The 144,179-nt window shown below is 33.8% G+C and overlaps 6 protein-coding genes and 1 long non-coding RNA gene across 8 annotated transcripts; 3 read left to right on the top strand and 4 right to left on the bottom strand.

Annotated features, from left to right (window-relative positions):
• Positions 1 to 20,137: 20,137 nt before the first annotated feature.
• LOC133188734 (keratin-associated protein 10-6-like) lies at positions 20,138 to 20,848 on the bottom strand. The gene has a single exon (XM_061324226.1). It carries the CDS (start codon positions 20,846 to 20,848, stop codon positions 20,138 to 20,140), a length of 711 nt encoding a protein of 236 aa, XP_061180210.1.
• Positions 20,849 to 29,471: 8,623 nt separating this feature from the next.
• Positions 29,472 to 32,197, top strand: LOC133188733 (uncharacterized). The gene is made up of 4 exons (XM_061324224.1): positions 29,472 to 29,546; positions 30,378 to 30,555; positions 30,744 to 31,748; positions 32,176 to 32,197. Exons 1-4 carry the CDS (start codon positions 29,513 to 29,515, stop codon positions 32,195 to 32,197), a joined length of 1,239 nt encoding a protein of 412 aa, XP_061180208.1. The 5' UTR covers positions 29,472 to 29,512.
• A 12,157-nt stretch (positions 32,198 to 44,354) lies between these two features.
• Positions 44,355 to 85,680, bottom strand: LOC133188340 (neural-cadherin-like). Its single transcript, XM_061323720.1, has 35 exons — positions 84,426 to 85,680; positions 75,230 to 75,415; positions 74,662 to 74,929; positions 72,011 to 72,251; positions 71,560 to 71,668; positions 70,654 to 70,777; positions 70,234 to 70,490; positions 69,776 to 70,053; positions 69,021 to 69,485; positions 66,219 to 66,599; positions 65,430 to 65,633; positions 64,911 to 65,103; positions 64,495 to 64,641; positions 64,145 to 64,260; positions 63,884 to 64,057; positions 62,771 to 63,077; positions 62,103 to 62,575; positions 61,449 to 61,690; positions 60,479 to 60,627; positions 60,125 to 60,382; positions 59,647 to 59,862; positions 59,372 to 59,486; positions 59,037 to 59,221; positions 58,500 to 58,729; positions 57,970 to 58,244; positions 57,334 to 57,697; positions 56,816 to 57,049; positions 56,383 to 56,593; positions 55,915 to 56,093; positions 55,456 to 55,759; positions 54,650 to 54,854; positions 54,197 to 54,453; positions 53,802 to 53,930; positions 47,256 to 47,360; positions 44,355 to 47,088 (listed from the first exon to the last, which is right to left on the bottom strand). The coding sequence occupies exons 1-35, from the start codon at positions 85,660 to 85,662 to the stop codon at positions 46,835 to 46,837; spliced, it is 9,072 nt and encodes a 3,023-aa protein (XP_061179704.1). The 5' UTR covers positions 85,663 to 85,680; the 3' UTR covers positions 44,355 to 46,834.
• Positions 85,681 to 87,998: 2,318 nt separating this feature from the next.
• On the top strand, positions 87,999 to 90,218 carry LOC133188339 (serine/threonine-protein kinase Pink1, mitochondrial-like). Its single transcript, XM_061323719.1, has 2 exons — positions 87,999 to 88,335; positions 88,622 to 90,218. The coding sequence occupies exons 1-2, from the start codon at positions 88,041 to 88,043 to the stop codon at positions 90,160 to 90,162; spliced, it is 1,836 nt and encodes a 611-aa protein (XP_061179703.1). The 5' UTR covers positions 87,999 to 88,040; the 3' UTR covers positions 90,163 to 90,218.
• An 8,333-nt stretch (positions 90,219 to 98,551) lies between these two features.
• LOC133188811 (uncharacterized) lies at positions 98,552 to 100,280 on the top strand. The gene is made up of 3 exons (XR_009721321.1): positions 98,552 to 98,979; positions 99,806 to 99,942; positions 100,205 to 100,280. It is a non-coding gene; the product is annotated as an uncharacterized LOC133188811 (long non-coding RNA).
• A 4,032-nt stretch (positions 100,281 to 104,312) lies between these two features.
• Positions 104,313 to 112,704, bottom strand: LOC133188732 (eukaryotic translation initiation factor 3 subunit A-like). Its single transcript, XM_061324223.1, has 8 exons — positions 112,669 to 112,704; positions 111,908 to 112,009; positions 109,169 to 109,249; positions 107,324 to 107,446; positions 106,566 to 106,637; positions 106,353 to 106,478; positions 105,915 to 106,067; positions 104,313 to 104,351 (listed from the first exon to the last, which is right to left on the bottom strand). The coding sequence occupies exons 1-8, from the start codon at positions 112,702 to 112,704 to the stop codon at positions 104,313 to 104,315; spliced, it is 732 nt and encodes a 243-aa protein (XP_061180207.1).
• Positions 112,705 to 132,176: 19,472 nt separating this feature from the next.
• Positions 132,177 to 141,469, bottom strand: LOC133188810 (solute carrier family 35 member C2-like). Of its 2 annotated transcripts, none has more exons than XM_061324296.1 (10): positions 141,396 to 141,469; positions 140,953 to 141,168; positions 139,044 to 139,194; positions 138,847 to 138,910; positions 136,657 to 136,729; positions 135,764 to 135,932; positions 135,274 to 135,357; positions 134,056 to 134,231; positions 132,956 to 133,079; positions 132,177 to 132,417 (listed from the first exon to the last, which is right to left on the bottom strand). In XM_061324296.1, the coding sequence occupies exons 2-10, from the start codon at positions 141,145 to 141,147 to the stop codon at positions 132,299 to 132,301; spliced, it is 1,155 nt and encodes a 384-aa protein (XP_061180280.1). In that variant the 5' UTR covers positions 141,148 to 141,168; positions 141,396 to 141,469; the 3' UTR covers positions 132,177 to 132,298. The 2 variants fall into 2 exon arrangements, with proteins under 2 accessions (XP_061180280.1, XP_061180279.1); XM_061324295.1 differs by having other exon boundaries at positions 140,953 to 141,165; positions 141,396 to 141,454.
• Between the last annotated feature and the right edge of the window lie 2,710 nt (positions 141,470 to 144,179).

The following is a 144,179-nucleotide window of genomic DNA, read 5'->3' as shown; positions in this document are numbered from 1 at the left end:
GAAAAATGAAAAGTATTTTGAAGAAATACTTTACTCAAACAAAAGTGATGCTGCCACAAAATGACGTTTGTACCCATCGGACACTGACAAAACTCCTCCTTAATCAGCTAGTAATAACATCATTGTCCTCCGATTAACGAAAAATCTGTTTACAAATTAATGGGAATGATGGTTGCAAAACTATTTCATTCAGGCATAATATTATACACTCCAAATTTCAAAAAAAATATAAAAGAAACAGATGATTTTCTCTGACTTGAAGTTAATATTTTCTCAAATTTTTCTGTATTATATCATGGCTTAAAAATACTTAAGAAAGTAGACTAGAAATTATGGTGTGTATTAATAAAAAAAATTAAAGATATACTGTAGTAATCCAGAAAATTCAGAGTAGAAATGTGTGAAAGCAAAACCAGCTCACCAGTATTGCCAGTCCGTGCTGTGATGTGTGCAGAGTTTAACAAGTTGAACACATCCAGTAGAACGTAAATTGTTTTTTAAGGAAGCTCTAAACACTAATGAAAAATGCTTTTTGGACTTTGAGATAAATATATCATATATACGTGCACATATTCAGTGTATCTAGTTCATTTTCAGCATAGGGTACCTGCCTTATTTTTGCAGAAAAAATGTTTAAAGACAATGAACTATTTGTGAACAGAAATCACGGTTGTTTACTTGCATCGGGAAAATTAATGGAAATAATGTATGCAATTACTTAATCTTGGTCTAACATAACATTAAGAATACTTTAATTCATGAGAAATTGTGTCATTAACTGTAGATTCCCGTTTATTCTATTTTTCTTCTAAGGGCAGATCACTCTAACTCAATAAAAGTACCTTACAAAAAAACTCTTTAGTGTGCAGTGTTTAGAGCTTCCTTAAACAGGGCACGAACTCTGTTCGTAAATGTTTACATTTCACCGGCTGTATTCAATTTGCTTCTCAGTTTCTCTATATAGGAGTTCAAAAATTAGAGGAATAAAACTAAGTCCCATGTCCTCGGAATTGGGAGAAAATATACCTCTCAGTTTCGAGATTTTGTTGGCAAATAATGACTCCGCCTTTCAGGCTCGGTTTTTATTAGCCAACAAAATATCTCGACCATCGGCGTATATTCTCCCCTTGCCAAATCCCCTAACTCCGTCACTACCCTAACTCCCATTCTCTATCCAGAGTTGTCTGCCGCTACGCTACAACACCTCTGTCAACGCTCGTTGTACAAGATTCTTGTACAAGTTTTAAACGGGGAAAATTTGAAATTAAAATCGCAATTAGCTTTTGTAATTATTGATAAAGATGATAATTTATCATTTCTTTTAAATCTATCACCTTTCAAAACGATTTATTTTCATAGTTTTTAGGGAACTTTTTTGCGGAGTAAATATCAAAAAATTAATGAAAAAATCCTTTTAAGGGGTAATATATTAATATAAATCCTGTTTATCGATAAGAAACATAATTTAAAACGATGATTAATTCAATTTTTCATCTTTTACAAAATTTCCAAGAATCTTTTATAACAAGCGTTGACAGAGGTGTATGTGGGAGCGGGAACGACAACTCTGGATAGAGAATGTCCTAACTTCGTCACTTTCGGGAAACTCTGCGCTGTTTGTAAACGAATGCGATTGTGGGGTGATTTTTACATGCTGAAAATCTATAATCAAAAAAATTATGATAGTCAAGTTCAAGAATGCGTAAAAATTAACCAGCTAGCTAGCTAATTAAATACATTAATTAATTAATCTATTGTATTTATCATATTTTATATGAAATATGAAATCAGTAAGTACTTTTTCCTTTATGAGCAATTCCATAGATACCTTCGACATGTGCGTCAATATGCTTATTTTTACATGTCATCCATATTTACGAAGGTCTTTGATAAAGGATTAAAATGACTTTTCTTATTGAATACGACTAAAATATTTTATTTTTCATCTCAATGCACTACACGTTGGAGCTAACATTAGCGTGACGTTATTACATATGAAATACGTTATATTAACGTTATTTTTACTGTTGTTGGTACTTTTCCTAAAATAAATTAATTTATTTCTACATCTTTAAAACTATTTTTATGCTGAAAAGTTGAAGAAAAAGGGACAAAAAACGTAACAGAAATCAAATTTCTGCTCTGGTGACGCAGTTAGGGTTCGTTGGACGTAACGTACACGGATGTGATAGACCTCCTATTTATGGTTTTGGCTGCTCACTTTTATTCAGGTGTACACACAGTAGATGATTATAATATGGTAGGCATTGAAAAACTGTATAAGAATGACATTTACCGTAAATATAAAGAAAATCTTTGGAAGAAAAAGTTAAATACTTTTGTACCATTTGGCATCAACAAAAGGGAACACTTCTGTCCTTGAATAACGTAATGAACATTTGTGTTTTACTGAATACTATGTGATTTCTAAGATATATATTTTCACACGCTTTGAAATCATCTTTATCTATATATACATATATGTAAATAGTATTTTATCTAATGCCCTCATAAGTTAGTATTTTATATGGTATGATAAAACTTATGTCAACACAATATATAATATTTGCTCTCGCAATTTTTTCAAAAGTTTTTAACGCCATTTTATTGCATGACGTTGCCTCTCAGTTTGTATGTTCATTGTGACGTCATAATACGTTGTTCAATGTTGAATCGCTATGCATTCAAATAAACACGACCGATGAAGGCTAGTAACACGGTCGAAATATTTCAAAAAGTGTTTGAAAGTTTATATATATATATATATATATATATATATATATATATATATATATATATATAGATATATATATATATATATATATATATATATATATATATATATATATATATATATATATATATATATATATATAATTTCTTAAGTAAAAATCAACGGTATGAAGATGTAGCATTAAGTTGGAAAATAATACAAAATTTAAAACGACAGTAAAATAAAAACTAGAAGAAATACTGTAATTGATTCAATCCTCGTAACTTGTTTTCATTTCACAAATTGACTCATGCACCTCTTCCTCAAATATGGCCTCATGCGTCTCAACCCGTGCGTGCATGAATCCATTTCTAATGTCACATTACAAATGAATGTTTAGAAATTATTTAAACTTGGCCTTTATTTTACAATATCCATGATTTTGGAATCGTGGAAAGAAGAAATGAAAATAGAAAATACAGAGTTGATTAGGTTTTGACAGTTCGCCTGATTATACACCCTTGACAAGCGTGTAGTAGCTAATTGTAAACCGGGGATGCCCGTCAGTAATGGGAGGGACAAAACATACTCGATCCTTACCCAAACGTTTTACATATTTTGTATCTTTTTAACTTACACCTCCAAAGCTAACATGACCCGTTGTATGTACAGCGGAAAAGGAGTGTAAATTACAGGACATCGGTCTTAATTTTTAAAAAATGGGATCACTCTTCAGTGATTATCATCACTGACTTTTTTATTTGCAATTTTGAATCAGTAATCTTAGTATCATGTAACGATAATGATTGCTCTTAATTCTGTAAAATTTATTGATGATTTGAAAATTTAAAATAACAAAACATGTTCTTCATTTTTACAGAATTCGACGTGAAATAAAGACATTAAAGGAAAATGTTCAAATCAGCTGCTTTCTGTCTATTTCTCATTTGTCAAACTTCTGGATTCAATATTTCTCGGCTGATGACAATTTATATCGAAGCCTGCGGAGAGAGGGACATGTGCTTTAATACCTCAGGTGTAACAAATTATGAGCCTCACTTGATACTTTCTCGTTGTCAGCCATGTTCGTGTGAAGAGTCTTGCTTTCAAGAATTGAATTGTTGTCCTGATAAATTTTTTCAAAGACCATTGGCTATATTAGATACTCCTCACATCCGTCTGGAAAAAATATCAAAATTAACTATCAAGCCACAGTACGAAATAATCACGACTTGTCCTGAATCTTCTACAAAAGAAGAGATGCAAAAATGTGAAAATGCTTCTGACGATTTTGATTTTAATAATCCGGTCAGTTCTCTTGTTAGTAATTACTCTTATCGAAATATTTTCTGCGCATATTGTCACGGAGAAAACGAATTCGATGTAGTAACATGGGACCTATCGGTATATCAACACACAGCTAAATTGAATTTCATCAACTTCATTGAATCTTATCAGGAACTAAAATTCTTGTCAAAAGCTCACGGAACAACTATTGTATATTCCCCGCCATCTAGTATGAAGGAAATTATCCGTCCAAAGTTTTTAAATCCAGAGAGGTATCGCATTCAATCTTGTTCGGATGATAAAGATTTAGACACTGCTTGTTCATCTTCATATGTCAATCAATTCAGACTTTATAGAAATATATTCTGTTATTTGTGCAAATTGAAAGAGTTAAAGAGACCTGGACCCATCATAGGCTCCTGTTCTTCACAAAGCAAAGAAACAGTCCAAAAATGTCAGCAAAGTTCTATTTCACCCATGACGTATCCCTATAAAAATTTCTATTGTTTCCAGTGTAACACTCCTCTAAGGAATATGGATGCTTTTGGCTCTCCACGATGCCATGGTATTGAATGCAAAGATTCCTTACGTTATCACTTCTCTGACTTTTCAACAATTGCACGGGAACTTTATACTTTTGATACAAAGGAACAATTCTACTTAAAGTTTTTTAACACAACCTTCAGTAATTATTATATTCTTAAAATGATAAGAGATACCAACAGGAATGACATTCATTTTCGATTTGAAAATATGGAAAAGAATAATAGTGTCAGCTATGGTCAGCTTTTGAACACAATTGCAGCAATTGACCCTCGCCGTCTTTGTAGACAGGATCTGTTATCAGAGAGTGTTCGAAACCTCACTACAGAACGAAAATGTGATTGCTCATATTCCTGTCTATTCTTTGGAAGATGCACTTGTTGCATTGACACAGCATTGCTGCATCCAGTAGAGTGCATCGACCGAGTATATCCATTCTCTAAAACTCAAAGAGGTGGAAGCTTTCTTGTTGTCTCAAGGTGCTACGAAAATAACACGAAACAGAAATCTACCAGTGAGTATTTAAAAGTCAAAAAACTGTGCGAAGAAAATTCTAATAACTATGATATTCTAATCCTTTCGAAGAATATAACTTATAAAAATATTTTTTGTTTTCTTTGTAATACGAACTACACGATTGAAAATAACAGTCTTTTTCACGATTTCTATGACATTGTCGACTTCAACATTATTTGCAAATCGCAATTCAATTTCGTCTATTCAATGAATTTCGACCAACTCCTTCAACAAGCTAAGACTCAAAATTGTCAAGTATTGTACGACACATCCAAATTGGTCTTATGTGATCTCGAAACTTCAGTATCAAGGTGGAACTGTCCACGAGTTGAAAAAGACGGAGTTTTAAAATGGATGTGTGAAAATCCAAATGCCCATTCCTTTATGCCCATTGGAAGGTTTAAAAACGAATTTTGTCAAATGTGTAATTCAAATACAAATGGTGACATAAAAGCATGTAATCATTCAAATATCATGGATGTGAGATTCAAAAACGCTTGCTTGACTTTACCAGACGTTAGAAATCACCCATTTGTTCATCCGTACAGAAACCACTTTTGTTCTCATTGTGAGGGAAATGAAGCACTGGAGAAAAATACAACCCATTCCAGAACCAACTGCAAGCCGATGTACGGATCAGACATAGCATATACATTACCCTTAATGAGAGAATTATTCCTTCCAAGGATAGGCATAACTGAGAAACTTCTGAAAAGGAAAGTTGAGGTAAAATATAATGTTAATTTACAATGTAACAAAACCAGTAAATAAAGCCCTAATTATTTTCCTGTAAACGTGGGGGGTTTCATTTAAAAAAAAATACTTTGTTTTTGCTTGTTTATATATATATTTGCAGATGGCAGTTTATGTCTCATATTTTTGTTGTGATTCTTTTTTAATTTATCATTTTTTAAGGTGTCAAATTTCATTTTCCTGAAGCTCACCATCAAAAGAAAACTCTTTTAACATGTCTAAAGTTCAAACTATTGAAACTAGCACATTTGACATTTATAATATTTCATAAAAATATCTATTTTAAAGCTTCCAAATATGACACTTTTATTGTGTGGTGGATAGAGTTAATTGTTACAAAACATCAATTACTTGATACAGAGGGGGTCGATACATCGATAAATATTCTATTCGATACTTCGCAGAAGTGAGCCTATTGTTCAAAAGTTTTGGGTTTAAAATTTTAGCATATGCATAAACAATTAATAAAAATTTTAATATCTTTTATTAAGTTAAATTTATTTTTCCAGATACTAAAAGAAAAGATTTTTATCTTGCTTTTATGTTAGTATTAGAAAGCACTAAAGAGTATTGAATCAGATCTTATATAAATAAAATGCGAAATGGTGAAATCTACATTTTTTCATTAAAATCAAGAAAATAATTAATGGGAAACCGAAATGAAATATACATGCATTGCAATATTTTTCTCAGACATTTTGCAATGCGGATACTTTTAGCCTTCAGGATATACAGCCTTAGTGTAGGTCAGATGATCAGTTTCCAAGCGTCCTGATAACCCAGGAGGTAGATTTCTTTGAAGTTTGGGTCCCAGTTTAGTCATCTGACGTGGTCCCTGACAATTGTCCTTATTTGTATTTGATGTAATGACCATGCACTGGAAGTAATAGATTATGAGAATTAAATGACTGAATGTTTCTAGATTGCTGTCTTTAGATGTGCATTTAGTCGTGAAAGATAAAGAAATGATACTGGGCAAGTTCGTTTATTTAAGAAATTTTTGAGAATTCATAAGAACATGCACTACGACGCTTCACGCCGGCATATTTCATGAAGCACGTTATCTTATATTTATTTTATTTTTCTAATGACTTGCCACATATTTTTGTCATTTAAGGATCTTTATTTTTTTTTTAAAGTTTGTACTATTTTTTTTTACTTCAATTACCTCACAATGGAAATATTCCTACTCATCCCACGGTAGTTCATGAGAACGTTATTTTTTTCTACTTTGCAAAGAATCTAAAGGGAAAATATTTGGAAATGTAAATATTAATTACTGGACAGATATATAAGTGAAAGAGTTAACGCTTTAGAGTTCTTGGGCCTGGGTAGGTTGAATCCTTGACTGGGCCACTGCACGCTCTCTCTCTCTTTTCCCGTTATGCTATATGATTTTGAGTGCTCTGGCTAGGCAACTCATGATGAATTATCTTACTAGCATAAGTTTTCCAGATTTATTAAACCAAATACCCTTAAATTTCTGAATGCAAAGTATTTGAGGTAAGAGAAGGGATTCTTCTTAAAAGGTCTGATGTCCTTATTATAATTTTCTGACACTAATTACAATTTGATTTTAACACTGATTTATCATTAAACATGTCCTTTTGATGGCTCCGCCCTCAACGACGGTGGCACCGTCTAACATATTTAAATGCATGTGGCATTGGAATCCTTATTTTATTTAGCCATATTGATATCAATATCATTTCCCTTCATTATACCAAAAAATGAATAATTTTGATCAGTAAGTTTTTGAAATATTTAAAAAGTCGCATTTTTCTGGGACAACCCTCGTATATGCTGCTTAGGTTCTGTGTAGCCATTACCAATCACAATTACTACAAGTAGAAGGTTAAAAAATAATACAGACAGATTGACTGAATGGCAATAAAAACTTTTGTCAGAGAAGCTCAATATCTTGAACGAACCAAACCATGCTTAATCTGTTAGCACATGTAAATTTCTTACGCATTGCTTTGTAAATTAAAATATATAATACAATAAAGTCAGCATATTGCAAAATCTAATGGTTGCTAAAATAAATTCAATTGCAAAAACAACCTCGTTGGGCTGTATTTTCACTGACATGTATCATGTCATTTTTATACCAATTTTGACTACTGCGTGATTAGTCCCTTTGCCTGATCAATAAAATGTCTCACGGCGTGTGTGGTTGGTCGTAATAAAAATCGCACAGCGTGTGTGATTGGTCGTAATAAAAGTCTCACGGCGTGTGTGATTGGTCGACAGGGGATGCTTACTCTTCCAGGGAACCTGTCTCCGTCTCTGATATTTCAAGGGTACGTCTTATTTGCCCTATTCACAGTTTGTATTGTTTAAAGCATCTATGAGATCGACTATTTTTTAATATCTCCACCTTTTTCATTAGTTTAATGCATGTATTAAAGCTTTCAGAACTTCCAATTTGAACCGTTAATATATCGGCATGAAAAACTGATGAAGATACTAACGTGTTTTTTTTATTATTATTATTTTCAATAACAATTGTCAAGTCATTGGCAAAATGTAAAAACGATGTATTAGTCTATATATTTATTCTAATTTTTAAATAACTCTTAGATTAATTTCTTTCATTGCTTGGTAGAAATTCCTGAACTGAAGACACCATAAATAGTTGGATTTTATCGTTTGTATTATTGTTAAATTCAGTGCTTTTTGCGTGTGTGGTCAAAAAAAATTCCAAAGAAAAAATATAAAACCCTTATTATAGTGAATTTATCTCCCCAACATAAGAAAAGTTCATTAAAGGTAATTTTCTAAATTAAGAGTTTTTTTATTTTTATAATTCAGTCTAAACTGCTCATCCTGAGAGTAATTTGTTATTATCTAACATTAAATGTCTTTTTTGTGCTTAATTGTTGCAACCCTACTTCCACGTACTTTTATTTCAATAAAAACTGTGCATGGAAGAATTGATCTTATTTCAATTTTCAACACATTTGCCTGTTGCTTTATTTTCTGACCTTGATGGGGGATTTTCCCTTCCTTTGAACAAATCTAAGAAAATATGTTTTGTGGCAGCTTTGGTTGATATTGACCCAAGGCAGGTTTGGTGTAGAAGTCAAAAATATTAATTGTATACATACGGATACGGTATCGCTGCAGACTTTCAGGCAATGTAATTGGTAGTATTTTAAAATTCGAGTTTTGATTAAAAATAGATTTCTCATTTCAGACAAAGGACAACATCTGCTATCCTGGGAAGATTTTGGTTGGAGGAAAGTGTATACCAGTCATACACCATCCAAAAGGAATAACTTATGCATTATTTATTTTATGTCAACTGAAAGTCACATCGACAAGTGATGATACAAAAAAGATTATCAATTTAGTTAGTAATTCTGTTGGAAAATACTTCTACCAAAATTTCTCTATTGCCGGTGCAATTCATTTGAGTGAATTTATCTTTTTACCGAAATTTCCTATTGTAACAACATTTAGAGGGGGATACTTTCATTATACACTGCAAGTGAATTTGTATTTTCGGTTGTCTTATCTTAAACAGTTTGAAAGGGATAAGGTAGAGAGAGATCTTTTAGCATTACCTGCCAAATTGTCTGTGAAAGTTAAAGCGCAAGAAGATGAATATATTTCGATCGATTTAAAAGGCATAAAGTTATCAAATATTAACAAAGCTCTGAGAGCACAAAGCTCTGAAAATGTACTACCCGATGCATATGCATCATTTGTCGCTCGCATGCATAATTATCTAGATTCTCCATATCCATCAACTTTTGTTTATGTAAGTTATTTACTTTTTTGTCGTCAGAGAATGTTTAGCGGAAGCGAGGTTAAATTTGACTACATGAACGGTCACATCACTGTAAAGAAGACAAAAGAAAACTTTTACATTGGCGAATTTGTGTTAGATTTTGAAAACAAATATCGAGTTTGTGTCCCAGCCAGTCAGCCATTCATGGAAGTTTTCGGTTACGGTTATGTCGACATACTAGAGACTTTAACAACTATTTTAAACATTATCAGTATCATATCCTTGTTGACCTTATTTGTGCTTTACATGTTAGTTCCCGGATTACGCACACTTCCAGGTTTGAATATTATGAATACAACTTTTTCTCTTTTCTGTATGCAAATAACTTATACAGTAGCAAATGTTTTACAAAGATCAACCTTGCTTTGTCAGATAACGGGTGTAATTTTGCACTATTTCTGGCTTACCCTATGTTGTTGCCTTTCTATCTGCTCTCTTCATATGTTTAGGACCTTCTCTTTGTACAGGCAGAATGCAAGCAATCGTGGCCAAAATATAAAAACTATGTTTATTTTTTACGTTTTCTTTTGTTACTTTATTCCCTTAATAATTGTCGCTGCTAATATCATTTCCACGTTTGCTTTTCAAGGGAACACCGGGTATGGAAAATACTTGTGTTTCGTTGAAAACCTCATTCAAAACATCGCCACTTTTGTTGTTCCTTTAAGCATCACATGTACAGTTAATACTGTCTTGTTTATTCTTACTCTTCTTAATATCAAATTTGCTCAAAACATCAGAAAATCAAAAGAGAACAAATCGGAGCTCCTAATTTCAATCAAACTATTCAGTCTGACCGGAACAGTATGGATACTTCAGGTGCTGGATAGTCTTTTACAGATTTCAGTATTTTCGTTTGTGGTTACATTTCTGACATCTTTACAAGGTCTTTTTATTTTTCTAAGTTTTTCTAGTTCTACAAGAATAATAAACTACATGAAATCCCTCTTGCGGAAAAGAAATATTCACAGAATAGAAGATAAAGAAAGCAAATAGGCAACTTTGGGTGGTTCAAGTGGCATAACTGGAGTTATTTCAAACCAGCAGGGAAGTTCTACCTTTACTCGATCTTTATAAGGTTATTGTGTGTGTGCGTCGTGTGTATGTGTGTGTGTGTAACTTTTTTGTTTCGGGGTTAGAGAAATTCGTTTGTGTTTTGGTATTGGTATTGTGTATGTAGATGGAAGGAGGGGGGGGGGTATACTTAATGAGTCCATGGATATGACTCAACAACGCCCGTATATTTAGATATTTCCGTACGGTTTGAACTTGTTTTCCATTCCATCTTTGTAAGGCCGTTGATAAGTTGAATTGAACAGAAATTTTCCTTTTAAATTCTATTTGCTAGGAAGTTTCCCAAAAATAGCTTCCAGTTATTCTCTTTATGTACTTTTCATGGAAAACTTGATCCCAAATGTATTTTTTCCCCCTTCTTTCTTCTTGCATGTATATGGACTGTGTCAGTATAATCTTAAGTAAAACCTAAACCTCCTCATAAGATTTGATCCAAGTTTGTGCCATGGGCCCGATACTTGTAGAAAATAAATTTGTTTGTTTCAAACACTTTTGAATAACATTATACTGAAATCTACTATGAACAGTGCGCGCATAAAGTTCCCCGCATGTATCTTACATGTATGTGATCTATTGCAGTCTGTTTGTAAACTTTTGAACATTTTCAGCTTCCTCTTAGAAATGACCGGACCAAATTAAATCAGTTTTGTGCATACTCTCACATTTTTACCTAAGACATGAAATAGAAATCGCTGTCTTGTATCAGTTGTAGACTTTTTTTTGTTGTTGGCCTTGGTAATTTATCTGTAATCTTTATATCTGATCAGTGTTATATCTGTAATCATTTTGTCCAATAAATTTATATGTAAATTTTCATAATTTTTATGTTCTTTTCCGAGGAAGTAAAAATATGTGTGTACAGAGGTAAATGGTAATATCATAAAGAATCAGAAATTTGGTTCTTTGATGTATTGCATTACATTATCGGATGTATAAAAGTAAAAGAGACATTCTGATGGACTTGAATAAACAATATTTGGTTATTTGAACACAACAGGCCCGTAGAAAGCGATTTCAGTTGGAGGGGGGTGGGGGCACAACTAAACATTTTAAGTTCGAGGAGGGTACTACCAAGCAAAACTGACTTGACAAGATAAATAAAAAGCACAAGTCGTTATTATTCAGGGGATACAGGCATAAAGTATTTATGTTTTCTATTGTATACTATACATCGGCAATATTTTTGAGGGTGTGCCCCCTCCCAGTTTCTGTGGCAATGGGCAAGGAAATCATTAATATGTAAGATTTTAAAAAGAAAAGGAAGCTTACAAACATTCCATTAGAAGGATTTGCAACATATACTTCTCGTTTCTAACGTCAAAGGTCAATGGCTATAATGCTATTATATTATCTAATATATGAGGGCATAAAGTTTTAAATGGCCACAACAATCTTATTTTCACCAACACTTCTATGGCTATGATTGTGGGGTTTTTTTTAAGGAAAAAAAATGATTGGAATGTGTAGTGTAGGCCTCAGTAGAAATGCCTTGAATAATCCTATGATGCTCATATATATATATATATATATATATATATATATATATATATATATATATATATATATATACGAGGGTCGTCCCAAAAGTCCGTAGACAAGCGTCGTTTTGTAGTAACCCAATGACATAAATTTATGAAACTTTGAAAATAAATAAAACTACTAAAAACTAATAATTTTAGGTAAAATATTGGGTAATTACACAGATTTATCCCATTTACACGAAAAATTCAATGTCTGGTGTAGAGACGCGGCGCAGTCCCAAAATCTGCTATTAAGAATCGGTATATGAAATTTAAAATATCGCATAAAAGTAATTTCTAGTCAAAATTTTACCGAATTAAAATGATAGTTTCTCAAATGAAATAAACAATTACTTTATTCCAATTTTATCGTATATGCCTAAGGTAGTAAGAATTTTATAACGTTTATTTGCACTGGTTTGACGCTTGACTATCTTACACTGTAAAAATTAACGCTGCATTTACAGAGGCGGAGCACTGGAATATGAAAAAATGTAGTTCGGAACTTGAATTCACTCTAACAGAGACGCATTCGAAGACACAACTGTAAGGATCGAACACATAGATATATTCAAATTCATAGTGTTTGAATGATATAAGCATTTTTTCAACGTATATGTTAAAAAGAGGAAAAGACGGACACCGACCGAAAGAAGTATTACAGAAATCGTCGTCAAAGCGACATAGTGCAACTCCATTCGGAATGACGGACAAAAAGTCCCTCAGAGAAGCAGGAGAATATTATGAAATATAAATGGATGCATGTATAATTTTAACATTTTTTGGGTATATTTTAATGTTTAGCATATCATAATAATTATGACATTCTTATTTAAAACTTCAACCTTTTTGATAAAGTAAAACATGTTATTCTGATGAGTGCATTTCCCCAAAAAATCCATACCGGTAACGTTTACGTATTTTTTTGACGTCGGAGATTGCGCCGGGTGGTAGGGCACGGTAACATTAAAATTCTAATTACTAGTACGTTTTTTAAGTAATCATGTTAAAACTTAGTTATACATCAGCTAAAAACACACTATATACAACCACAAAATTATACAAAGATACATTAATTCTTGCAATAGATATGAGCTCAATCTACAGAATTTTGGGACAACCCTCGTATATATATATATATATATATATATATATATATATATATATATATATATATATATATATATATATATATATATATATATATATATATATATATATACTAGTATATAATGCAATGATTGATCTGTAGTTTGACTAGAAGTGCACTCTTATCGATCTCTTTTTATAATAATTTGCATTAGATTTCATCTTTTTGAAAATTGAATACTTTATAAGCAACAAACCATAAGGTGAAATGATTCTGTTCGTCACTTGCAAACCTACATGCTAAAGCAAAAGGTTAATATACCTTTATGCCTATCGATGCTTACAATGATAAGAACACTGAAGAGTCATTATAAAAGCTTTATAAAAGTTTTCTTCAGTCCCACAGCTCCATTCACTCACTATAAAAGACTATAATATATGATATAATCATAAGTAGAAAAATATATAATTTAAAATTATATAATTGTTATACAATAAGTAGCAATGCTATGTATAATATATGAACATCTGAAAATTAACCTTGTACAAATAGATAGGTCAACCTTACAGATCATCATTACGTAATATAACAGGATGATGGATAAATCCCCAAAGCCAACCAGCGTAGTTACGCAATTTGTAAAATATATGCGTTAAAAGATGATAACCATGTCAAGAAATTTTAATATTTCAGAGAAAGATGTATTCAAATCCGGGGTCATTCTTCAACGTTGAAAAATACGTCCAATTGAATTTGAAAGAAAATAGCTTTTGAGCGGGTTTTGGGGGGAAATTTAGCAACTTGGACAAAATTTTGACCAATAAAGTATTTTTGGTCTCTGATTTGGAGTATTAAGAAACATTGAGAAATATATTCTATTTATTTTAATTTTAAACCATAAAGGAAGTTATTACACTCTGCCTGAAAATAGATGACGGTATCTTTTTAAACCGCAACAGAAAAGCAATGACGATGGTTGACGTCAGATACATGTATTAAACATCTTCAAAGAGACAGAAAGCAGATTGTGGTAGTGAGCATATTGCAGTAGTCAGTGAATTTCTGTATTTTCCTGGGCATTTTGGTGAATCATTTAATAGCCTCTAGGTTGTTTCGAAATCTCGAATCAGAATCTGCTTCTTTTTCAAACTGGTATGGTCTGATTCCAAGCTCCACTTTTATGGTATCTAATTCGTCAAAATTCGACGATCCCTGATAGATTTCAGTGTGATATTTCCTTCAATCATATTTACCCTAATCTTAAACATTTTCAAAAAAAATGCAAGCAAGTACCCTTATAAAATACGTCAAACTTTATTTTAGGAATACTGCATTCCATCCTTCACATTGATTACTAGTATTTTCTTCCCCATCTACTGTTCGTCTCGTTTATTTTCTAACTTCCTGCCTGCCTTCCGTCTGCTAGTAGCGAGTCATATTGATGTAATCTTTCCATGCTTCATTATTACTTTAATGTTCTCGTTCATTTTGAGGGTGTTTCGTTACTTGTGGAGCTCTCTCTCTCTCTCTCTTTCTCTCTTTGAACTTGTAGGTCCCAACACTATATCCTAAGACTGAAATAACTTATATGATGAACAAAGTATTTGGAAACATATATATTAATTGCCGAGAATGTAAAATTGAATCCTTGTTTGCCACATGTATACTTAGGTCTATATGTCTTGTAGATGCCTCATCCTCGGCTACATCAAAGAGTTCAGCCATTTCTGATGCTTCCCCTTCCGATATGATCTCTGTATTTTTTAGTCACTTGAAATGAATCAATGGAACTTTTAAATTATGTTCGTGGGCTATTGAATGAAGATATTTTAAAAATGTCTATTTTGAATGTTAAAGTTGATTATAACCTTGAACTTTGTGGACAATTTTGTATGTGATTGTGAAATTCTAATGTTGGTTGATATTTTTATCATTAAATACAACATCAATATATTGGTTTTCATTTTCCTTTCTTAATACACTAATGTATGTACGACAAATATATTCTCTTTCTTTGTGTGAGTTATAGGTTATTCAATGGGTAAAAAGACCGGTTAACCGATTACTAGAATTTTACCGATGATATAATCATAAATGGATTTTTCCGTTATTTCCCGATCATGACAAGGAGCAACCGGCGGGTGTGACAGGTCGGCAGGGGATGCTCACTTCTCCATGGCACCTGATCCCACCTCTGATGTCTTAATTAGAGATTCATGTTTGCTCTGCTCCTATTTTGTAATGTTTAATGGACTTTTGAGCTCGAATGATGTTCGTTATCTTCACATATTTCATGTAAATGTGGAAGAGCATGAACTTCGTGATTTTGCTTTAATAAATTCATATGATATGATATGTACAAAGTGTAAACGCGAAACTATTCGGAAAGTATTGTGATATTATGTCTATCCCCCTTTCCAATCTACATATTTTGGTTAGAATTGTTTTCCCAAAATTTATCAAGCGTATTACAAACTTTCGGAACGTTAAAATACCGTTCTCATTAAAATTCTTCAAAGAGTGATGTATTTTTAAATGTTCTACGGGGAATCTATTCACGTTTTTTTTTATCTTAGCAACTAAAGAGTTAGAAAGATTTTCATAATTTTGTTTAAGTTCACTTATATCCTAAAATAAGTATTATTAATGATGTGAAATGTGGATAGGAAAAGGTACAAATAAGAGGGGAAAACTTGCCATCGATTATCAAATCAATTTACTTACGCTGTTTTCTGATTTACACATTTGAAGAATTAGAAGGAAGAGTTGTTTGGTAAAAAGTCTACAATTCATACCAAACCTCATACAGTGTCAAATCTCCGGGACTATTTTCCCCAAGTGTAGGGCGTATATGTCTTATAGTTGTAGCATATAAAGTAATACTAAGCTGTCTGGAGCTTGGATTTATGCAGTCTTTATACAGGATTAAATTGTACAGCGTCAGTCTTTACAAACTAACAGTTGAAAACTTTCGGCTAAAATAGCTTTTATTTTTTAGAAACAAATCAACAAACAATCACACACATTTTGCCCTGAATAAAAAAATGGATTTCATATTGATAAATGGCAAAATAAAATTTTGAAATTCGTGTGCCTGTCACTTTCAATTAAAAAAAAAAAATTAGGTGTGCATTGTTAAAACAAAAATGTTCAGATTCTTATATATGTTTTATTTATTTTATGACAATTTTTTAAAGCACATACTGCATTTGAATAAGATTTTAAAAACCTTAAGCTAAAAGTCTAAAACTAGGGCTCTTCATGTATGCCTCTACTTTTGAAATATACAAATTTCAAAGTCATTTCAGAAGTATACTTCTTATCAAAATTTACTTAATGAATTCTGTTTATTTCAGACTGGTAATGAATTTGTTATATAAAATACTTACATAAGAGCCCATGGGTCACAGACTAACCTGAGAATTTTATATATAGCATACATACGTATATATATATTGAAAATTATAGACTTATTGTAGTTTCTTTCTTGGTTACCCTAATATGAAGGAGTATTTAGAGGCAAACACTGTTTATGACGGCATCTAGTTGATTTTTGTTGTTAAATGCAATGTCTATTCTGTAGTTTGACCGGAGGAGTACTCTTACGATCTCTTTTTTATAATAATGTACATTAGATTTCATCTAGTCAGAAAATAAAGACTTCATTAGCAACAAAACCATAAGCTGAAATGATCCTGTTCGTCACTTGTATACTTAAATGTTAAAGAAAAGGGTAAATGTGTATCTTTTTTTATGCCTGTCGGTTGTAATCCTTGTCGATATGTTATGGAAATGCTTAATATCATACAAAATGTGTTTTAAATACTTGTTACAATGATAAGAACACTGAAGAGTCATTAAAAAAAACTTATATTAATCGAATAAAAGAATGTCTACTTTCAAACATTTGTCACATTTTTGTGAAGAAAAATAAATTCAAAATCGCATTAGGAGAAAAAATAAACCGTTTAATTTCTCTCTGAATGCATGAATTGGGATTTGTAGTGGATACATGTCAAAAGCACTTGTCATAAGTCACCACTTAAAGGTTCGAGTTCTAATATGTTGTTTTAAATTTAAAGTACATTGTATATTTAAGGCTTTAAACCTTTAAGTCCTTATCAGTCATACTTAATTGAATGTATCCAGAATGAAATAACGAACAGAAATCAACCTCAAAAGTCCATTAAAACGATACAAATCGGGAGCAGAGCAAACACTGACCTCTAAAAAACATCATAGGTGGGATCAGGTGCCATGGAGGAGTAAGCATCCCCTATCGACCGGTCATACCCGCCGTGTGCTCATTGTCATAATCGGGCAAACGGAAAAATCCGTACACAATTCAGTGTTTAAATACTGGCCTAACAATTAGTATGAAAAACGTCAGTTAGCATTCGACTTAATGATAGACTGACTTGATAACTGTACCAACCATAGAAGTTGCGAAATGATGACTTTAAAAGACCGTTGATATCTTGTTTCATTAACTTGTTTGTCAATAACTTGTCTCGTTTTAGAAATTGTTCGTACTTGGAGCATGCTCTTGCGTATCGAATCAAATGGGAGATATAAACCCCATATGCTGGTGATAGGGTATATTGCTACATAGGTAAGAGAAGTTGACGATAGAAAAGTTTAAGTCAACAATTTATCATAAAGTTTTGTAGTTAGGTTACCATTAACGTATTTTTCTAGCAAAATACCCAAATATGAAACATATGTGTCATACTCTGTGGTATCTTCTATTTCAATATCACTGGGATATATCGATTCGACATATGAATGGAAGTAACTATTGTTAATTGATAATACTTCGTCGATATATCTAAATGTCGAGTTTAAGGCAACAGCTTATGTATGCATAAGTTTTTGAATAAATTCTGCAGCTTCATATGAATACAAAAATAGGTCTGATAATAACGGAGCGCCATTGATATCCATGGGTATTTCAACAGATTCTTGGAAGACCTGATCTCCAAAAAGTACATAGATATTGTCAATCAGAAACTCAAGCATCTTTTTAATATCTACTTCAGAGTGCTTGTGTGTACAGTCAGATTGTTTTTTAACAAAATAATTTTGCAAATGACCGATGACAAGGTAAGTAAATTTACAAGTTCCATTTTTAAAAAAAAGTAGATGTCTATGAAGTGAGAAAGTCTGGACTTTAATTCATCCTGGTGAATGGTTGTATAAAGTGTTGAAAATTCGTACGTTATTGATTTTGGTAATTTTTTTATTTCAAATTTTCTAAAAGTTTCTTGGAGTTTTTAAGTATCCACATCTGATTTACACCACTTCTCGAATATATTGTTGTACAATACTCCTGAAGTTTCTCCTTCACTGCTGTTAATATTTTAGTGAGGAGTAAATTTACTGGAACCCTCTATGTATCTTTGTTTGTAAGGATTTTTATGAAGTTTAGGAATCTATTATAGGTATGGCAATTCAAAATCATTTTGATTTTTGGGAATATCAAAAATATTTAAAACTGACCTATGATTTTGAAAAAAAAAATTCCTCCTTAAAAAGGGAATTATGGGAACAAGTTGGATTACCATTTGCAGAATTAAACCCCAGTTCTTCTAAATTACAATTAAAATAATGAGCTTTACAAACAAAGACAATATTGTTACCTGCTTTGTCACCTGGGACCAGTACATACTGATCGTGTAATCTATCTAAACCTGTTTTCACTTCTGAATTATTGAATACAGAAGGATAGATGATTTTCATATTGCCCCTCAGTCTCTTAATGCGAGATTTCAACATCCATCTGATACCTTTGATCTATTCTGACAAAGTGTCAATGTCTTCTTTTTCATGTTTGGCCCATTGTCTGGCGTTATGTTCCACAGAATTCATAATATTTATGAAATTATAACGCCAGTTGAAAGATCGTGGTTCCCTAAATTTTGACCCCTTTAAAATAATAAGGTCCTCATTATTAACTATATTTACGTCATCAGTAATGACGTGTCCAGCAGGACTATAGTCTGATAATTTTAGCTTTAAACCATAAAGGAAGTTATTGCCCTTTGCCTGAAAATAAATGACACTACCTCAACCTCAAAGAAAACCAATGACGATGGCGGACGTCAGATACATGTATCAAACATCTTAACTGTGATTGGTCGTAATTTTTAATTGTTCAGTTTGATATTTTTCTTCTTCACAAAATGTAAATTTTATTGAACAAGAAGTCGATTACATAGTGAGCCCAATTGTGATTTTTTTGTTTGACAAATGGCCCTTGAAACTTTAATTTATATAACTTTTATCTAAAACCTTTATATCTGTATAGAGGTTTATCCCAAAAATATTTTCTAGTCTCTGAGTATTGCAAAATCATCGTGATTTTTTTTTAAATGAAGTTTTGTGACAGTTTTGAATTTCTGTGCAATTATGCTTTTCAAGAATTCCAATGGCCCAATAATTAATTTTCTGCATGCAAAAAATATCCAAACTTGAACAATCGGGGATGATAGCTACATGAAGCAGAAGGGTGTGCAGTAGTCAGTTAACTAGATGCTACTGTCAGGAGTGACAGTTGTAATACCTGCGATCTACTTTTATGTATACAGGGTAAGGTCTTTTTTAAAATTCATTTTCAGACTTCTGCGCAAGGTAGGACTTTTAGGTATTTGGGACTGAAACTGTCGCAGAAATATCGATTGATCACTCATCTAGAAAATATGGGCATAATGGCAGTAAACAGCAATAGTAGTGGGCAGATGGCTGTGGCAGTAGTCAGTGAACAGTGACAGCACGCAGCTTGTGGGTGAGCATATGACTGTGGCAGTAGTCAGGGAACAGTAACAGCAAGCAGCTTGTGGTAGTGATCATATGGCTGTGACAGTAGTCAGTGAATAGTGACAGCAAGCAGCTTGTAGTAATGAGCAGAGGACTGTGACAGTAGTCAGTGAACAGTGACAGCACACAGCCTGTGGTATTGAGCAGAGGACTGTGACAGTAGTCAGTGAACAGTGACAGCAAGCAGCTTGTGGTAGTGAGCAGAGGACTGTGACAGTATTCAGTGAACAGTGACAGCAAGCAGTCTGTGGTAGTGAGCAGAGGACTGTGACAGTAGTCAGTGAATAGTGACAGCAAGCAGCTTGTGGTAGTGAGCAGAGGAATGTGACAGTAGTCAGTGAAGAGTGACAGCAAGCAGCTTGTGGTAATGAGCAGAGGACTGTGACAGTAGTCAGTGAATAGTGACAGCATGCAGCTTGTGGTAGTGAGCAGAGGACTGTGACAGTAGTCAGTGAATAGTGACAGCAAGCAGCTTGTGGTAATGAGCAGAGGACTGTGACAGTAGTCAGTGAACAGTAACAGCAAGCAGCTTGTGGTAGTGAGCAGAGGACTGTGACAGTAGTCAGTGAACAGTGACAGCAAGCAGCTTGTGGTAGTGAGCAGAGGACTGTGACAGTAGTCAGTGAATACTGACAGCAAGCAGCCTGTGGTAATGAGCAGAGGACTGTGACAGTAGTCAGTGAACAGTGACAGCAAGCAGCTTGTGGTAGTGAGCAGAGGGCTGTGACAGTAGTGAACATTGCATTTCTGTGTTTTTCTTGCACATTTTATTGGATCTTCCGTTTGTAATAATTTTTGTTTCGGATCCCCACATATTTGATAGGCTCTAGGTTGTTTTGAAATCGAAATCTCGAGTTCTCGACAGAATCTGCTTCTTTTTCAAACTGGTAAGGTCTACATATCCAAACTAGTGTTGTAGTTGTTGTGTAAGCAAATCTGATGGCCATCTTTACTGACTCGCTTATTTTGTCCATGTAGGGGAGTCATGCCTTTAGACCCTCGATATCGATTCAACTTTCGCTTGATTTAATTTTCAAAACAGGTAAAATAAAACAGGCACATTTAAAGCGCGAAAAATCTGTTCATCGTGTGTAGATTTCAGTTCGGTTTTTTCCCCTTCAATTTTATTTCACCCTTCAACATAGGAAAAAAATAACAACCATTGCACGTTCCTTTCAAATATTTAACGTTTTGCTCTGCATTCCATTCCTCACATTGATTACTAGTAGTTTCTTTCCAATCCACAGTTCGTCTGTGGATTGGAAGAGCCAAGTCCTATTCCAAGGGGAGATAAGCAAGGAAAGGCAAAAAAGGATGGGGTCATTAAAAAATCTTCTTCTCAAGAACCACTAGACTAGTCGAGATGAAACTTGTGTGAAAGCTTCATGAGGTACTGTAGATTCTAAATTGTGCAAATCATGCCCCCCTCGGGGTAGAGAGTGGCCACAATAGGGGATATATATGATTTTTTTTTTTTATCAAAATTTACATTGAAAGATATAGGAAATATACTTCTTAGAACCACTGCGCCAGAAGAGATGAAACTTACGTGAAAGCTTCCTGAGATGATGTAGATTCTTAATCACAATAGAGGATCAAAGTTTTACATGGGACGTTATAAGGAATAAATTTTGAAAATTTTCTGAAGAACCACGATCGCAGCATTCATATGCAAACATATCAAATTTTACATAATATATGTATACAGGAAAAGAATTTTCTTCTCCATTATTGCAAGGCCATGATAGTCATAATGATATTGAAGCATCCACATGTTATGTGAATTCAGAGACCCTTAGGCTATAATACCGGGTCACAATTTTTCATGGGAATATAGAAATCTTTTTTGGAAATCTTTTAAAGAACAGCAGGGCTAAAGTTTCTCAGGTGAGCGTTGTTGCCCACGGGCCTCTGGTTGGAGCAGTTGTCTTTAAATCAATCTGATAATTATATTTTTTTCATTGCTTTCTTTGACTTTCTAGGTCTCAACACTTTATTCTAAGACTGAAATAACTAACATGATGAATAATGTATTTGGAAACATTAATTGCCGGGAATGTAAAAAATGAATCCTTGTTTGCCACATGGATACTTAGGTCTATATGTCTTGTAGACGCCTTTTCCTCTGCAAAATCAAAGAATTCAGCCCTCTCTGATACTTCCCCTTCCAATATTATGATCTCTGTACTATTTTAATCACTAGAAATGGACAAATGGAACTATCAAATATATCCATGTACTATTGAACGAAGTTATTTTAAAAATGTCTATTTTGAATGTTTAAGTTGATTATAACCTTGAAATTCGTGGACACATTTGTATGTGATGGTGAAATTCTTGTGCTGATTAATGTTTTAACAACATCAAAATGTTGCTTTCCAATTTCTTTTTTAAGAGACTAAAGTATGTACGACAGATATATGATTCTCTTTCTTTGACCGAGTTGTCGGTAAAAACCGGTTAATCGATTACTAGATATTGACCGATTATATATATACATGTAATTATGTGTAAATGTGGAAAAGCGTGAACTTTATGAATTCGCTTGAATCAATTCATATGACATGTACAAAGTTTGCACGCAAAACTATTCTTAAAGTATTGTGACAATATGTCTATTCCCCTTTCTAATCTTATTCTACTATTTTTTTTCAGAGTGATGTATTTTAAAATGTTCTACTGGGAATCTATTTTTTTTTTTTATCTTTGAACTAAATAGTTAGAGAGATTTTCATAGTTTTGTTTAAAGTCACTTATATCCTAAAAAAATATTAATGGTAGACCTTTTACCAAACAACTTTCCTTCTTATTCTTCAAATGTGTAAATCAGTAAACAGCTTAATTAGCATATAAAGTAATGGCTTGGATTTATGCAGTCTTCATAAGGATAAAATTGCAATGCGTCATTAACTTTCACAAACTAACAGATGATTTAAACGTTCGGCTAACTAATCTTTTATTTTATTTTTTAAAAAAAGCAGATGAACAAACAATCACATACATTTTACGCTGAGTAAAAATTGGATTTTTTATTTGGTAACAGACCAAATTAAAATTTTTAAATTCGTTTGTCCATCATCTTAAATTAAAAAAAAAATTATGACGTAAATAATTATGTGCATTGTTAAAAGAAAAATGTGTGTGTTCATATATATATATATATCCAAAAAATGAAAAGAAATATCACAGTGTCCGGTAATTAATATGAAAATTAAAAATAACAAGGCAACAATGTTAATAAAACGTAAGCGCTTTCATTATACTTCTTCAGACGTTTTATATATATATATATATATATTAAACAAATATAAAAAGAAAACACAAGAATCCTCCGTAAAGCTTTATGGCTTTCATTAAAAATCTTCAGAAGCTTTACATTACAAAAATGTATACAACGGTAACATAGTAACAATGATTATGACGTTAAACTAAACTAAACTATGATTTTCCCGAAATTTTTCATCATCATTGCAGTATTTTATCTATGACGTCACAATATAGACATTAAACGTTCCGCTTAGTTTAACGTCATAATCATTGTTACTATGTTACCGTTGTATACATTTTTGTAATGTAAAGCTTCTGAAGATTTTTAATGAAAGCCATAAAGCTTTACGGAGGATTCTTGTGTTTTCTTTTTATATTTGTTTAATATTGTAATCCGATTACTGAGACTTTATTTCAATTTTGGATATATATATATATATATATATATATATATATATATATATATATATATATATATATATATATATATATATATATATATATATATATATATATATATATAATATTTGTATGACATTTATATGAACATACAGCATTTGAATAAGATTTTAAAAACTGTGCTCTCAGTCTAAAACTAGAACTCTACATGTTTGCTTCAGAAATATACTTCGGCTGATATCAGCTATCCTAGAAGAGAGAGAGAGAGAGAAAGAAAGAGAGAGGAGAAATCTGCACACAGCAAAGACCATTGACCGAAACATTTTAAAATCGTTAAAACATTATTGTGTCACATCTTGTGGATAGATTAACCTAAATTGACTTTTATAATTTCGGCTGATTTCATCTGCCTATGAAATGACAAATTGCTTAATAGTTATAGGGGCTAGGTTTGTCTTTGTGACAATATCGCAAGTTTATCTTGCATCACAAAGGGCTATGTACGTTTTACTCAATGGGACATTCTGCGCTTTGTGTGACCTAAAACAACGCACTTTACCGGACAGTGTATCAGGGTTGACTGTGTCAACGTCCGGATTTTTGCCAGGAAAGATGCTGCCGATAATATGCGGAGTATTCGACACGCTTCACTGTCCACCAATCAGATGATGAATTTTTCCCTCGGCGTGTGGCTATGATGACATGCATTTGATGATATGTCACTGTAGTATAAATGAAACTGAAGTATTGATGGAGAGACGGACAAACATAGTAATCTCATACTTGAACGAAAATGGCCAATGGAAAATTGGGTAAGTTTACTTAAGTAATTTTGGAACATTTATATTGATTATGCCAATTAAAGCAAAAATGAAATTACATGTACATGTATCTGTATATGTTTCAAATTTTCATTACTTTTAAGAATAACATTTCTGTAGCATAGCATATGATTAAGTGCTAAATATTTTGAAGATATAAATGAAATGTTGATTTAAAACTCTCTCTCTCTGGTGTATATATCTTTTAATACCGTCTTATCTTAACGAGGATGTGAATCATAAAAAGATTTGATGTTGTACAGTCTTGTTTACTCATAACCGTAGGGTAATAGTTCTGTATACCTTGCAATAAACTTGTCACTGTCAAAAAGTGCATTTGCTACACCTGATGAGTTCACGAACTTGAAATACACAACGTTGTGCATTCCAGTTATGAATTTCGTGTAAACATAATCATAAAAGGGTAAACATCACAATATTCGACATGAACATCATACCAACAGGCAGCTAATCGTAATATTTTGAAATGCATTTAAATGTAAGACATCACGGTGATGCTTCGATGTGCTTGCTCATGTTATATCAAACCAATTAATTATTAGTTTTTCACGGAAGCCTTTTTATGGATATTGATATTGATTAATTTTTCCTCTTTTTGATGTGATAACGTGAAATATAGATATAAATTTTCCCTGTCTATTTCGCCGAGTTGCCATGCCAACTAGCTCTTATCCAGAATATTGATGAAACACATCTGGGGAAAAAGGCATGCTACCCGAGTCTCGACAAGGCCTCTTCATATGACGAGAGAGAGAGAGGAAAAGATGAGCCCAGATTAAGAAGAAAGCATCGATCTAGCTAAACAAATAAATAATAAACGTAAGCACGTGTATTCCCAGTACAAGAAAATCATGGCAGCATCTGCTCACCAGATCGATTGATACGTGTGATGGTATTATGTCCGCAAAATCAACCATTACATATATAAATCATTGGTCACAGTTATGTAAACTAAGAAAATAATGGATATCCACAGAGGGGAAAACTATTGGGAGAGGATAAGATTTTGATTAAACTGTATAAGCATGGCCGTAGGAACCGGGGGGGGGGGGTGGGGGCGTGCTCCCCCCCACAATAATTTTGCCGATATATAGATAACTATAGTAAACATAGATACTATATGCGTGTGCCCCCTCAATAAAAACGTCTGATGACCTTTTTTTTTTTTTTTTTTTTTTTTTTTTTGCTTGTCAGGAAATTTTTGGTAGTGCCCCCTCAACTGTCGACTGAAAATGTATGGCTGTGCCCTCCCCCCCCCCCAACTGAATTTGCTTCCTACGGGCCTGATAAGTATTTCAACTAAGAATGAAAGTCGAGGGAGGGGCTATACGTGAAACTAATGCATTGAGATGGAACCTTGCTTATCTTTCTGATATTATTAGTGCTTTTCAAAATCTTTTGCAATTTTCACTTTAATCGCCTTCCCCCCCCCCCCTTTTTTTAACAATGTAATTAAAGTTAATTTTATAGGGAAATCACAATAAAACCATAAACGTGTCTCAGTATTTTATTACAGTAAACAGTCCGTGTAATTGAACCTTTTCTCCCCCGCACGCACGTGTATTCTAACGGGAAGTTAATGAACCACAGGTAAACAGCACAGGTATGCAATTTACCATGTCAAATTACAACGTAATGTCAATTTTATTGAAAGTTAATTCCCCTAAATGGACTCAAAGTCAACCATGGACTCTTCTTTAAATGGAGGAGGTGCGACCTTTAGTGAAACCACACGTTTCCTGTTCAATAACAGTATTTGTTTAAATAGATACATCTTAGGGCAAATATATAGATAAAATAGGATTAGAGCAAGGGTCTTCGTGATTATTAAATCAACCAACGGAAACCATTGAAAACTGCATATAGTGGTTGTCTAACGTACTTCACAGATCTTACAGTTATTTAGTTTTTATTTGAATCCTAAAGGAAAAACAATAATAAAATTCACACTGTAAACGCCTAGAACTGTGAGTTAAATAGTTTCATAGAAAAAAAGCCACAACATCCTTTGTAATATAAAGGGTTAAATTTACTGTGTGTTTCTCAGTTTTCTTATTCCTTTGAAATCCTCTCTTCTTTTTGTCAAACAAAACTTGTCATACTCCTTCAGTCGAAGGTATTTAATTAATTTTTAAAACAAATGGTGTATTTTCTAGTTGAGCGAAATTTGCCATAGGGGAGTCTAATTTAACAAACTTCGCCAATTTCCATGACAGAAGGACGGTTACTCATGCATGATTCAGATCAAGAACAAAAGAAGGCAACTTTTGAACTTCATGCACAATTATCATATCAAAAGAAGACTAAGCGGTTAAATAAAATTATACGCCTAAATATTGATTAGGAGCGAAAAAATAATCATTGTCGTTTACACGCTTTTGTTTCGGTGTCAAACATGAAGTGCATCGCAAGGAAATTCAAGCGTTCCCCCGCATCTGTCGAAATCTGCTGTGAACAATTAAGGGCGGTTTTCATTGTTTTCGGTAACAGAGTCTTTTTCTTTAGGACGTGTGCACGTGTTCTGAAGAACACTGACCATTCCCGTATAAAGTCCTAAGTTTACTATAAATCACAATTTGTGCAAGTCATAATTAACGTGAAAACGAAGGTCTAAAGATGCCAGAGCCATAGACAGCTATGACATAGTGCAAAATATCTTGTTATCAGTTCATTAGGGATTCCACTGCACAATTGAAGTAGATAAACATTATTCATAGATCGATATATAAGACAGACTTTGTAAACATAAACAACAGCTTCTGACACCCCTAAGTATCTTCTGCGCCATTTCCGTCTTATCTTGAATATCCCGCTGTTTCTTGTGCAAGGGGAGATAAGCTGGCGTTGAAGGAGGTGGTTTCCTTCTAAAGCTTAGCAGCGTGACAGCCGAACGGATGCTGATTCTAGACTTCGGTCCAGCGCTTCCTTGCATTAGAAACCCGCAAATGATGAATAATGAATTTTTAGGGACTTAAAAACCTCTTGCTTTGTAAGGATATTAGCAGTATCAGATTTACAGATGTCCACCGTATATCGGTTTCAAAGGGGTAACGGAGTATTATGGAAAGTTTTGGTCTCAAAAGTAAGCTTTTTTCTGCATTTGACTGTTAAGTTGAAGGTTTTATGTGTACTTTGTCTGTGTTCTAATTGTTCTTATCTATTTATTATATTTTAAGTATTTATTTATGATGACGGGCTATTCAGTATTCAGTTATTTATTGGGGGTAAGGAAGAATGCAGATGTTGACGGTATACTCAGGATAGTTTATTCTCCCTATCCCCTGAAAAGTTTCTCAAGTACAATTAAGTTTTTCTTTATATCCATTTGACATTTTAACGTAAAAAATTACCTTAGTATGGGTACACATCAAAATACTTGTAATCTTAATTATAACTGATAAGACGTTATAACCTTATGATAAAGTTACAACCTTAAGCCACACTTCTAAACACATTTGTATTTAAATGTCGGCCGGGTTTAACAAGTACACGTATAACTTCTTTGAAGACAAGCAGCGTAGTCCGACTTCACCGTTAAAAATACCAAAATATATGTATATATGTATGTTTAATTCAGAATAAGAGCAATGCAATCGACATATATATGTCAAACACCCTCCAGAAATGTAGTGTATCTGGGTTTTTTTCCATATTAACATGTAATCCTTTATCTTAAAATCTACAGACCACAAGATACCCCAAGAAATATATGGTGTGTCTGCGCGCGATATTTGATGGGCATCCTGGTTTTCCATGTGTCCGATCTAACATAGATATACGGAATAGATCGCGTGCCTCCGGTGTTTTGACCCGACCAATGAGACGCGATTGTTATCTGAAGGGGGATGTGCGTACAAGATGCTGAAATGCTATTTGTCTCCATAAAATATACATTTTTAAACCAAAAATTAGAATATTTACGTAATGTCATTCACAACAACAAAAATATAGTTAAGATGTTAAAATGATAAAATTTCTCCTAAGGGTGATTTTAAACGGATTTTAAGTATCACTGTAGTTCTCGTATATAAGGGTCATACCGGTATTGGAATTAAAAGGGAAACAAAATATACGCAGAACTCAAGTTGTTAAGTAAAGATTTATACGTTTTAAATACATTGTATCAATTAAAGTCTAGAAAATTTGATGATTACTTCCGTGTAATTAAACATCAAACAAACTAAAAAGCACGTAAATTAAATCAAGATTTAAAATAAAAATTTACATAGAACTTAACATCATAAAACTTCCGCTAACAAGAACGACGGGTCAAAAAACATTCAGAAACATTAAATAGTAAAAAAGACAACTAGTTCACGATCCCCCCAGGCCAGAGAAAGACACCAGATTTTCTTCGTGTTTCACACCGATTTTAACCTCATGTTTTATATAAAATTGCTACGATTTCATTCTACTTTCTTTGTTTAAGAGTTTTGATACTAACTATAGCTGGTGTAGACTACAAGTTCTATAAGGTTATAAACTAAACAAAACTGATAATCGCAAAGCCACAGCCTGTATACAAATAAAAAAAGGATTAAATTATTTACAATCACCTCGTAATCGATTGACAAATTTGATGGAGTACAAATGCCCACCTGTGATGAGATATGAATATGATAAAGATCGCGCCGCTCTCCCCAGGGTGTGTTGTTGCGCGTGAGTCCGGCTTGATGGATTACAAGACCTCGGGGATTGAAGGTCCGAGCTAGTATTGACCATTCGGGGTCCCTCGATCTGCATCAGATACTCCACCAGTTTGGATCAACGCGGAAAGTAGGATAAACTCAAGTTCATCGACTTCTTTTGATATATATAAATTCATGGTCTTTTGAGCTGTTGTGTTTTTATGGTCATTGTGCACATTATAATTTAGAGTAACATCGTTATAACAGCATGCCAGTCACGTGGAATAGGCTTCTGTTTTCGGGTGAGTTTGTTATTTTTCGGGGATTGTGATTTAATGTTTAAACGCGGTCTTCTTTTTTAAAATTTGGATTCAATTTGATTTTATAATTATTTCTATTTAATTTACTTAAAGATGCTCATTAAGGGTTTTTCTCCAGTCACTTCCTGAATCAAAATTAACGGAAGATGTTTCTCTCACATATATGATATAAATTCCTACGTAATACAATCTAAATCTATATATAAACTATATGTTCAGTTGAATGGTGTAATACAGTGTATACTCGTAATTAGCCACTTTATATTTATACAAACATTAACGTCGGACGTTTACGCAATGACCGCATTATAAGCTTCATCAACGTTCAATGACCAAACTTCATTGATCAGCGTACATATATACATATATACACGGGTGTCAAATATAAGATCTAAAATAAGAACTTAATTTTCATGGTCGCTCGATCTGTTCGTCTTGGTATTTTCTCATGTCTGTAAGGAACGTAAAGTTCAATGGTGTACTTTCTCTGGCACAACACATGCATTTTATGACCGTTTATGGAATATTTATGACTGGGCAGTTGTATACTGCAGTTATCAGTTGGTCAATAAAATATACCAATATCAGTCCGCCTCGGAGCAGCGGGGGTCGTACCTGTGTAAGGCAGATATGATATTGGGTTTTTATCATAACTCCATGGATTATGGTTGTAGCCGCATAAGGCAAAATTCCACTTCCAAGTGATAAGATTTTTAGGAGATCTAAAATATGCAGGGACACTTTTAATTTTGTGCAAGAATTTTTGTGCTAAGATTTTTTGAATCCGTATACATATGGAAGTGTTTGTTTCAGATGTTTCAGATAATGCAGCAAAAAATGGTACCGGTATTATTGTTAGAGATGAAGTGAAAATAGAGACGGTCATCATCATTCTTTGGGTGGCGGGAGGGGTCCTGTTAATGACCCTCCTAATTCTGCTGGTCTGCATCCTCAGAAACAACAAGAAAACTGGAGCACAATGTGCAAATGGGTAAAATAAATATCATTGTGCTTCTCTGGTTTAAATCATATTAAATGTGATAATTGATATATCGTTCTCCTTTTGGCTGCAAACAAAAATTACTCTATTTAAGACAATTGCAGTAATTCAGTGGCCATTGATAACTTGTAACTTTTCTAAAGAAATTAAAGTAGTATTAATCGTATTTGTATATCCAGGTCACATGTTTTGCGGATTGATCCCAGACGCGCCAATCCTCGAGATGGCCGGTTAAATCAGGGATATTCCAATTACGATGAAATCTGGACATGGATCCCTATCATACGCGGGAACGAGGGCGAATGTCCTCGATCTTCCGTGTACGCCACTCCCACCAGCAATGACCTACAGCCTCCATCCTACAACGAAGTCGTGGGGTCACCTGAAACTCATCCAGCGGCAGCTAATTCGCAGACGACAGTGAGGACACCAGAGATGACGACAATACAGCCAGGAAATCCGGTTAGTAATTTATTTTCTGCAACAAGTAGGTCCTCAGAACAAATGCCTGCTACTGCTTCGACAGAAGTTGTAGCTGGTCGGACTAGTGAACAAAATCCACAGATTCCCAGCGTTCCTGTTAGAACACTGGAAACGCATAATGCAGATTCTGTACCAAGTGGTTCGCCAAGTGTAGCTTCTACGAACATTGTTGAGAATGCAAGTCAATCCAATCAAAGATTACAGTCTGAAAGTAATCGTTCAGACAATTACATTGACAGAAATTGTGTACCACGACAGAATATCAGGACCAGAAATTGTGATTACCCATATTTGGCACGTGCAAGGGATCGGCCTGGAAACACGACCAATAGTATTTCTTCTGCGACAGAAAATCAAGATCAGTATCAAGATGTAATTTATCATCCTGAGCAAGGACTTTATTCTTTTGTGAGGAACGAAGGGGGTAGACGGGCGTGGTGTGACATCCCACCCAGTCTCTTAAACGAGGACGGACCCCCGCCTTACACACCCGCACCCGATTACCCAGGGAGGCATCATAATACCCGCAGAACTTCGTATAGACAAGCAGTTAACGACATGCCACCAAGGTATTCGAGACGAAGTAAAAGGCTTACTGATGTGACACGAGAAGTCCCACCCGATTATCCAATGTCTAATAGAGAAACAATAAATAGTCGAATCGAACACGTACATGGAAATGTTTCCGCCCCTATAGTGAGGTATCCTTGCACGTGCTTGCCGTATTCGTTTGCTTGTCGTTTGCCACTTCCCTTGTGTCAACTTTTCTTCTTAAACAATTCTTAATTGTTCATTTTACCTATGGAACTTTGCTCTATATTCTAATAAATACTTTCACTTTTCTGTATACCTGTATTACATTTGCAACCTTATGTTGTTTTGCCACTTTGCTGCATTGAATTGAATTAATTAAAGTTTCTAAATGCTCTTGGAATGTACACGCTGTTTATATGCATGAGACGTTTATAAGTTGTACTGCATGCAGAAACAGAATGAGATATATATTAATTAAAGGTTCTTATTCATTAAACCATTTTAAATGACAATGTCTAATTTTCATTGGCTTTTAAACTTGCATGTTATAGTGGATTCGTAGCTGTTAACGTTTTACAATATTTTTCATTCCAGGTGTGATTATGAATACTTTTAACTGCAAAGACCACCCAGTAAAATACAAGCGATGTGCCAAACTCCATCCACCAGTCATCAAAAGACAGTATCAGTCCGCCAGAGAATATAGTTCGAATGTGAACTGTTTCCGTATTTAGTGCTGAAAAGCGCGCTGTGTTCGATTAGATTTTCCTGGTCTAGTCATTGTGGCCTTATCTAGTGGCATAAAAGACAAACACTGCATGACTGTTTGTGATTTACTTCTAGTCAGTATTATGTACATAGACTAAGTACTAACCAGTATTTATTTATACCTGATGAACTTTTTATATATAGTTTATATACATTGCATTATTTATCCATATGCCCTTGTTTGATTGAAGCATGCCAAAGACAGAAAAACGTCAAAAACACAAAATTGAACAACAGGATTTTTTAAAAACAAAATTGATTGATTCCGTTAAGAATTTTCTTTCAGAGATTAATTTATTATGTACATTTTAGTTGCACTATTCAAGTATATCTACACACGCAAAATACCGGTAATTGTAAGTGTCCATTTTAATTTCGTACAAATTGTCTCTTACGAGATATGTATGTCTGGATTTATGTAGCTGAGTGAAAAAGTAAGAAAATTTTGTATGCTTTGAATCTATACTGTATGGACTTGAGAATTATGTATGTGTTCAAAAAACAAGCTCATTAAATAAAATCAAATAAATAATAAATAAAATAAAATCGGCATCTGAAAAAAAAATCTCCGGTCTTCCAAATGTGTGAATATAACAATTAAAAATTAATGTTTAATGTGTGTGTGTTTCTTCTTTTGATGTGGACCTTGAAGCTGTGTAAAGTATTTTTTCGCAGTGTTTCATAGATGTAAGCACATTCTACATGTAGCCATTAACTGGTTAATGTCTTACCGAACACTGCATAACCAGAGGGTAGAAAACGCCATACATATACATGTATAATTCTGCATTTAATCTAGGATTTTTTGTTTGCTAAAAATATAAAGTTTTTAACTAAACATGATGTTATTTTATTTCCTTGCAAACTTAATCCAATTTTCTTTCTCTCTTCTCGGGCGGAGAAATAATATATATGTACTTTTACATGTTTAATTGATAAGAAGCAGGTACCATGAATATATCAATTAAAAGGCTCCATTGCTACACCGCACTTTATATGTATTAAAAACGTACCCATCATGTAGACATGATAGCCCATGTGACCCCTTGGAAACATTCATTTATTTATTATTTCAATAAACCCCGGAAGCTTTAAAAGTGTTGTTTGAAAGGTTAGACATAGGTTATGACAGTGCACTTTTGGAAAAACTTGGGTCAGTACAGAAACCTTTAAGTTTTTTAAAGAAAATAGATCGAAGCATCTTTTTTGTCCACTATCTGGTAGACTTTATTTGGGGTTTGTTTTTTCTCGAAAGGAAGCCGGGGAGGGTGTGGGGGGTTGGGGGCTTCAACTCTAAAGAAAGGACTCATTTGGATTAATTTTCAAAGTTTCCAGCGTCTTCACACCAAATACATGCACATTGTAAGGGAGTATCGGTGAGATGATCACACATGATAAATTGATTTTTTATGAATGGTAGGGAAGAAGAATCGTCTTCATTACATGAGTGTAAGGCAAATGTTATCGAATTAATGGAAATCGGAATTAATAGAATGAAGTATTGAAATATTCTTGTCCAGTAGGTTCCATGAGATGGGGAACATTATCAAAATTTAAAACAAGTTTCTTCCTATGTCCAGAGGTTAAAGCAAAACTAAGGAGAATTCAATTACCTTATTAGTACTATTTTAAAATAAGTTTGTAAATTTTTAGCATAAGTAAAAACCAATTAAGTGAAGGAATTATCCCGACATGTTATTTAAACGGGTAGATTTCCCCCATATAACAGTTCATACCGTAGATACCTAAGGAAATCTTTGTTTAGTAGGTTTTACGGTCCAGTAAAATGTTTAGCCCTTGTAGAGTAAATAGATAACAACAGTACTATTTAACCAAGCCCATAGGAAGTGCAATTTCATCAGCGCGGGGAGGGGGGGGGGCACAGCCTAACATATGCACTAAAAGGGGGGATCAGATATTTATTCGAGGGGGGCATCCAAAATTTGTCAACACAACTGGAAATTAGCTTCTTTTATATACTAAAGTATATACTGGCAAAATTATTGGGAAGGGGATTCCCCCTCCCCCGGTTCCTCCAGGCATGTAAACAAAATGTTTCTGTTAATATGTCGATTTATGGTTGCGACATTGCAGGAAAAAAAACATTACCCGCGTAAGCGGGATATGATTTTTTTTCTTTTGCAGTGGTTGCAACTTTTGATTCCCGTATTATGAAACAAAGAAAAAATATTAATATCTGTAGAAATTCTTCTTATAAAGCGTGTGAAGGTACATGAAAAAACGCGATATTGTTCCCTACGTTACATCAATGGAAGAGTCCTATATTTCATACAGATGGCTTTAAAAATCTGGATATAACTATAGTTTATAATTAATTGTTTGATGATTAATGGCAATAGGTTTTCATAAGAAATAAAATAGAAATATTCAGTGGATGTAATTACATGTACATAATTATTTATAAAAATACGTAATCGCATCTTCGAGGGCAACTTTCAGATATAGCTCAGTGTTGATTCACCGCCTGTTTGAAAGGCTCGATCGAGATGCTGCGGTTGTTGAGTCGTTCAGTATCATAACCTATACCTTCTCATTATATTAGAAACCTCTGAAGACTTATACAATACTGTTTTGCAATAAATCTCACCCGATGTCCGTGTGCACTTATTCAAAGCCTTTGAAAGAGTACATGACACTGAATTTAACCAAAGAATAAGTCACTACAATGCAGAGCTGGTAAAGCTAACGGAGAAGTTCCAAAATGTGTGGATTATAAAATCTGATAACATTCATGGAGGAAGACTTGACCTATATGCACGCGATAAAATACATCTTAACCAAAAAGGAAAAACCGCCCTTGTCAGAGCCTTGAAACTCCACCTCAATCCTGAATCGGACTAAAACCGTACACAAGTTATAGTCAGAATTTACACAATGCCAGTACAAGAAAATTTAACAACCAGCGAAATTGGAAATACATGGGCCCTCCTCGTCCAGGTAAGGATTCCAGAAACTCCCAACGACACCAGAGGGAATTCCGTGAACTGGTGCAAAGGCTAGCACAATTAGTGTGAAAATAGAAAAAGAAAAAATGTTTATGTTCACTTGTATTTTGAAAAATATACTGAATGAAGTTTGAATTTTCACTGTACAAATAACAAGCAAAATTTATGTCAACATTTATTGTTAAATTTTGTAAGAGTTGAGAATTTCCACTGCATATATAACACATTTTTTTCAAATGTATTATTATGATTATATAACAGGTCTAGTCAGTTGTTCCAATATATTACAGAATGCTCAATATTGCTTACTGGAACATTCATAGTTTTAATAAATCAAAATTTGATGATAATATTGAATTTTTCAGTTCTTTATGTCATAATTATGATGTTATTTGTTTTTCTGAAACCATGCAGGATTCACCACACAATCTTCCAGGATTTGCTTCTCCCTTTGTACTAAATGCCAAAAAGGTAAAAAAGAAGGGCAGAAAATCTGGAGGTCTTATGGTATTTGTTAAAAAAGAAATTTATAAACATTTTACTAAAGAAAAAGAATCTGATAACTCCTTATGGATAAGAGTAGAAAATGTTATTATTCCAAACTGTATATCACAAACACTCTACTTGTGTTTTTGCTATGTCAAACCATATAAATCAAAAGATGCATCTGAAAATATATTTTCTCAAATTACTACTGAAGTTTCCCATTTTCAGTCACTTGGAGAAGTATTTATAAGTGGAGACTTCATTGCACGTACTGGACATCTACTTGATTTATTCCACATGATTCTATAAATGAAACATTTTGTGACTGCCCTGTGCCTCTAGACTATTCACCTGACTCTGTTTTACCACGCAATAATACTGATAGTCAAACCAATCTACATGGTGAACTTTTAACTACTTTGTGTAAAACTTTAAACCTTAGAATTCTTAATGGGAGATTCCTTGGCGATTCCCTTGGTTACTGTACATTTTATAATTTTAATGGTTCTAGTTGTGTTGATTACGTGTTGGCTACCAGCCATGTTTTACATAATGTACTGTATTTAAATGTTATGCCACCTTCAGAATTGTCTGATCATAGCATTATTTGTACTAGATTTAAGTGTGGTGCTTTTAATTGCCCAGTTAAATGTGTACCATATATTGAATGCAGATCTACCCCCTTGAAAGGACAGTACATTTGGTCTAATCAATGTAAACTTGCTTACCAAACAGCCCTTGTTGATGTAGAAAGCTCTAACAGCCTAGTTGAACTTGATAAAAGTCTAAATGAGAAAGACATTAGTATTGATGATATTAACAGTAAATTAACTAAAATATACTTAACAGCTGCATCTAAAACCCTTCTCTTTAAACCACCAATATATAATTGTAAAATAAGAAAAAGAAAACCAAAACCTTGCATGTCTAATGATATATCTCTACTAAAGAGAGAAGACCACTAACTTGGAAGAAGGATTCAAATTAATCCAAAAGATTGCAATTTATTACAGGCTTTCACAAATGCTAAACGAGAATTTAACAGAATGAAAAAGAAATCAAAACATGAATTTTATAAGACAGTAACTAAAAACATAGACAACCTAAATTAGAACAATTCAAAGGATTTTTGGAAGGTCCTAAATAAAAATAAAATTAAGCAAAACTCAAATTCTTCCACTCCAGGACTTCAAGCATTTATGAATCACTATCAAAACTTACTGTGCTCTAAGGGCAATAACTCCTGTGAACATGTACATGTAGTTGAATCTGAAATACAGAAACTTATTCCCCTGGACTATCCTTTCACATACAGTGAAGTCAAGCTTGGCATTAAAAATCTAAAAACTGGTAAATCACCTGGACAAGACCTAATACTCAATGAATTTATTAAAAGTGGTTCAAGTACACTTCTAAATATATTAACAAAACTCTTTAATAAAATTCTTTTTTCTGGGGAAATACCCGAAGCCTGGAATTTGGTACAAATAACTTCTGTTTATAAATCTGGTGACCCATGTAACCCATCAAACTATAGAGGATTAAGTGTTACAAGCTGTATGGGTAAACTTTTTAATGGACTTTTACAATGCCGCCTAAATTCGTACTTGGAAACAAATGACCTTTTGAGTAATTATCAATTTGGATCCAGAAGAAACCACCATACCACAGATAACATATTTATTTTAAAAACTCTTATAAATAAGTACTTAAAATATAAGAAACAAAACATTTATGCATGTTTTGTGGATTTTACCAAAGCCTTTGATACAGTTGATCGAACTTTAATGTTACACAAACTATACCAAAAGGGCATAGGTGGGAAATTTTACAATGTTATAAATAATATGTACTCAAACACTAAATATTGCTGTAAAGATGATTCTTGCTATAGTGAACATTTTATAGCTACACCCGGGGTTAAACAAGGAGATAATCTTTCCCCAACACTTTTTAATATATTTATTGATGACTTCTACTCGCAGTTAGTTAATTATAACACAAACCCTCCTGAATTACAGAATATTGATGTCGGACATTTATTCTTTGCAGATGACTTAATTCTCATCTCTACTACTAAAGAAGGTCTCCAAAACTCAATAGACTGTCTCTCAGAATATTGCATAAAATCAAAATTGACTGTTAACCTTGATAAAACTAAAGCAATGATTTTCTCAAATAAGAAACCTGACACAGCTCAACATTGTTTTTATTATAATCATTCAATAGTTCATCTTGAACATGAATATAAATATCTGGGAATTATTTTTACTTATAATATGGTAAACTTAAGTATGCAGCTGAACACCTAGCTGACCGTGCAAGAAAAGCTTTTTATGCAATGAAACACTCTTTACCATTTCATAATAACTTATCTGTAAAAACTCTTTTAAAACTATATTCTTCACTTATTGAACCTATCATTTTGTATGGTTCTGAGATATGGATTTCAGACTTTAATATTAATATAAACAATTGTGATCAACTACCTTTTGAAAAGATACAGCATTTAATATCTAAAGACATCTTGGGTGTACAGAGAAAAGCTTCAAATTTAGCCATTAAATATGAGCTAGGAACACTTCCTATTTGTTGCAAAGCTTTCATCTCTATGTTTAAATATTACAAGAGACTAAAAAACTATAATAACAAAGATGGAATTAGAAATCAAATTCTTATTGCTGCTTTCTTAGAAGATGACATTCTATATAATAATGATGTAAAGGATAATTGGCAGAGTCAGATTGATAAATTAAAAAAGAAACTTAAACTTCCATCATTAGATATCACTGATAACACATTTAGCAGCTACTTGAAGAATTTCTACATAAAAAATGTTAATTTGCAACTTCAGAACATTGAATTCACCAAATGTGGTAAATTATTATTTTACAGTCAAATTAGAAAGAACTATGAATTACAAGACTACTTGAAATTTCCAATTAATAAATCTGTACGTTCTAAATTAACAAAACTGAGAATTTCTGCACACCCTTTAGAAATTGAAATAGGCAGAAATTCAAAGCCTTGTATCCCAAAAGAATCTCGTTTTTGTCACTATTGTAAAAATGTTGTAGAAAATGAAACACATTTCATATATGACTGTCCTATATATAAAGATTTGCGAAAAAAGTATTACCCTTTGAACATCTATAATTTAAATGATAACATGTTGAAGGAAAATCATTGTAAAGTACTTTGTAATCCTGACAATGCAGTTCATTCTAGAAGACTATGCGAATTTTTACATGAATGTTTTGAATTGCGTTCTAAAAATAGAGCACAATAATATATATTTAATGCATTAATTAGTTCATCTCTGTCCATATTATACTGTTTATACTATTTGCATAATGATTATGTATAACTTCAAGTTGTAAACGTAGTTGACTTCACTGATTTGTACACTTGCATGTATGTATGTACTTTAGTATATGTTTTAGTAATCTGAAAACACACTGTATTTTTTTCATTTGTATGTAACATGGTTGTATGCCAACATGTTTGGTGAATCAATAAATAAATTGAAATTGAATACTGTTTTGCTGCGATTTTTCATACCATAGATAAGGAAACTAGACAGGGTAACGATGCTGCATATAATTTAACCAATGCTAGGTCAATAGGTAACTCAACTCTGAAAGTGGCTCATGATCCTTTTTCACCATTCTCCAGGGGGGGGGGGGGGGCTATAAAGGAACACTCCGTTATAAATGGGGTGCCGACCTATAGGATCGGGATTGGTTTTAGTCTTTAAAGTTTGTCGATTTCTGTTCCGGTCAATGACTTTAGGCTACATGTATGTACTAATTCGTTTCTTATAAATTATTTCATTTCAGTATGTGGAGATAGGAGGAACCTATAGCATGCTATTGTCAGCGCATTTTGTGTTTGTTATGTCGAAATGTTACTTGATATTTTTCTTTATTTTTTATTGTACATAATGGTAATGTTTATAGTCTTAATTCTTTTCTTGATGTGTGTTTATTTCACAACACATTTCCGTAGATATAATAAAAACATGCCATTAATGTATACAAATTATACAAATGAATTGCGAGGGAGTGCAGATACTGATATCTAGTTCTACTGTTTCAAAACTTGAGATCTGAATTTAGAATATTGACTCAGTACATGTAATTCTAAATATAATATTATTAAGCTCAGATAATACAAGCAATACGTGTATACTTTCCAACGCAATAACCTAGACAAGAACTAGAACTATAAACCAGGTTGTCGAAAAAAGAATTCCTTATAATTTGTAGGATTTTCTTTGTAAATTTAGTCCATAGGGCCTGGTGCCCCTAAAAAAGTATCTTAATAAATTATTCTTTAGATCACAACCTATCAAAATATCATAATTCTATTTAGGGGCAGCCCTGCTCGGAAGAACTTCTAGGCCAAAATTCATGCAAACATCGGTGCTTTAACAGACAAAATGGTGCCTTGGCCAACTTTTGAGTTTAATTTAAAGTTGCAAATAATACATTTTTTGGTTCAAAATACAAATTTGAAAATTTTAGACATATGTATGGTAGAAAACAACTAATGAACATTGATTTTTAGATGTGACTTTTTCCGGGAAATTGTTCTCTCCTATAGCTAAGTCAATTCATTTGAAATTGTGAACACATCCTTTAGTATTGAATTTTTTACTTAGTCTAAGGGAGCCCCCCCCCCCCCCCAACATTTCTTACAGTATGGTCGAACTCTCCCATGTAAATTTGGTCTAAACGTAAGAGTTAGATCCTAAATCACATTTCTCCTTTTGCAATTCTTCTAAACTTTTGTTCTAAACAATCGTTCTAAACGACACAATCATCAATTTTACATATTGGTGTAACGTACAGGCAAAGATCGACATCGGTATTTTAAAAAACTAGAAATATGTCCATAGGACATGAATGCCCCGCCGAGGGTATATTAGAAATGCAACATTTTAACACAAATTGAGAAAAGTGAGGTCAAGGTCAAAGGAAAGGTCAAGGTGAAAAAATACTGATGCAGTTGAAAAGCTTACAGAATGTATCAGCATATAAAGTTTGACACTAATTCATGAAAAGTGAGGACAAAGGAAAGGTCAAGGTCAAAAATTGTTGATGCAGTTGAAAAGGTTTCATCAGTATCTATTAGCATATGAAGTTTGATAAAAATATTATGAATGGTTTCTTTAAAACTGAGCTAAACACTAATTTAAGAAAAGTGAGGTCAAGGTCAAAGGAAAGGTCAAGGTCAAAAAATGTTGATGCAGTTGAATAGCTCTCATCAGTATGTATCAGCATATGAAGTTTGATAACACTATCTTGAATGGTATCATTAAAACTGAGCTAAAAACTTATTTAAGAAAAGTGAGGTCAAGGTCAAAAGAAAGGTCAAGGTAAAAAAATGTTGATGCAGTTGAATACCTTACATCAGTATGTATCAACATATGAAGTTTGATTACACTTTCTTGAATGGTATCTTTAAAACTAAGCTAAACACTAATTTAAGAAAAGTGAGGTCAAGGTCAAAGGAAAGGTCAAGGTCAAAAATTGTTGATGCAGTTGAATAGCTCTCATCAATATATATCAGTATATGAAGTTTGATTGATTGATTGATTGATTGTATGTTGTTTTACGTCCCATTCGAAAATTTTTCACTCATATAGAGACGTCACCATATACCGGTGAAGGGCTTCAAATTTTGACCTTTACTCGGCACTCAGGGCCATTGAGCAGTGAGGGATCTTTATCGTGCCAACGCCTGCCGTGACACGGGGCCTCGGTTTTTTAAGGTCTCATCCGAAGGACCCGCAACTTTCACTTCAAAGTGCCGAGCGCATGGCGAAGGAACAGTTGCTACCTATTTTTTATCGACTTAGGTCTGTCGCGGCCGAGATTCGAACTCACGACCTCCCGATCACGGAGCGAGCGCTCTACTGACTGAGCTACCGTGAACGGTATATGAAGTTTGATAAAAATATCTTGGATAGTTTCTTTGAAACTGAGCTTTGAACAGAGCTAAACGCAAAGTGTGACGGAAGGACAGACGGAAGGACAGAAGGACGGAAGGCGGACATGACAAATATTATATGCCCCGGCCATATTCATGGTGGGGCATAAAAAGGAGAAAAAAAAACATCTTTAGTCATAATAAACACTGTCTATAGGGATGCTTTGTTTTTTTTAAAACAGGGCATTTTTTGCCTATGCGTGTCAACTTCTTTCTCAAAAGAACTTTTAAAGTGACTTAAATGTAAAATCGAATTTTAATTATTCTAAGACGAACTCCTATGAGTGACACATTTATACAAAACTTTGGTGACAAATATGCACATACATGTACAAACACTATAAATTCTTTACAATTTTTTTCCCTATGATATCGTGCAAAAAAAAAATAAATAAAGAAACTGGGGGGATAAGCCGAGCCATATGCCTACATAACGATCGATAAAAAATCAGTAAATTCATTTTTAAAAAATTTCACTTTTTGTTGAATTAATGTAATGCTAATTACCATTTGCATACAAATTTGACAAAACCTGAATACTGTAACAGCGGAAATGATTCTGATTAACACAAAAAATGGCATCACTCTCAATTTCCACAAAAACTGACATAAATTGGATGATATAACTACATTTTTTAAATAGAGTGGGTCATCGTACCATTTTTTTTGAGAACGATTAATGAAAGGCAATGGAAAGATGTTGCTTTTTACACTTGCAAAAATTTGGTACGAAGACCCACTCTACATAAAAAAATTAAGTTAACTTACTTAAATTTTCACCTTGGTCTTAAAAAATTCTAAGTCTAAATATGCTTGCTAAATATAGAGAACTGTATGCTATTTAAATGGGTACGTGGTATAGTGGTTAGCGAGGAGCTCTTTAAAGGGACGTTTATTGAGGAAAGTGTTCGAGTCATGATTTTTTTATTTTTTGGGGAGGGGGTTAATTTTGTTTTACTTTATAAAAAATGTCTATAGGAATAACATATTTTTCACTGGAAATAATATATATATATATATGTAGTAATGGACTCATTTACAGTAAATTATTTAAAATGCCGGATAAAAATTATAATAGATATTTGAATACTTTTATTCCCGCTTTTATTTATTTTTACTACAAGCGCTTCTAGATCACCACTATCATTATATACAATGTTAACATTTTTATAATATCTCCACAATAAGTGTTAACACTCAATATCCAGATTAATTAATAGAAGTCCCTACCCATGTTAGACACTTGTGACAGTAAATGAAAGTCAACTGTTTAGCTTGTTTAGAATATAAATATCATTTTGAGAACTACTGTAAACATTAAAATGCTAAAGTAAATTCGAACAATTGAGAGATTTTTTCCAATAAATGTTCTTGCATAGCCGAAAAATGGGCATGGGCACATGGCTCGTCTTATTCCCCCAGATTCTTTAAAAATTAAATCAATGGAAAAAAAAATAACAATGTGGTTTTGGGAAATGCTTGTTAAAAATATCATAATGTTTCTCTATATTTCCCCAATCAAAGTATGAAATGTTTGGCAAAACATTTCAAAATGGCTGTGGACAGACTTACAACTGGATTGATACCAGGGAAGACAAAGGAAGCTTACTGTATTTTTCCAAGTTAGCATCCTTGCTCCCACAAGAGCCCCATTTCGTGACTTCCATTCTGAAAATAATAAGCTGGCGTAGCTGGGCAAAAATTTCTAATAGCTAGGGAAGCCCCCCCCCCCCCTCTCTCCCCCAAGGGAAAAGCCCCTGGAATGTTGGATTGAGTCTCAGAATATGCATTGTTAAAATAGCACAAAACAAACTATATTTGAATAAAAAAATCAATTTTAATTATAAATGCGTTCTTTCACAATAGAGATTTGTATTTATTTGTAAAGGTATTATTTTTTTGTTATTGTTGAAAAAATACTGTGTATGCCTTGGCAAATAAGCATGATGACAAGCGCAACTGCGCCTACTTTCCAAACACCTAGCTGTCGCAAGGCACAAGCTCACTTGCTTCCTAGTTGCAGTGATTGAAATCAAGAGCATACATGTTCAACCAGTGCTTAGCCGTTTACCTAGTTCAGTTTGTTTGTTTTGCTTGAAAATTAACATGTAACTAAAATGTCAAACACATGATACTCTTTGATGGCAGAAACTGTTCTTTTTTAAAAACTACATACATGTTGCACTGTACATATCGTGTTACATGACCTTGGGATGATAATCATTTTGTTTAAATGATTGGATTAATCAACTCTCAGATTTTGGCCATTAATTTTCAATGCATCATTGATTCTCATTTCTTATTTGACTTCAGCTGCAACTAAAGCTTGCTTGCAAAACTTTCCAATGCATGATGTTCAGAAGTACCAATAAATAACACATTACATTATTAAACTTATCAATAAGAAAAATATTTTTTTATCAGTCCTTTTTTTCCAATTCAAAGTGCCCTGGGTGCTTACTGGGCGGAGCACGGCATTTCAACTAATATACTACATAAAGTACATCTAAGGCTAAACATCAAAACTGCCATAGAAAACTCTAAATAAATAGATTTTTTCATTTCTTTTAATTAGATCTTCATTAAAAAATATTAAAGATGGTGATAAACATGGTAAAAACTAATTTTTCACAACACTATAATCTGAATACGTAATTAAACTACTAAAGCTGTAAGGCCATTACAACTAAAAAGAAGTGTAACAATAAAATAAAGAGACAAGGAAACTATTGCACAAAAATAACAACAGAGCCCCCAAAAATAAGTAAAAAAAATCATATGACAACCATTATTACATTCACTTTTTAATCTCAGAGTACCCTGCTCATCAATGTAAAAAGAAATACAGTTTTGTTTTGTTTTTTGTTTGATTAAGAGCCCTCTATACACTTCACAAAGAATTCCGATTTTGTGGTATTTTTATGCAAATAGAGTAATCTGCCCTTAGACCTAGAATAAGATATGTTGAAATATACAGTGTATTACACATGTACTTAATTTGTAATCAAGTCAAGCATTCATAACATTTTTTTAAAAAAATAAGGGAAGGTGAATAGATTTAACACTTCATTTGCAATTATTTTGCCCACTTGAGTAAACAACAGTTTTTCCTGGTGGTAAATGCCAGGTACCCTATGTTGAAAATGTAAGAGATAAGCTCAATATTTACACCTTTACACATTATTTTTTCAATGTCAAAAAAAACTTTTCCTTCAGTGTATAGAGGGACATTTGCAAGTTATTCAAAGATCAAATAACAATGATAACAATAGAGAGGGACAGAAAAAAAACCTGTCATGCAAAAATAAGAAACTAAAACTAGAATGAAAATCAGGGGAAAAAACATATGTAAACTATTAAAGCAAAATTTCAAAAATAACCAACTCACAACCATTTTTGACTCAACACAGACTTATTACACAACTGGCAAAGAAAACTGGCATATAGAAAATTGCACCTACATATATTTAAAGCACCTTGCTGAAGTGAAATACTCTTGCTGAAGTGAAATGCTCAGGCAAATGCAGTTTTACACGCAAATAATACAGAAACATTTTGTTCACATGTATATATGTACATGAGTGTTACAGTAAGACCTCACATGAAGATAACATCTATTAATCATTATATTTTTTCTTCACACATTGTCATATTAACATGCATACAACACTGACACCACAGAAACGTCATTCAAATTGAAAGGATATGGATTCAAAATTTCTAAAATGACACAACTTTTACATGGAAAAATGGCTTCAAATAGACATGTACATGTATAAATACATGCAGATAAAACTAACTTGACATTGGCCAAGTTTTAATACTGAACATTCATTTAAAATAGCAATGACAACATTCTTTGCACTAAAAATACAGCAAACACATTTTATATATTTTAGCAATCACTTTAGTACTATCAAGTATTTTAAATGTCCTTACACAGGACAACTGTTATACATGACAATCAAATTCATCTTCACTTGATATGTCATTACATATTAAAAATTACACTCTTGACCAGCAGTGTTTCTTTTTTTTTCAAACATTGCTGGGTGGTATTTGGTTATAATGATGTTTTGGTGATAGAAAACTAAAGTTCTTATAAGATTATCATTTATATTGGTAATCAGTCCAAGACAATGCCCTAAATACAGGAAGTTAGTGTTTTGTGTACACATGTTGTATTCAAGACTTAGAATGGACAAGTATGCAAAATGCTCACAGATCCCAAAACTGACTTATCTTTTTAACATAGTCAAGAGTTGTGAATGACTTGACAATGTGCAAACTGACAACAAATACATGTAGCTCTTGACATTGAAACAAAAAATAAATTAACACTACAGTATCTTAAACATTTGGACATATACTGGAATGTTTTCAAATAATTTAACCTGATTTGCCTTAAACCTACATTATTATTTCATCAATGTGCACCTAATCACAGAATTCTAAATATTCACTGATCCCTCAAATAGAAGCAAAGTTTCATATATATGAGAGGTTTTCTTCAAAATCAGCTACTATGATTTTGGCACAGTTGTTTGGTGGGAAAAAAAAAAACAAACAATGATACACTGTATGAGATTAATTATTTGCGTAGTGATGTAAACGTTTTTTGATATTCTAAATATGAGGGAGCAGATCTCACAACCTTCAACAGACTAGTTTGAAAATAGACTATAAAAACTTTAATGCTGATCAACTGTGCTTAATGCAATGAGCAAGACTATAACTTTGACTGCATAACCACCTTCACAGTACCAATTTCAAGATTTCTCAGACAAAAAACAATTGACATTTTTTAAAATCATATTGCATATCCATATTGTTAGAGCAAATTTTGCATCTGCAAGTTTTCATCACTACATTATAAACAATGACCAAAAAAAATCTCTCAAACTGTAAAATTGGATATTTGGACAAATGTATATGAAATCAGACAGTCCTGTCTCTTGACTAGTGCACACATGGAACATGAATCTTTGGTACAAAAGAGAAATTACAAAAATATTCATTAAAATCCCTATTTATTACTCTCATTCAACTTCATCCCCTTTGTACATGATGGCAAGACTAGAGAACTTTGGTCCCCAATCATTCAGGTAATCATAGTCTTGATCGTTGTCACTACTGTTTGTGTTGAGTGAGCTCAGAGAGCCTGCAGTGCTGCTTCCTCCTTCATATGAGAACACCATCACATTATCATGGGGAGGTCCAGCAGGGTCTTCATTCACATCCTGGACACGGTCGGAAATAAAAGCAGCAACCTCTGGACTATCTAATGGTACACCTACAAATTAAAGCATGGTTTATAATGTAATGTAATTCAATGTTTTTAAAGTTTTTCATATATTCTTACTTATAGAACATGTAGAAGATACAATGTGATTAAAATTCATTATTTTGCTTAAGATTTCTTTCTGTATTATTGTTACACTAAAGTGTTTTGAAACTTGCCTTTTCTATATTTTGCTGATAATGTTGAATAGTAATATCCTCTATCAAAACTAGAATCAGGTTTCCTTAGCCTTGTGATGTCATAACAGGTTTGATCTTCTTCACCTGTAAATTTAAAACCAGAAGTCTCTGAAGAGAATGCAGCTCTATTGGTGTGTACTTGGTGAATCATAGTATAGTCTACTTGTGTACCAAGTCTTATTTAAATCGGACTGAAACTGTAGCAGGAGGAGAATTTTGAATGAATTTCACAGAAATTTCAGTTTTTACAAAACATTGGCAGCATCTTTGTCAAAATCAAAAACTGATACACGAAATATGTATCTTAATATACTGGGTAGTATACTTGTGCACCAAGTCTTCTTGAAAATTGAACCAAAACTGTAGGTGGTGCAGCATTTTGAAAGGATTTCACAGAGATTTCTACATCTACAGTATTTTTAGTAACAATGGCAATATTGTTAGTCAATATTAAAAACCAATGAAACTGAATCATGTAACTTAGTATAGTTTACTGGTGTACCAAGTCTTATTGAAATTGGAACTGTAGGAGTAGAAAAATTTCACAAATTTTCTATTTTTAGTAACATGGCAACTAACTAATCATTTATGTAATGTAATATTATTTCTATATGTTTCAGGTATCAGTCATCCTTAGTTAATTAAAGAGTTACTCATTGGATGATGGTTATCATCTATGACTGATACCAGTTCTACACAATTTGACAATCTGGTTAGAGGAATTGCAGACCCTGAAATTTTGTCTGACCTGCTTGGTGATCCTAAGACAGACAGAACCTTGGAAGAGACTGTTTCCTTCATAGCACAGAAGGAACAAGGCAAAGTTACACGGAGTGCAGTTGGAGATTCAGCCGGTGCGATGTCGACAACGACCCATAGCCAAAAATCAGTACAAGGACCTGGAGGCAAGTGCTGGGCATGTGGTGGACCTGCCCACGGACAAAGAAACGATCGTCGAGCCAGACAAAGAAGTTGCGAGGCCTGGACATCTACATGTGCCAAGTGTAAAGTTAAGGGTCATTATACCAAGTCATGCAGCAAGTGTTCAACGTGTGGTGCCTGGGGACATCGTGATTCATCGTCAAGGGCTTGTACACAGGGACGAGGACAGAAACTCCGCAATCAGGGACCATCACAGGAACCGACGAAAGATGCTGACGACAAGGTTGGTTATGTCTACGACCAGCTATGTACCATATCAGAACAATATCAGAATACAGCACGTCTTGAACATCACATCTTCGAAGGAAAATGGATAGCTAGGCCGTCCAAACCTCATCCGATGCTACTGGTTAATATGACACCTTTGGCCGAGGACCATGCGTCATTTGGACATCCCATCAAAGATGTTACAAGGCTCAAAACGATACAACTGACCATGGTAGCTGACACCGGATGCCAGAGTACGATAATCCCATTACAGACAGCCAACAACCTGGGAATTACCAGAAAGGACCTAATTCCAGTAAAGCTCGTTATGCGAGGTGCCATCAAAGAAAACCTTGGGGTTATTGGAGCGGTTGCAGTTGATGTGAGGGTCAGAGATGGTTCCAAATCTACACGCATATTATGTTATGTATCTGATGTCATGGAAAAAGCTTTCATCTGCAGGGAGGCACTGGTTTCTCCTGGAATAATTCATGCAGACTTCCCAAACCATCCCGTAGACACATCAGAGAGTTTTGCTTCTGTAGAAGATGAGACTACCTGCTCCTGTCCCAGACGTCAGCCTAATCCACCTCCACTACCAACAACACTACCACCAGGCTTGGACGCTACTGAAGAAAATGTGGATGCATTAAAGTAATGGCTACTTGATTACTACAGTGCTACAACTTTTAACGTATGTGAACATCAACCTTTACCACTGATGAACTGTGAGCCCCTAAAGCTTCACATAGATCCTGATGCCAGACCAGTTGCTGTTCACAAGCCAGCACTGGTACCCATCCATTGGCAGGATAAAGTCTATGCTGACCTGGAGAGAGACGTAAGGATTGGAGACTTGGAGAAAGTTAGCCAGAATACCCCTACAACATGGTGTTCCAGGATGGTAGTTACAGGTAAAGCTGATGGTACGCCCAGAAGGACGGTAGATCTTCAACCACAAAACCGTCACTCCGTACGCCAGACCCATCATGTACCGAGTCCGTTTCATCTAGCAGACAGGGTACCTCAAGGTATGAAGAAGACCGTTACTGACGCTTGGAATGGATACCACTCTGTACCTATTCGAGAGGAGGACCGTCACTTTACCACTTTTATCACACCATGGGGACGGTACAGATACAAGGTAGCTCCACAGGGATTTATGGCCAGCGGAGATGCTTACAACCAACGATTTGATGCTGTCATTACGGACTTCAAGAACAAGGTCAAATGCGTGGATGACACTTGTATGTGGGCAGATTCTGTTAAAGCAGCATTCTTCCAGACGTGCGAATGGTTAGACCTCTGTGCTCGGAATGGTATTACCCTCAACCCGAAGAAGTTCCAGTTTGCTCAAGATATTGTAGATTTTGCTGGACTCACAATTACTCCTACAAATATACGACCAAGCACAAAGTTCCTAGATGCAATCAGCAACTTTCCCACACCATCCGACATTACCGGTGCAAGAGCATGGTTTGGATTGGTCAACCAAGGTGCCTACGCGTTTGCCATAACTAAACAGATGAAACCGTTCCGAGCTCTATTGAAACCATCTACACCGTTCCATTGGACGGATGAGCTAGATGAACTATTTACAAAGTCCAAAGAGGTCATTATCCAGGAGATGAAGGAAGGTGTTCGTCTGTTTGACCCAGCACGCATGACCTGTCTAGCCACAGACTGGTCCATTGATGGTATTGGCTTCTTCATGATGCAGAAGTATTGCAGCTGTGCCAGTAAGACCCCAGCATGCTGTAATGACGGATGGAAGCTTTGTTTGGTCGGCAGTAGATTCACCCACCCAGCAGAAAGTAGATACGCTCCAATCGAAGGCGAAGCCTTGGCTGTTGTGTACGCACTCCACCAGACAAGATACTATGTGCTCGGATGCGAAGATCTCATTGTCGCCACTGACCATAAACCACTACTCCAGATATTGAACGACCGATCACTCACTGAGATAGATAACAGACGTCTCCTTAACCTGAAAGAAAAGACCCTTGGATACAAGTTTACGGTGGTTCATGTACCTGGAAAGAAGAACCTTGGTCTGGATGCAGCTTCCAGACATCCAGCTTGCCCCCCAGATCGACTGGTATTACCTGGTGATGCCACAGTAGACAAGTCCCTTGACAGTTGCTCTGCCAGTTGTCGTGATACACCCACCAGTTTCGGCCTATCTACTGAGGATCGAGATCAAGCTGATGATACCTCCACAGTTGCTGCCGCTACAACTGCATTAAATGCCAACATCATGGTTGTAACTTGGGATATGGTATGTGAAGCCACAGCATCAGATCCTACGTATATTAGCCTGCTTCAGCAGATAGAAGAAGGGTTCCCAGAGGATTATAGGGATTTGCCACTGGAGTTGCGCCCATTTCATCGTTTTTCTGGCAGTCTATGCTCTGTTGATGGTGTGGTTCTCTTGGGACAGCGTATAGTCATTCCACCTGCCTTACGTAAACCAGTACTCAATGCACTTCATGCAGCACACCAAGGAGTCTCGTCGATGCGTGCCAGAGCCATGGACTCGGTGTATTGGCCAGATATCACGGTGGATATTGCCAGGACGAGGGACCAGTGTGGACATTGTCACCAGATGGCTAAGTCAAACCCCATGCAGCCACCTACTGATATAGTTCCCCCTGAATATCCTTTCCAGAAGATCTGCAGCGACTACTTCACCTACAACAGTAAGGATTATGTTGTCGTTGTGGACAGGTACTCCAACTGGCCCATGGTATACAGATCGGAGTCTGGAGCGGATGGACTGGTGAAGCGCCTTCGTGAGACATTTGTCACATTTGGTATCCCAGAGGAATTAACATCAGATGGAGGTCCTCAGTATACAGCTGGAAAGACACAGGAATTCCTGAAAGCCTGGGGAGTCAGACATAGAATCTCATCAGTTGCAAATCCACATGCCAACTGCTGAGCTGAAGTTGCAGTGAAGATGGTAAAACGTATGCTTGCGGACAACATCACAGCCAATGGTTCCTTAGACGTGGATAAGTTTCAGAGGGCTTTAGTTATATACAGGAACTCCATTGATCCAGAGACGAAGGCATCCCCAGCCTTGATCCTGTTTGGTCGTCCGATCAGAGATGCCGTACCAATCGTAATGGGTAGATATTCGCCTCATGATACATGGAAGGAACTGATGTCGAGTAGAGAGTTAGCTCTTGCCAAACGCCACTCAAGAGAGCATGAAAGATGGAATGAGCATACCCATCAGCTACCACCACTGCAGGTTGGAGACCATGTGTATATCCAAAACTTAATGGGCAACCACCCAAGGAGATGGGAACGCACTGGAGTTGTTGTTGAGGTCCGCCAATACCACCAGTATGTGGTACGTGTAGATGGCACAGGAAGGGTTACGCTAAGAAATCGCCAGCATCTGAGGAAATTCACCCCGTTTAACAGCAATTCACCCAGTGCAATTGAAACGATGCCGAGAATGCCACAGCCTTCAGAAAAGACTGTTACAGATGGTTCATCCTCGACTCAGAAAACATTGACTCTAAATCCATTGAAATGTAGCACACCACAACCTTCGCATGTGACTCCCAGGGTGGATGGCCCTTCTGTTCCACCACCTGTTAACCATGGTTCACCTGCTACATCTGGAGAGGTCTCACCTGCAGTCGTGACCCCAAAATCAACCGCTAAGTCGCGTTTATCGCCAAGACGACTATTGACGGACAAGGACGAAGTCGCTCCTCCGACAGAACATGAAGACAAACCGAAGGTCACACGTTTACCCCGCGCTCTGGCTCGTCTTCAGCCGCACAATGCACCTGGAAAGAAAGAGTTGTTGACGCCTGGAAGACCATGCCGCAATACTAGACAGGATTCCATGGATTCTGCAGAGAATAACTGATTATTGGACAGTTCAATTGATCTTTAATTACTAATGACTGAAGTACAGTTGTGATATGAAACATTCCGTAATTTGATATTTGATTTATACAGACCTTTTAAGTTTTATTAATGCCTAAAAAACTTGTCCCCGGGGGAGGAGATAACTAATCATTTATGTAATGTAATATTATTTCTATATGTTTCAGGTATCAGTCATCCTTAGTTAATTAAAGAGTTACTCATTGGATGATGGTTATCATTTAGTAACACCCTTTATTGAAATCAAAAACTGATATAAAGAATTATGTATCTTGGTTATAGTGTACTTGTGTACCAAGTTTTATTGATATTGGACAAAAATTGATTGTACAAGGAGCAGCATTTTGAAACTTTGTTACAGACAGATGAATGACAGTAGAGCTGAGAAAAATGAATCTAAAAGGTACACTGTAACTTTGGGGAAAAAAACCTATCTTGCAATTCTTATAAAAACAAACCGTCTCTGGTACATTGCTTTAAATAACTACAACTTAAGTAAAATTTTGCCACCCTTTTTTTTGCCCAAAAAAAACCCATGAATGAGACAAGAGGCCCATGGGCCACATCGCTCACCTGAGTAACTTTGGCCATGCTGTTCTTTACCAGATTTCCCCCTTGTAATACCTATTGTGGCCCCACCCTACCCCCGGAGGTCATGATTTGAAAAATTTAGAATCTACACTACCCCAGGATGCTTCCAAATAAGTTTCAGCTTTTCTGGTCCAGTGGTTCTTGTAAAGAAGATTTTTAAAGATTTTTCTTATATATTTCAATGTAAAACTTGGATTCCCTATTGTGGCTCCGCCCTACCCCTGGGGGGTCATGATTTTAACAATTTAGAATCTACACTACCCTAGGATGCTTCCACATAAGTTTCAGTTTTTCTGGCCCAGTTGTTTTTGAGAAGATTTTTAAAGATTTTTCCTATATATTTCAATGTAAAACTTGGATTCCCTATTGTGGCCCCGCCCTACCTCCAGGGGTCATGATTTGAACAATTAAGAATCTACACTGTCCCAGGATGCTTCCATATAAGTTTCAGCTTTTCTGGCCCAGTGGTTCTCGAGAAGAAGATTTTTTAATGACCCCACCATATTTTTGTCTTTTCTTGATTATCTCCCCTTGTAATGGGATTTTGCCCTTTATTTTAACAATTTACACTCCCCTTCACCCCAGGATACTTTGTACCAAGTTTGGTTAAAATTGGCCCAGTGGTTCTTGAGAAGAAGTTGAAAATGTGAAAAGTTTACAGACGGACGACGGACAATGGGTGATCAGAAAAGCTCACTTGAGCTTCCAGCTCAGGTGAGCTAAAAAGGAAGTAGGTAATCTGAAGGAGGATAAAAGAAAAAATATTGTAACCAAATCCAATATCATTGGCTCATAAAAATAAAGTCACATAAAATCTAACTATATGAAGTATACAGAATAAAGGTTTTCTATGGAAAAGATTACATATCCACTAACCTGCCCCTTCTTCATCATGGTTGACCACATTCTCCCTGATGTCATCATACTGGTCATCATAAAGGATAGACTTGCGCTTGTCTCGCTTACTGAGTGACCGCCACAGTAGAAACACCAGGAATGCAATTACTGGCAAAAATTATTATATGAAAGTTAATTTTGAAAAGGGAGAGATTATTCTGTACTCAGCGACTCAATAGACACTACTGTGCATGTAATACATCAATATGACTTTCAGGCCTTCTCCATATGTGCTTTTGCTGCAAATACTTTCTCAATTTACCAGTTCTTCAAACAGTAAACCAAACATTTTTTTTTAAATAAATAATCTTTTTTTCTCATTTAATGAAATGAATAAATTATACATGCACCTCTAAAAAAGATCAAACACTTACAAGTGACAGCTATCAGACTAACGATGATGATGACGAGGACTTCCATCTTGATGCCCCCTGCTGATACCACCTCCTCCACGGCACTAGCTTGCTGGTTACATGTGGGGCCAATCCAGCCTTTAGGGCAGAGACAACGGAAAGTCTCAGGGAAAGGCAGGTTAATACAAGTACCTCCTGCTTTACAAGGATTAATTCCTTGACAATGATCCATTGCCAGGCATGTGCTACCTACCCCAGGCTCACTGCCAGGAGGGCACCTTAAAAGATATTGCTATCATATTAAAATCAAATCTGATTTCAAAAAAAAAAAGAAATATATTTGAAATTTGAATTTATTTATGCACCAGTGAGAGGTAGCAAGCAGACAAGTTGTTTTATATGAAACAAAAGACAATCAAATTTCCAAGTGCAATTTCCATTTCAAAAACAGAGGTCTCGCAGCAAGAGTCCTACCTGCAGTCATGAGTTCCCCAAAGAGGAACACAGACTTGTTTGATTGTCTGTCCTAAGGTGTGACAGCGGGCCTGGGCACAATCATCACGTACACAACCCATGTTGACCCCAGATATTAGTTCCACCTCTGCTGCATCACTCTGGCTATTCTCCTCAATCATCATTGGGAACCACTTATTGTTAATCCTAATGTCAGTAACACAAGCTGGAAAAAACCACATAATGTGTATTAGCAACGGTACACTTGTTCTTTTTTAATTAATTATATTGTATATTGGTTAATACCATAGAAATAGTAATACAGAACTGAAATCAAATAATAATATACATGTATACTAAAAATCATTCAATATTTCATAATTAAACAAGCCTAGGTTATTATTATTTCTCTCATTACTGCTACAGTATATGTTGCATCACTCACTCCCATGCAGTGATTCTTTTTTTTTTTGGATTCTCTAACACGTTACATAACATCTGTTGTGCTATGTAATGTATGTGTTACATGCAGATAATGTTCAGTAGCATTTCTGAAGAATTTCAGTAGAGGGTGAAAAAGATTTCATGTGTGCTCATTAGTTACTATTTTTCTCAAACTGTAATTCCGTAACTTTTTAATTGTCAATAGATACTCATCAATCCTCTTGCCTATTGACTATGAACTCAAGGTGGAGAAAACCTGTTAACTAACTCGCATAAGTTATGGAACCTATACTTCTCCAACTTCATTTGAAATACATATATATTTTTGAAAATTAAACAAAAAATTTAGGGAAATAAATTTTACTTAATTGTATGCAACTTACTCTCTCTAAGATCTTTGCTATGGAAATCTGCAATAGGGTAAAACTTCACCATTGACCCTGAAACTATGTGATCCCTCTTGAGGTCAAAGAATTGACTATCCTGTATTGATCCCCATGTTTCATTGTAGTACCTCCCTTCTCCACTGTCCATCTTCAGCTGAAACCATCTCCCAATCCTTTTCACAGAAAGACTGTGCCATTGGCCATTAGCTGCTGGGGCCTCAGAGAGGGAAATTATATTTTCCGAAAAAGAATTATCATAATCCTTCAAATTGTATATGACAGCAACATGGCCATTGATGATCTAAATTAAATGAAATATACATTTTGTACTTAAGATATGAGAAATATTCGTCATGGGATATCTTCTCAAACTGAGAAGACTAGTACTAAAAAAAACTAATTGTCGATATTTATAAAATAAGAAAATTATAATGCATTAGAAATAAGATTACACACCTGCACTGATATGTATTCATGTGAGTTTGATGGCAAATGAAGAAGTACTCCTCCATCAAGATCCCGGGTCCGGAATTTAATGTGGATGTCTAACTTATCCTTTCTTAGCATATTGAAGAAGTTATCTTTCAGACTCCATGTCATGTATGCTTTCTCTGTATAGTTTCTGATTGTCGTCTCTGAAAGTTCAAGGCAATTTAAGTTTGCACAGATAAAATATCAAGAAATTAAAAAAAATGATTTTTACACAATAAATTTACATTTCAAAAGTGCCAATAACTATCACAATTGATGATTTTCACAAGTACTAGTCCATGTAAAAACTAGGTCCTCCAGAGCTTAAATTTGTATTGAATTCGTTTTCTCTGCAATTTTATTTTCATTTTTCATTTTTGATTTTGCAGAGAACAAGGTACAGTTTTTCATGTTTCACAATTTTCTGTACAAGAATCTAATTTGAATACAAACCTCGAGTACATTTGGGAGAATTGGACTTTGATGGACGATACCCTGGTTTACAGACACACTCCACCTCAGAGTCCCCAAGGGTTATCATCTGACAGGTTCCGTGGTCACCACATCTCTTACCGCTCAGGCTGCTACAGGCTGATTCCTCTGCAGGACAGCCATTCCCATGATTCTCTCCAGGGTGATTTAAACTGGTATACAAGTCATACAGCTGAAAAAAAAATCATTTCATACAGAAGTTTTCATCCAATTCCTTTAATCTCTTGAGACAAGACTATTATAAATGTACTTTCAAGTTAGTTCTTCAATCCTAATGCAAATTTACAATTAAAATTTTTTTGTGTTTGTGACATAACCTTCGATGCAATTCACTTCAAATGCAAGCTGGAAAAAATGGAACTTAACTTGCAAGTTATCTGTCATTTTTCCATACCTCTCCATTGTGATACAAATTTCTGATGCAACCCTCAAATCTTTCTTGAGTGATTCCCTGAGGAAAATCAGGTGTGGTATACCGTCCTCCCATCTGAAGCATCTGGTTGACATTTAGGTACTTATTTTGACCTGATGTTGACCCCGTGACCTCACAAGGTCGTCGGTCTTCTCTGCTTTCACTATGGGTATCAAACTGAGCATTTCTACAGTGGTCCACTGTCAGGGTAACTTCCTACGAGCACATGTACATTTTACAAATCATTACACGAGGCAGTCTTTAAAAAAAATGTTATTTCCTGGAAGTTTTGAGTAAGGCAATTTTAAGTCAGTCAGTCAGAAGGGGGCCAACAGACATTTTTTTAAAGACTGCCTGACAGGAGGGAATATATGAACTCTTTAACATCATTACAGTATATGTAAAACTATAAGATATATGTCATTTTGACTATCCTCAATTTTATCACGTTACAATACAAATACTATTAAAATAACTGTTAGTATAAGCAAACAACTGACCCTTCCTTTCCGGATGATGTTGAGGTGATGCCATGCACCATCATTCAAGACTGGCATTCTGGTAATTCCCCCTCTGTCTTTACCCATCACTCTCAAACTGACAGCTCCTGTGCCATGATTGACAATCAATTCAGGATAACCCTGAATCAGTGATAATGCAATGAAATCCTGGGGGTCTCCCTTTCTCATCTTGTCTACTGGGCCATTGTAGAAGATGAGTCCACTTTCCTTCAGAGTGGCAAATTCTATACTGGTGATGCTTTCCTCACACTGAGCAAGGGGAGGGTACAGTGTGTATCCTCCAGAGAAACTGTGTGTTGTCTGCTGACAACGGAATCCATCAAACATTGGGAGACATTCACACCTATTTAAAACATACGAGTCATATCAACAGCCACATATTTAATACAAATAGGAAGTCAAAGAAGTCTGTAAAACTTTTTCTTTTTTTACATGTATTTTTAACAAAAAGATACATTATTGCTCTCTTCAACAGTTATGGAACGCCAAATAATGGACACCACACAAAAACATATGGAAGCAGATAGAAACAGCTCATCTGAGTGATTCTGATGACCAAAAATTTAGTACAGACAGACTGCACTTTACATCCAAATGAAATTTAATTTAACATACTTTACATCCCCCCAGTTGTCCTCAACACAGGTCCCTCCATTAAAGCAGAAGTCTGGAGTGCACTTCAGAGGCCTTGAGAAGTCCCTGGCTTTACATTGACACTCTGCTACTACCTTGGTCCCCAGCCCCACAAATGACTGGGTCTTAGTGTTAACCACACTAGGTTTCCTCTCATCCACCACTAGAACATTGGAGCATCCCCCACTTTCACAGATCTCCTTCTGGCATTCATCAATGTTGACCATAACAATTTGGCCTCCAGCTGCAGCAGCAAACTGTGTCACACAATAAATCATTAACTTAAGCATACAAAACATTTTCTTTTCATTTTTATTCCTTTTTTTTTTTTTTTGCATATGTTGAAAGCATGTGTTTATGCATTATTGAACAGCAAAAGCTTTTTCAAAGTGTACAAGTATTCAGCATATTCAACTTTCAAGATGGCCAAATGGACCACTCCATTAATTACCCTTCTTCTAAAACTGAATTCAATATATGTAAGCTTATCAAATTCTAGCTGTATGAACTACCTGATCTTTATTTGTGGCTATGATGCCATCCAGTTTGTTGGCTGGATACCATGGAGACCCATGTGCTGCATATCTAACATCAACATATGGACCATTCTTCATCACACTAAAGATCTCAACATAGGAAATGGCCACCCTCAACTTCTCAGCCAGAAGTTTGCGGAATTTATCATAATGACTCTGGCCTGACATGTCATTAGGTATTTCAACAAACTCCTCAGCTGTAATTCCTGAAGAATGAAAAGCAAACTGGATTTGAAATATGAAAAAAATCATGAATTTTAATATTTTCTTATCATAATTTTAGCTAAGGAAGTCTACAGGAAAGGATATTGCACATAAAATATATACATGAACTCTGAGTCAGAATACACGTTTTATTGGTCCTGATCAATAACATACTCCTACATTATACAAACAAGATAAAGAAATATGACATATATCACATTTACTTGCACTTTTTTGAGAAATTACCAGAGAAGTAAACTAGTAAAACTACACCAACTCTTCCTAATAACAAAGTCCATTCATCCTTACCTGCTAGTCTGACAGATCCTGACTTATATACTGCCTCCTCCGATATCTCCTTGATAACGACCTTAATAGTGGCTGTAGCATTTATCTTCGTAAACACTTTAAAATCATGAACTTCCACTTTGAATTCAAATATACCAGCAGGAACTCCTCTCTTCATTGTAATGGTCCCATTTATTTTACTGACACTGAAAAAGATACCACTTTTTATTGAGATTCTGTGAAGCAACTTAGGAATCAATCATGGAACTACATGTATACAGTGATTTCTCAAAGTCAATTTGAAAAAGACAGCAACTGGTAGCCATACAATTATATGGAATAAATCATTGTCTTACTTGAAGAATTTTTCCATCCCATTTCGACTGATCATGGTGTAGTGTTTATCTACATAATCCCAGTCATCAGGGTCGTTCGCATTAGCTCGCCCAATTTCAACATCTCCAAACATACCTGAAGGAAAAAATGTTAAAATTAAAAGTAACTTGGTACATTGTATTAAACTTTCCCTACTGAAAAGTCAAATTATAGAACACATACTATACTTTCTAATTCTATTTCAACTTTCTGATGAGACTACATGTTGTGTAAGGAAATTTTTACTCTATTTTACCTCTGTAGTTGTACACAAAGATTTCCTTGAACCCATCCACATGCTGATTATTATTTTTATCTCCAATCTCAATAGTGAGTGTACTGGTGCCACTCATATGCTTGCCCCTCCCACCCATGTCCTTCATGATGATGGGCAGGTGGTAAAACTTCTTTTGCTCTCGAAGGAATCTTTTGTTTGCAAATACTGTACAAGTTCCATTTCCCTTTGCACCATCTGAAACAAGAACAAATTTTAAAATTTATCCAGCCACAAAACAACAAGTTTCAGTTACTTAGACTATCTGATGAAGTTCCAAGTAACTTAGGCTGTATGATGACTAATGCAACATCCAAAATTCTAAAGAGGTATAACACGTGCAAAATTTTAATGGTACCTTGAAATGAAAAACAATTACATGTAGAAGCTAGTCTGACACTGAATACTAAAAAAAACCTTGAAAAGTGATGATTTTACAAGACTGACAACTCAAGCTTACTTGGATCATAAATGAGAGAAAAGTTCTGATCCCCATTATGACAAGTAGGGTTCTCTTCACATGGTGGAAGCTCAAAAACAAATGGAGGACCATAATTAAGAGTGTCTGGGTCCATAGCACTGAAAGTTCCCACTGTCACAATGGGATCAGTCTCCTCCATCACAATGGGTCGGTAGTTCTCAGCAAAGGTTGGAGGATTATCATTAATATCTGTGACCTTTATCCTTAAAGTGGCAGAACCTGTCTTTGGTGGACTGCCTGAAAAAATATTTTTCAGTAATAATGCTTGTTAATTTAAGCTGAAAATGCCTCTATTCTAGAACTGAACAAACTTCCAGCATCAAAGTTACTTACCTTTGTCAATAGCCAAGACCTGGATGTTGTACTGGTCTTTTGTTTCTCTGTCCAGTGTTTGACCATCCAAACCTGCTTGAATTTTTACATGGGCTAGATTGCCTTCCTGTTCCACATAAAATCTGTCTGAATGCTCTCGAATTTGAAAACTGAAAATGGACATGAAAAATATGAAGAGAATGAACATTTTAAGAGAATAATGCAAGTAATCCTACTTAAATTTTTTTTTTTTTTTACATACATGTGCCATGGAAGAGAGCATTTCATGAAAATAAAAAAGGTAAAGGTCTAAATTCAGTGGCTCCCCTCCAGAATTTTATTTTTAGGCTACATAAAATTGAAATTATTGTTCTTGGGCCTGTGCGCATTCATTTTGAGGAAGCCACATTGCAATATTTATCGTACTTTCAACAAAATAAAAAGTTGGTAATGTAGAGACCAATCCAGGAAAAAAAATTCTGCCCTCATTTTCTTGTAGTTTTGCACTCAATTTTCGTTCCCGGTAGCCATTTGGTATAAACATTGACACTGACAGCCATTCAACATGGACACTTTCTTTGCGAAAAATGAAAATTATGCATATACACTGTACATGTATGTGGTAATTTTATGAGATATTTTAAAATATATCTACAGGATGACTCCAGTACAACTACATGTATGAAGAGTTTTCAGTGATAGTTATAAAAAATTCTGGAATAAAAAAATGCCTCCTGCATTTCATTTATCGCCAATAAAAAGATTTTTAAAAAGCCTCCCACCTGCATCTATTTTAATAAAAAAAAATTGGCCTGAGAACCGTAATATCAATTTTACTCAGCCTTACCAGAAAGACTTTATGTGGGCTTTTAAAAGAAATCTTTTAGATATCTAAAATTGTTAAACATGTATATAAATTCAACCTCTAAGAATTTAAAAATGTACTATTAATGTACTAATGAACAATATAATTTTAACAACAGAGACTTACAAGAACTCATTATTGGGATAGCTATCATTATCAGTGGCTGTGAAGGTGTAGAGCAGGAATTTCTCTGGAATATTCTCAGGAAAATGGTCAGTTTTAACTGGCTCTGTAAACCTAGGTGCTTCATCATTGGCATCTGTGACTGTGATTTCTATGTAAGCCTCGTCATAATGGAGGGGGTTATTATCTCTGGCACGGATGGTAAGATTGAAGAACCGCTGTTTGGGGTCCTCATAATCCACAGGCTGAAATGACAACATGGATTGGTAACCCTTATTCTCACTATGATTTTTTTTATTGTTCATCTTATATTATGTATACATGTATACATATTATTATCAACTGACATCTTACTGCTGACAATAGCTGCGAACAGCTTCATCATAAGTTAAAGTAAATTTACAAAACTATACAGCTGTACATGTATAATAGCAAAAGTATCATTGAATATTATCCTTAGAGTTGTGTAAGACTTGCTTAAGTCTCTACATAAAAGTTTTCCTATTGTATTTTAAATAATCTGTCTGCTCTTTGTTATTCTTTCATATTTAACACTGTAAGAAGCACAAATTTAAGCAAAAACATGACAACAATCTAACTATGCACAGATCTTACTTTTCCAATTCATAAGCATCTTGAAAAACACAATGTATTTACTTTATAGACATTGAGGGCCCCTTTATTGGAAGGCAGGCTACTGATGGAGAAGAAGTTGAGATCACTTTTCAGGGAGTAAGTAATTTTAGAATTGTTCCCAATATCGTCATCAGTGGCAGCCACTGTGATTATCAACCCTGAAGTCTGGCTCTCCGGCAGGGTGGCTCTGTAAATCTTTTTGTTGAACCTTGGCCTTTCATCATTTTTGTCTGTGATTTGAATTGTGAGAGAGGCGGTGCTGCTGAGCGGAACTTTTCCTCGGTCTGTGGCTATGACAGGCAGTATGTACTGGTCCACCTTTTCTCTGTCTAGGGTGTTTGTGTTGGATCTGACCAGTCCTGTGATGCTGTCTATCACAAACAAACTGTCCCCTGTTTTTGGATCTGCTGGCCTATTATTCCCCAGTGTGTAGTATACTGTGCCATTTTCTCCCAAGTCATAATCTATGGCTCTTACTGTCATCACAATTTTACCTGGAAAGAAAAGTCTTAACTGCTAAGCAATTTGTTATTCTCGTAGATTTGAAGTATAATTTATAAAATGATTAAAAGTATTTTTCTGTGCAAATTATTAAATAAAGGTTTAAAACATTCAAATTTCACATTATTATACATATACTGTATATTTACAGAGTCCTTTAAAAATATAAAATTTACATATTTCCTTACCCTTTTCAGAATTTTCTGGAACAAATCCAGTAAGGTCACGAGTAAACTCTGGAACTTTGTCATTGATGTCTTGGGGTTTGACCTTGACATAAGCATACCCCACCAGTGCACCTTCAGTGTTGGGCTCATCAACAACCAGCACATTAAACTGGTACTCTGCATGGCCATAAGGGAGGTCTCGGTCCAGAGATTTGTGTAGCGTTATCACTCCTGTTGTTGGATGAATTTGAAATGTATCCTGATACTCAGTATTCAGACTATATCTAAAGTTGGTTTGCCTAGAGGTATCCTTATCTGTTGCACTAACCTGTAAAATAAATTTTCAACTGTACTTTCATACACGATCACAGTAATGACCCTCTTTTCTGGAATTCAGTTTCTCTCTTACTATGCTAAACATGTAGCTCTGTCATGAATAAGAGTTTCCCCCCTTTCACTTGCCACTCAAATCAATGGTACATGTATATCTGAGGGCAAATCGATCATTGAAATTTAATTTAGTTTCTGGACATGATTTCCTTGATGTGTGTTTTGAGAAAGATAATTTGTAATAAAAAGTTTTCAATTTCAGTTTTAAGGAGATTGTAAATATTTGGGGAGAAGGTACCCATAAAATGTAAATTTTAAAAGATATGATAATATCTAGGGGTGAAACGGTTCACAGCAGTATCGATTCACCACAGTATTTTTTCTCGGTTTTATACATAGTGTAAAATCTCCATTTTCGGTTCAGTTCATTTTCCATTCGGGATCGTTATTCAGTCAGGTTTGGCATAGGTAAAACTCAGCACAATTAAAATCTAAAAAACGTAAATGTTTGAGGGCTGATAGTTTGTAAAATAATTTTCAACGGTAAATTCATTGTTATCAATGTCTTCTAGTCAATTTGCATGCAGATTTAGTGACTAGATTTAGTGAAACATCTAATTTGCTTCCTGCAATCAAAACGTATTGTATCGATAATAAGCGTACCGAGACAAAATTATACGATACATATCGTATCGTGAATGAGGCGTATCATTTCACACCTAATAATATCCCAGTTCTTCAGACACTAGGCCTGAAATCTACACTCTATCCTCTACATGGACTATTGCCTTTGTGTCCTATTACCTTTATAAGAAATAATCCCTCAGTAGGTGGTTGCTGTTCCTCCACTACACTGGTGACAATATACTCCGACTGAGAAAATTCTGGTGCATTGTCATTGATGTCTTTCACCCTGACCTTTACTTCTGTGTAGTTGCTATGGTAGCCATCACTGACAGTGACATTCAGCTTGTACAGCTGTAAAATGATATAGTTTAGTTAAAGCTACTGCACCTTTCATACACAAACTGATAAATTTACTGTTTAAAACCTTTCACAACTTACATTTGGTGGAGTTTCAAAATCTAAATCTTTGGCAACATAGATATCCCCCGTCTTGGACTTGATGCCAAAGACATTGCCTGTGTTTCCACTTGTTATTGTGTAGGTGAGGGTGTCAGCTGAAAAACAAAATCTTTATGTAAAACACAATCTCTCTCACATGGCAGATTTAATTCATAAATACTGGTACATTTTTTCATCACATCAGGTGAATGTATACATACTAGATACATGTATATTCCATTTTAATAACAACCAAATCCAGACTTGGATGGTCGATACTGAACCACAAATTACTTATTCTCTTTAACTATGCTAAAATCATATCAGCCTCCACTCATTTTCCAACTGACCATCATCAATGTCCATTGCCCTGACTGTCAGGATAGATTTACTGCTATCTGCAGGCTGTTCATGGACGTCCTTCTCATATAATAACTTCTCAAAGTAAGGGGTGTTGTCATTCTTATCAGCAATTGTCACCATCACTTGCGTAGTGGCTGAAAGAAAACACAGGATACAACAGATGACATCTGACCTCAAGTCATAGCATATCCTTATCATTTGTTTTTAAGGTCTTAGATGAAATATTACAGACATAATTATGCAACATAAATATACATGTATATTATAAACTTTAAGACATAAATAGATCACCTACACATTTTGAGAATGTGCAAGTAAATTTATTTTGTTGACCACTTTTGACCAATGACAGTCATCATCAGAATATGAAATGATAAGAAAAATTGACAGTTCAGTAACATACCAGAGTTAGGTGTCCCTCTGGGCTCATGATAAGGAATGTCTGAGGCCCTTCCATCTTGTGCCATTACAGTAATATAATACACCTTCATGGTTTCTCTATCAAAGGTGTAGTTTGTGGAGATTAAACCACTAAGGGGGTCTATCTGGAATTTCTTGAAGGCATCATATCTATCAGGCACTAGACTGTAGCTCACCTGGGAACAGAATGGTATAAAAAAAATCATTTGCAGTTTTATTTGAAAAATGCATTTTTGTTTGATTTACAAGAAATATTTTGCTTAAAAAATTACTTTTATCTTTGAAAAATGATTTAAGGAATGGCAGGGAAATTCAAAAATAAAAATAATTAAAATCAATAAATAATACATCATCATTAAGTGAACAAAACTTTACTTATGCCAAAGTTCAACAAAAAAAAATTCTTTTACAGAACATAAAATAAGAAAATTTCAACAAAAAATATTTTTATATTTTCCCGTCCCCTCCCCCTTTTGAACATCATTTCAACACAGTTCCTTACCACATTATTTGGTGCCTGGAGATCAGGATCCACAGCTTTGACTGTGATGACAGACTGCCCTGGTTCCTCATTTTCTGGAACACTGCCTCTGTAGGAATTACTCAGGGTGGGGTCCAATCCTTCAAACTGTGGCTGTTTGTTATTCATGTCTAGGACCTTCACAGTGATCCTTATCTCATCAGACAGAGGTGTAAGTCCTTGATTCTACAAATTGTTTCAGAATATAGTGAATTCAAGGTATTCTTGTAATTTTTCAAGAATGTAAAATATTCTTGCAGAATTCTTTTACTTCTTTTTTTTTTAAAGAAGATTGTTCTACTAGAAACGAAATGTATTATATAAAGAGGGCTTGGAGGTCATGGCCACTTTTAAACTATTTAAACCTCCAGGAAAAGAAGAGCTTTATAAAAATTATCAATTAGAAATTGATTTAGTATTATAGCTTGAACATTTTTTTCCTTTCCTAAATAACAGTTAATGGCTAGCTAGAAAAATCATATTTCAATTTCATATTTTAGGTGGATCTTTTGGGTAATTTGTTGACCACTCAGCTCCTTAAATTTCCATAAATAAATACATTACACCTTGCAAACACTTAGGAAAGACAGATTACACTAAAGCATTTGTAAGGAATGCTTTACAAACTATCTCTGCACAAAACTGCATCATATTATTGTTATGTGTAGTTCACAAACACAACTTGTCCTTAAATTCCTTCAGTAAATACAAGTGACATAATGAGATGCAAAATTTCAAACAAGAACTTCCTATTATTTTCAAAACACTTACTGTCACTCTTAATCTAAGAGTATATAGACTCTTGACACTGACGTCAAGTGGGTTAGCCACCTTCAGCTTCATTGTCTTGTCCTGGGAATCTACACGGAAGTTTTCCACAGTCTGCTGAGAGTTCCCATTGGAATCAACCAAAGCAAAACTAACTCCATCCAGTGGGGGATCCACATGGGAGGTGGCACTGAATGTGGCTATCGGAAAACCAATTTGGGAGGTTTCATTCACTGTGTATGTCTGACCTTCATAATTGTCGTTCCAAGTGGGAGGGTTTTGATTTCCTGTTGTCAAGGTTATAGTTATGGTAGCATTGGAGGATAGAGGAGGAATTCCCTTATCCTTGGCCATTATTCTCAGAATTATTTTCTCTTGGTAAAGCTGAAAATATATAAGTTATGGGATTTCTTGAACATGATTGAAACAAACATTAACAAAATCTTAGTTACTTTCATGTCACCCCCCTTAATATGTTGCATCAGTATTATCAAATCATTAGCTCTTCAATCCAAACTCTGTCAGAATTAAGTCAGCATTAACTCTGAATTTAAAATCAGCATTTAACATAGGTCGCGGGTTTGCACGCCATTTAAAAGTGCCCGAAAACATATCATGAAAATTAGTTATATGAATCCTGTACCTTCGTTTTATATTCTCTGAAAATTTTAAGAAATTCGTCTGCATCGTTTTTGTGTAATTAAATCCCAAACATGCCATTGTTGTCGTTACATTTTCGGTGTTATTCTATTGAATTATGTAAGAAAAACATCGTTTTCGGCTAGTTTTGAGGCAAGATTTTGTTTTAAAAAATATCAATAACATTTAAATGGTGCAGACGAAATTGTTTCCCTTTTGGTATTTTAACAAAGAATGGATTTGAAATAAATCAATGCGAAAAAATTAATATGTCTTTGGGTTAGTTTTCGCGTAATTTAAATGTGGATAATTGCTTTTATATCGCAAAATGTAACATTTTTAAGAACGACGTCATAAAATATCGCGACGTCATGCTTGTCGCCGTGAATAGTTATCCGGTATTCAGTGCAGAAAAATAAGACAAAATAATTTTGATAAAAAAGAAATTCACGTCTATCTGCTTTAAGTGACCTGTGAATCGTATCATAATAATTCAATATCAATGAAATGATTATTAGCTTCTCTTCAGATTAGGGTTTTTGTACGTCTTATATTAGTGAAAATTCTCGTAAGGGACGTAAAACAACAGTCAATCCTTTAGTTTCTTTCTTCCAATTTACTTTCTTTATGTGTTGTTTTCTTACCGTTTCTTTTCTGTTTGTTTTGATTTGCTTTTTTTTTCCGTAGATTAGACGTATATATCCTTACATTTGGCTGTGTATTTTCTTTTCCAGCGTACTGGCGAAAAACGGTACCCTTTAATTCAAGTATATAAAATGTTTTTATTTAGACCATTCAGCAACTAAGGCGCTCAAATCTTCGAATTTCTGCCAAATATCGTCCCGGCTAAATACAATATATTTTCAGTATATACATGATATATTTAAACAAAATTTTTATTTTTACTTACCACATTTTCATAGGGTAAATGGGACAAGGATTTAAAAATTAATCTTATCTGACGTAATCAACAGCCAGTTTTTTTAGAACATTAATTCTACTTGTTGGACATGGAAAGCAAGGTAGCGAATACAATCTGTAGGTAACAGCATTGCAAGCTGTTGCTTAGGGGACGATCAATTCATTCGAGGGGAGAGAGGCTTACAAATTTTGGAAATAAATAATCTGTCCTCGAAAATGTTGATAATAAATAATCTGTCCTCGACTAGGCCAGAATAAATAATCTGTCCATGACTAGTTCTAGCAGCAGCCCCCCCCCCCCCCCCCCCCGAAATAATCTGTCCTTGTTTTTTTTGGAAATAAATTATCTGTCTTCACCGACATGAAAATAAACATTCTGACTCGGTAAAATTTGCCCCCCCCCCCCTCCCTCAGATTCAAATAGTTGTCTCCTAACAGGAGGTCAGTGTCGCTAAAAAAATGTCTTTATGTTTCATCGTACCTTAGCAGTATTTAATTTATGATAAACTTGTAGATCTATATATTTTAAAAATATCCTTTTTAGAAATAAAGTTTAATCTTTTGACGTAACAGGTGTATTTGCGTTTTTTTTTAAATAATGGCTTTTTTCTCATGTTTCTTAATAAAACAAACTGTTAATTCAAATACGATCAAAGAAAAAAAGGTCAGTTGAACCTTGTGTCCATATCGTTTCGCGATACCAAGTGAAAACAAATTGCAATTTCTCGGGCCTTTCCGACAAGCCGAAAAACAACCACTTGTTTCTCCAAGTTTGCAGGAAAGGCCCGAGAAGATGCGACTGATAACAAATAATTAAACATTTTTTAATACTTCCAGTGTCGATCATTCGAATCGTAATAAGCCTTCTTCACTAAATTACCAATTCCAACAAAAGTTTTATTTAAGTATTGTATTGACTATGCAAATCGTAAAAAGCCTTCATTATTTGTGATAAGTTGTTGCTTAAATAATATTACACTAAACTACCAATTCCTAGAAAAGTTATAGCTAAATAATCATATACTGAAGAATTTAATAAAACAAAAATCATCGCAGATTTCTTTTTCATTGTGACGTAATAATCAAATGTGCACAAGAAAATCGCCCAAATCATATAAATTGCGTACCCAGTTTTAACGACGTCAGCAAACCTGCGACCTACGTTAAATCACAGCAAAAATACCTCATCATTTATAATGTTCTCTACAATCAACAAGCAATAATCTTTTCAATCATTATACTCACAGGAACAGATGTAAGAGGTTTCTGCAAATAAAGTCCCCCTGTATCAGTGTCCACCCTGAAATAGTCCCCAGGGTTATCCACTAAAGAGTACTGCACTTCTGCATTCACTTCTTTGTCTTTGTCCACAGCCAAAACTCCCATGATTCTCTTGTTGACACTGGTACTCCTGACCACAGTCTGCATGTAAGACTCTGTATCAAACATTGGAGGGTTGTCATTAATATCCAGAATTCTCACCCAGAATGTACAAAGCGTGTTAAGCTGCTGAGATTCCCCATGATCCTCTGCTTTGATAGTGACCGAGTAACCACGGACACCAGCTTCACTTTCACGGTCGAACATGCGTTTGGTAACCACAGTGCCATTTTCTGGGTTGACCTCAAAGTTTTTTTCTTGGTTGTTTGGAGTTACAACAGAGTAAGTAATTTTACCGTTATCTCCTCTGTCAGGGTCTGTTGCCAAGACCTGAAAAATGAAATATTATTCTGAATATTTAGAAGAAAGAGCGTTAACAAGCTTTTTTGTACTCCCCTATGCTTAGATAATTTTAGAACATTTGAATGATAAGTCAGTGTGTACAAGAAACACCAACTTTTTTTTTTTATTAAGAGACATACATGTATAATTATCTATATAGCTGTAAAACTTCAATTTTGACCCTAACACCTTGCTTGAATTTGACAGGATATTGGTTACTTGAAATTTTCTTGAACTTAAATGGTGATCATCAGAGACATATCAATAATGCTACTAACATCCACAACTCTGGTTCCTGGTGGCTGATTTTCCAACACTGATGGTGCATAATTACAGCTGGGAAATGTGGGATTATTGTTGTTAATGTCCATGATCTTAATGATGACAAAGGAACTACTGCTAAGACGAGGATAGCCCCCACAACAACTTCCATCATCATACGCTGTCACATTCAAGATGTAGCTTGGAATGCTAGGAGGAATAGTATTGGTCAGGGTGATTATTCCAGAGTGTGGCTCAATTCGGAACAAGGAGTTTTTTGATATTTGATGCTTTGCTACAAATAGAAAATCATAGAGTGAAAAATCTATAAATAAACATCATTTCTCTTGAGGATCAACTTTTTTTCATATTGGAAGAATTACAAAATTACCAAGTTTACAAAAATTAGCAAGACAGGTAATTAAGCTTAGATGAGACGAAAATCTTAATCAATCCCTCATTCAAACACACTCACGAGAGAAGTAGTATTCAATGTTGTCTCCATCTGGGTCCACGGCTTGTACAGTTGTGACATAACTCCCCGCTTTCTGATCTTCCCTAATCTTAGCCACAATGTTGTCCTTCTCCTCACTGAAAACTGGTGCCTCATCATTAATATTGGTCACATACAATACAACACTGGCTAGTCCAGAGAAGGACTTGTTACCATGGTCGGTTGCTTTGACATCAAACTTGTACTGGCGATCAGCTCGACTGTCATAATCTAATCTCCTACAATAAAAATTTACAATGATGCAGTTACTCTTCACAACAAAAACATGCTTTTAAATTGCCTTTAAACATCTTTTCTTGACCCTTTCTGGTTTTAAACACTTTTCAGATAAAGTTCCTGTTGCCCATTATATAAAAATGGGCAACTTAAATAATAACTTACTTTGCCACTTTTATATCTCCGATGTATTTTCCATTGACATTTCTGGTTTCTATGACAAAACTATCATCATTGACTGTGTATGTCAGCTCAGCATTAGATCCGGAGTCTTTGTCTGTTGCTGTCACTGTCAAAATTGCCATGGATTCATCAATTAATGTTCTTCACAACCACTAATTTACTCTTGTTTTTTTTCCAAAATAAGAAATTCTCCACCAAACTATACACATAAAGTTTTTATCTTTCATTATTTTGCATTAAAAGTAAAATTTTCAAACTCTTAAGAGACTAGAACTTTTCATGTACTCTATTGAAAAAAAGTGACACAGAAAATTATATTTACTGAACATCTAGGGAATATTTTCTACTTTATATGAAAACCACTTCCCTTAATCAATCCCATTAACCCTAAACTAGTAAGAACCAGTTTTCAAGGCTATATGTATGAAAGATTTCTTAAAAACATACCTTGATGTACAGATCAATGAAATATATATATATTTTTTTTACATACTTAAACCTAATTTACCTGTCATTGTATAGGATTATTTATACAGACATAAATATAAACAATAAAATGTCTTTCTTTCTTTGTCAATGCAGGATAACAGTTGCAACTGCCCATGGCAAATTTTTTTCTGCAATAGATGCAACTGTTAATTCCTGCATTTACAAAGAAAACATTTTATTATTTAAATAAACTTTTTGATTCCACTACATAAGTGTTAAATACTCATCAACCTTAGACTATACATATATATATATATATATATATATATATATATATATTTCAAAGAAATAAAAATGTTCACCTCCATAAGACAGACTTACATAGAGGATCTTTCACTAGAGTTTACAAATACATGTAGCATACTACAAGTTTATGATCATTTTTGTCCATAATATTACCTGAAAACAGGACTGAGTTAATCGGTGTGCCCTCACTTGTGACGTTGGTATAGGTAGATAATTCAAACACTGGAGCATTATCATTGTCATCCTCAAGGTGGACAATCAGCTACAAAGACAACAAGTCTTACTTATTGCGAGGTTTTCAGATATGCAAAAGAACTGGTGCTTGTAATATATGAACTGAAATTGTACTTCTACAGTAGCATTACGTACTTCTGTAACAAATACATTCTGTCACTAAAATGTCTCTTGCACTCATTTTATGAAAAAATTTGTAGTATAGGAAAAAAAAAACTGTATCAAAAGAATTGCGTTGTCACTTCAAATCATAATAAACTCCATCCAACAAATTCATAAAAAATCTCTGATTTATGCTACTTCTGGTAAAATATACCAAAATATACAGCCATATCTGTATTCAAGTAAATAATAACTACTGAAATCTTACCTGGGTGGCATTACTGAGCCCTGTGGACTTTTCTGTACCTATAAGTTTAAGGGTATAAGTGTGAGGTGAGGTTTCATAGTCCAGACTCTGTAGGGCCTCGATCTCTCCTTCGGAATTGATAGAGAATACAGAGCTAATGTAGCCATAGTTGTCTGTAAGCTGGTACTCCACAGCTCCCTTGTCAGATTTAGACTGGAAAGCCTTGGCTTGGACAATAAGAGTTGTTCCTTCTGACTGCAACCTACAAATTATAGTGAAAGTTGATATTACTAGGAAGGTTGAATGGACCTGTTTCTTTATTCTGCACTATTAAAACCATATACCACATAACTTTTTATCAAATGTTACTTTTTTTACTTCAAAAAGATTAAGACAAGAAATCAAGTAAAAATCCTCTGCCATTTTATTTTCCTTTTTATAAAATTTGTTTTCTTATCAGATTGTTTCAGACAAATTCAGATATACAGGTTGCCAATGAATTTAATGTCTGATAGTTTTATCAAAAATAGCAGCAACAGCACTCCAAAAATTCTTTAATCATAATGTGTTAACCTTTTGTAAGACAGCTCAGCATTATAATTACACCAAGGGAGCTAAAGACAAGTGATACAGAGATAGATGTGCCTGAATCACACTCACACCCAAAGATAAGTGCTTATACATATCAAATGCATCTCTTGCAGAAAAGATCAAGTTTTCACGTTGTGACTTATATTGTTTATTTAATGCTATAAAATGACACTGTATAGGTGTTACATAACATTTTCAATCAAAGCTATATTAAATCTGCTTCACTTGCTGTTATTTTGGCAAGTTTCTGCATCATACATGGGGAGAGTTTATATTTATAGAACAATGAGTTTTTCCCAGCCCAATTTACACAGTGTGCAGCTGTATTTACCATGATACCATCATCTGCTCTGGAACTGTTGAAATGTTGAAATATCTAGATCACACTTTTTCTCGCCATGCTATACAAAAACATGAATACATACACAAATGCTTAGCACTTTTCAGGGTCTTGGTTTGGATCTATTTCAAATGTTCACAATAAAACAAACTACTGGGCAATCCAATTTTCTTTCAATCTAAAACTAATTTTAAAACATAGTGCCAAATTGATCGAAATTGTTGCAGGTAGAGATTAATTTAAAAAAAAAATAGATTTGATGTTTATCAGTATAGCCTAAAGATCCATTGAGATAGACCAAAACTGATTAAAACAGGGAATGAAGGACAAACGTTACACAGAACATATTGGCACAAAAATGATTATTGGAAAAATATACCACCCACATAACCCCACTGGGATGTTTCTGTGGATTTTCAGTTTTTGAGGCAGTTGTCAAATTACTCTTTAACTGGAAATTAAATCCACTCTCATGAATGATCTCATGCAATCTTCAAATGACAGAAATGTCAGACCCTCCTGATAACTCCCCAAATTTAGGGTCTTTTCCTGACTTTGTAAATCACAATTCAAAACCAGTGAGTCAGCTTTATTGCTGCCTCTAACAAATCAGCCTAAGCTCTTCCTAAGAGAAGTGGTTTAGATATTGAACTTGTCAAAATGGTATCTTTTATAATGTTTTGTATCTTTCAGAAACAAGACAATAACACAGGATCTCTGAAACCATCAAATCACTCTAGCGTTATCTGGGGGATGCATCCTTTAGAAAGTTCAACATGCAAACTGGACATATTTCTAGCAAAAAAATTATACCTCATTTCAAAAGATGCATTATCCAAAATTTTTTTTTGTATTCATTGCAAAGCTCTTTCATTTTGCCAACCTGTTTTTGTCAACATATTGATTATTGATTTGTCAACATATTGATTATAAATCAAAAGCTTTAAAACTGGTATGCAAAAACATTTTTGTTTTCATACAGTAGAAGCAATGTTCATGTAGTGAATTCAACTGATCATTTCCATGACAATTCCCAAGAAGTGATAATATATAGAGTTATCATTCAATTCATAAATTGTATATAGATTAAGTATTGTGCTTTGTATAAAAATTGTGATTATAAATTGCATACCATCTATTATCAGTTATCTCTACATGTATTTTGTGGCCTGCATGTCTCAGATACAATAGTCAACAAAAAGGAAAACTAACAATTTCTTATCAGAAAGATAAAACAGACTTGTCCTTGTGAGACACATGGAGGAAAAAGATCAGTCATTATCTAAAGTATTCGGTCACAGAATCTCATTCCAGTGTCTGTACCATTAAGAATAGCACCAGTCTGACCTAACCCATGCTGATAAAGGGTATGACTGTTACCCTATAAAACAAGTTGTATTAGCACTGTTGAAATGGCATTTCCCTCTCTTCTTTTTTAATTGAGCAACTTCTCTAGAACTGACTTTTTGTAATCACAGGAGACACATAAAAATGCTAAAAAAGATACTAAATAGAGTTTGCAGATTCAAACACTATCAAGATAAGGCTATAAAGAAAACTTCAGAGAGCCAATTGGGATGCAGCAAACACAATCTAATTACAAGAACAAAATTGTATGAGGCACGCAAGTTCATACCACATAAAGAACAATCTAAAATGTCAATTAGTTTGCACACTTAATAATGAAAAATTATTTTATTGTGTTTTCATCTAAATATATATCTTCAATCTTCTAACTTACTTGTAACCTGGTTGGTTGTTTTCTGTGATGAAAGCCACATAAGGTTTGTAAAAGCTGTAAAACTGAGGGGGTCTGGACCCCACCAAGACGCGGACAACTTCAAAGTTAGACTTCTGTATGATGGGAGCCCCCAGGTCCTGAGCCGAGACCACAAGTTCATACTCCTGACCTGGTATGAACTGTCCATTTCCATTAACTGTTGTTACAATACGACCAAGTCGACCAATGCCCCTGTCTATGTGCTCTATTGTGAATTTCCCTTCTCCCCCTAAATATATTAAATTTTATAAAATGATCATAATCATATATTAACTATAAATAACAAAAAAAGTTACAAAGGATTTATGATCTATGTTCTGCATTCTTCTAAAAGTGAGGTATATTTACGAAGTCCTGAACAACAAATGATGTCATTCTATCAGTCATATACAGGTATGCTACATTTTCAATTACGTCAAATTAAAAAGCATTCAAATGCAAACCTTATGTTTTGCATATTTCTGCCCAAAAATGTCATATTTTCAAAAATAAATTTTCATTAAATTCATAAATAATCATATGTTTTTACCAGACACAAGATTATACTGTATATCAGAGTTTGTGTCAGGATCTGTTGCTAGGAGTTCATATACAAGTTCTCCAATTCTGGGATTGACAGGTACAGTGGCTAAGAACGGGTGAGGCTGGTTTACAAATCTCGGCTTTTCGTCATTTACATCTGTCACATTCAAATGTACAGTCCATATCTGGTATTCTAAAGAAAAGGAAAGATACTCTAAATGTCAAATGAACAGCCACTTAATAGCAGGGCATGACATGCATATAGATAAAAAAAAAAAAGAAAGAAAAAAAGAATTGAAATGCCAATTTCCAAATAAAATTCTCAAATGACTTTATATCACTGATCTAAGGAAAATTGTTGGTAAAAGAGCTAGGCTCACTTTATGCATAAAATGGCCCTGTAGGTATACCAATTTATAAAATTCTCTTTGAAAAACCCAGATTTAAACCACATTTTCCATAACATGCAGTTTTGCGATATTCAAATTTTTATTCAGAGACAACTTTTAAATCAACAATCCAAATGGCAATCTGATATTAAAAAATCTGCAAAATTACGGATGTACTGCATTCTTAAGGAAGAATACGGCCTTGAACATTACGTTGAGATGGACTTGCCGAAACCAGTAAGGTCTACAATGGTGACATTCCGGTGTTGGGTGCTCCCACTGCGTATCGAGACTGACCACTATTGTAGAGAACCAATATTCAAGACAGAATATGTAATCTCTGTGATCTTAACAAAGTAGAGGATGAACTTCATTTTCTATTAAAATGTAATCTCTATAAAAACTGTAGACAAGACTTTCTAAGAAATACTGGAACCTCAAATTTACATAATAATGATTTAAATGTTCTCTTTAAATATCTATTAACTCACTTCCCATGTCAAACTGCGAATTTCATATATAACATTTATGGTATGAGACAACAAAAAATTTCATGCATGTAATGTATATTTATATTTCTTAAAGTGACTTATAGGTCTGATGGGCCGGGTGTTGTTCATACATGTTTAGTTGTTTAATGAATGTAAAATTATTGTATATATATACAAATGTCACTGTAATAAATTATTTACTTACTTTTAATACTTATAAAATAACACTCTATGTTCCATTTCAAACATCAAGATATAGTAGAGACTTAGTGCTTACATTTCCTATTAAAAATTTTCTTCTGAAAGTTCAGGTATAGGAAAACAGGCTTTATGAAATTGCAATGTACAGTTCTTGAGTTTTGAAGAAAACGGGTATATTTGAGTGCTTTCAGAGAAGAAAAATAATATGAGCGTACTTCTTGATCCAAAAAATAAAACATGTTTTGTAATCCTCAGAAAAAGGTTTATCATTTGATAATTAAATATTTTAGATCAGAGGTTGCACTCTATATGAAATATTGAAAAATTGCTTTAAAAATTGGCTGTTTCATTGAATTTTTCAGGATATGAGGAAAATGACGCAATTCATGACGTCATAATGCATTTACTAGCTAGAAAATTACGTCATTTTTCGCAATCATCAAGAGTCTAAATGATATGTAAAGCATTGTCAACTAAAACAAAGCAGTTTCACTTTTTCAGAAATTCACAGGGCCTAAAAAGGCCCTTAAAGTGAACCTTGTTCTTTAGAAAATGAAGAATACCCAATTTACACCCAACAATATTTTTTAAATGTTTCTGAAAAATCTTAAAATACTATGCCATTGTCTTTACCAACACTAAAAAACACAATTAATCCACATCTAATGAAAACAATTACAATACCTATGCAAAATTTCCTTTTTCATTAGGGGCAAGTTACAACAAAAACTTTTGGGGCTCTTTACCCCCTCCCACTAATCATTTTAATTTGGATTTCTATCAGACATCATTCTTTCGATTTAACCCCTTACATGACCAAATAATTATACACACATATATGTATAACACCCTCTCTGTCAAGGTTTAATCTTCATAGAAGAAAATGTATTCACCAATCAATACAACAGCATCTCTCAGACAGGGATTTCAATTATTTCATGCCATTACATCTTCAAAGACATCCGACACTATCATATTTAACATTACATCACAGGCAAAATATCACTGTATTATTGATGTCTGTGATATAATTGCTATCATTATTTGGGTGCATCAAAATGTGTCTGGCTGCAGCAGAGCTCTTTGTTTCAGATCAATACATCAAGGGCTGATAGTAGTAGTTCTGGACCATCAATCTTTGTGAGTCTTCCTGATCAATACAGAGCAGCACACAAGTTGTGAGCAAATTTTTTGTGTGTGCAAGATCATGAAAAAATGGCACTTGATGCTGTTTCTCCATTATCTAAAAGCTCATCATTTCAAGTAGCTTTCCTCCTACAGTGTACTTATATTTATAGAGAGGTCTTTGAAATTAAGATTTCTCTCTTCTTGAATCATCAAATAAGTAAACATACATATATAGCATACAAATTTAATACAATATACTTTAAAATCATATCTAATATGTGAAGCAATTATGCTATTCTTCTCAATTGCATTTTTTCTTTGCTACACAAAAACTAAGATCAGTGTAAATGGAATTGGTCAGAAAATGAATACAAAGACAGCAGAAGTTGTTATCCTTCATTAGACTTGTCAGAACACTGAATAAAACATGTACCCAAAGATTCTAAAAGTAAAAATTAGATCTGATCATATTGAGAAAGTTAGAAAGACTTAACTTGATACCAAGATTATTTTAGTTAACAGAACTCTTTCATTGTGGAAGAAGGAAATGTCCGTTTGCTGGGGATAATGTGCTGTAGAATGCACACCACGAGATCTGGTCGATATAGAATTTTTAAGGACATACCAGTATAAAAAAAAAGTCAAGGTGAAATATCTTGCTGAACATTTTAAAATAAACCATGTTTATAAAACTAAGGAGATGAACTAGTCCACTTGTCTTATATTTTTGTTGATACTTTTTGTCTAAGTCGACTCTTCTCATAAAATTCACACATTTCTTTCTGATTATCAATACATTTGGAAATCGACAAAATACTCTAAACATTCCAAATTAGACAACCTTCCATTTGAATTAAATGCAATCCTCAGCAATATATTGTATTTTCAGCACACTGATTGTTCAAAACATTCAATTTTCACTAAGCATAAACAATGTTATGTTCCAAAATTTCTTGTGAGATTTACCATGATACTAAGTATTAATTTTTGTCTTAACATTTAATGTTATTCAAATGTATAAAGAAAAGCTTAAAAATATTTATACAGTTCTAAATAAATATTATGATCAAATTTCAGAAACTTCACATCATTTACAATCCATTAACAGTATAACTAAAGGCTGGGATAGATGTTGATATTTTCCAAAGACAATGAAAAAGGCCAAGGAAATTTTTTTCTCAATGCCAACCAAGAATTTGTCTCACACATCCCCTATTTTTTTATTTGTTTGTTTGCTCCTCAATCCCCCAAGATGTGTGCATGTCAGTATTGATTGGGTGACCCTTTAGAAGAATTCCACATCTTCGCCTTCATGACCACCAAGTTTATAATCTTGTCATTTCCAGATCAATTAAGGTAACTCTTTTTTTGACTCAGACACAATCGATCAAGATGCTCTACAACTGGGAAACATGTTCTTTTGTCTCGATTCAATACATTTCGTGTTCTTTCATCTCTAGACCAGTTTCTTCTCTTGGAATTATATGAAGTTAATGAGTTGGAAAGAACCAATCTTGCTTTCATATGCATTATTTAGTTTTCCTTAATTAAAGAGTGTGCACTGATCATCTTAATCTTATATAATTTAATGCTTGAATTTATAAACTGTAGAGATTACTGAAAGAGAGTAGGTTGTTAAACTGTAAAAATTAAAATATATCAATAATTTATATACATGATATAAATATACCAGTAGATACTCATACTAACTGACATTTAATTATCTTTTCTGTTCATCTTTCTTTAGAATTCAACAATTATCATGATTATTAGAACAAAGTCTAAATGTCTATTAGATTGTATGTGCCTTCAAAACAGGGAATTGCTTTAATTACCCTTTACAAACATAAAAGCTAGGAAAGGAGAACATTTATGACTGGACCAGGAATCAGACCCAGGACCCCTGGATCACTAGTAACTAGTAAGGTACTTTAACCACTGAGCTACCCATGCAGGCCAATATCCATGGTCCATATATAATTATATACATTTAGCCTGAACCACAACAAGAGTCCAATTTTAGTTCGATCAGTTTTGAAAGCCTACCAGTAAATTTTGATTTCATGCTTCTAAAATCTATTGATTTTATCATATATGTGAGTCTATTGCTAATGCATTTATTCCTTGAGGGTATAACTAACTCATTACCACACAAACTGCCTTGATGCCCAAGCTCATACACCATCAAGAAAATCTCACACAGATTTTATTTATTCCCCAATAAGTGTTACAGAATGCAATGGGAATGACATTGGGGGAAGTGATTGATCACCAAAGACCTGTTCCAGTCAAAGTCTCTTGTGCAAAATGCAGACCTCAAAATCTAATTACCAGAATAATTAGAACTTCATCATAAGGGTGCCCATTACAATACATCAAATCAATTATCAAAGCATGTCAGGGGAAAATCTCCCTCTTTCTCTCTCTGAGACTGCAGGGATGAAACAGAGACTAGATCTAATAAACACAAGGCTCCTTATAAATACTACTCCTTTGATCCGTGATTCATCCTCTTCTCATTACATTTAGGTGGTGCTTCTTGTCTCTAATAGCAAGATTAACAACTACAGCAATATTTTGAATTTCCAACTAATTTTCTGTAATCTGATGCTAATGATTCATAACTTTTTATTACACAAAAACATGATCGATTGTTTGAACTTCCAAGAAACTTTGATTTAAAAAGTCACTGAAATGCAAAATCAAGGTACCTTTTGGCATTTGATGTATAATTAAATGGACACATGCTTTACCTCACGATTTTTATTATCTCATCTATAATCCATCAATATTATTCTAGGTTTGTTACAAAAATGCAGTAATATGTTTGTTTTAACACACAATAGACTGAGTAAAGTCTAACAGGACAGTCACAAGGAGATACAAGAATAAGACTATTACACAAACAATAATATAACATTAGCACAGCATGTAAAAGGGCTGAAGCAGGTACATTTTGTTCATGTGCAGCAAGTGAAAGATCAGAATAACAAGGTATCTGGCAAGTAAAAACAAACTTAGATCAGCAAAGTAAATAAAGTCTGCAGAGTGACCATTACATATATAGAAAGAAATCAGGTGAAAGACTTTTACACCTGGACTTGGTCAAGTTGACATGTGCATGGAACACTAACAACAGAAAGCTCTCTACCTAATAATTAAAGAAGTCATAAATGTCTGAGAGGTGCATGCAAACAAAATAAACCATTCTTCCTAAGTTTCTATGACATGTATAGAACTTTTACATTTTCCAAACAAATGAACAGAAAATGCTCATTTCCATCAACAGTTTTGTAAAGAGGGTGAATTTCACGGCTCATAAATCACTGCAGTGTTTATGGCACATGGCACTAGCACCCCTGACAATTATGGTCCCTATCTAACAGCTGTAATTGCTCTCTATGACCCTGGGTGACCTGGAACTGCTCTTTAGTTTCTCTGCTTAGTCTAGACTGGCTCCAACCATAAACACTTTCAATCTTTATTGGGGTTAATTTATACTGCATTTTTCACAAAGTGTCACCCCTTGAAATCATTTCTATAATCTGTGTCCATTGACTCTTAAGTTTTCAAAACTCTTCAATGATGTGCTTTTTCATTTCCAAAGTTCCAAAATTCTGGAACCATTCCATATTTTAATTTCATCAATTGCTTTTAGGTTCTCCATGGTTTCATTTGGATTCCCAATACAGTTAACTGAATGCATTTTGTTTTTCTCTCATTGACGGAATTTTTTAATTCATTTGCAAATATAATGGGAATTGAACATGATGAATGACTGATTGTCCAGACATGCAATCTTTTCATCCTGCAGTATTCATCCTTGCACCATTGCAATGGGGTGAATTGCAATACCCTCAACAAGAGATACTACAAGAGAATATGACTCACCTCAATGTTATGCAATGTAAAAATTAGCATGCCACATGTCTGATTTACAGATAAAACCCCAATAAAGTTCTGTTGATCAGAAAGGGGTGTGCATGATTTAAGTTTAACAAAACTATTTACATCCTGCACAAGAAGCATATTTATATGAAACTAATAATCCTACTATTGCAGTTGCTATAACATCATCAGATCTTTGCTTAATGCATCAATTTTGTATAGTTTTTATTGTTCAGTATAGTCATAAAATGTTCCAAACTAGTGGCCTTAGCAAGCATTTGTAAAACCTACTGTTAACACCAACTTTAAAGACCCCTCTTTGGGACAAGTTATACTGAAAATTACAAAGAGTGTCAATCTCTGACAAACCAGCAAAGACTGGGTGATACTAATTATGGGTCTATGCCCACCCCTTAGGCACTGTGCTACTTTTACTAGCTTTTATCTGGCTTTGTTGGGGGCCTGGATAATCCAATTATTAGGATCAACTCCAATCAAGACTTGGGATTTCAAAGACAGATTGGGGGGATTTCTGAGTATAGAGAGTGATTGGAAATGTCAGACAAATACACACAATTAGACTTTGTGTCTTTTATTCAAAAATTCTCTCTCTCTCCCTCTCCCTCTAGAGCTCTACCCATACATTTGACATGTTTAAAAATTACCAACGAAGATTATATTAGTGAAAATCTAGGGAGAAATTCTTCATAGTAAATTCTCATATATATAAACATGTATTTTTATCAAATAAATATGTGCAATATTTTTTTAATATATCTATCTATTTAACTGAAAACCAAAGGTTATCAGTTTCATAGCCACACCATATCTGCTACATAGTTAAGCAGCTGCCACTTTACATACAAGTATCAATTAGTATGGAATGGTGATAGGTTGATTATCCTCATTAAAATTTGTTCAGCATATTAAGCATGATATAGACCTCTCATCCATGTAATTGATACTGGACATCAGAGATAAAGCACAGTAATGCAGCATTAGTTCAAACAAAACAGAAAATGAGACTTAGTTTAATAGAGTCTTATAAAGTTCTTCTAAAATCATAGTTTAATTTTTTAAAAATCTTAAATTTTGTTCAATTTTTTTAAAAAAAAATGAGAATGTTTAAAAATTGTGCTTAAATATTAAATCCTTGACCAAGCATTTTACTGTGCTTCAAAAGTGAAACTATGTTAAGGCCTATTTACACGGTATGATTTGTAAGATGTGACTCGCCACATCTTACAAATCATACCGTGTAAATAGGGAAATCATAAGCCAGATATGAAGTCAGATGGAGTCAGATGGAATAGAGACATGTTCTATTCTGTCTGGCAAGTCAGATGGTTTCAACCAATCATAAGAAAGGTCATAAAGGTTGATCTAAATTAGGTACTATTAACATGTGGATTTTTCCCGAACTTTTGCTCCAGATTAATTTTAAGATTAATGTGATATCTTACATGGCCAAATCTTGGGGGAATTTTTCATTCCATGTACTCGAATTGATAATGGCAGGAAAGTGAAACTGAACAAACAGATTGATTAAAAAATCATACTCAGAAGTAAATTTGTCTGAAAAAATGAAACCATTTGGGTTTTCCGTGGCCAATTCTTTACTTATTGCATAATATGCACCATGTCCTAACCAAGGTCTTGCCCATGTTCTTCTGTGTTCAATTGGCAAATAGCTGCTATCATTAGGAAATGGAAAGGTAGTATGTAATTGCCGTTTTCCATTCTTAAATTGTAAACAATAAGAAATTTGGAGGGAAATATTAATGAACTACATATCTGACAAATCATACAATGTAAATGAAACACTGGAGTCAGATGTGAAATCACATCTGAAATCACATCTTACAAGTCAGACCGTGTAAATAGGCCTTTAAACAATTGAAACAATCTTTTTGAGTAAAGACTATAAAGACTGCAAGATGACATTTTTAGGTCAGCTTCAAACAACAGATACCCCAGTGGCCATAGAGAAACATTCTACATCTGTTCCTTGGAAGGTAGAACAATAAATCAACTCCTCCATAGATGAAACCATACTTAAACATTTGTAATATACCCACTTTCCTACCAATAACAATTTTAAATCATTAAGAAAAGGTGCATAAAAATTTACAGGTGTACTTGGTGTACACATTTAAAAACTGGATCATGATGCAGGGCTCTAGATTAATGTTTCTCTTGCTTGTCCATTCGGATAAGTGACTAAGAAATTTACTGGTCCAGACATAACTTTTACTTGCCAAATTTTCTTCAATCAAGAATTACTTGACAACTTGAAAAATTATATATTGAAATGGTATAGAGTCCATATTAAATTCCCTGAGTCTACTTTATGATAATTCTAAAACATAGCAAATTATGAAACTTACTAGTTATAATATCATCCTGTCAACAGGTCAATTAATGCTAAATCAAGATCATAGAAAAATGACAAAGAGAAATAGGTTAAAAAATCAAAATCGAACATTAATTTGTCCTTTTCTCCTCTTTTTATCACCATTGTCTTCCTTTATTAAAGCTTTTCCTACCCTAACTGAAATTGCAAACTTGTCAGATCCATGCAACTTATCAAAGTTCAAAATGGAAAGTAATTGCTCCCATGGTCAACTTCAGTCTCGATTGAGTTTGACGACAGGGATCTAAATTCATTATTACCATTGGGGATTGAAGTTAATTACAGTACTGTAGAATCACAAATTTTTCGTTGGGATAAAATTTCATGGATTTGTGATCAAAAATGCTTTTATGGGGATTTAATTTCATTGTTTCTGATAAAAAAGAAAACATAATTTTCAATATCCATATTAAAATTTCATTTGGGATTTAACAATGAAATAAATGAAATTTAATCCCCAACAAATATTTCTGCTTTTACAGTATTTAGGCAAATGCATTAACCTGCGATAAATAACTGACAACAAGTTTTAAATTTTTGATTTTCAACTTTAAAACAGAAAAAACATTTGTCCATTGGACAAGTACCCGGCAACATTCACTTTTACCAAGCTGAGCTGTGTGATGAGGATATAAATTAGAGTTTCAGCTGCTTTTATATCTACTTACTACATTCTCAGGTAAAGATACAAACCTTGGGAGAGAGAAGAGGTGATGTTGAAGCGAACTGTCACATTTCTGTGTTGGGGATTTTCATAATCCAGGATGTGCCCACTCTTCAGGTAGACATTCCCCCTGGTGTCCACCTGAAAAGCCTGAATTGAGTCATAAAGAATGGAATAAAACTCAGTTCCTGGTGGCGCTGCTGGTTTGGAGGCAACACTGAAGACAACAGTTCCAGCTGTTTGATTTTCTAGAACAACATAAGTTTTTTCCACAGTCATGAATTTTGCTTGTCGTTTGGAAATTTGATGGAATGGTCTAAACTTTAAAGTACTTGGGAGGATGCGAATAGATACTAATGCATTTGATTGTTTTCCACTGGTATCTGTTGCATAGACTTTGAAGTTATAGTTTCCTGGACGTACTGCTTTTGCCGTCAAATAACCTGAATTTGGATGAATGGCGAAGGCTGTTGTACCACTTAGACTGTAAATTATTTGATCTTCTACATCTTGGTCAAATGCAGAAACTTTCAATACATTAGTACTAGGTGCATATATACTATCATCAAAAATTGTACTTTTATAAATTTTCTGAGAAAATTTTGGAATGCAGTCATTGATATCAAGAACTTTGATTTTTAAAATGGTAGATGTGTATACAGTATCATTTAGCCAAGCTTTCAAAATGTAAATGTGTTCACTCGCACTTTCACGATCTAATTCACTTGTAGTCACAATTTTCACTTGAGAGATAGCTGTGGAATCAGTTGTAATGTTCACTATAAATTTTTCATTTGAAGGTTCTAATGTGTATTTAACTGCATTAAAATTTAGATGAATATTTTCCTTCCATTTCACTTCTGAATCAGGTGGCAGATTTTCTTGAATCATGCCATAAAAAGTCTGACTGGAAAATGCTTTTAGTTCCCATGAGGGGCCAATGTTTAAATATAAAATGTCAATGAATGGGTACTCATTGAAATCATTTGACAGAATGAGTGAAAATGATCTTCCGACATGTGGAAACAATTCCTTTTTCGTTGTTAATTTTCCATCCTCAGAGATATGGAAGAGTGATTTGGCTAGCTTTTCATCGGTGTTGAATTCAGCATGGCTAGTGGAAAGCTTCGTTATGAATGTATTCACAGGGACTGTAAAGGGAATAACTATGGAACTTGTATCCCCACATACACTAGGCCTATAATGTATTATCATCATATGAAAAATCACACATACACCTGTGCCCTGCCATCCTATGAAAGCCATTATTCCTCTTTCACCGTTTTTTTTCCATCTGTAATTTAAAAAAAAATACAGATTAATTTTCCATGCGTTTACATAGGCCTACACATGTTATTTCATAAACTGAGAAAGTACACTGATCGATAAACTGGAATCCAAAGCGAGAATGTCGACATTGCATTTTACCTCTATTACTTAGAATCTGCTTTAATTTCATCCAGCACTAGCTCAACATCTTCTTAACAAAATAATTTAATAAACTTCCAAAATCAAATTATTAATTAGGCCTAACGTGTAATCACTGTTTTCCTTGAGCATGTTGAGGCCTTCCACAACTCGTGCAAACATCAATGCCACTGGCCCAAACGACATCAAAATATGCCGCCGCGAGAGTGAAAGTTATTTTCAAGCAAAAGACAAGATACGTTTAAGCCATTTGATTATTCAAATATTTCCACAACTTAATACTAACCTTTAATCTCAAATTCACACTTATATTAATCCATTGGCTTCGTATCCTAATGCCCCTTTTAAACCATGCTCAGGTGTCAAAACATTACTGCAATTACAATTTACTCCCTCGTATTAATTTCAAGACGGAAAACTCTTTGGCATACAATAAAAACATTACGCTTAAAACTGAATTTTTAATACATCGATCTTTTAAATACTTGATACGTTTTAAATGATTAGTGTGCTTAATTTCTGTATAAAAAATTGCTAATTTTTTTATTTTTTTAAAAATAAGTCTTCGAATAGAACAGCCATAATGGGCGGGATTTATGAACTGAAGCGGAACGAATTTTAGGTACGTTTGATTTACACGACATTTTATACTTCCTCTGTAGCAGTTTTTTCCCGAATTCAAAAGGAGATTTTATAGGGAAATTAGACAATACTTAAAGACAACGTAAAAAAAAAATGATGTTATTACATTAATGATTTTCTTTTCAATGAACAGCATATGAAGGATAATAAATAATATAATAACAATAATGATATTAATTGATACGATCGAGGTCGAGGTCAATCACGGCAATTTTAGAGAGCATTACATTTATCTTTTCTGCGTCATGTAGATTTTTTTTTTTACATTTTTTTTTTTTCAAAATAATTTTTTGAGGACAAGAATTAGGAAATTCCGTTTCTACTTATATAAAATATTTTATTATTTTACATGTAGTTTGAACTCAGTGTGACTTTTTAAAAAAGTCAACTAGACCGGGCACCAACTGTTCAGTACGGTTTCTTTTTTAAATTTGGAAGGGGGCTATTATTATTTTTTATCTTTGTTAATTCAACCCAAAATTTTAATTGATTTGGGGGGAAAATAATGCTAAAAAATCATTTAACTTTTTGAGGATAGTTGCATTAACAATTTTCGCACTCGTTTTAGAATATTTTTCCAAAAAAATTAACAAGATAGCTTAATAACCGAATCGTACATTTGCGGATTTGAAAATGGGTGTTATTTAAAAAAAAAAAAAAGCAATAATTTGCAATAATCAGAACAATATTGGACATTATTAGTATATATTGCACATAAACTACCTATTTGAAAAAAAAAATTGTACATGACTAGGCAGAAGATAATATTGTGTTCTGCCAATTTTTCATTTCTAAATATAATATGAGAAACTATTCTATTCAAGTATGGACACAAACAGTTCTAGATTAAATGTAACATATTTAACTTTATCATAGACATATAAGAGACCTCTCTTATATGTCTATGACTTTATACAATACTTACAAGTTGATTATTTTCATAATTTAAAATTTTTTTATGAATTATTTTTCATTATTATTTTGTTTCAAAATGATATGCAGGCTCAAGCACACATGGTAGCTACGCCACTGCCTAACGAGCCTAAATGGGGCCTGTTTTACAAAAGAACTTACGACTAAGAACAAAATTTAAATCGTCAGTTTATTGTAAAACTTTGCAAAATTAACGATTTTGTTATGAGCAGAACTATGGTCTGAGTCGTAAGTTCTTTTGAAAAATGTTTAATTTTTTTTTTTTTTTTACATTTTATTAAAAGGGTGAATAATATAATATGCATTAAAGTACCCGAGAGAGTTATTTTAAAAAATACATTATGCTAGAAAATAAAATGTATTACCTCACTAAACTGAGTTATTTTCTTATACCAACATAAGCAAGGACGCCATGGTTCTCGAATGTTGGAAGTTTTCGCAGCATTTTGAGGGAGAAAAAAAATACGTTGGGGTATTTTTATTATAGAAAAAAATAAAGTGACACACTGAGAAATGTTTCCCATACGTTGAAATCTAACACACCGTTTTAAGAGGACCACAATGCACCGCGGTATTTCCCAAAATAAACACAAGTATTGCGTGAGCCTCGGTGAGGCTGTGTTGATCGAAAGGTAACTACGATGTTTGCGAAAGGAGGGTTTGGACCTCTGGTCCAAACCCTCGCAGACCCTGGAAGTGGTTTATTAAACAATAACTTTTTAGTGAAAAAATGGTTAATCAAAGGAAGACTCTTCTTGGAAAATATTTTGAAGCGGAAAGTCAAAGGGTTCGAACACGGGGGAAAGATCTTACAAAAATCCATCGAAATCAACAAAAATGCCTTCGTACCTGTAGCAAAACAACCATCGGCGATCAGAAGATTTGCGAGTCGGTATGCTGTTGCAACTGTCGCACGTGAACTCCGAAATCGTGCAGGTGCTTTACATTTTAACTTTTCTTTTGTTTTACTCTAATAGTAAAATAGTGCAATCAGATTTCAGTATTTAACATGAAAATATATTAACCAATAAAAAAAAAACCTTTTGCTATTTGATGTTCAACTTTATTAGTACATGTAGTAATCACCATAGACATGTTTTACATTTTAACCTTTACCGCTGTGTTATCTACTTAGTACCTAGGTATAATAAATATACACCAATTAAAATTTTCTTGTACTAGATGTTGGACTTAATGATCTTTTTTTCTCTCAATTATACAGCAATAGACTTTTCAAGGAATCGCCGACCCATCTTTTCCTTTGTGGCTGCTATGCTGTCAACTGCTGCTGCCCAAGAAGATGACGAAGTAACAAACTCTATTAGAAACATATTCTCCATGAAAATAAATCCACCTTCCCAAGAAGAGAATAATTTTTCTACTGCAGCATTCAAAGATTTCCAAATAGGACAGTTGATTGGGCAAGGCTGCAATTCTGCCGTGTATGAAGCAAGATTTCAGAATGATTTCAATGAACAGATAAGAAGCTACGTACCAAATGAGGAGTCGTCCTTTTCAACAGATGAGTTAACAGATTCAGAATCAAGTTTTGAAGTCATAGATGAGTCTGATGATGACATTGAAATTATACCTGGAAGTCCTGATTTTTGTTCGGAGGGAAACAATCCAGATATTTCTACTACTACTACTGTTGAAGAACCCTATGAGACACCACTTCCGAAAGAGTTAAAATATGATCTGGCTATCAAAATGATGTTCAATTATGATTTTGAATCCAATGCTGATGTAATATTTAGGGGCATGATGAAGGAAATAACCCCTGCAAGGTCTACTCCACAACTGGAGGAAGAATCTATTTGGCTGACCAGAAATCAAGTGAAACTTAAAAGTCTTCCTCCTCACCCAAATATTGTGGAAATGCAAGGCATCTTCATTGACGACGTTCCAAAGATTAAGAGTGATGATCTTAGGTACCCTGCTGCCCTTCCAACCAGGCTTAACCCAGACAGTGGTCTTGGTAGAAACAAAACTCTTTTTTTGGTGATGAAGAAATATGACATGACTTTGAAGAGCTTTCTTTCAGAAAATGATGTCAACTTGAATACTAGATGCTCTTTGCTAGCCCAGTTGTTGGAAGGAATTGCACACATGACAGAAAATGGCATAGCACATAGAGACTTGAAAAGTGATAATATTTTGGTAGATGTCTCCAGTGGCCATCCACAGTTGGTGATTAGTGACTTTGGTTGTTGTTTAGCTGAACCAGATTATGGACTAATGATTCCATACAACACCAGTGACACCGACAAAGGAGGGAATGCTGCATTAATGTCTCCCGAGATTGCAGTAATGGAACCTGGACGAAATGCTTGGCTTGACTACAGAAAGTCAGATATTTGGACTGCTGGAACTTTAGTATATGAGATATTTGGAGAGGAAAATCCTTTTTACAAAGGCCCTTTTAATAGTAGTTCATATGAAGAAAAAAGCTTACCACCCCTTCCAATGGCAGTACCAAAACCAATAGCGAAATTGACAAAGCAGTTGCTGAAGAGGGATCCTAATCTTAGACCAACACCTAAAGTGGCTGCAGATATTGTACAGATGTGTATTTTATTACCAGATTGGCTGAACCATAATGAATTTCCACCACTGGAGATGATAAAGGATTCAGTTGTTTGGTTGGCTGTTACTTATTTACTGAAACAAGATGCCAAGAAGGATAACTCTACCAGAAGCTTTCTCCAGAGAATTGACTGTACATCTCTTTCGAAATCTCTAGCTTGGTATCATTCTCTGTGAACCAGATTTGCTAAAACAGATTGTTTGCCGTTTCTTTAATAAAAATGTTTATTTTATTTCTCTAAATAATTGACAGCTGAAAACCATACTTACTTTTTGTGTATTCATTAATTTTAAATTTTATCCTTGATCAGGTAATAACTTAAGTCCATTTTTTCCTTAATTAAGAACAAAACTTATTTTTAACTGAAAATGTCATTTACAGAACATAGTGATTTTTTTTTCAGAATTCTTTTTTGTTTAAATGGAGTTATAAAGACTCCATTTGTATGAAGGGAATTAAAATTTCTTCAAATGAAGAGCCATGCCCTTTTAAGGGAAGATATTTTTAAAGTGAGAATTTGTTAGAGTCATTTAAAATAATCTTATCTAGGACCACTGAACCAGAAAAGATGAAATGTGAAGACATCCCTTACATGTACATATTTGTGTATGAATCAACAAAAGACAAAACATTTATTTACAATGTAGTAAACTAGGTACTATGAACACTGAGCTCACAAAATGATAGTCCCTGCCTCCCATATGTTTAAAATGGCAAAGTCCATTTTTTGCTCTTGGAAACCTTAAATATGTGTGCGATTAAAAACGTGAAATAGGTGCACAATGGCTTTACGTTACAAAGATTCTGTGAAAGTATCATTAAATTTCATTCGTATTAAAAGAGAAGTTGCGGATAAGAGATAAGTACCCCTCAATATTATATATTATAGAAAGAATGGCAGTGTCTCTGTTTTGCTATTGGAAACCACAAATATATGTCCAATCAGAAAGTAAAATAGGAGGTGCATAATGGCACTATGTAACAAAGATTCTGCATCATAAATTATTGAGTGGTATGGGAGGAGTTACGGATAAGAGTTAAGTACCCCTCAATATTATAGAAAGAATGGCAGTGTCTCCGTTTTGCTATTGGAAACCACAAATATGTGTCCAATTAAAAAGTAAGATAGAATGTGCACAATGGCACTATGTAACAAAGATTCTGTGAAAGTATCATTAAATTTTATTGAGTGGTATAAGAGGAGTTGCAGAAAAGAGATGTGTACCCCAAAGTGTAACAGACGGACACTCCCATTATACACCCACCCACCCATCCCCACCCCCACTTTCCAAGCGGGGGGTAAAATAAAAGTACACGATAATTAATTTTCAATCAACATTAATCACATCATATTTTTGAAAGGAGATCATGTTGAAAAACTGCGTGAATTCAGTTTTAAGTCAGAAATTAAACTTGATGTTCATATTTTGAATAAGTTAAAAAAAAATATCAATGATTTCTATCAGATTATGATACAAATTACTCTGGGAAAACTCATATTTATTATTTTCACTATCTAATCAATGGACCCCACCCAACATCCCAGAAATACATGTAGGGGTCAGGAATTTCACAAAAAAGAAAGATTTTCAATGAATTAATTCATTGTCACTGTATTATTAATAGAGCCCCCCCCCCCCCCCCAACACAAAAATCCCTGACCCTGGAGCCATGAATTTCACAATTTTGGAAGAGGCACCCTTGCTCATTGTAGCCATGCACTTTATATATTTGCTATATATCCAGAGGCAGAGAAGAATTTAAAAAAAAACAACAACAACATACATTTCACTAGTACTATATATGATATATTGATCCTAATACCAAAAACCCTGTTTGGTGATGAATTTCATGATTTTGATGTATCCTTGCTTATCATAGCAATGCAATTAGCTTACCTGATAAATACCCAGGAGCAGAAAAGAATTAATGCATTTTCACTAATCATTAGCGCCCCACCCTTAAATTAGAGCCCCTGACCTAGGGACCATGAAATTCACAATTTTGGAAAGGACACCTTTGCTCATAATCATGTACTTCCTTGTCTGCTAAATAATACGGGAGGAGAGGAGATTTTTGAAGAATTAAATTGCATTTCACTATATGATCAATAGAGCTCTCCTATCCCCAGAACCCTTGGCCAAGAAGTTCAGTTTGGTAGAGGGCTTAATGCTTATTTCAATCATGTTAACAGTTTATCTACTTCATGTGCAGGATATAAAGAAGACTTTTTAAGATTGCATTAATTTTTACTGTTTTTGCCCCGCCCCTAAGGTCCCAGAGAATGGGAACCACGAAATTAACAATTTTCGTTTCTTTTTACCCAGAGTAGTCCGAAATATCTTACGTTTTCCTGGCTTTTTTTTTTTTTTACTATTTTTATATTTTACGTGCCAGGAAAACGTCAGAACCGGCGCCATTACGAAAACTGGAAATTTCGCTGTCTCCAATCGTATTTGATTTTCGATACCTGGGAACCGAATTAAATGCCATTTTCACAATTTATCAATAGCACTATGCTTTTAGTACTCAACAATATCGATGAAAAGAAAACATCACTCATCATTTCGATACAGGACTTGAAAGATTTTAAAATGCACGAAATGAAAACAAATCTCGACAGTCAGATAAAATGTTTTCATCGGATTGTATATTTTATAAACAACCATAAAAACGATGTTGGTGAGTACTAAAAGTATTGTACTATTGATAAATTGTGAGTTTGACATTTCATTCGCTTTGCAAGTATCGAAAATCATCCCGAGAATGCCGCCTCTGGTTGGAGGCGGCGAATTCCCAGTTTTCGTAATGGCGCCGGTTCTGACGTTTTCCTGGCAAGTAAAATATCAAAATCGTGAAAAAAGCCTGGAAAAACGTCAGATATTTCGGACTATACCCAGAGATGCTAATAACTGAAAATACACGAAACGCGACGACGGACGAAAACAGATAGCAATAGGTCACATGAGTGAATCTCATGCCTTGTGTTTAAATATTCTTTATTACCTTGTGTTTAAATATTCTTTATTCAGTTATTTAAAAACAGCACTTACCTGTAACTGTACACTAAGTTAACAATTAAAATAAATGCTATGTGGCAACGCATTTAAAAAAAATCAAAGTGCGTTAAAATTGGGACTAAATCAACGCATTTTGAAAAAAAAATGTTCCTCATCCTAACTCTTCCTCTTTTCTACCCAAATATACGAATTTACATAACTGGTATGACATTGGTATACTTTCAATAAATTTGATTTAAAATAAAATAGATTAAAAAATTGAGATAAGCTTTCCTGAAAAACAAATAATAACGCACTCTATTATATTAGAGAGGCTCAGTGACTATATCGCTGATTTAATAATGTGATTGTGAAACAGTGATGCCCCCGCATGGCAGCTTATGGCGAAGGTTAAAGTTTCTCAAATGCAAGTCAAACACCAGGTCAAGAAATCAAAAATGTTGGTACTCAAAGAAAGGTCTTGTCTCGAGGAATATATCCGTGAAATTTGAAAGCCCTAGCACCAACTGTTCAAAAGTTATGGCGAAAGTTTAAGTTTTTTAAAAGTAAGTAAAACGTCAAGGTTAAGGTCAAATGGGGCCCAAAGGGAAAGTCTTGTCACAAGTGATACACATGTTCGTGAAATGTGAAAGCTCTTGAACCAAACGTTCACAAGCTATGACCAAGGTTAATGTTTTTTTTTTAAAAGTAGGTCAAACTCCTAGGTCAAGGTCAAAGGGTCAAAGTTGTTGGTAGCCAAAGGAAGGTCATGTCACAAGGAAGAGACATTTAAATATGAAAGCCCTAGCACCAACCGTTCAAAAGTTAAGGCCAAGGTTAGAGTTTTTCAAAAGTAGGTCAAACTCCAAGGACAGGGTCAAATGTTGGCCAAAGTTAGAGCTTTTCAAAAGACAAACTTCAAGGTCAAGGTCAAATGTCAAAGTTGTTGGTATCCAAAGAAATTTGAAAGCCCTAGCACCAACTGTTCAAAAGTTATGGCGAAAGTTTAAGTTTTTTAAAAGTAAGTAAAACGTCAAGGTTAAGGTCAAATGGGGCCCAAAGGGAAAGTCTTGTCACAAGTGATACACATGTTCGTGAAATGTGAAAGCTCTTGAACCAAACGTTCACAAGCTATGACCAAGGTTAATGTTTTTTTTTAAAAGTAGGTCAAACTCCTAGGTCAAGGTCAAAGGGTCAAAGTTGTTGGTAGCCAAAGGAAGGTCATGTCACAAGGAAGAGACATTTAAATATGAAAGCCCTAGCACCAACCGTTCAAAAGTTAAGGCCAAGGTTAGAGTTTTTCAAAAGTAGGTCAAACTCCAAGGACAGGGTCAAATGTTGGCCAAAGTTAGAGCTTTTCAAAAGACAAACTTCAAGGTCAAGGTCAAATGTCAAAGTTGTTGGTATCCAAAGAAAGGTCTTGTCACAAGAAATACACATGTGAAGTTTGAAACCACAAGCACCAACTTTTCAAAAGTTATGCCAAGGTTAAAGTCTCATAAAATTTTTCAAAAGTAGGTCAAACTCCAAGGTCAAGGTCAAATTTGATGGTACCCAAAGAAAGGTCTTGACACAAGGAATACACCTGTGAAATATGAAAGTCACAGCTCAAACCAATCAAAAGTTATGGGCAAGGTTAAAGTTTTTGCGGACAAACAGAAAGACAGTCAGACAGACAAACGGACGGACAGGGCAAAAACTATATACCCCCGAACCTTCGATACGGGGACATAAAAACACGTATATAATACATAAATGATTTTTTTCATACCTCTTAATACTAATCAAATAACTGAAAAAGGTCATCATATTGTGCCGTAATAAACATTTTTTCATACTTCTCAGTATTTATCAAATAACTATAAAAGGACCATCATATTGTGCGGGAAAATTATTTTTCAACGAGCATACAAACTATTGCTCCTTTTTCTCTAAAAAAAAAAATGCAATGCTTCAAGTCATTATTGACCCCTACATCTACCGAACTTATTACAGACTGGATACAATAAAAAAAGAAAAGAAAAAGAAACGAAATCGTGCTATTAAACAATCATTCCTCCATTATTTCTAAATGACTCGTTTCCCTTTTATAACATTTGGAAGAACCTTTGGGAACAAGACACCCCTTAAAAATTTTTAAACCTCTATATCTCAGATCCTGAAGTGACGTTATCACCAAAGAGTTATCCAACCGGGTTCAAATAATTATTCATCATACCTAAAATTTGCAAGAATATTGACCAAGCCGTGCACATTTTTTTTCAAAGTGCGCAAATATGGTCCATATATTAACGCACTTTGAACAGAAATATGAAATATCTCCAAATTCTATTTGAATAATACTTGCACCAACTTTACACTCGGGGATATCACTTCTCCCTTTTTAATGCCTTCCTGGCAAGAATCAACAGCTCCTATTCCTTTCTCACTCTCGCTTCCTTCTGGAGCACATCTTTTCTTCTTTTATAGGAACGCAAGGATGCGTCGTCAATATTCTTTGCCTGATTTGGTCCCAAATTTAACGCACTTTGAAATTTTTTTCTAAGTGCCGTCCCTTTTCAAAGTCACTGTAGGAAAGCCGATGACCGTAATATAGTTTACGGTCATCAAAACATGTCGGCCGAGCTGACCGGTAAGAATTTTTCATTCAAGATATCAAACATTTGATAGCATATCTGTGTAAATTCCGCTGAAAATTGAATGTACGCTAATGAGAACTTGCTATTGGTTATTATAGCTTACTCGAACTTAAGGAAATAAAGCTGTAGTTTGACCTCAAAGTTTTTGAGAATGATGACCGTAACAAAATATTAAGATGACCGTAATCGAGGTTTATTCCGTGAAGTGGGATGACCGTAAATTTATGATGACCGTAATATCAAACAGAAAGCGTCAAAATAAAGATTTGAAGTGGTACATGTGCCAAACGTTTTTACGATCGGTAACGATTCTGTGTGCGATCATGCAACTAAGAAAATATGATAAACATGCGATCGTGCAATTTGAAATTCATTAAATACCCTTAACAGTTCAATGAAATATAGTAAGAGTTTACCGATTTACATGGGCTGATAGTCTGTCGAAACAGAACAGGACACCGAACATTTGATTTTTAAGAGGGGGGGGGGGATTGACAGATTTTCTAATCTTCTGCTTGGGTAATTTTGTCCACATTTTAAGACAGCAAAATAAAAAATTCAGAACTCTTGCTAATAATTGTCTATTGGCAGTCGATTAAAATAAATCAGATACTAACAAAAAGTATTGGAAGGACCGAATATTAGGATTATAGAAAAACAGGTTTTATTGTCTAGGGAATGGCTGTTTAATCACAGAAGTTGGCATACATGTACCTATAAATTTTACCGAAATTTTCAGTAAAAAAAAAATGAATACACTATACTATAAAAATAACAATTACAGGAGGTGGGATATCTATCAATAAAACTAAAATTACAAGTGTTATCATTTTACTGAAAATTGTTATTATTGTAGTATTTATATTTTTTATTTACGGGATATGGAAAATTTCGGGGAAATGATTGGTATGTGTCCTTTTTGACATATTTTATTGCTTTCTTACAAAAGTCGTCATGTTACAAATTTTATGTAAGAAATAAAATATGTCAGAAAGGCCATATTCCAACTCCTGTGGTTTAATTAATGATAGCTTACTCTATTAAACTCAAATCAATTCAAATCTTTATTGCCTCTGAGTTGTGCAACTCATCGGGATATCACAAAATGTGACGGGGGGGGGGGGGAGGGTAGTGAGGCTGCTTTCTTCCACTTTTTTTAAACATAACTATTTACTGTAACAGTTGAAATGTTTATTGAAAAGTTGGTTGCCCTCCCCCCTTTTTTTGCAGTATAGTTAAATAGTGATACTCTGGTACTTTGTGAATAAAATTTGATTGTGAAAGATGACCCCCCCCCCCCCCCCCCCGAACACACACACATTCAATATAGGATTTTTCGAATTTGGACAATTTTCATTTTTTATTTTGCTTGTCAAACTTTCTAAGGTAATTTTACATTTTACCCCCCCCCCCCCCTTTTAAAAAAAGCGATATTGCGTGCCTGCAAATAAATTCTATTCTGTTGAAATATATTATATGAGATATTATAACTGCTATACCTTTGAGGTAAAATTTTGCGAACCCTCCAGTTCGTTTTCCGTAGTACATGTATCTCCTTGATTAACATACCGGTAGTTAAGTTTAATTTCTGATATTTATGTAGGTCATTTTTATTGGTTAAAAACGATATATCACAATGACCGACTGCCTTATTTGGATTTAATAATATATATTATATATCGAAATAACAGTTCCTAAACAGAATTTACTCAGATTTGTGCTTTTTTTTTCTTCATGCGTTTAATTTACGATCGCTATTTCCCAGTTATACGATCGCTTAATAAACGATACATGTCGTTGACGATCGCCTCGCAGTTGTCAAAATTTCCAATTAAAAGTTGTTTTGATGCTAATGTATACAGTTTTAATTTTAAAATGTTTAGTTCATACCTCTAAGAATGACCTTCAATGTTGATAGATGATAATAATCTTAACTATCTCAAAGCATGAAAATTCGATGTTTTGAGCATTGTCGATTTGATCATTTGTACAGAAATTATTTTACAAATTTAATCTAGGTGATATTTGCCCGAATTAAATCTTTTCTAGTATTATTTACAGCTGGTTATACTCCAGCACATACAAAACTGCTTTATCTTATTCTCTACGATACTTTCTTCTTCAATGATTTTATCAGTGTTGCCGATCGCATCAGAGTTGTTTACAGGGGTGTTATAGAACATGTAGAATTGATGTTAAATAAGATATAAAGCATCTAACATGATTTTGTACAAAGATTACGGTCATCTATATAACTGTTTTACGGTCATCATCTTCTCGCTGGAATGTGTTTGTTACGGTCATCATACTGCAAAATTTCGAAGGCCTTTTATCATTTCATTTTCTTTTGTTTGGGTAAACAATAACTACTGGTGTGGAGATAACATCGATGTTCGTTTAACCATTACCTTAAATTATGCAGTTTTACTGAATAATGTTTATAATCGCCGTCGAAAATTTTCAACCGATCATATCAGCCGACATGTTTTGATGACCGTAAACTATATTACGGTCATCGGCTTTCCTACAGTGAAAGTGCGTTGTAACAGTGCTTGTTTGTTTTGATTGTAAACAGCCTTTACCAGAGCGAAAGAAGCCAATGCCTTACTTGATACAATGGATTACAGGTATTAACAATTCTAAGAGAGTACATTACGGACACATAAGAGTAAATGTGGAAAGAAGGTTATAGGCCTCAAACTGTCCAATATGTGAAAAAACGGCCCTGTAACAGTTCTTTCTTTCGATAGACTGGACGATTTTCGGCCTATAAACCTTTACTGAACACAGTAGAGATTATGTTTTAAGTAGCTATCCCCATACTGTACATTCAGACCTCAATCAGTTCATTCTCCGTCTAAGTGTACAGTTTTTGGCTTATATCATTTACATAATAATTAAGGTAGAGACGGATAGCAATCACGTGATAGATAGAATCCGCATATTAGCACGTGCTGTTTTTCCGGATTCCGCAACGCCGCCAAATAATAATCTTCATTTACACATTATTGTCTATGCTACAAGATGGCCGACGAAGCAGTCGAGAAAATTTCCTCGTTTAAAAGACAAAGTTTCCATACATATTTAATCTTGACGGTCCTCGAAGTTGAAGCACCTTAATAAGAATCGAAATGAAAATGAGACTGAAACCGACCATGAACATAATTTTGGTGAAACTACTCCTTGTCGACTGCAGCACCACGTGGGTGCCGGTATCTGTGTCTGATGTGGTTTTGAATATAGACATAAGCTGATTAAAGGCCATGACCCTGCAGATGTTAATTGGTATGATGGAAGAAGTAAAAATTTTGCAGAACAAATGTTTTGTTTGCAGTGTCCGTTTCAGATACATCAGGTGAATATTACGACTATGGTGCATGTTTGTTTAACAGTTTAACGTACAGGTCTGGTACAATCACTAGATTTAGCTACGTAGCTTGAATTACCTACATAGGTTTATTTACCTAACTAAAGTAGTTTTATTTAGCTGCAAAGTCAAACTTATTTTATGACCAGACTCTTACTTCTTGAATGAAATAACAAGACCAGACATTTCTGGTGAACATGATAAAGGCCGGATTGGTAATTATTTAGCACAATGTGAAGTAATCATACTTTTCTGTGCCTAAACGCACACCAGGCTGTGTATAGTTACTCAAACAATAGAAATACATATTTTGCTTAAAGTGTTAAAACGCAGAAATGTGTAAACTTTCTCAGCTTTGGATCGCTTTTTAAATATTAATCCCTTGTATAAGTAATTGTGGATATTTACTTGCAATTCTAGATCTTTTGTCTTTTTGAAATAAAAAGCAAATTTGTAAAAAGTTGCATTGAAATAGCTAAATAAAGCTACCCAAAGTAGCTAAATAAAGTTACAGTAGCGGTCTGTAGGTAATTCAACCTATGCAGATAAATGTACTGATTGACTGGACCTGTTTAATACTTAACATTGTATATTATTTAAGTATATGTATTTTACATGTTATCTTATGAACCATATATATAGATGATAAATAACAGTTTAAATGGTGCTGTATTCAAAAGATTTTTAAATAAATGCAAGTTTATGTAATAATTATGCACATGTAATAAATTATGTATGTATTTGTTGTATGCTCAAAAGGGCCCTGATTATAAACAGATATCATAAATACTAAAAGAAATATTAAATACTACAGGTGAAGCAAAATATGGACTAGGCTAAGGCAGTGTATTCAGCATTCTCTGCGGAAATAATGTGGCCATTCAAATCAAGTGTCAGCTGGAAAGAGGAATATCAAGGGTGCTTTTTACATTAACTTCAAAGTAGCCATTGGTTTGTATTTAAAGCTTAATTTGTTTCGTCTCTTATTTTTTCCTTTCAATTTACACTTGCACATGTATCAGGGAAAATCCAGAAATTTTTCCAATAAGGGGGGGGGGGGGGGGAGCTGTTTTATATTATTATAAATTTATTAGATTTCAAATTTTTAGTCCTTATATTCTTAAGTTACACACCATAATGTACAAACTATTGTATACATGTAGAAGCATTTTCTCAAGTCAATAATTTTTCAAAGTTCATATACATATTTCAGGAAAATTCAAGACAGATCTGCTATAGTAACTGTACATGTGTGACAGGAAAGGAAGAAAATGTATGGCTGGACCGAGATTCTAACCTGGGACTCCTGCATCACTAGTCAGGTGCTCTATTGACTTAAATACATGTACCGGTAAATGCTTGTGTATAGACATACAAAAAAAAAACCACATTGTAAATTGAATTAAAAACTGAATACATGTAACCAAAAATTATAAAATGTAAAGATGTCTTCTAACTTGAATGAGATTGTTTCAACTATAACACCAAAGAATTGCTATGATAATCTGAAGAAGTCAGTATTGTTAAAAAACTTATGAGACATGGTTTTTTAACAATACATGTACATACTGACTTCTTCACATTATCATACCTAAATTTACAAAAAATTAAATTTACAAATTAAATCAGGCCCAGGATCATGAAACAGACTTAGACTTAAGTCAAATTTTCAATCGCCTGTAAAGTATTTATTAATTATTGAATTAATCTCTAAATTTGCAGATAAAAACACTTTTGTAATGCAATATTGACAATTATTTTAATTTTGGTCTACTTAATGTCTACAATGTTTTAGTGCAACATTAAGATTTTGACTTAAGCTTAAGATCTTTCATGATCCTGGGGCCAGAATTGTTAATAAATTCTACAATATCTTTTAAATAGATCAAGCTATCTACTTTAATTTTTATTGTCTTTTCTTCATGTTACAGATCTTATGGACATACATGATCCTTGGCTATATAATCAAGTGTCATATGCAGTGTTACAAAAGAATATTGGAATTATGTCAATAAGGTAATTAGGACAAGACTGGATTAAAACCAAGGAATAAGAATGATGTAAAAAATGTATTTTAATTCCACATAATTATAATAGTTACTGTACATAAATTTGCTTATTTAAAAATTAGCGCAATTACTGGGTGTGGAATTTTTGGCAAAATCATGAATTCGAACTATATATGTCCCTGCTGTATATTGTATTTATAAATGATTTCTTTGCAGTATTATTGAATTAGCGCATCGTTGTCTGCGCCAAAGCTGCTAAAATATGAAGCCCGCTTTTTTAAGTACACATACAGCATGTTGCTAGTTGCTGTATGTATTGTTTTACATTGAAGATGTTTCATTGACAGGTACATGTAGTGTTTTTTCCACAAAAACTTTATCCTTTGGCCTTAACTCTTAAACAGTTATTGCTGAGTCTTTGTATTTCACATGTTTATTTCTTTTTTTAACCCCATGATCTTGGCCTTAGAGTGTGACCTACATTGAGAAACTAGAACATTTAATCTTTATCTATATATACCAATTTTTTTTAATTTAGACACTTCATTAATCCAAACAATTTCCATGGGAGCAAAAGTGTCCAGATTAATGAAGCTGACTACATATGCATTTGATTAAAAGATTCATGACAATTTGATGAATACATATATAAAAATGTATTGCTACAGTATAATCTGACAGAAATGTCTTATATTCATAATATAGACATAGTCATACTATGTTTGTAGTGTAAGAAAGTAGTAATACATGTATTTTAGTTCTTTAAATATTAAAAAAATTTGTTCATTTCAGAAAAAGAACTACCAGAAGGATACAGTAAAGAGGAACAGACATATCCCACCCATTATATATGTGCTTCAAAATCTGAATATACAGAATGAATTCCGCTCATTGCAGCTCCTGAAAAGAACACCTTTGTTGTATTGACATAGAATCAACAGAATTGTCCGGTTCCTTGAACATGACACAACTGGATCCATATGATGGCAATTAAAGATTCATACATGTGTACATAAATGATTGATCTTCGTCAGCCAATAAGCCAAAAAACTACAGCTAGCAAAATAACAAGTTTATCTTACTTTTCCAAATGAATCTTAATGGTAATACATGTACATGTAGCATCAACATTCATCAAGCATTGTTATATTTCTTAGATTTTCTTAAATCAAACCATCCTTTTCTTGTTGTAGGTCATAATGTTGTATCAAATGACATTCCAATTTTCTTGAAATTACTTGAGGAGTTTGGACTTCAAGAAAAATGTACATATTATTAAATGTATTCACTTTATTTTGTTGAATTACATCCTGAGTTTAAAAGTTGTACACCATCATATACAGTCCTCTAACTTTTATGAATCTGTGTGTAAAATCTATACTTTAAAGTTACAAATTATTACCTTTAATAGATTATATGTTCTTACGTAAATTATTACACTATTTTTGTATGTATGTAATGATAACCGAATCACTCTATTTCCCGGCACTTTTTACCATGTGATGCTTTAGTGTATTAATATCTGACTACTGATGACCAGGCAGTCTTCATTAAACAGTGAAACACATAACTCATGCTTTTATTTGAATATCTTTAAAACATTAGGATAACATACTGTGGATTGATTCTGTTTACAAAACTTCATAATCACTGGGTATTCTTATATATGTTATACATGTATTTGGAATGAAAAAGAAACTGTTAAAGGAAAGTGAAATTAATACTAATGTTGTCAAAGGAAGATTAAAAGAACAGTTTATTTATGCACAGAATTGGTCAAAAGATATTGTCATTGATAATTCATCCAAGAATCATATGTATAATAAATCTATCAAAGTCAATTTTAACGATATAAAGGAAAGTTTATATCTGTTTGAATGTAAGTGCAAAAAGGTCAACCAGGGCAACATGTGTCTAGGATGTATAAATATTTGCTTTTGTGATATAAAATGTAACTTAGAAGAATATTACAAAGAATTTACGCATTTTCTGTGAAATATTTTGATGAATTCTTTGATAATCTCTCTTAGTCACCATATTCTTCAAAAGTGCATCCTTTGTAAAGGAAGGGGGTAGGGTAGGGTGTAAGATAATAAACTTGCGCCAGGTTGAAATTAAACCCCATTATGTAGTATGATTTTTTTCTGAAATTTAAGATACATATTGACTAACTATAATATGCAATAAAAAAAGAAATTTGATGGGTAATTTTTTCACAGTGGAAGCAGACGTGTGAGTCTTTGAGCAATGAATAGGCAATATTTTAACGTAATTTGACCATGCATCTTGGTGAATGTAATTCTGTTTTTTGTTTACAATGCTTGATACTTTTAAGATTGATGTCAAATATTAATTCATATAGACAGATGTTTGAATTCATATAAGACAAATGATAATTAATATATCAATAAAAATTTTATAGCCCTTTTCATTTCTTCTTCTTATATTATTCTACCCTGCTTTTTAATCTCTTCGGTGGGTGATGAAGGCTATATTAAAATAATCAAATTTCTCTTAAACTAGCCCGATGACCTACCTTGAATTTTTAATATGATTTAGAACAAAGACTCAACACAAACATATATAAAATTCAGAAAATTTCAATGGTTAGTTTTTTTGTTGACAACCTATCAATCTCTACCTTAAAACAGCATATTACTATCACAACAGGTAGTACAGTTATAAATAAAGATTTAACATTTCAAAGTTGTGGCTGAGGCAATTATTAATCAAGCCACATTTCAAAATGTTTACGAATAAAACTTGAAAATAAAGAAGTGCATTGTTAAAATGGAATATGTTTAAAAAAAATTAACTTAAAAAAAAGTTTTATTGAATACTGAGTAGTTTTCGAGATAACTTCCAGACAGGAAATGCCTACAGATACTCGGCAAACAATGTGATTCTACTATAACCCCCAACCACCACAAAAACAAAACACACACACACATACACACACACACGCACACAAATTACAAATACAAAAGCTCCATCTTGCAATACAATTTAATGATTTAACGAATGATTTAACGTTCATAAAAAGAATTTAACAGAATTTTGAAAAGAGAAGACAACGGAGCTTTCATTAACATCTCTAAATGGATGTAACAATTACAATTTACAGTTTTTGACAGGAAACATAAATCCCATTCCTCTATATAGGAATGGGTGTTTCCTGGTTGGTCGAAAGTTCCGAAAGTCATGAAGTAAGTTTGCTCTGGTAAGTAGGCAGAACAGTCTGTCCCGTTTGCCTTATTACCAGATAAAAAAAGCCAAAGAAGAATTTAGAATAGGTAATTTTTGTCAGCAATGCTAGCCACAGAGCTTTTTCTCTGCTCTGTTGCCCACATTCTGGAAAATTTGAGGAAACAACCAAACAAAGAAAAATGAACCCAATTAAATGCCAATATAAAGTACGGGGATAAATAGCTCGGGTATCTCCTCTTTGGTGTCTAAACTTAAAAAAAATATGAAAAATGTCATTATAGAAAAATAATTAAAATCCAGATATGCAGAAGCAGCCATTTTCAGTCGTCATTATTTTTCCTACAATTAAAAGTAATGTCAATTAAACATTTTGATGACTTAAGGTCAGACAATATATACATTTATATAAATATTTTAGGGAGAGGGCGTAATAATTTTTTAGAATTTGTGTTTAATGCCTGTGTTATTAAAAGTAACAATAAAATGTGCACAATTCGAAGAACGTTTCGTCAGACCTTAATTTATACATTGTACGAGAGCTGCCCAATAAGTTTGTGGACAATGTCTTTATGTCATATCGAATGGTCCTACATATAGATAAAGATATTGTTTAATAAATAAAGTTTATATATTGCCAAAATATTTGTTACAAAAAACCCAATCAGAGTGCAGGGTAGTTTTAATCTAACAGGTAAAAATCGCTCAATTAAAGGTCGTACACAGTATGCACGACCCATGGTCAAAATGTTATAAACTATTTAATGAATGTTTTGGATGAAAATGATCATTCTTGTTTTTTATAAGACAAGTCAAAGCTAAATAAAAATTATTTGTTACGTAGTACCTAAAACACTGTAAAACGACTGTCGTTATTTCTTATGTCTTTAGTATCAGTTAATGGACGGATAGAGAAATGTTAAGAAAAAAAAACCCACAAGAAATAGAAAAGTGAATTTGAAAATGTCCAAACATCCCAACGGACCAGCGCCCATTCTTTATATTTTAATAGTGTTAAAACAGATCAGAGACAAAGAAATAACATATCAACAAGGAATAATCGGAATATTTCCAGTTTATGAATTTACACTTTTTTCCACTGTGTGTACAATTTGAGAGACTGCAAGAAGCGGATCTCTTTACCACTGTAATATGATGTCCCTGTATCCAAGTCGTTAATATAAAACTAGCTTTCATGTTACTCAGACTTTGCCGTGCGGATGGTATATTCAAAGTATTTACACTCATAACACTTGTGAAGTACTGTGTATTGTTTTGATTTTTATAAATTCAATCATATCTATATTAGATTATTACCATATATGTATTCGACACTTAAGTCATTATAAAGGAAAACATGACTGTGTCTATGAATTTTTTGGACAGCCCTCTTAATATATTGAAAACGAAAGGAGGAATTGCATCTGAACTTGAAAACGAGCAAATTTTAAGTATGGAACATATTTAATCCATAATTAACATCAATGCATCAAAACAAAATTCGAGCATTGTTTCCCCCAGCTTACCTCATGCAACAAAATAATCCTCTCAGAAAATTTCTGATTCTCTTCATTCTCTGAAATATAAATTCGTGAGATACCAAATTCAGCTAAAGACGATCACCAAATATAAACAATTATAATATTTGAAAAATTAAAAGCAAATACGAAAACAAATCTGATACAAGATTTCTTATCAATTGAAACATACCCCTACACGTTTTGGTTTCTCTGTTTCTTCATTTTCATCGTGTACTTCCATATCCTTCTTCTCTCTTCCCTCTGTGTCCTTATCCTCCTTCTCTCTTTCCTCTATGTCCTTATCTTGTTTATCCCCCACCCATTTAAATGTAACGGGCGGAGTCTAGATTGGAGAAATACAAATATCAGTCAAAATAAAATCAAATTTTATTAAGTAATTGAACCAAGGCCTAGATCAATACCTTTGCAGTCCTCTTTCTTCTAAAGCATTGGCAGCAACAATAGTATTTGACCGGTGTTACACAATCGCACTTCGAAAAAAAAACAAATAGTAGAAAGTAAAACTTAATTTCAGTAAAGTGTTGAATATCAATTTTAGTGGGTTAGTGGGTCTCTTTTAGATCTCTTTTCTTTCTTGACTCGATAAAATTATTAATTTTACACATACTTCCATGTAGACGTCTGGTCCTCCTTCGGACCAGTCCGACTCGGAGTCAGAGTTTCCCCACTCCGAATCGGACTGGAATATTCCATACCGCCGATCGTCCTGTCTGACGCGGAATTCTTCATCTTCCTGTCATGTAAAATAAATTTGCATATAATTAATTGAAGACTCGCAATTTATAGCAAATGTGTTTTGAATATTGATAACTTAACTCACTTTAATCTTTCCAAGTTTTTGGGTATGGCGAAACGGAGCTCTTAAGTTGTCTCCTCTTCTAGATTTGAAAGGCTACAAAAAAAAAAACCCTCATATTAAGTACAAAACTTCCGATTAAAGGACTATCAAATCAAAATACTTATTCCAAATTTACATGTACAAGTATGTACATATTGTATACAGGGTAATTTTCTTCTTTCACACTTGCAAGCAATTTTTTCCAGAAGCATTTGTGTTAAAGATAAAATACTGTCTTCGTTGAATTCGCCCACTTTTTACGAGGAAATAAAACCGGGGCGAAATTTTTACCTCTATACAGTATTTAAAAGGATTTAGTTTTATGAAAGTATGTTCAAACAGTTGTGCCTTGGTACTTAAACATATCTAGAGCTCATTTTTATTCAGATTATTAAAGTTTCGTTCAGAGATATGTGTATCTACAATGTACTCATGAGTATATGAGTAAATTTCCTTATTATTCAATTCATATGCATGATGCAACTGCTTTAAATGTGTAAACTTCATTCACCTAAAAAACCAACCTGGTGTTGATTTTTAACTGTGTAAAAAAAACCAAAAGCTAGTGCGTAAAAGTCAAAATGGTATGGAGACTCCCCCCCCCCCCCAATCATTAATATTTCACCATTATAATTATATACGAATTATAAGAAATACAGAGAAGGGGTTGGGTTTATAGTCCATACACTATAATGACCACTTCCAAAATAAACAATCTCCAAGTACAAAATACTAAGAACCTTTTCCTCTTTGAGGCTCTGTTTAAGTCGGGCAAGTAGTTGATCGCCGTTTTGAACCTCAATCACATCCTCGCTGCTCTCTTCTCCTCTCAGAACACTTCTGACAGTGACGTTCTTTTCAGTCTTATAAGAAAAGCAGAAAATTTTCAAAGTTAAAAAAAAAATAATTTCAGGTAATTCACATGAAATATGACAATAACGAACAATAATCAAACTCAGAAGTCATAAGAACAATACAAACCGAGAGTAGATTAAACACGGACCTCTAAAGGTGCCATGGAGGAGTACCTATCCCCTGTCGACCGGTCATTTTCATTTACTTAGTATCACTTCATTTCACACACAATACATTTTACCCTCCCTCCGTAACTTGTATTACTTGACTGTCTGTCTGTCAGCATATGTATGAGGTTAAGATTTTATTTCAGATGATGTATTAACATGCAAGATTTTCAGGAGTTCTTAAAGCATTTCATCCCTGTTCTTTTTTTCAGTGGACATTTTATCTACTTTAATACATGAATGTATCAGGGATGGGGTAATCATAAGTAATCGTTGATTATATTTTGTTGTGTATCATTATCATAAGTAATCCGATAAATTTTCATTTTTTTTTTTTTTTTTTTGAGCTCAGGCAATTGTAATTTGATCAATAATTCTAAAAAAAAGTTCTCAAACATGATTCCTTTTTGATTATGTGTACCATCTATTATTAGTAACAACATTATTTTGCGATTCAAGATCCATCCGCAACGATTGATGTTCATTAGGAAATTTTCTTCTTAAATACACAATAAAAATTATACCATCTTTGGCAAAAAAAAACAAACAAAAAACAAAAAAAAAAAACGGAGGATTTTTGTAATGTTTGAGATCAACTTGCCAACCACACAAATTTTCTAGATGCTTGCTAAGATTTTATGAATAAAATGCATTTTAACCATTTACAGAAATATCTCCATCCCGTGGCCTGAACCCCATAGGTACAAGTACAGGTTCATTTCACAGTATTGGAAACATTTTGCTTTTTACATGTAGTGCTATGCAGTCAGTTTGTCTCCCAGATACTAACTAAAAGAAAAGACTTTATCCCAATAAATTATACTTTACCGCAGCAAACTCCACGTAACAACATGTAGGTGGCCCTATAGCATTACTCCTTTGGGGAGGGAATAAAAACCTCACTGCATTCTTTTGGTTAACTATGCAGTCACTTTGTCTCCTTCTAGCCTGCTAATTTAAAAAAAAGATTTCTAAATATGGTATCCTTTTGTCATTTCGGTTCCATTCCGAAGGTCTCAAGGGACAGAATTGCAGCATTATACAATTTCATAAACAAGTAATAACTGCTCTAAACCCAACATTGTTTCAAAATGATGCAAATAAAGCACTTTCACATCCAAACGCCTCCATTTACTAAAACAATATTTTTATATAGAGAGAAGGGAGGGTTTTTTTTAATTTGGCCTTTATTTGGTACTTGTCAGGGGCCTGTAATTCAACCTTAGTTGATTTTTACAGAATTAGTGGACAAAAGCATATCAAAGTCAAAATGGAGGCAACACATTGAAGGAATCAACTGGGAATGGAATTTTCATCATTGTTTATTTTTTTTCATTAAATATTACAAAGGAGGGATGAAAGGGGGCAACCTTATTCTCTATTGAGAAGTTGATGGCTCGTTTTAATACTCCTCCTCAACTTGTTGAGGGGGAGTATTAAAACGAGCCATCAGCTTCTCAATAGACAATAGGGGCGACCTTATAATGATCACTTGAAGGAATAAACTATCACAAACTACAAAATACTAAGAACCTTTTCCTGTTTTAAGATTCCTTTTAATACTTGTCGTTTGCTGTTTTGAACAACAGGAACGGTCTGGACTTTCTCTTCATCCTTTGTCATAACACATGTGTCCTCTGCAGCCTATAATTGATAGACAGCACATTGAAATCGTAATTCAGTTCAATTCAATTTATTCTCACACTGTATAAAAAAAACCTAGAGAAAATACAACAACAAAATCAAACAAAATACATGACGCAAGAGTGTACAATTTACATTTACCAGGAGAGGTAACTCTCTTGCACCCCCCCCCCCACTTTTTTCCAAAGACCTTTTTTACTATTTGAAATGTGAATTGAAAGGCCGGTTGCCCCCCCCCCCCCCGACTTTTTGTTGTAGAATAGTAAAATAAGGGATTTGTAGTAGTATATGAATAAAATTTGGTTGGTACTGAAAGAAGTTGGAAACCACCCCCCCCCCCCCCAACCCCCCGTACGAAATAGGATTTTCGAGTTCGGACAATTTTCCGGTTTTTTTGGTCAAGTTTTTTTTCAGGTAAGTTGAAATTTTTTTCTCTGGCTGCCCCCCCCCCCCCCCCCACCACGATGCTACGTTTCTGTATTAACTATATTAATATTAATGAATTTACAAAGGTTATTAATAACGGATACCTTTTTACATGAAAATAAATTTTATATGAAATTTTGCCTTTACTGGATGTAGCACAATCTGAATTCCATTTTTGTTGAAATTGATCTGTGTTTGCTTAATAATATTCAGTACAAACAAGTATTTGTTTTTTGTTGTTTTTGTTTTTGTTTTGTTTTTGTTTTTTTTTTTTTTGTTTATTTGTTTTGTTTTTGTTTTTGTTTTTTTTGTTTTTTTTTTGTCTTGTTTGTTTTTGTTTTTGTTTTTTTTTTTTTTTTTTGTTTTTTTTTTTTTTTTGTTTGTTTGTTGTTTTTTTTTTTGTTGCTTTTTTTTTTGTTTTGTTTTTTGGTTTAATTCAAGAATTTTTTGGAGACGCCACCGCTTGCCGTCGAAGAAGGGCTGCAAATTTATACCTGTACTTGGCACTCACGGTCTTTGAGCAGTGAGTGATCTTTTTCATGCCTGCACGTGACCTCGGTTTGTACGGTCTCATCCGAAGGATCGTTCCCCACATTCCGCAGTGGGATTCGCACCTGTGACGTACGATTCAACACCTTACTATATGAACAGACGATTTAACACCGCGCCACGCGGACAACCAGTATTATTATACCTCATATAAATAATCACTAGTAAAATAGAATCTAATTGGCCGAGACAGTCACGTGACCGTCGTGTTTGCCCTGCAACAAAACTTCGTGTTTCACGATTATGACGTCACAATGCGGAGACTGAGTTTACTACTGAGTTAGATTGTTTATACCTTTGATTGATTGTGTCAATTTAAACGTGTAAAAATATAAATATTTAGAAAAGTGTTTTCATGGGGGGGGGGGGGGGTTAATGTTACTGGTGTGTAAATTACACTGATTTGTCACGAAGGAATGTTTTGGGTTTTTTTTATGAAGCGCGAGTAGTGGTGTAACTTACTTCTGTTTCATGTTGTTCTTATCAAATGTTTACTATATTAATTGGATTTTCTTTATATTTCCTGCATTGTGCTTGATTCGGTATAATAAACAATTTATTGCATGATAGTGAGGGATGCAATAAATGTATAATGTTAAGATTTGAACTGCCTTCAGCCGATCTAGCCCCACACTGGGATCTGAGCCCTTGAACAGGGTTTTATATATTTCACCTATTTATGTTGCGCTTTGGACCGTTTTTTCACTACATACTGTATGAAAGCCTCACTTTTTTGTACCTGACCCCTTGGGCAGAACAGAGGAATTCCATGATGTCTTAGATCAACTTGCTTGTTTTTGCTGTCCATTCAGTTTGTTTCCTTAAAGCTTCTTTTGTTTTTATTTAAATTTATTCTCTGGAGATTAAATGCATTTTCACTACTGTCAATACATACAAAATACGTATTGTCCCACCCTATTATCTAAACCCTCAGGTAGGGGAAATGAATTTTGCAGTTTATATTAAGATCACTGCTTTTTATTTGTCCCTCGTCTGTCTGTTCGCAGTCTTTCCCATTTGGTTTTCCACACTTTTTTTCTGCATGCTTGCAGATATTGCTTTGCATTAGTTTGTCCTCAAGATAATAAAAAAAGGTTTTAAAAGATAAAATACATGATCATGATAAACTGCATTTACCCCCACCCTGGAGCATGAAGCAGGGGTCATGAATTTCATAATTTCCGCTGAGATGCCCGTATACTTGATATAACTCTGCAATCAGTACGTCCCTTAGATGCTTGGTAGTATACAGAATTTTAAATAATTTTATATTATTTTGATAATTTAGCCCCATCCTACATCCACTGGGTCCGGGAAGGGGAGGCTTGTAAAATTAAAAAGAATTTGCAGTGCTTTACCCTAATGTATTATCATGAACATTTACCATTAATGCTTTTAATTCAACCACATGTAACTGAAATTTTATTAGTGATATATAAATACAGCGCTTTTTATACACATGAAGAGGGAAGAATTTTTTATCTATAGGGCTTTATTTCCTACTTGTTGATAAAATTTCAGGTGCCCGTGTTTCAGCCAAAATCAATTGAAGGAATACTCTGCTAAATTATTTTTTATCATTATTTATTTTTCATAATTAAAAAATGCAAGGGTTAGAATGTGGAGTCCATACATTTTAGTGATTGGGAGAAAAAAGTTCTCTAACAACAGAATACTAAGAACCTTTCTCTGTTCTTTTATCTTTGCCAGCAGTTGTTTGACGTTGGGAACATCATCCTGAATCTTCTCTTCTTTACCACTCTCGACACTTTTGTCCTTCTCAGCCTAGTAATAGAAAGTATATAAACATATCTTTAAAAGACAAAATTGCTAACGCGCCACCAAAGAAAATTAATACTTTACTTTAAAACTTGTTTGTGATGTATTTGATATATAAATATGTTACCAAAGTAAAAAACAAGGTAATTAAATGCCTTAACTGATAAATAAGTACAATATTAAATAAAGCGTAACCATTCCATAAGAAAAATCAAAAACGTGCTAACACTTGTTGGAGGAAAAAAAATTCTACTTTTTTGTGTTACTTTATGTTTGCATTAATTAAAAACTCACACACAAAAATTACATCGTATGCGGAGCCTTTGACCCCAGAAGAGCGTACTAATGCAGTCAGTATCACTAAATGGTGTTTGCAGAAATTTGTAGGACTTTAGAACAATTAAAAGACTATTCTTTCTTCAGGTGAAAACATTGTTGCAAAGAGATTAACAAGCATAAAATTATTTTCTATAGATAGCAACGGTATGAAGAAGTCACCAAACGACAATTTCGAACTGGAGCAACCAGAAGTTGGGTGCACCAGGTACACATGAACAGCGTGGCACTGGTTGATTAATTTTAAATTTTCAATCACTGGATTTTATTCGATTTTTATGTGGGAGACTGATTCTGTTGCAACCTCACTGACCACAATCGGTTATCACCAACTTCATATCTCGGCAAAAACTATGGAATGCCATAGCTGCCTGAAGGTCATTTTCATATTATATGAGGTGCAATAACCTTTATGTGAAGTGGTGAAGTCATTATATATAGTGGTAAAATCATTTTATTATATGATTGAATAATTTCCCTCTTTCTGATTGGCTGAGATCCAACAATGTTAGAAAAATACTACGTTATATTGACCTACACGTGACCTTCCAGGTCAATATAAGGAATTATTGCAGGTCAATATAATGAATCACGTGACCTTCCAGGTCAATATAAGGAATTATTGCAGGTCAATATCATGAATTATTCCTGTTCCATTTTTTCATGTTACAATGTGTTCTTGTTGAAATTTCTCATTAAAACTTTCAATTAAAGCAAAGAAAACAGTCTTGTAGGAGTTTGCTATCATTTAATCATATAATAAAACAGTTATTGCTGTTTTTTGAGGTCAATACGATGATTTAGACACCTTCGAAGTACAATATTCACCTCGCCCTTCGGGCTCGGTGAATATTGTACTCCTCAGGTGTCTAAATCATCGTATTGACCTCAAAAACCAGCAATAATTGTATAATATTCAATGAAAACTTTATTATATGCAGTGGTTTTATCGTTATATACAGTGATAAAATCATTATATTCATTGAAAACTTTATTATATGCAGTGGTTTTATCATTATATACAGTGGCAATGTCATTATATGTAGTGGTTAAATAATGTAATGAAGTGATAATATCGATACATTATGTTGTAAAATCATTATATGCAGTGGTTTTTCCATTTTATACATTACTGATATCTTTCTGTGATGTGATGAATTCAATATATACAGTACAAACATAATTTGTGTGATGAAGCAATCATTACATTGTATGAAACCCGCTTAGCTGCCAAGTTAATTTCATTCAGTGCGACACCTTTACATGAAGTGAAAAATCTATTATGTGCAGTACTATCATCATTATAGTATATAGTAAAATTATTATATATATTCCTTAAATCATGCTTTGCAGTAGTAACATCTTTATATGAGGTGGTTAATTAATTATATGATGTTGTTAATTTGTTATATGATGTGCTCAAATCTTTATATGCATTAGACGTTTCATGTTATGCAGTGGTAACTTCTTTATCATCATCTAAACTGGTCCTTTTATTTAAAAAAAATGCGCGGAGTTCCAGTTTAAAGAGTGTTTGAAAATAGGAAACCCGGGCCGTGGCAAATTAAAAGCCGGGACTATTCGAGATTTTTCTAATTTCTGATTCTATTATACAGCTTCCTGATTTTATCAACTGTGCTGAAATTTTAAGACTCATTTTTATAGGTTAATGTGTATTCGCTGTAAAAATTGCATTTAATTTTAAAATACTTAGTAATTTAGATTTTCTTGGCGATCGTTGATTTCCAAGTTCAGTGGTGGATCCAGGAATCTTGAAAAGGGGGGCCCGACAAGTTTTTGGTCGGGGTAGGTAGCCCACAGCCAAACCAAAAAACAATTGATTTATTAAATCTTATGTATATTTTGGACACAAAGGGGGGGGGGAGGGTGGAGCGGGCCCCATAGGCCCTCTCTGAATCCGCCCCTGAGGTTGGTAAATCGGGTAGGCAATCAAGTAGACATTTTACGTGTTTTGTTTGTTTGTTTGTTTGTTGTTGTTTTTTTTTTGTTTGTTTGTGTTTTTTTTTTTGCCATATTTGACAGAAAGCTTATAAACTTTTAAATTATTCTGATGTTAAAAATTATTCATTCTTTGAAAGGCATTTTTTGAGTGAAATGACACGTTTAAGAAAAACCGGTTCACATAGGCGTCGGAACCGGGGGGGGGGGGGGGGGCTATTGCCCCCCTCTTTTTTTTTTTTTTTTTTTTACAAAGGTAGACATAATATAGGCATTGAAAATTCGGGCGTAGGTCTAGCCTCCCCCTCCCTCCCCACTTTCTACAGGCACGATTCATTGTAGTGAAAGAAGGGTAATTGGTAGTGTTTAAAAGAATTTGGTACTGAAAGATGTTCGACCAACCCCCCCCCCCCCCACTCCACCCACCCACCCACACCCCCGAAATAGGATTTTCGGGTTTGGAGAAAGAACAATTTTCCTTTTTTTTTTTTGCTTGTCAAGTTTTTTTTCAGGTTTGATTTTTTTTTCTATTTCAATTAGCCACCCCACTATCAATTTCCTTCCGACGCCAATGGTTCATTGAAATCGGATTTGATCTCCCGGAAGTCAAACATAAAAAATCCGAAATACTTATTCATTATCTACATGCCATTTGATAAAATATAAATTAATTAAAGAATTATCACATATGCATGTAATTATAGGACTATTAATGCAAAGCCTTGTGTCAAACTTTAATCACGCGTAAGTTGCTTGGTTTAAGGATATCCGATCCTCAGCCTTGAAGGATAACTCTTAATTTTATCATTTTATTCAAAAAGGCTAAAATGATTTTAATTTGGTTGTTTGTTTGCTGTTTAACGTCCCTCTCGAGAATTTTTCACTCATATGGAGACGCCACAATTTGCCAGTGGAGAGCTGCAAATTTTGTCCTATACTCGACACTTACGACCATTGAGCAGTGAGGGATTTTTTTCGTGCCAACACCTACTGTGGAACGGGACCTCGGTTTATGGCTTTATGCGGTCTCTTACGAAGGACCGGTCTCAACGTCCCACTGTCGGATTCGAACCCGTGACGTAAGGATTGACTCCTTATTCCGCGTCTCTTAGAGCAGACACTATAATCACCGTGCCACGTTGGCGACGGCAAAGATGAAACTTGAAAATGAAATGTTTTCATGCAGCAATTTTTATTTTAAGCATTTCAATGTGATTTAAGGTTTTCTGAAGTCTTAGAAACAGTCTTATAAATATTTGATATTAGTAATTTAACACCCCCCACCCCCGAAAAAAGTATTAAACAAATTACATATTTAACGTAATCCAGTTTCTTTCCATCTACTAACAAATAGATACATGTACCAGTGCACATTTGCATATTATGAAATTAGAAATGATTTATGGTGTTTTGCACCAGGTTCTCCCCGGATGATCGGATCTGGTTTAATAATCCCTTTTCTAATGAAAATGTGTATTTTGCATAAAAATAGCATTTTCAAATAAAGAAATAACTATCAAAAAGAAAAAGTTTTTTTTAGTTAAAATACAGTGTTTAACATCGGAATAATTTTTAAGTTTATTAGATTTTTATCAAATATGTCAACAAAAAACACACACACACACACACACATAAAATATCGCCAACCCGGTCTACCCATTTTACCAACATGGAAATCAACAATCGTCAAAAAAAATTCTAAAATACTAAGTACTTATAGCACAATGGATAAAATATTAAATCAGAAAATTGAAACTGTCTACCAATTTTACTTGAAACCAAAAATCGTAAAGAAAATCTAAAATACAAAGTATTTAAATACAATTTTTACAACGAAAACACATTAGCCTAAAAAAAGAGTCTGAAAATTTTAAATCAGAAATTTGAAAAATCTCGAATAGTCCCGGCTTTTAATTTGCCACGGCCCGGGTTTCCTATTTTCAAACACTCTTTAAACTGGAACTCCGCGCATTTTTTAAAAATGTTTTTGCAAGAGGACCAGTTTAGATGATGATAAAGAAGTTACCACTGCATAACATGAAACGACTAATGCATAAAAAGAATTGACCACATCATATTAACAAATTAACAACATCATATAATTAATTAACCACCTCATATAAAGATGTTACCACTGCAAAGTATGATTTAAGGAATATATATAATAATTTTACTATATAATATAATGATGTTAGTACTGCACATAATAGATTTTTCACTTCATGTAAAGGTGTCGCACTGAATGAAATTAACTTGGCACTCCACATGCAGCGGGTTTCATACAATGTAATGATTGCTTTATCACACAAATTATGTTTGTACTGTATATATTGAATTTATCACATCACAGAAAGATATCAGTAATGTATATAATGGAAAAACCACTGCATATAATGATTTTACAGCATAATGTAACGGTACTATCACTTCATTACATTATTTAACCACTACATATAATGACATTGCCACTGAATATAATGATAAAACCACTGCATATAATAAAGTCATCAATGAATATAATGATTTTATCACTGTATATAATGATTTTATCACTGTATATAATGATTTTATCACTGTATATAAAGATAAAACCACTGCATATAATAAAGTTTTCATTGAATATAATGATTTTACCACTATATATAATGAATTAACCACTTCACATAAAGGTTATACCACCTCATATAAAATGAAAATGACCTTCAGGCAGCTATGGCGTTCCATAAAAAACGGTGCAAAGAGAACGTTAGGTAATTGGTTTTCGGGCAACTGCGGGGCAAGAAGGTCATTTAACGTCTTGTCATGACACGATTTGCAAAATTCCACGGTATTTGGATTTTTGGAAAGATAACATATAAAATATACTAGTGCTGATTAGGTAACTGCAGGCCCGTAGGAAGCAATTTCAGTTTGGGCGGGGGGCACAACCATATACATTTTCAGTTGGAGGGGCACTATCAACTACCAAAAATTCCTTAGTAAGCAAGAAAAAAAAGGTCATCAGGCGTTTTTATAGAGGGGGCACAAGCATATAGTAGCTATGTTTGCTATAGTATTCTATACATCGGCAAAATGGGGGGGGGGGGGGGGTCCTACGGCCATGAACTGTTCAAATAATAAACTCGAGAATAACAAGTGATTCGTTAGGAAATTTTGTTTTATATATATATGAAATATTTTGTGATTTTTTAAAAATATTTTGTGATTTTTTGGATTTTTATTTTTAATACACCCAGCAAAACTGTACCGGTTCTTCATTTTGTTTTTGAAATTATATATATATATATATATATATATATATATATATATATATATATATATATATATATATATATATATATATATATATATATATATATTTTTTTTTTTTTTTTTTTTTTTTGATGCCGATGGAAATCTAGCAGCGCACCGCCCTCCCCTACACGGTCATTAAGAATAGAAGTGAGATGAGATATATATGCAGTTATTTCGATTTTTTTGTCTTGTTTTTTTTTTTTCATTTTTTGATTATGGACCCCCCCAACTCCCCCCCCCCCCCCCCCCAACAACAACAACAAAAAAAATTAGGGTCGGTCGAGAGAAATAAAAATTAAAAAACAATGAAATGTTTAAATAGGCCTTAATTGCTGTTTTTGCTAATGCTTCGTCATCATCATCATCATTTCAGAAGAAAAAAAAATAAACATAGGAAGTTATAATTGTTTTATCAGACCTTAGATTTAGTTGTAGCAAAGTAACAGATAACAGTGCCTTCATATTATTTTTGTGTCATTTTTAGACACCCAAACAGCAGTACATTTCTTAAATCCGTATTAACTTTCAAAAGTGATAAGTGATAATTACCGTGAGGCGAGATTTATTAATCGGTATTAATTTTATATATACCTGTATTTTATTAATTTTAATAATCAAAGCAACAAGAGAACTCGTCAAAATTGCGTAATTGAAAGATAATTACATGTACCTATAGTGTACGTGTTACAGCATTAAACTTCTGTGAAGAACTACTTTGTGAATTGCGACACCTTTTTTAACACGACATAAAAATAATAAATAACCACACATATAAAACGTAAGAAAAAATACCAAATGCAGAGTTTACGCTGCACAGTTCACTGGACAATACTTTTGAAACTCAGAATTACTCACCATTTTAGCACATAACAGCTAAAGTTACGACTGCTCTGTCTCACTGATAAACAAAAGTAATTGTGACGTCATAGTAAGAACGTCATAATGGTCGTATCCGCACCTCCATAGAAAGAGATGCGGTATTGGTCCAGTTTCTACATGTATACATGTAGGCCTATGCAATTTGCCGTTTCCAATTTTAAAAAAAATGGGGGGGGGGGGTATCCTTTTTCCTATCTTTTTCCGGAAGCTTGTAAGGACCGCATCAATACCTTCTCATATATACAAATTAGTAATTTGAAATTGCAAGTTTAATTTGTAATAAGAAAATAAATAATATGCACAATGGTATAACAAATAAAGCAATATTGTAATTGTTATTACAAATTAAAATTTAGTAATTTGAAAGAACGAATAATTGTAATGTCTATAATTAATAATTTGTTATCTAAAATAAATTATTGGTTATTTAAGTTATCAATTTGTGATACAGTACCAATAGATGTATTTAGACAAATCAAGAACTTTACGGTATTAACTCTACAGAACATTGTGGCGGAATTTGAACTATTGAATTTTGTCGGGGGAAAATCAGAACTTCCTGATCAGTCCGTCATCATGTGTGAATTTAATGTCTCCGATGGTTGTTTAGTTTCTGGGACCCCAAAACTTGAACATTGTCAAAACCGTTTCCAATTTAATAGGATTCCAAATGATTTTTTACAAGTGAATTTAGAAGGTCTGCTTTGAAAGCAACAATTGATCTGATTGAAAACAGTCATAAAACACAGGAAAGTATTGACAAGATTTATGAACAACTAAATATGTGAAATAATTTATAATGAAATGGAAACCAAGATCCCTAAAGTTAAACCAAGTAGTAATAATAAACGTTTTAAAAATAGCAAACCATACTGGACTGACCAATTAACAGATCTATGGAACGCCACGCGGGAAACAGAAAATAATTTCATACGATATAAGGGGGGAAGAGAAGTCAGATCTGCCTTTAGACGGGAATATATCGAAGCACGAGATACATTTGATAAATCTCTTAGACGCGCTGAACGTACCTACAAGAAATCATTTGCTAATGTTATTGAAGATATGAGCTCAACAAAACCAAATGGATTCTGGAATAAAATTCGAAATCTTGGCCCTAGAAATAAACACAACATACCAATGGAGGTTTTGGATGATGAAGGAAATGTTATATCCAACGAACGGGAAATTTTGGAACGATGGAGAGTTGATTTTGAAAATCTGTACAACGGGTGTGGAAGTACAGAATTTATAGCAATTAACCACTACGACCAATCAAAATCAGATAAATATATTAGAGAAAGTCGGATGGAAGAAGAATTTTATCAGTGTAATGAAGAAATTAATTATGATGCATCTTTTCAGGAAATATCTGATAAAGTGATGCGTGCAAAATCAAATTCCGCTTGTGGGTTCGACGAAATTCCTTACAGTGTTTTGAATTATCCAGTTGTCATCAACACAATATGTCGTCTTTTCCAACATATTTTTGAAACAAGCACGATCCCCTCGGTGTGGAGGAAAGCAATCATCTGTCCTATTCTTAAGGATCCTTCTTCAGACAAACGTCTTCCCATGAATTACCGCGGATTGAGTTTATTGACATGTAATAGTAAACTGTACTGTTCCTTTATGAACAAAAGAATTATGAGTTATTTAGAGAATAGCGATATTCTAGCAGACGAACAAAATGGTTTTAGAAAGGATAGATTGTGTGAAGATCATTTATCTACATTGAATAGTTTAGTCAAAAACAGTAAAAATCTCTATGTTGCATTTATTGACCTTCAAAAATGTTTTGATTTTGTCGATAGATATATGATGCTCTACAAACCTTTGTTACATAACATAGATGGTAAAATTTATAACTCGATGAAAAATATTCAGAATGTTGTGTAAGAGTTAATAATAAGCTCACAAATTGGTTTAGGTGCAAAACTGGTGTTAAACAGGGAGATAAATTATCACCTACCTTATTTTCAATTTTCATTATTGATTTGGTACAGGATATTAATAATCTTAATTTAGGCATAGAACTAGTAGATCGAAAATTGTCTATCCTATTATAAGCAGAGGACATTGCTCTAATAGCCAAGTCTCCAGAAGAATTACAAAGTATGTTAAATAAACTACATAGCTGGTGTAGACGTTGGAGAGTTCTTATTAACACCAGTAAATCTAAGTGCGTACATTTGAATAAAACACGGTCAAGAGCAACCAAATTTGAATTCACTATTGGACTAAACAAGTTAGAAACAGTTGAGAATTATAAGTATTTAGGTATAACGTTTATGCACACTGGTAATTTCATGAAAAATGCAGAAAATCTTGCTAAAGCAAGGGGACTGTGCTCTTGGGGAAAATTATATCTTCCATTCATAGTAATAAAGACTTCAGGTTTAATGCTTATGAAAAACTATTTTACTCTTGTGTAATACCTGTTTTGGATTATGCATCCAGTGTCTGGGGTTTCAAAAAATTCCAACCAATAGATAATATTCAAAATAGAGCTATTCGGTATTTTATTTGGGTACACCGCTTTGTTCCCACATTGGGGGTTTATGGAGACACTGGATGGATTCCCAGTCAATATAGGTTGGATAAATTTAATCAGATATTGGAACAGAGTTTTATCCTTTGGCAATGATCGAATTACAAGAATTGTTTTTGAAGTTGATTACAATAAGTGTAGGAATAACTGGTGCAGTGATTTGAAAGATATATTACACCAACTAGAGCTGGATTATTATTTTGAGTCAAAGCTTATGGTAGATATAAATATGGTTCAATCAAAAATACACAATTATTACTCAAACCTTTGGAGCAATGAGATTTTAAGCATTTCCAAATTGCGAACTTATGTTTATTTTGAAACAACTTTTGGTAGGGAAAATTATGTAATACTTGATATACCTAAATATTTACGTTCAATTTTAGCACAATTTAGATGTGGCATTTTACCACTACGAATAGAAACCGGTAGATATCACGGTGAATTTAACCTGTTGAGGATCGAATTTGCACCGTTTGCTCTAGAAATAATGTAGAAGACGAAATTCATTTTTTATTACATTGTCCTTTGTACTCTGAATATCGATCAAAACTTTTAAAAACACTGGTTTTAATCAAATGGCTTGGTCAGATGTGGATTTACTACGTATACTTATTTCAAATTATCCTCGACAGGTTGCAAAGTATTTGTATTTTTCATTTTATGCGGAGACAGTCCGTTATGTTCAGAAAATAAGAATGCATTTCAGTGTCATATTCATTTACCAATAATTCGTATAACAGACACTACCAATCTTAGCATACAAAATGCACATTTATATATATCACAATTATGTTTATTTACTTTTTTGTTTATCTCTTAACTTTGTGTTCTTTATTTATTTTCTTTATATATATATTGTATTTCAATTTTGTGTTTAATTTAAAGTGGAATATAGGCCCGATGGGCCGGGTGTTGATTGTTATTTTATACAGTTTGTAAACAGAAGAATTTAATTATGTACACGTCACTATAAATAAATAAATAAATTACTTACTTACTTACTGTAGTAATCTGTAATTACAAATTGATTATTTTTTATTCAAATTGTAAACTTTTTAAACTACGAAAGCCTATTAGGATCAAACTACGGTAAAAAAAAAAATAATTAAAAGGCGTTATAACGCGAAAAAAGGCGTAATAACGCCTTTTAAAAAGGCGTTATAACGCCTTTCCAAAAGGTATAACGCCTTTCCAAAAGGCGTTATTACGCCTTTCCAAAAGTTGTTATTACGCCTTTCCAAAAGGTTTTAAAAAGGCGTTATTACGCCTCTTTTTTTTTCAATACATGACTTACTTAGCCCACCCTGGGGGCTGATTATAATTAGATTTCTAGGAAAAAAGATTTTTAAATGTGTAAAATATTTTCAGTGTTAAACCAACTTAGTCCTTCTCTGATGCCAGACGCTTCTACCAAGGTGTATGGATTTCAGAAATTTTGTTGAAGGCTAATTGCTCATTATACCTATGCAAATACTTTGCCTGTTTTTTACCAAGAGGAGAGAAAAATATTTCAAATTTGACATGAATTTTTAATATGTGGCTAGCAAAGCCCAAAGCTGGTTCTGCCTATATCCTGGATTTTCAAAAGTAGAGTGTTGACTTCTCTTAATATGCATGCAAAATGCAAACAACTGTCTGCGAGATGTGCAGGAATATAGAAAATACTATAATTTATAATATAATTTTAAATATTAAAACTATAATCTAAATATTGCATGAATAAAGATGGCTTTGGTTCAATCTTTCATATATTTACTATTTAAAATAACGCCTTTCCATTTTTAGATACAACTCCTTTTCAAACAGGCCGGTAGTACGAATGTGAGTTGGGGGGGGGGGGGGTCCCCACCCCACTTTTTGGGAGAATAGTCTTGCTATAGTTTAAACATAAAAAATCATTAATTGATTGCTTGGTCCCTTAACATTTTGTTGCAGTATGGTTAAACTCGGGCAAGTCATTGCATTTAAAAAAAGTTTAAATTTAAAAAAAGTTTTTACCGAAAAATTAGAAAAAGTTTCCCCTCAAGTTTAGGCAGTTTTCCGGGGGGGGGGGGGGAGGGGGGTTCTTGTTTTTTTTGTTTGCTTGTCAATTTTATGGGAACCCCCCCCCCCACCCCACTTTAAAAGCACGGGCCTGTCAAAGACATAATAATGGCCCTTCAAAAGGCATAATAATGCCTCTTTGAAAGGCGTATTAATGCCTTTTAAAAAGGCGTAATAACGCCTTTTAGAAAGGCGTAATAACGCCTTTTGGAAAGGCGTTATAACGCCTTTTAGAAAGGCCTTATAACGCCTTTTAGAAAGGCGTAATAACGCCTTTTGGAAAGGCGTAATAACGCCTTTTGGAAAGGCGTTATAACGCCTTTTTTAAAGGCGTAATAACGCCTTTTTTAAAGGCGTAATAACGCCTTTAGGAAAGGCGTAATAACGCCTTTTAGAAAGGCGTAATAACGCCTTTTGGAAAGGCGTAATAACGCCTTTTTAAAAGGCGTAATAACGCCTTTTAGAAAGGCGTAATAACGCCTTTTGGAAAGGCGTTATAACGCCTTTTTTCGCGTTATAACGCCTTTTAATTATTTTTTTTTCCGTAGTTTGATCCTAATAGGCTTTCGTATTAAACAAATTATAGTGTTACAGTATATATAAAGATAAAGCAAATTCTCAGTGTAATTATTATAGCTTGGAAAGTATTGTATTATTATATTTGGACTTAATACTCTGCTATGTAATGTATGGGGTTGGCTTTCAGCTTACTGTTATATTATAGTGGTTTGTCACTCTGTAATATGTATGAGGGTGGACTTTAGAATATTAGGGGCTACCTTTTATTCATAGGCTTGTGGATATTATTACAATGATGTAAGGTAGCATCCAGTTGTTAATTTTATTATAAATGATTTATTGTTTAACTTTATAATAAATTTGAAGCCCTTCACCGGTATAGGATGACGTCGCTATCTGAGTGAAAAATTCTCGAACTGGACGTAAAAACAACATTCAATCAATCAACCAATCGACGTTGTTATAGGCCGTTTTATTAGACGGTCTTGTTGAACAGACAGTCAGGGACAGTGATACTTAGATGTTATATGTCAGTTTTTCATCATTAGCCTATCTATCATATTACGACTATAATTGACTTACTTATTTTGGCATTATCACACGTGTTGTATTTTGGGCGCCTGCCATCTTTCTTACGAGGGAAATAGTCACGTGACATCAACATCATCGTTTTACCATTGATGATATCAAAATTACACTGTCCGTGTCATCAGATAATTATAATTGATACTTAAATGTTACTTTATTGCAGATTGTGATTTAATAATGTTTTATTTGATGAAATGTTTTGGAACCTGAATGTGTAGCGTAGGACTAATGTGCATGTCCTGTATTATAACGCCATGGATTGTGTGTGTCCGTTTTATTACAGATTGTTTGTTGAACTTATTATTATGCATATCAAATAGAATTTATAGCTGTTACCTTACAATTAGAAAGGACATTTTTCTTTGTATTACACAAAATGTATGTAAAGTAGTTCTGAGGGACTCAAGAAAGGATGTAAATATCTTTGTTTTTTTTAATCACGTGACCATTTTAGAAGTCGAACGTCAGTTTCATCATCATATCACATCATCAATATCGCTGAATGTTGATAGCGACTTATAGGTATGATAAAAACAATGTGAATTTTATTACAAAGTAGCGTGTAATTAATTCTTCACAGCACGGACACCGCATTCTACTTTATTTTATTAGGCCAATGATGTCAAATTCATCATAAAACTTAATTATTATACCTACGAGATGGACGTTGTCTACAGGAATTAATCTCATCGATGAACATGACTGTTTTGTTGTATATATTTCAATAAAATCCTTAGTTAATGAAATATTTGAGAGAACTAGTATATAAATAAGTACACCACTGAAGTTACACGGAATGGAACTCAGTAAGCTGATTGGAATTGGACAGGGTGCCAGGAAAACTTGCAATTTCAGTTTGGTGTCAGAAGTGGGATGTCCTGTCATCTACGATCGAGGACATCTAGGATAAGAAACCCTAACTTAATTGCCTGTCCATTAAGGTGGGCGTGTGGCGGAGAATAGAAAAAATCTATTTGTAAATAGTGATGTAAAATTAATGTGTTCTTGTTACTGTTTTAAATAGTCAAAAATGACCGATGCTACTTCTCCTGACCCTGAAATATTCATAAATGATCATAGGGAAAATGTTCAGTTTGGCCAAAGGAATGAAATAAATGCCTGTGGGAGGGACACTGATGATGAATATTTAATGGCAAATGAAAATCTTCTGGGTAGACATGACAATGATGGTGACGACGAAATAAGACCGAATTTCCGTCGGTGATTATCAGTTAGCGGACGACGCAAAGTGATCACACTTGCATATTTCTACTCTTATGATTAAACCTGTCAACCCTACAACGGAAAAGAAAGTTGGGAGGAATACTTTTCTCACTTTCAATACTGCGCTGAATTAGGTCACTGGGACTCTTTTCTTAGCTCGCTAGCTTACGTGGACAAACCATGACTTTCTACATAAGCCTAACCCCTGAAGATAGGCGTATGTTCAAAACGCTTGTTCAGCGTATGGTCCAGGGATTGGACCAAAACACAAAAATAAGTGGCTTTCAAAACTGCATGGAAATGCGTAGACGGATGCCTGGAGAAAGTATTGCCGAAGTTGGTGATAATATACGGCAATTATCAAAGCTTACAATACAGTAACTTAAATATTGACGCTCAGGAATCGCTAGCCCTTAACCATTTATTAAAAATCATTCCCATTGAAATGAAATGTCATTGCATTGATAAGAAGTGCAGCACTGTAGCAGAAGCAGTAGATGTAATTGAGAGATACACGTCAATAATGGGGACTGGGAATAAAAAGGGGGACAAATGTTAGATATATTGATCAGGAAAAGTAGTAAAAGAGCCAGTTGGAGAGCAGAAATCAAATAACTTAGTACAAACAATCAAGTCACTTATCAACAGATTAGAAAAACTGGAAAATGCACGAAGAACGGAATCACGGAAGGGCAATAACTCTTGGACTTGCTTTATTTGTAATTCACCAGATCACCTCATGAAGGACTGTCAAGACCGATGGACAAAAGGACAACAAATGGCCATGACCTTTAACCTCAACAAAAGACCTAGAAATGAAAACATGAGAGATAACCAAAGATATCAGGGACGGTATCCCCAGTGAAACGGGAGAGTGCCGTCTCAGTAGGCCAGGAGTCGGCACAAGCAGAATGGCTTTCTGTTAGAAATGAACATACTAGGACTGGTCATACAGGGGAAATAACAAAAGGAAAAATATTTGACTCGACGAAAGATTTTCTTGTAGATAGCGAATCTACTGCATCAATTATTTACTGAACCAGTTACCCAGGACCCAAGGAATTCACAATTTTTAAAGTAGTGTCCTTACCTCATAGCCATGCACTTAGTTTATCTGCTAAAAACCCAAAAGCAGAGAAGATCTTCAAAGAATTAATGCATCCTCACAGACCTCACTATGTTATTGATAAAGCCCCGCTCTCACTCCAGAGCCCTGACATGTATGTAGGACAGAAAAACTCATAATTTTGGAAGAGGCACCCTTGCATATTATATCCATGCATTTAGTATGTTTGCTAAACACCCAGGAGTAAAGAATGTCTTTTATTCGTCATGTAATCATTTTCAACTTTAGATTGAAAATTAATAAAAGACAAGAAGATTTTCAAAAACAAATCATGCATTTTCACTATATAATCAATAGAGCCCCATCCTCTTCCAACATAACAGCCGCTGACCCTGGGGCCACAAATATTATATTTTGGAAGAGCTTTATACACATTATTACCATGTACTTAATTTATCTACTAAGTACCCATGAACAAAGATTTTCAAAGAATTAATGCAATATCACTATAAAATCAATAGAGCCATGTCCTAACACCAGAACCCCTTACCCAGGGGCAATGAAATTCCCAAATTTGGAATAGACACCTTTTCTCATCACAACTACATGTATGTACTTTGTTTGTTTGCTTCATGCCCAGGATCAGGGTAGAAGATTCTTAAAGAATTAACTTTTAACGCATGTTCCCTATATAACCATAGATAACAAACTGAGTGCATGGGTTATCCAAGATAGAAGGCAGTATTATTATCATTTTTTAAATACATTTCTATAGTACTATATTAAGCTTTTTGAATAATAATATATATTAAATAAATGAAAATCTATTCTATGAATTACCTATCATAATAATAATTATAATATTATAATAAAGTGATTCATTATCTCTTTCACTTTATTTAATTGTTATTTCTTTATACGATAGACTCCAGATTTGTAGCTTTTATTTTTCATTTATTCTCAGGCTGTTGTTTTTCTAAGTTACTTGTTACCAATTCCTTTTGTATTATTTATACAATAAAATATGTTCAAAACAATCAGGCTGTGATATTTTAAAATTTGATTATAAATCTGTTAATTGCTGACGTTTCACGTGCCTTTTATCTGAATATAAACATAAATAAAAATATAAATAAATCAATTGAGCCCCACCTAACACCAGAATCCCCGGTCCAGATGCCGTGACATTCACAATTTTGCAAGAGGCATCCTTGCTCATCATAACCACGAACTAGTTTTTTCCTTGATTCCTTGATTCATGTATGAGCATTTTTTGTACCCTACGAATAATCTGAATCAACATATCTAACTTCAATATTACTATAATAATCTTATTCCAGCGAGCATGTATGTGTAATTGGTCTAGACAGTCATAATTTGGTGAGTGTGTTAATTAAAAAAATGATTGGATCCACATTTCTAAATCCTCTCTGGTAGTATATTTAGGACCATGCAAGAGGGGATAAGCCCTGGTAAACACAGGTGAAAATCTATGCCCTAACTAATATATAATTTTTCCGAACGAAGAACTAAATATTTTGTCCGAAGAATTCATAATCTAATTCGAACAAATATTTATGCAAAGACGGGGGAACGGGGGAGCTACGGACATATAGATTTTCTTGTTGTTCCTTAATTTTGTATCTAACCAATATGAACCTGAAGTGTTTAATGATCAAAGTTGTCCACCCCAGGTTCTGAAAATCAGTTTTAGGTCAATTTGTATCCTCTCAAAATATTTGCTAACTTTATTTATAATTAATAAATCGTGTCCACGCTGTTACATGAATTTTTCCTGTAGATCGTTAAGAATTATTCATATATTATATACTGAAGAAAAAAACTTGCCCAATCTAATTTTTAAAAAAGTCCTCAGAAATTAAGTAAATGTTTAATATTTAATAGGTGGATGCTTACTCCTCCTTGGCACTTGATCCCACCTCTCAGTGGTCTTTCCAGGGGTCCACCCCCCGTTCATTATTCCAATTCTTTACTGGATCTATACAATTGATCACGGTTCGTTATCTTCACCTTTTGCAATTAATAATATCTCTGACGTATTTTCTTGTTGATATTTAGCCGACAAATATATTCAAATAAAACTAATGAATTCAAATGTTGCGTTTTCCCACTAATCCCCCCCCCCTTCTCTCAACACTCATAAAGCACAATGAAGACCATATAGTGTACATACTGTACACAATTAAAATCTTAGAATTAATTAAAAAACTTATCATACTTATTAGCAATTAATCAAATTAAAATTGAAGTAGAGATATAAAGTTCGATTTTTTTTTTTAAATAATGATCAGATATTTTTTAACCTGATAAAGCATTTGAGATAAATTCTTCTTCAGTGTTATAAATTGTCAACTTACCATCTCCTCAATCTTTATGGATTGTGACGTCACCATAGAGATGTCATGAGAAGACTGTGAGACAGCGCCCTCTTTTGGAGCGCATTGAAGGAGGGCAACTCTGTTGTTTTATTGTCGTTAATTTTTCAATTTTTATTTTTCCAGAAAACGCCGCCTCCTGTCATTCTACATAAATGACATATCTCCAATAGGCAAACATACCAGATATTGCTTATTTATTTATCACCTGATGTTGCTTATTTATATAAACATATTTATTTATTCATTCGCTTCCATTGCATTATCGTGTAAACTTATTTTATTGTTATTTTATTTTGTTTGTTTGTTTTTCTTGCTTGCTTGTTTTAGTTTGTTTTTATTTGGTGGAATGAGGCGTTCTTTCTGTTTGGGTTTTGCTCGTCTAATGAAACTCAATTCATGTACAAGTAAATTATATATAATTAAAACTCAAGAAAAAACGTTCAAAATAGGTTTGAGGGAATAAAAAAATTGAAAATATAACACCAAACTGTAATACGTCGTATAGCGATCTAAAAGGGTTACATGTAGTAATATAAGTTATACATATAATTTAATTTCTACCCTCGGACAAATACATTATTTAGGAACATATCTATTTCATAAAAACCAACTAAGTAGATTCAAATCCAATATAAATTTGGAAAACTGGTTGTAAACTTTAAAATTCAAAATCAGTAAAAAAAAAAAAAAAAAAAAAAAAAAAAAAACATACAATAGTTGTTCACATGTAAATGTTCTATTGTCATACATGTATAATATTGTTATGTAAGCCCCCGTCCTTTGTATCCCTGTCAACTTTAGCCGCCGATGATACTTTTTTATCTCACAAAGCATATTTAAAAAATATTTCACTAATGACGTCTTCTCTATTTTTATCACGCACTTCCTCAGAAATGTTCATTTTAGTTGTACATAATACCAAGGGTATAACATACATTATATAAATAGTGCACGTTTTTGAGGGTAACAGTTAGATAGAATGTTCTATCGTTAAAATGATGAATCTCCTTCGGACCCGGTTTAACGATAGAATGCGTTCCGTGTATTGTCAATGTAGCAAAGAAAATACGGGAGATAACTCTAACTCAGTGCATTTACCATGAAAAATCCCAAGAGTTCCAAATGTCAACATGGTGTGTAAATTTGAAACGAGTAAAAAACATTGGTGAAAAAGTGTTGAATTCTTCCATTAGATGGACTAAATTTTTAGATGAAAGGTATTTACAGTCTCAAAAAGGTTTGCTATGATTAATTTGACTGTTATTTTCAATGCAACTTCATTAATTTTCTCCAAAATCGTTTCGGAGCGATTCTGCAATTTTCTGCTACATTACGGGTATATTAGTTAGAATAATCTAACTGTGTCTCGGGACAAGCCCTCACCACAGTTAGAATACGTCCCATATACTTGCAATGTAGCAAATCGGAGTGGATCCACTCCGAAATGATTTTGAAGAATACAAAAGGAGTTGCACTAAAAATAACTACCAAATTAGTCATAACAAACCTTTTTGAGATGGTATATGTCTTTTAACCTAAAAAATAATACATATAAATACGAAAATTCAACTCATTTTCTCAACGTTTTTTCCTCGCTTCAAATTTAACGCCATGTTGACATTCGGAACTCTCTGGATTGTTCATAGAAAATGCACAGAGTACGAGTTATCGCCCGTGTTTATTTTGCAACATTGCCAATACACGGAACGAATTCTATCGTTAAACCGGGTCCGTAGGACAATATCATTTTAACGATAGAACATTCTATCTACGGGTATATGGGAGGCATTCTAACTGTGGTGAGGGCCTGTCCCGAGACACAGTTAGATTATTTTAACTAGGTAACAGTTGAAATTGACACCCCAAGGAAAACCATTGTCAACCGACGCGTCAGCGGAGGTTGACAATGGTTTTCCGAGGGGTGTCAATTTCAACTGTTACCCTCAAAAACGTGCACTATTTATTTTATTATACTGAATGTCTTATTGATTTCGGATGTCAAAAGAAAAATTCGGAGATCGTCGTTAAGTTCACGCTTAGAAAGCTTTCAAACTCCCCTCTTCTATTTTTCTCAATAAGAAAGCTTCGGAAAAGATTTACCAACCTCTTTATTGTTTGTTTGCTACTCAAAAAGTCCTTTATCGTCTAAAGTTTACACTCGCAAGGATGTTTCGTCTGTCGTTTATTGTTTTCAAGTAAGCTACATCGGATACAAGCTTTTATTGACGTCGTTATTCGGCTTCTTTCAAACGCACAACTGACGCTTTGAGAATTCTACGGTGAACCGTACGCGCATGATTTGAACGCATGTGACATTTTCGTAATGTTACCCGTTGTCAAGTGTGTTGCTAACGCTGAGGGTAACATTACGGATTGTTAAATGCGTCTAAACCAATCAGATTTTAGTATTTAACATGAAAATATAATAAATGTACATGCACTACAAGGAATAGTATAACTAGTAAATAAGAACAAAACTGAACTAAACTGCAAAGTGTTTCAGAATTTTTTATATTCTTAAGATTGGTGTGGAGGTTAGATTAGATCTACTTGTATGTTTGACCATTAATGTACCCAATCCACTAATTTTTGATACTAGACAAGAGGGATGATTAACCCTACCAAGTTTTGCCTTCAAATACAAAAAAAATGTAGGTATTATTTTAAGCTCAACTGAGCAAATTATTCCCTCTACAGAGGTGTTGTGGTCATAGAGGGGTCAAAGTTTAAATTGAAATATACAAGAAAAGTTTTCTCAAAAAATTTCTTTCAGAGCATCAATTGAAAATCAAGTATTCCCATACAGGACATTTTAAATTGTTCTTAAAATTATCCCGCGTTGGTTCGGGGGGTAATGGGGCATGAAAGAGGGTGAGTTTTACATAATATGTAGACCTTTCATGAAAAAAAATCGAAGATATCAATAATTCGTAATAATTATTGAAAACGTGTTATAAGCTTGAGGTCATAATAAGGAGTTTTGATTAGACCTTTATTTGTCAGGACAAATTGCAATAAACATAAAATTATAGCACTGGAACTTCACCTTTTGAGTGTATATAAAGGTGTGAAACAATCTGACAAACGTTTCTAAATGATCTCCATTTAAGTTCCTTTCCTTTAGACCTAGTTTTACTCATCCTGAACCATAGATGGTCCTTTTACAGTTTTCCTGTGATGTAGAAATCTGATATTGTAGTACAGGCATTTTCCTCTATAGTTCTCTTGGCCAATCTTCCTGAATAGTGCACATTATGAGAAAGAAATTTACAACGTACAAGATTGCTATCATCAATGAAAAATATATGACCATGTCAACAACAAAATAATTTATTATGAGTAAAGATATGTTTAAAAATACGTCTTATAAAATTATACCACAATTGAATAAGATATTAAATTTAATGTTTATCATTGCACAGTAAAAGTCTGAGTCATCGGTCTGTTTTAGCATTAAAAATGTCATTCTCCTCTGATTCGGAGTCATCAGCTCTCAACATTTCCATAGTCTCCTCCCTGGAAAGTCTACTTTCATTTTTACTGCTGCCACGAGCTATAAGAAGAAAATAGAAACTAAACCATGCAGATTTGATTTGCTGGGTATCGGACATAGTAAGATATACAATGAAACACTCTTTAAAACAAAAGGCCAGGGGGACGGACAATTTTGCTTCGTTATAAGCGTACACGAAATTCTTTATATATAAATTTATAAAACGAAGTGATTTTCATTCCCATGAATTTAAGATCAATTTACAATAAATCTTAAATTCAAGGGAATGAAAATCACTTCGTTGTAAGCATCAATTCATTATAAGTGGGTTCACTATAGTTTACTGTAATCAAAAGGATTGGGGTTCAAATGTCAAGAAAAAAGCCATCAAAAGTCAATTTTATTTTTTTCTGGATGCAGTATTAATACTTTGAAGTGGGTTTAAAATTTTATTTTAATTGTAATGTATATCAATTGTAATTTGTAAAATCCTGCTGAACATAAATGGTCTAAAGGAATTAATTTTGTAGTCAGCATTTCTTTTGACTCAAATCTACTACTGGCTTCATTTTGATGGGTTCTATTTACAGAATCTTACCATTAACAGCTTTGACAATGACGTGAATTGAGATCCCAGATAAGCAAACAATAAGACCGATTCCGTTAATGAAATTCATCCTATCTCCATTGACGCTAGCAGCTAAGTACAGAGTGCAAACTTCCTACAATGACAAAATATAATTTCTCCACTAAAAATAAAGAAAAATATTGCTTTATGTAAAAGACAATTTTAGAAAAAAAAATTTTAATTTGCATGTTTTTCATGCCAGTTTTAGGAAATTTCTCAAAAGAAAGAAAAGTAAGTAAGAAAGGACAAGCTGTTTATTTGAACATACAGTATATTAAAATAATTTATTGATTTACATCACTATTTAAAATATTTACATCACAAGTGATAAAATAAAAGCATAGAATATTTTTTGAAATACTACTAACACGTTATTTTAGGATCGTTGTCTACACAGTACTAGAAGCATCTTTGAGCTAAAATTATTTTCTTCAGTTTATATTCTAACCATATGCATTCATTAGATTAATAAAATTAATCTTTGGTACCTCCCTCAGCCCTTTTCCCATTACATGTAGATCAAATACTGCCATATACTGAAAAGGGGAATAACTCGTTTTTCTAATTATAATTATTCCCTTTTTCACCATTGATCTCATGCTTTAGAACACTATATTATTTGACAGGTCATCTTTAAAATGTTTCGCCCTGCCCCAACTCAATGATATAAAAATTGGGTTGGTAGGTAGATAAGGATTTCTTTTTCAAGATTAATTGAAATTGTAGGTAATAATGAAATAAAATTAGTTGTTGACGAGATCCAAAAATTCCAGAATTAAAAAAGAAAAAGGTTCCTGGAAGTTTAAAAAAAGTTTTGAGTCAGTCCGTTTATAGTCATTCCATTGAGAAAGGGCACACAGTCAATTTTTTAAAGATAGCCTAATAAACTTTACAAAACTTTATTCAGAACTATTTTTTCAAAAGTTTATTTTTAAAGTATTGTTACATCAAGAAATATATTGTTATCTACTATCTAGAAACTTGTTTATGGAAAATGAAAGATAACTCTTTCTTTAAAAAAAAGGCTTAATACTACAGATTTTTTTTGAGAGGAAGGGTGGGGGGCTTACCTTAAATATGCCTGCTATTGAAAGAGTCAAGCTTGATGTATTGGCTAATAACAGAAATTCACTGAATTCCAAAAAGAAAGCAATAAAAGCTCCTAGAAATACTAGTCCTAGATTTCTAATGATGAGTGATGGGTCTGTGTAAGCAAAAAAGTCTTCTTTAGTACTCAGCTTAATCCCTGAAAGAAAAAAAAAATTCAAAGTTAAGAACTACATTGAAATAGTTAACAGAGTACTGTGGAATCATTAGATTTTGTGGTGGTTCAATGTTCGTGGAATTCGTGGGTACCTCTCATCCACAAATTAACACCCTCTACGAATTAACAAATTATTGTTTCAAAGACATTTCCTTTTGTAGGTATAAGAGAACACACAAAATTACATCCCAACAAACCGGTAAAATTTAAGCAATCCACGAAATTGGCCCCCAAAATTTTAATGATTCCACAGTAGAAGGCACACATTCAGACAACACACAAACTTCACATTGCAAAGTATTCTGATGAAAGAAGCTGACTTAGAGGTATAGACTGTAGATTGATTGCATGTTTATAAACGTTAAATGATTGCGAAATCTTCACCATTCAGATAATTGTTCCGTTTTTTTTTTGTTTTTTTTTGGTTGTTATTCTCAGTTATTACTTTTTGCATGTTTACCACTGAACTGTTCCCCAGGTATTCCCTATATTTGAACAATTATTTCTTTAATTTGCATTACAGACTCATACCAAATAAGATCAATGAGTTCAAGTACACCTGCAGTAAAAAGTTCTTGCGTGAAACACAATGTCTCAACTTCTCAAGCAATTAATTCTGAGCAATGACACAAAAATTTAACACATACTTTATCGTTTTGCTTTAAGTACATGAATTTTACTAGGGCCTTTGGGTGTGAGAATGTTCCAAAGTAACTTTTTGAGAAATTCAATATGTACAGATATTTAGCAATAAAATCCTTACTAGGGTCTGGATGCATATGACCCTCTTGCTGAATCCATTCATGCAACAAATAACAAATGTAAATAATAACTTCTTATATGGCCTCTGAAGGGGAAATTTTTCGTAGCTCCTTCATATTTACACTCTTCACTATTTACAGTAGATGTGTTAACAAGGAAAATCCCAGAGTGTGTCTACACCCCCACCGCCAGCAAGATCCACCATTCCAATAAATAGCAACAGATTATCTCAAGTACTGTGTTCTTTTTCTGGTTTACTTACCTTCAAAATAAACAGACAATGGAAGTAGCCCTATCATCATCCAGGGCTGAATATGATACATCAAATCCAGGGGATTATGTAAACCTGGAGAGAAATTAAACAACGTAATTAAAGTTTGATATTAATCTTAGTTAATCTACACTAGTACTGCTTACCAGTGAATAAAGAAGGGCACAACATTGTGGTTCATCAATCCTTCTATGTGAAATAGGAATTCAATGTAACATGCACATTGATGGGTTATTTTTATTTTACTTTATGCAATAAATCAGATTTCAAACTGTAGTTCATTTATATTAAAACCTAAATCAAAATGATTTCCATCAAACATTTTGTGTGTAAAAGGTCACAAATACTTGATAAAACCTCATTTTCATCATCAAATTTTCCAACAGATGCATTCAGTTATCTTAAAAAACACATCTTTGAAATAAAAAAATGAAATATTAAATATTCAGGAAAATTTTTCACCGGTACATTTTTACTATACCTAATTTCTCTTTCTGTGTGACAAGTTGAGCAAGAGTCCACCTGAGGCCGGATAACAGGGAAGCAGAGAGGACCATAATGAAGCCCTTCATGTTGAACTGCGTAGAGTGGAATGTGAACATGAACAACCCACCAGCTATAAATAGCACCACGAAGACCAAAACCAGCCTCTGTTTTAATGTAGAAAATGATTACTTGTATGTCATATTAATCCTCATCTGGTATTGTAAAATGCTTGGCATCAAAAGATCATTTCAGCCAAGAACAGGTTCAGTTAACAATGAGGATTTACATTAATTTGTTACTAGTAGTTAATCAATGTTTTGAATGTGCTGTACAATAAAATTCTATACTTCTCCATGTACTACTAGTTTACACATTGACTTTAATTCTTACTGGAACATATTAAAGTACAAGCTATAAATTCAGGGAGTTTATAACCCCCTCCCTCCTTCAAGGACAGAATAAGTGGGAAGAAAAACTAATAAATTTGTAACCTTGACCTTTGACCCTTTATCTCAAAATCAGTATGCATTTATCATGTTCTCTGTGAGCTTTTACAATGTTTTTAACAAAAAAAAAAGACAGTATTGAAGTGAATCTGAAAACCATTTCATACCATACATGAATTTATGTTCTTGACCTTAGAACTTTTCTACGTTAGAGTTATCACCTTAACTTTCATTGCAAAAAGCTCATAGAAAACTAAATTTGTCATCTGGAAACCATTTATGCAATATATGAATATCTGATCTTGGCCTTTGACTTTTTGAACTCATATATGTCTTCTGTAAGTCATAGGGAGTTATAAAATTACATGGCAAAAAGAAAAGCGGGGGAAAAAATAGAGTAAAATTACAGTGTAAAGAAATAAAATTAAATAAATATACTTACAGGCTTCTCTAGTCTGAACAATAAAGAAAATCCTAAAATAAATATCACAGCTGTAGATTTGGTCATGGTATATCTACAAAATAAGACTAAATTATGAAACAATTGTACTGCAAGTACATGTATAAAACAGATTAACATAAATACGAGGGGTGATCAAAAAGTTCGCGAACTATCTCTTTATTTACAAAACCACAATTCAGATCAGAATGAAATTTGGCACACATATAGTCATACACATATTCTATAAATAGCAGGTGTTGTATGTTTTGCTCCGTGTTTGTGACGTCACAATGTGAAAATGATGTTAATAAGTAGGTCACTTGTGACAAAAAATGGTTGACTCAGTTGTACTCGAGCAATGAACGGCTGTAAAGTTTAACGTATATCTTAGAAATTCCTTTGCAGTAGAATACGATACTGTAGATTCCTAAATATATGCGAGGAGTTAATTATTGCATAATTACGCGAGAAGCACTACTCGTGAAATAAAATTACTCGCTTTTATTTTTATGGTGCTTTAATGTATGTGAAATCCCTAGATAAATCACCCATTCGCGAATAATTGTTCTCGCGATTTGACGCCCTTGGGCCATTTCGCGATATTAAGTACTCACATAAAATAAGGAATCTACAGTAATTTGTACAAGGTTTATGAAGACAAAAGACTTACCAGAAATTCAATCATTTATTGGATTGATTGTTTTAGTGAAGGCAGGGAGATGGCTAAAAATTATGTTTGTTCTGTTGCCCAGCGAAAGCAAGCCGTGAGAAAAGATGTGTCCTTATTTGAGCAATTTGTTATGAAAAATTGCCAAGTTACAATTAGAAAAATAGTTGAATATCTTAACAATAATATAATTATTAAATCCCTAAAATATTGTTTACTTTAGACTTTAAACACATGAAATATGATAAAAAGAGGTCGTCCATATACTTTATCCACATTGGATGAACTGAACGACGCTTCTGAGACAGAGGACTCGGGTTTTGATGATCATCATGCTAATTCTGGGAAGGGATGTCCTTTTCCACCCACCCTATTGCCGAAATTTGCCCATTTCTGACAGATGGACTGTTCTTGTTATAAAAAATAACTTGCATGTAAAGAAATATAAGACTCGAAAAAATCTTTTAGCTTCTGTGAACAGAACGCCACGGAGCATGTCACGTGACAGCCTGGATCACGTGATTCGCGCATGGGCAGAACAATGGCAGATTTGCATTATAATCGGAGAGGACTACTTTAAAAAATAATGAGCACTATAACTTCATTTTATATCTTTTAAGGAACTAATTCAATTAGTTAGCGAACTTTTTGATCAACCCTCGTATATGCAAATATTACTTTAACAATAAAACTTTAATTTATTCTTTAAAATACAATCCCTAGCTTCTGTAGTTCTCCATATGACAATTCTACTAATCAGTCTTTAACAAAATTTCACTGAGTTAAGACACCTGTTGGCTTAGCTGCAATAATGTAGCCCTCTCCCTTTTTTTTTTTTTTTGGGGGGGGAGAGGTCAAGAAAATATCAGATTAAAAAAATCGGAGAGGGCTACATTATTGCAGCTACTGTTGGCTGTGCACGTTTTTCTATAAATTTAATCAGTCCTCCTTAAATCAATGTTATATGCAAAAACATTCAGATTTTTTTTTTCTTCACAGAAGTGAAAGTATTAATTGACAAGTAGAAAATGTAAGGCCTTGCATTTCCATTTTTAGTGAGGTCTAGAAAAATGGTCTCCAATTAAGATATAAGTTCCAAATCCCACCTACTACATACAACATCTTAATTAAAACTGCTCATTTAGTGCTCTCATTTGTGACTGAACTGATATTCTGAGAGCCCATTGTTTATATGCACAAAGTCTGAGCAAAACATTTTGTTACTGTAAACCAACTTTTATTCATGTGCGAGAAATATCCACGAATGTCGCGACCCTCTTTAACTCCCGAATATTAATCGCTGTGAACCATTTAATTTGCTTTGTATTTGTAGGGAATATTTCCTCAGTCGTGAAAATTAATCGTCGCGGATTGATTTTACTGATGGACTAATTAGACTAATTGCAAATAACAGATGATGCAAATAATAGTTGGTTTACAGTATTCTCACAAGAATTTAAAGAGTTTCTCTTTAGAAATAAAAATTGACTGTTGAAGAATATTGCATTCAATTTGATACTTACAAAGAAATTGTAATAAATTCAAAACTCCAGTTTGATAATGCAATATCCAGAATGCTGGCAATGCCTATGAAAATGAGATGATAACATTGTATGCACAGTAAATATGGTGAAACATAAACTTGATAAGAGCACTCTGCAGAATTTAAAAAAAAAATTACCTATACTTTTAAGGTATGAACGAATTTTTAAATTCTTACCTGTTGGGGCTATTTTTTTCAAATTTTCACCCCAGGGAAGTAGAACTCTGTCCTCTTTCAAGTAAATGGACAACAGAGTTCTTAGGAATGCTGATATCATGAATTTCACAACCAGGTGAGCCATTGTAAGTGAAAGTGGTATTTCAAAATGCTGAAAAATAAAACATTTAATATTGAGGACTTGATTAAGATATGATAGTCATACCCCCCCCCCCCAACACACACACTCACACACACAACTCCTCCATTTTATTTGTTAAAATATATATATCTACCTCATTAGTTATATATTCCAATATATTTTTGTCATTTATACTAGTTCTTAGTATTCTATTCTGACTGTGCATCAAATCCAACAATTCCATTCAATGGTTCAGTTTTCTGATTCCACTACAGTCACTAATTCTCAGAGCTGTACATGACGTAAGACTGATGTCTTTATGTAATCAATTTTCTCTATCAGCAATCCATTTTTCCAAAGCAGTTACAAACTTCAAATTTTTAAAATATTCATTTACATGATTAACAATTTTTTTTATACTGCTCATTTTATACAAAGATTTTAATAAATTAATTGTCATTGTATGCTTATCAAATAAATTAACAGGCATGTAAAGTTTTATTTTTTTAAATTTTAATTAACTGATATGGATGGATGATTATATGAAAGTAAATCATTTAAAAGAGAGACATTTTTATATAAAATAGATATCTAAAGATAGTTTGACACTGAGACAATACTGATTTCTTTTCTAAAGATGACAAAAAACTAGCTGGATTATCAATATCGGGCAAGTTATGATGAAAAAATATTTTTAAAAATCTTATTGTACCTGTATATTGAATTGCATGAAAACAAGTACAACACAGAAGTAAATTTGGCATAAAGGCAGGGTTTTTTTTTTTAATAATTCTATAGATATATATATATATATATATACAGGACTCTGGCATCCAGTCAAATCCTAACCTGACCAACTAACCAAGTCAACTTGAACCCCACACACTAACTCGTAACCAAACTGCAAAGTCAACTCATAACCCAGACTTGGTTATGAATGCACTCTTGCTTTTTGAGAGGAGTTTTACCCTAGGCAAAGACAAAATTTGAATTTTACGTAACCTGCTTTGTGCACAGTTGAGAGTTAATTGACTCTAAGGTTTCAAAGTGTTTTATATTTTCATGTACTAGCCCAAGATTTTAATAAAAACAAAGTTGGAAAAATAGTTTTATGTTTCTAATGTAACTAATGTAATTGTTACAGTAAATAAAATATACATGCATAAAATATAACACAATATAGGACAGGTATGCATGTAGTACCAAGGGGTGCGAAGGGGAAGGGCTGTTTTTCAGTGTTCATGATGGTGAATTTCCTCTAAAGCCCCCCCCCCCCCCCCTTCAAAAAAATCACACATACACAAAGTTTTCCCTTCTGGAATAAGTTTTTTAAGTTTTGATTTTTAAGGCATTTTCTTTTGGCTGGGCTGCACTTTAAAAAATGAAGCATCGTCTCTGCAGGAATGTCACACCATGGTCAGTGGACTGGTGAACAATGAGAATGACAATGAGAATGAGCATTAGTTTTTTTGCATTTTGGTTATGAGTTGACATATACAAAGGGATCAAGTAGACTTGGTTACAAGTTGGTCAGGTTATAAGTTGTCCAGAAACCCAGGAATCTGTCTGACAGATAAAAGAAGCATCTACTACTCAATCTAATCTATTGGTGATCTCCACCAAGATTACTACTCAATCTAGTGCCCATGCTGATTTGCAGCTATGTAACTTGTTGACGTATCAATTTGAAAACATGGAAATTCATTTAAAAATGAATTGTAAGTGCTTAAATCCTTAACTATTCCATACTTAAGTATGCATGTTGTTTCAATAAAGAGTCAAACTTACCCTTATAAATCTCTGATTGTAGAAAGTAAGTCCAATGGAAAATGTGTAGAAAAATATTACCAAACAAAACGTCTTGACAGCAGTAACCAGAAAACCAAATGAACACAAAGACTGCTTCACTTCCCTAGCCCTTGGCTCAATTGCATGTTCAATTTCATGAAGTGTGTCTATTGGCCTTCTTTTAAACTTGGCCATATTTCTTGGTTTTTATATCTGCTTCAAATGTAAATATACATGTATGATACACCAAAGGACTTCATATAAAGAATAAAGCTATTTATAAAACTTCTTTATATGTATATAAAACTGTGTAAATGAATTTAAATGAATGATAAACTGCTGGTAATAATTGTATCCTATATAAATTTTAATCTGTAATTACAGGGACCTATATACTCAGATACTAGTATATAGGTTCCTGATAATTATAAAAGAAAACATACCTTTTGCTATGCCATCATTATCTTTACAAACTGTAAAATTAACAGAAAATTATCCATTAATCATAAACAAAAAATATAATTATAGTTTCTATGCTAAGTTAACATTTCAGCTGGCCAACGCAGCTACGTGTCAGGTGTTACCGAGGAAATTCGAACTGCGCGAAATCGAGTCACGTAAACAACACGGAAATAAAAATCGATGACTATCACAACTCGGATTTACTTCATGATCAAACTTTTATATGGAGTAAATGTATAAAGCTGAGTTGTGACACCTGTCTTCTTTTCAGTTTACACATCTGTTACACGATACAAGCGAGCTTTCATCCCCAAGGCCTATTTTTAAAATCACTAAAAGTCAACCATTAACGGTTAGAGATCCGGAACGAAGTTGGTGCTAATTATTGATATCAACAGGTATACACACATGTACATATTAATAAATCAAGACCAAGTATCTGTGGATTTATGTTCAGCATATTCATTTTTTTTTAGTCAAAACCACAATCACTGACCAGTACAAGAGGTTCACACAGTCATATATAATTATTGGTGTTTCTGAGGTCAATAACATGATTTAGCAACCTGAGGAGTACAAATACACCGAGCCCGAAGGGTTCCCCTGCACCCCTCAACCATCCCCATCCCAAATTATTGTATTGAGGTCAATACGATGATTTAGCCACCTGAGGAGTACAATATTCACCGAGCCCGAAGGTGGCTAAATCATCGTATTGACCTCAAAAACACCAATAATTTTTTTATTATATATGATTCAATGATTACATGTAAATGATACAAACTAATTTTAAAAGCAGTTCATACCATCTTACTTGTTTACATTTGCTGAAGTCCCAGCCAAATGCAATGAGAGAAGAGGGTTAAATAAACATTACCAGTCATATTAATTTGGAATGTTTTAAATCTACTTTTAATAGTTGCTATGAAAAAAATAATGTCAGGCTCTTTTATAGGATAGATTTTGAACAGGGGGGGGGGGGATTATCAGGGAAAATTACAGCTGAAAAAAAATCTTTGACTAGCCCTATGCGCGTATCTAGAGGGGGTGGGGTGGGGTGGGGGTCCGGACACCCCCCGGAATTTGCAGAACACTGAAGCAAATAAAAAATGACCCCCCCCCCCCGAAAACGTGGACCCACAATCACCACCAAGAAATAGGTTTGTTTTCACCTTTAGGAAATGAATTTAGTTTTTTGTTTTTTGTTTTTTTTTTTTTTGTTTGGGTTTTTTTTTTTTTTTTTTTTTTTTTTTTTGGGGGGGGGGGGGGTTTGTTTGTTTGTTTGTTTGTTTGTTTGTTTGTTTTTTTTTTTTGCTTGTCAAGAAATTTCTGGGTAGGAATTTTTTTCGACTGGGGTGGACCCCCCCCCCCCCGTGGAAAAAAATTACTGGATCCGCGCCTGCTAGCCTTCACGAAAAGAGAATTCTCTTAACTTCAAATTTCGTTTTATGGGGGATTAAGGTCCATTAGTGGGGACCAGTCTTTCAATGAATATTTTTAGTCTAAATTAAAAGTGGAAATTTACGTTCAAAAAATGTTTTTTGGGGGAGGTTCCCTGCACCCCCAACCACCCCCATTCCAAATTTATATTCCCTATGTTATGTCCACCTGAGTGGAAGTCGGTAGCAAGTGAGATAACTTTCCAAAACAATTTGTATCAAGTTGGAATTTCCAGATCTATTTTTAGGCCAATGTAGAGAAAATAAATCCTTTTATTATACCTCTGTGAATTTTTTCTATATAAAAATATGACAAATAAACCTGCTATTTTTTTCTAAACAACCCCTACTGTGGAATAGTTTTTGTGCTATTTGCCCATGGTGAAATAGTCAGTAAACTATTCACCGGCAGTATTCCATTTCCCTCATTTTTCATCTCAAAACTATCTGGTTTGTGGTATTGTGACGTATCCGGTTTCTGACGTAACAAAAGTAAAGTCGACTTCGGTACAATAAAAAACCTATTTACTGACTATTCGGACAATAGCAAGTTTACAGTTTACCGTCCCCCTCGACAGTTGGGGGACGATAAACTTGCTATTGTCCTCATAGCCAGTAAATAGGTGTATAATATTCACCTGAAAGGTCACGTGCAGGTGAATATAATGTAGTAATTTTTCTACAAGTTGGATCTCAGCCAATCAGAGAGATAGGAATTATCTCATACAACATTAGAACATACAATCAGTTAATTTTGAGGGCTCAGAAAGAACAGACATGCAGTTTTGAAAGTTTTCTTAATAAATATTTGACAAAGATTTTTGTATTGAGTTCATTAAACTTAAAAGTTTAGGACTTTTTACAAAACCTTTTTAGAAAAGTATTTTCTGTTGTTCTTACTTATATTCAATAATAATTATGATATTTCTATCTGAAAATTTAATTAAAAATTACTCAAGGAAATTTTCCTTACCTGTAAATGTATGCACATCATAAATGACAAAGAAAATTTTTTGCGTTCAGTATTAAACTAAACGATTCCCCTTGATTTACTTTCACAGTGGTGTTTGAGTGTTAGAGTGTGAGAAAATATGGATTTTTTGAACTTGCAGACCTGCAGTGAGGGTTTTAAGGAGGCACGCAATCCACAAACATCTGGACTCTCGATAGTCTATGATTGGAGCCGTTCATAGGCCCCTGTCCCAATTAAACGTACCTTTTTTTCTCAACTGAATGTGTAATTTTCCCAATAGCCATTACCTTCCAATATTCAAAAAAAAAAAAAAAAAAAAAAAAAAAAAACGGTTTGGATACGTAATAACCAAA

This window comes from Saccostrea echinata, unplaced genomic scaffold (assembly GCF_033153115.1).
Source record: "Saccostrea echinata isolate AGI-Se365-2 ecotype Australia unplaced genomic scaffold, CSIRO_AGI_Sech_v1 ptg000016l, whole genome shotgun sequence".
Lineage (NCBI taxonomy): Eukaryota > Metazoa > Mollusca > Bivalvia > Ostreida > Ostreidae > Saccostrea > Saccostrea echinata.
This window is presented reverse-complemented; position numbering and strand designations above follow the sequence as displayed.

What these genes read in the sequence shown, in the direction of transcription:
- LOC133188734 (XM_061324226.1), bottom strand. Translation starts at nt 20,848, where the DNA reads ATGTTCACTACTGTCACAGCCCTCTGCTCACTACCACAAGCTGCTTGC.
- LOC133188733 (XM_061324224.1), top strand. Translation starts at nt 29,513, where the DNA reads ATGCCAGTCACGTGGAATAGGCTTCTGTTTTCGG. An exon ending in GGAGCACAATGTGCAAATGG is followed by an intron (nt 30,556 to 30,743) that starts GTAAAATAAATA and finishes TTGTATATCCAG; the next exon opens with GTCACATGTTTTGCGGATTG. An exon ending in GTTTCCGCCCCTATAGTGAG is followed by an intron (nt 31,749 to 32,175) that starts GTATCCTTGCAC and finishes TTTTCATTCCAG; the next exon opens with GTGTGATTATGAATACTTTT.
- LOC133188340 (XM_061323720.1), bottom strand. Translation starts at nt 85,662, where the DNA reads ATGGCTTTCATAGGATGGCAGGGCACAGGTGTATGTGTGATTTTTCAT. An exon ending in GGCTCAGTAATGCCACCCAG is followed by an intron (nt 71,669 to 72,010) that starts GTAAGATTTCAG and finishes TTGTCTTTGTAG; the next exon opens with CTGATTGTCCACCTTGAGGA. An exon ending in GGTCTTGGCTATTGACAAAG is followed by an intron (nt 60,383 to 60,478) that starts GTAAGTAACTTT and finishes ATATTTTTTCAG; the next exon opens with GCAGTCCACCAAAGACAGGT.
- LOC133188339 (XM_061323719.1), top strand. Translation starts at nt 88,041, where the DNA reads ATGTTTGCGAAAGGAGGGTTTGGACCTCTGGTCCAAACCCTCGCAGAC. An exon ending in TGAACTCCGAAATCGTGCAG is followed by an intron (nt 88,336 to 88,621) that starts GTGCTTTACATT and finishes TCAATTATACAG; the next exon opens with CAATAGACTTTTCAAGGAAT.
- LOC133188732 (XM_061324223.1), bottom strand. Translation starts at nt 112,704, where the DNA reads ATGGCATTCCATAGTTTTTGCCGAGATATGAAGTTG. An exon ending in AGATAAAAGAACAGAGAAAG is followed by an intron (nt 109,250 to 111,907) that starts GTTCTTAGTATT and finishes TATCAATTATAG; the next exon opens with GCTGCAGAGGACACATGTGT. An exon ending in AAAAACTTGGAAAGATTAAA is followed by an intron (nt 106,479 to 106,565) that starts GTGAGTTAAGTT and finishes TTTACATGACAG; the next exon opens with GAAGATGAAGAATTCCGCGT.
- LOC133188810 (XM_061324296.1), bottom strand. Translation starts at nt 141,147, where the DNA reads ATGGCCAAGTTTAAAAGAAGGCCAATAGACACACTTCATGAAATTGAA. An exon ending in ACAATCAGAGATTTATAAGG is followed by an intron (nt 139,195 to 140,952) that starts GTAAGTTTGACT and finishes TTTATTTTTCAG; the next exon opens with CATTTTGAAATACCACTTTC. An exon ending in CATTGTCAAAGCTGTTAATG is followed by an intron (nt 132,418 to 132,955) that starts GTAAGATTCTGT and finishes TTCTTCTTATAG; the next exon opens with CTCGTGGCAGCAGTAAAAAT.